Genomic DNA, 127,351 nt, shown 5'->3' with positions numbered 1-127,351 from the left:
CTTACTGTTTTAAGCGCACGAAATCGTTAGATGAGTAGATTAACTAAAATTGTAAGAACTTGCCTTGAGACGTGTACGTCACAAAGTCAGTTTAAAAGACAAAATTCATACACAATAACAACACAAGATCGGTTATAGACTGTAAGATCGATTTTTTTCTAGGTTGGCGATATAACTGTAATCCAAAAATAATAACCAAATGCGTAAGTGCCATTTAACTTAAAAAGTTAACCCATTTGTGCCGAAAGTGAAAGTAGGCCTACTTAAGAAAAATTTCGGAAAATTTAAATATTGCATAATTATGACCTAAAAAACATATCACAATTATTTTTTTCCTAATTGTGTTTGTACTTTTTGAGAAAAAAGCCCTCCTATATATATGACGCTAGGCAAATCCGTTATCAAATTTCACAAGTTTCTTGTGCGTAATGCTTAAGTGTTATTACATTTTTCTTATTGCTCAAAGTGATAAATGGGAAATGTCTTGTTCATGTTTTGTCATGTCAATATTGTCATCGAGCATTTTATTGAAATGAAAGTTCAAAAATATGAAGATGAAAATTAGCAAAGTAACACAACATCACTAAAACAAGTCATTGCGGAATATGATATTGCTTGAAGCATTTGACATGCAGACCGACATGATATTTTTTGCATCTTGTAGTAGTTTTTGCATGACAATAGGCGCATCGAGTTGCGTGATAAAATTATGCTAAATACAGTAGGCTATTACCTTTCTCATTTACTTATGCGAATGCGACATAGCCTACCTCAATCAAATATTTTTATTCCCACTAATACAGTGCCTATATTGTAATTCTTATCTCAACAACTCAGCGTTCTGCCATTGCTTTAATGATGGTGTTCACAAAGAAAACGAAAAAAATTATCAGTAAATTACGATAATTATGTTATTGTTCTAAAACAAACACAACTAATTTGACAAGCTTGATGGATTTCACAGTATGCACATTTTTACTACCAATAACGCTTAAGATTACTGATAAAGTTTCAAGCATTTTGCGTTTTTTGAAATTTTTTAAATTATTGCTGACTTTGCTGTAGCCTAAACAGCCCTTTGAGCAGAAAGCAAAATACAAAGTTTGAAATTTTTTATGGTATTTTCATTTGATTTATTCATTTTGCCTACTGCACGTAAGCGGCAGTGTAACTCAATTGATAAAAGCAGCCAACTGGTATCTGAAGGTGTAATTGTGAGCACGGCGGTTACCTCAGTGGTTTGATTCTGGATCAAGAGGTTGAAGATTCGATACCTACTGCCGCTGTTGCGATTCTATTCATGCATAACTAAAAGTTTTGTCCCTTTACACTACAGTAACTTATATTATGTTCGATTTTTCGTCATGTTGATGAAAACAGTTCGTGCCGCATGGAATGGGGCAGCGCTAATCAAGAAAAAAAAAAAATTATCGTTATCGGACATTATCGGCGATAATTTATCGTTTATCGTTATCGCTTAACTTTTTTTTGATTTATCGTTTATCGTTATCGCTTTAGGCATTTTTTGTTTATCGATTATCGTTATCGCTTAACTGAAAAATGAGTTATCGCGCCCAACACTGCCTATAGGTACTAGGTAGTAAGAAAACACCAGCAAGAACGTTAGATCAAAAGAAAAAGTAAGATCAGGAAGATAAAAAAAAAACACTGCACGAACGCAAAAGAATAACAAAAAATAACAAAACGACGGACCTGGAGAGTAAAACTAAACCCAAGAACTGACTTCAGCAAATGCTAATGTTGTATTGTTGTTAATTGTTATTGGGATAACCACACAATAAGTGAAAAAGCAATGTAATTGTGATGTAACAATATGAGTTTCTCGCACGCAATAACATGGTGCCACACAGCTACAGTGCTAAAACGTCATGTGTAGATTGATGGGCATTTTCAGATTTTTTTAGCAATTTCAGATAGGGTTGCCAGATTGGGCGCTTTTACGCCCAATTGGGCTACTTTTAATTTCTCCAGGCGCCAAAAATTTGCGTTGGGCGCGCTTTTTTGGCTGGCGCCCAATTGGGCTAATTTCTTTTTTAAATATAATATAACTTTTTAATGTTTTTATGTAAAAATTGTATCATGTTTAAGATTTTTATCTAATTCGTAGTAGTTATTTCATTGAGGAGCAGCGTTTTTTGAGGCCTCGGTCAGGCAGGGTTACCAATTTGGTATAAAGATGTTAATTTTCAAAAATATGCATGTTTGGGCTTTAGTATCTGGCAATCCTGGCAACTTAAGTGATCCAGGTTTTCATGAAAATGCAGTGGACATCAGTTCAGTTTGTTTTTATTTCTGACAATCTGAGTATCTGACCATCACAGCGAAAAACAATACATCAATCAATCAATGTTTTATTTGTCAGTAACAGGAACATAGGTACATGTTTGAAATATGCAATTAATATACACAATGCAAAGTTACACAAGTTCCCATACCGACAGGTAGACAACGAAACGACCATACATGTCAAACATAGCAGGGATCTAGAAAAAGGTAGAAGCGACAAAACACGGACGCTATAACGTGCATGATGCCAAAGCACGACAATCAGTTATGGCATGGTCACAACACCTTAATAAAGTTTTTACAAATGTAGAAAGATAAGAAAAATAAGGCTAGTGAATTTTTTTTAACAATTTAGCCTATATGAGTGAAAAAAAAGACAAAAAAGATAGTTTCTACGTTGATCGACCTTGGTGGGTTATCAAAACAGTTGATGGTCTTGAAGGGAACACTCTTGATGCGTGAGCTCATCACGAAAAGCAATTAAACCATTTTTTGTGTTACTTGGTGTGGTACCGGTACTTGTTTGTAGTTATTTTAATAAATAGTTGAGTGAATGCATCTGCCCAACACCTGCTCTCCTAGGCCACATTGAAACGGGCTTTTGCCTGAGAATGGGTTTCTTTTATGTCCGGTTTTTTTTCTCCATCCTATTATTATTATTATGACTGCTCATCCACATCAATATTGGAACTGGCAAATTCAATCCACAACACTTTTCATTAGGCTGTCATTAGTTACTACATGTGTGCTTCTCTCTGTTTTTGTTTTAATTTTTGCTATTTGTTTTTTTGGGTTTTGTGGCCGTGCTAACTACTGATATAATTATAGCCTACTACATAATTTTTTATTCAGGCACGTTTTAAACCTTTCAAGGTTTTGCCACCTTTTCCCATTCGTTAACGTGCTGGTAGGTTTATATCGATTTTTGTAGTTAGTATCTTTTTCGTCCCGGACGCGTTAATGACGAAAAATAAAATGATTGATTGCATGGTTGCCAATCTGTCTGAAAGATGTGAAGAACTGGAAAAACACTTATAATTTGGGACTGATGATCAAGCGCTCTGAAAGAATTTTGTATAATAGCCTATCTCTTTGTTTGGGCTCCAATTTGGGCTTCATTTTAGAATCCAAAAAAAAATTGGGCTACTTTTGGGATACTTTTTGCATAAGCTTGGGCTCTTTTTTATATTAACTTCTGGCAACCCTAATTTCAGAGTGCATTTTATTTTTCTAAACCTATAGAAAAAAAGTCATTGCGGGTCGCATGCGCCTCGTGTAGTCTGAGCGTAAAATGCGAAAATATAGGGCCGCCTGGAATAAATTGCGACCTTAACAAATTTGGTATCGTTGGAAAGCTTAATTCCTCTAGTTTAAGATTATCACTCTCCTCCAACCAGGGACCCTTGGCAAAAAAAGTTGTGGTCGTTTTTTAAGCAACACCTTGCGCCGCTAGTGGCGCAACTAATCTAGCTATGTTTTCAGCAGAAACAGCAAGCCGTGTAAAATTCTGGCAGTCGAAGTTGCTCCGGTGACCACTGACCAGCTTATTAGCCATGTAGCGGTATCCATCTTGAACTCTGAGCGTTGCGCAAAGAGAAAACAAAAATAGCCATGAGGTTTGTAAGTAACTAGGCAGTAGCCTACTGAGTAGGTTTGGGACAGCAAAGATTCTTGATCTACCACTCTGCACTGGCTGCAGTACTAGCCTAAATATCACAGAACTGAGTACCGTACCAGGCAAGCCTACCGTAGTTTAATTTGTTTTGGGAACTGTTTGCAAGAACATCATTATCGGTACCGTAAGTTATGTCAGGTTATTCATTTAATTTGGTTTGCAACAGAAGTCAAAACGTTAGATAGGGTACCGGGCAGCAGGCAATACACATTACACAGGTGTACTAGGCCTATAACAGTGTACAGTACGGTATGCTGGGCTATGATGAAAGTTAAAGGAAACAGGTCTAAATGTTTTTTACATGCAGCATGTCTTATCATCTCTAGCTTATGTTAAATTTTTGAATTTACTGTTGTTCTTTTAGTTGAGTTCTCTTTCATTTAACATCTTGGATTTTAAATGGCATTGCATGCAGGTGTGAAGTATTTGTACCAATGAATGCAGTATGGTAGTAGTAGTAGGCCACTGTTACCAGTGCACTGGTGCACAAACTGACAAAGGAAGGGTGTTTATTGAGACCTGGTAGCTTCTAGTGATATCCATGCAACAATACGTTTTCTGGTAATTGCACACACTATCAGTTAAATAAGGAGGCCAGCCTACCAGTAGGAGCTATGGTTCTTGTTACTTCTGAGACCGCCTGTAAAGGCTATAACCAGGGTTGCCAGATTGATAAAACAAAAAAGGCCAAATGCATCCCCAAAAAAGGCCAAATTATAGAAAAAAAGGCCAAACCTGAGGTTCTGTTCTCTTTGTTGAAATCGGTGGTGTTTTTGCACTTACTTTCAACAACAAATTAGATAATATTTACCCAGTTTCTATTGTTCTACATGTTATCTGTTAAAGAAGAATTGCTTAGTAAAATTCCTGAAAAAATGCAATCCATAAAATACAAACAGAAAGGTATGGAAACAATTACAATACAATTGAAATATGTATATAACATTAGGCTAAGCATCATCCTGTAGACTAAAAAGCCATTAATGTCCACCAGTGAGACTCTGGTGACTAGTGAGCAGAGGAAAAAGGAGTTAATATTGGCATATCACTTAATGCAATATGAAATAGTATATATTTACAATATTAAATCAAATATAGTTATTACTATCTGAAGCCTTTACAAATTGTTTCACCCAACGGTTCATCAGAAGGTCTTATTCAAATAGAATCTTATAATAAATAAAGAAGAAAGTCTTATTTAAATAGAAAAAAAAAAAGAAGGTCTTATTTAAATAGAAAATTCTATTTGAATAAGACCTTCTGATGATCCGTTAGGTGAAACAATTTGTAAAGGCTTCAGATAGTAATAACTATATTTGATTTAATTCGCTCTGCTTTGCCTTTTTGCTTAGCATTGAGCACTTTTTGTAGTATTAATAGTTTTCATTGTTTTTATATACGATATTTATACCCAATACAATTACTTGTAGGCTACATTAAACTCCCAACACTGCAAAATCAGAGAAATCCATTGCATTTATGTTCAACATCCTTCCACAATGAACACTCCTTATTGTAGGAATGCTAGCGCTTCTGCCATTTCGTTACTGCTGGTTTCACCATAAACAATATCAGATGTGAAACGCCTTATCATTATGGCACTGGCATCAAAGTTTGTGCAACATTTTCCATTCAGCAGCATGTCCGTTCGTATTCGCAAAATCGATTCCAAAAGCTCAGTCTGCATTTTGTTTTGTGGTTTTGTTTTCACTGCAGTAAGTAATGAAAAAATCCTCTCTAGCCTACTACTGCATTACTGACAGGGATGCAGAGACATGTTAAAGCATAGCTAGCAAGGTCTTTGAAATGGGCATGATGTAAAACGCTACACCAAAACTTTTCACTGTTGCTAGGGATAACCAAAAGAACTATGAAATCCAAACGAAAAAAAGGCCAAACAAATGCCAATCGGGAAACTAAAAAAGGCCAAAAAAAGGCCAAGCGGCCAAACAACAATTGTCCGGCCAAACACTTTTCAAAAGGGCCAAATTTCTGAAATTTGGCCGTAAAAAGGCCAATCTGGCAACCCTGGCTATAACATATTCAGATATAGATTAAGTTTAAAAGAGCAAATGTTCTGTGTGGCCATTTTTTTCCTAGGTCTGATGTTAGTTTTCTCTCTTTACAGCTTTAAAGATTTTTATGAAATACCGGTAATGATTTCTAAGTTGTATAGCTTAGTTTATTAAACAGTTAGAATTGATAGACTAGTTTTCAGATGTTATGGAGATAATTGAATAATGGAAAATCAGAATCAAGCTTTTTGTAATGAAAGTTTATGCATCAAATGCCAATCTCATAATTTATCAAAGCTACAAGAAGTGAAATGAGGTGGACTGAAGACATTAATCAGCTATGCACAAAACATTGGTGACAGTCATCTTTATCAATATCTAAAAGAAAAAGAAAAGAGCGAAAGTAGTTGTAAGGTGCATGAGGTGTGTCAAAAATTACTTGCTGTTTGCTCATGCTTGGAGTGGATGTGATACAACTTCTGCAATATATCAACAAGGTACCAATATAATTAATCAGCTTTGGTAGCAGTACATTTTAATCTTGCTTTCAGTGTTTTATCTATAGTGTTTGTTACAGTGTTTTATATATTTCTGAACTGCTTACCATGCTTGTCTGAAAGTACATTTTTACCATTTTCTGATCAGCTTTTAAAAGATATGCAAGAATTCAGATGGCAGTCATTACCAAATCCACTCAATATTATTCTAATATTGTAATACTTTTATTTGGAATGCCAATGTATGGAGTGTATGCACACATTATTTGGTGACAATGATTAATTATGTCATCTGTCTTGTTGCTTAGGAAAGCTAAAGATGTTCAATTACCTGAAGAAGGAAGAATTTCAACAATCTGCTGATGTATTTGGGAGATTAGATTCTACACGTGAGCAAATAGCTGATGCTGGAAGAGATTTGTTATTGAAAAGGTTAGTTACTGGGACTGTATTGGTGCACAGTTAATTAAATAAGAAGAAATGAAAATGTTGCTGAGTAGCCTACCAGTCTGAATGAGATTCACCGATAGTAATGCTATATTTTGTTGATCCATCAAGCTTTAATGCAAAACCTGCCGATTCACTTGGCCAACTACGGTACGTCAAGTACATGCAGATGGTTGCAACAGCTTCCACTGTTCATCCTGAAAGATTGCCACCCACCGAAGCTGCAATTCGTTTCATTCCTTCAGAGTAGGCTACATTTGCAGGTGAAATAATAGTGCGTAGCCTAATGGTATTGTAACACAATACCCATAATCATTTAGTATAAAAGCGTCTTTGCTCTATAGATTATACCACTTGAAGATATTTTTCAAGAATTGTTTATTGTCGGTAACTTCAAAATATTACAGTAAATTGCGCTATTAAACTGCGGTAAGGAAAAGATGCAAGTTATAGCAAAACAAGTTGCGTTACAATATGACTAGCATAAACATGTGGTGTAGGCTACTACAAATCAAAAATTTTATGGCAGCAAGACTTGATTTATCTAAGTTGATATAAAACTGTTGCTTCAGGTATGTCAGTGGAAGCATCTTGACACTGAAATCTTGGATCTCGCACAATGGGGATGGAAAGCTGACGCAGCAGGTGCAGTTATGCCAATAAAGGCTAATTTAGATCCGGCACTAGAATGGCTATTGAACGTTGTACGATGCAAATGCAAAGAAGGAACAAAAAATCAATGTGGTACCATGTCTTGCAGCTGCAGAAAACATGGCTTAAAGTGCGTACAGCATGTGGAGAGTGTCGTGGGGAAACTTGTTGCAATCTCAGTTGTGTACAAGAAGACTGCCCTGAGGATTGCGACGGTTTGATCATGTTTCAATAAATGATCTGTTCTGCCAACAAATTAAAATCAAAATTTTACAAGTGCTCCAGTGATATTAAAAACGTTCTATTCCGTTCGTTCTATTGTTCTATTCCGTACTCCAATGTATGCATGTCATCTGTGGAAAATTATCATCAACGTAACATTAATCGCCTGCGTGTTGCCTTCAATAGCCTAATGCATTTAGAATTATACACAATTTGCCTAAACATTATAGCGTACGTGAACATCAAGTCTTGTGCAACATTATAACATTTGATGCATTACTTCGGAAATATGTTTTTTCTTTTGTTGGAAGATGCGAAGTATCCGAGTGGTTAGCGCGTTGGGCTCGCAGTCGAGAGCCTGCATGTTCGACTCCAGCCACCCGCACTTGCTATTGTTTCTCTGGGCAAGAAACTTTACGATAATTGCCTCTACCCAGTGATCGATTTCGAATAATGGGTAGTACCAAATTTAAGTCATAAGTAGAGTAGACAACCGGAAACAAACATTGCCGTCGGCTGCAGCGTGGGTCAAGTGTATGTCGGAAGGCGTACACCGATGCATAGCGCTGAAGTCCGCTTTCCTGCAATGCAGGATAAAGATAAACAAACAAACAAACTCTATTGTTGCCTCCCTGATGAGGTCCGATCGCCATCGTATATCAAATTATCGTCTTCATTATAATAATTCTATGTATGCTGATATCTAGTTTTGATGGCTGCCATGTCATCTGATTGTTTTTATCGTTCTGAATACTTTCAGTTCTTCTAACTTGCAACACTACCGTACCATTGTCTGTAAACTTGTAACATTAGATAGCCTATTTAGTGAGATTTTGTGCATTTGCAGTTTGTGTATTATTTCGTTGTTGTTGTTCGTTATTTGTGCATTTGCAGTTTGTGTATTATTTCTTTGTTTTGTATATTGACAGCTTTGTCTGATGCAAATAAATATTATTATTTGTGTAGCCTATTGGCCAAATTTGAGCTACCCGAAAGATTCCACTGGATAGTTGAGCTGTACTCCTCAGACATGGCATATCCACTAGCAGTGTGAGTCGAATTTTCACCGTCGACAGGAACAATAGTTACACGCCTTGGGCACTGGCAGCAGTGACCGAGTGGTTAGCGCGTTGGGCTCGCAGTCGAGAGCCTGCATGTTCGACTCCAGCCACCCGCACTTGCTGTTGTTTCTCTGGGCAAGAAACTTTACGATAATTGCCTCTACCCAGTGATCGATTTCGAGTAATGGGTAGTACCAAATTTAAGTCATAAGTAGAGTAGACAACCGGAAACAGACCTTGCAGTGCGCTGCAGCGCAGTCGGCTGCAGCGTGGGTCAGGTGTACGTCGGAAGGCGTACACCGATGCATAGCGCTCAAGTCCGCTTTCCTGCAATGCAGGATAAAGATAATAAAACAAAAACACTCCACGGCATAATTATTGAAGTAAAGTTTTAAAAATTTTCGCATTTTTTGTATAATGCCCATAATATACTCTAGCCACTTGTAGCGTTTAGTTTCGTCATTAAACCGGACCTGTGGTCAAAATGCCCCCTTGAATCATTATATGAAGCTCCGTTATGTCTAAAAACGATTTTTTAGAACAAATGTATTGGATCTGCAATTATCAATGGGCTGAGAGTAATAGGTAAGCAATTTTAATTTGATGACGTCAGAGTGACGTCATTTAAATATAAATAATATTTTATCAAATGTGAGTTGTCTCTTTCTTATACACATAGGGAAAAAAGTTAAAAATGAGCCTAAAAACTTGTGCAAAAGGAAAAATACAGTTTCGCCACTAGCGGCGCAAGGTGCTGCTTCAAAAACGGCCATAACTTTTTTTGCCAAGGGTCTCTGATTGGAGGAGAGTGAAAATCTTAATCTAGAGGAGTTAAGCTTTCCAACGATACCTAATTTGTTAAGGTCGCAATTTATTCCAGGTCAATACGTTTTACGCTCAGACCAGTGTTTGAGATTCTAACTTATGCCAAGAAGTTTTGGGCAAAAATTTGTGTTGTTTACAAGGATTCTTATTAAGTCCTGGCATGGCATGGTCCTGGCTGAAAGTTAACACTGTTGTTTTTACATTGATATTTTCAAGACTTGTTTAAATAACGGCTAATTACAACTAGCCTACTGTAATTCAGCTAATGGAATTTATCCTCCTAACACAAAATATTTTTAACCCAGAAAAAAGTTGTTGGCTAAACGTATCTCACTAACATAAATTGACCAATGGTAAGCTGCAAAAATGTATTTAGGCTAAATTATTGTTCAGTAGTTCCTTGAAAATTGAAGAAACAAACGCAAAATTTCTTCGCTTAAATTGGATTTAGCTGACGGTTAAAATAAAACATCCAGGCGAACTAAAGGTAAAGAACGATAATAAAGATAAATGCGCTGTCGAAATATAGTTTCATCAACTTTCGTAATCAACTAATCATGCAGACGGGAAAAGCTGGACATAAAGGTTCTTCAAATATTGTTGCACTGTCACGCTATCTAAGCGGTATAACAATATAACATAACATGCATTACAATCATCTTTAGTTACTGCTGACAAAAAATGAACAGCAGAGGCGATCGCATTTGTGAGATACCAATAAGTTTATATTTGGACCTATTTGCCTATAAAAAGCAACCAAACACGTGAGCAAATTTTCATCTACTTGATGTTGCACAGAACCTAAGGGAGTCAGGTATCTAAGTCCCAGAAGCGCTTTGATGGTTGGCTTCAGAAATAAGTGAAACTAAAAATTCCTAGCAACATTACCAAGGGGAAAAGTGAGACAATGTGCTTGGGGCAAAGCTGGACAGTTGTTTTGTTTTGCTTTCTAAGTTAATTATAGTAGTTTTTCATATTTAAGGTATTTTGATCAAAGGTGATCATCACTTTTGATGCTTTATTGGGAAAGATTTCCTATTTATTAGGAAAGAAATGTCTTCCTTTCTGCAACGTTATATTAGATTAAGCTGATTCCGGCAATAGTCTGATAATGTCCTTGATGATTTTTGACTGTTTTTATAGATCTGGAAACGTTAAACATTATCAGCCGACTCTTTATCAGCCATATTCTCACTGATTGTGTGTTATCATGTTTTTTCGAGCTTTGAAACTTTAAGCTACCGACATGTGCGACCATTGAAGTTACCAGCATTGTGTGGCTTCCTTTTAAGCTACTTAGCCTATAGCTTATTGCAGGTTAATTTCACCCAGTAGATCTCACTGAATGGAAAGCAGGGACACCAACTTGATATATTTTACACATTCTTCATATTCAATCTTTATGGCGTGACTTGTGTGAGTTTAGCGATTTTTATCAATTTTAATTTTGCGGGGACTGTGTACTGTGTAGGCCTAGTGTTTCAGTAAAACACAAAAAGTCCACATGATTTGTCCTCGATTGGATCGAATGCTCCGCGTTACAACATCCTGCGTACGCCACTGCAAGGCACATTTCACCTCATACCTCTCCACTGAAATAGATTAATTTAATGGTTAATCAGGTGAGGAATAGGTTTACATCAAACTATTTTGTAATTTTCTTAGTTTTTGAGGGCACGTATTTTTTATACCTTTATACCCACTGCTATCCCACACCCACTACCCACATATACCCACTGCAACTTTCGCATGTCCTTTCCCATCAGTTAGGGCTACGAAAATGTTGTACGCTGTAGCTGTAGGTCTACACGAAACTTTGTACGCTGTACACGTTCGGTTTATTTTCGCTACATTTGTATCATAGCCTATGCATTACATAGCCACATAAAATAAGTTTAAAATTGGCGTGTTGATATGTTGTATTAGATAGAAGCCTGTAAACTATTCATCGAACTTCTGCAGATGCAAAATCATATTGTTGCATATATTGAGATCAAAGCTAAAAGGATATAGCCTACCCTACACGACAGAATGATATTTGCTCCTCTTATGCAACTAAAGAAGCTTTGAAAAATAAAACAAAGGAACTTCAGCGGGTTTAACATGATGTATTGCATACACAAATATAACATAATTAAAATAAACTCAAACGTTTTCGACACATACATGTGTCCTCATCAGGAATTACATATCTGCAATATAAATAAAATGAAAATTGTAAGGTAAATTTGACTTTGCATTATAACTATAACTGTATACTAACGACACTCCAGACTGAAAAACACACAAACTGAACGAGTGACACAGGAATGAATGCAAGTAAATTATACGGTGGAAACAGATCACATGAGGTGTAAACTACAGGCATTTGACAAACAATTAGAACACACACAATAGGAACGATGAGCCACAAGCGAAAAGCTGCCGGTTGAGAGACGGATTATTACGTTTGATTCTTAAGGCTTCCATGATCTTAGTCTGAAATCCAGATCTGCCTCGAGAGATGATTTTAAATTGGTCGATCGAGACATTGTCAGTGCACGTTTCACAAGAGGCGATGTGCAGCAGGTATGTAATACATCATGTTAAACCCGCTGAAGTTACTTTGTTTTATTTCTCTATGGTTCAACAAAGCAAACTCTCTACCAAAGCTTTATCAAACAAGCTTTCTCTACGCATTTTCACGGAATCAAATAAGACTATCATCTGCACGAAGAATAAAATAAACCAAACTCTGGTTCGTAAAATAAACACCAATGTGATGAAACATGTTCTCTTAGAGAAAAGCCGAACCTTTGCGTTTCTTTTGAAAATGAGAAAGGAAGCCACTGCAACAAAAATAAATATGCAATAAAATTTTTAGCAGCATGATCGTTGTTTACATCACAAATGTGGATACAAACGACCTGTTTTAGCCTACCACAGCAAATCCGCAGCAATCAGGCTAACACAGGTCGTTTGAATATGTTTGTCTTTGGATGAACTTACGAAAAATGCCATAAAGCAGACACCTTGGCAAGTTAATTTTACTTTATAAGTAAAATATATTTTCCCAAAAAAGTAGAACTAGGTATACTCTCGTGGCTGAATTCAATGTAGGCTATACACCTAATTACAAACACTATTGTAATATTCAGAAAACATGTCACTTTACATAAAATATTTTAAATTTTGATAATTTTTTAAGCTTTAACTCATAAGTTTTCCAGCATCAATTTCCAGGGACGTGCAGTCAGGGGAGGCAGGTGAGGCACTGCCTCACCTGCCAACATCTGGCAAAGCAAAAGTTATATCAAAGAAATGGTTATCACTGAATAAATATTATTTGTTAAAAAGTAGTAACTATTGCACATTTTTAGGTGCTTTAATTTGTGTGAATTGCTATAGTCGTGCCCCTTTCCCGCAAATTTTACGTTTCTACACCCAAACTGTGATTTAATTTTTTCTGTTTCCGTAGCGATATTGATATCGAGCGTTCACGTGGTCAAACTCGTTGAAATACGCGAGGAGAGGCAGCGCCAAGCTGTGCCTCACTTCAGATCAGCAGAATACTTCCATACACTGCATTATACGTGCCTTTTTCTTTCGCAAAGTCGCCCAGAAATCATCATGAACGATTTAGCTATGATTTGAGGCATGCCTCGAATGTGACGTCACAGGTATGAAACCTTTTTCGTCAAGCTGGATTGCCCGCATAGTACGTGGTATGTGACTTCTTGCAGTGTAAAGGATTGTTTCTTATAAAATTTAACTCAAATGGAGGAAGATTTAGTATCAAAGCTGAGAGATTTTTAAAAACTAAACTTTCAATCCATAGTTGAAGTCATAAATAAAGAAAGACCAGTTCTGTTCCAAATTTATAAGGTTTGCATCAGACGACTGAACTAAAAAAAAATAACTCGCAACTTTCAAAGAAATTGGTACTCAAAAAAGAAGTGGCTGTGAGGCTATGCTTTAAAAAATCGCCTTTTCTGCTTTCCCTGTCTCTTGTTTAATATCTAGTGATAATGTTTGGACTAAAGAAGAGTCTCTACAACAAAGTCACAGATGTTTTAGTCCAAAAGGATAGGCGCATGGATTTTATTTTTAATAAATGTGAAAGCATGCTGCTAATTTTTTTGATTAGTAATATTCCGTTGTTGTTGTGGTTAAAAATTTTTATTGTAAAAGTGACTTGAAAAAATTAGTGCCTCACCATTTAGGAACCTCACCGCACGTCACTGTCAATTTCACAATTTTAACATCAGCATTTAAGCTTTAAGCTTAGCACAAAGTTTAGAACTTACTACTTTAGAGAGGTCGCTTCTTTTACTGTGTTGGGTAGTTTTTGGTGTTTTGTATCAGGCAGAAAACAATACAACATCGCAGAAACAAACGATGCAGCTCCAATTCCTAAGAAAGGTGTAGTTATGTTTCCATTTTCTCCTGTGAAAATATGGTATTGTTATATTATGTAGATTGTAGATAATCTTGTGTAGGCTACTGCAAAATATTGCGTAGCTAATAATAATTGCTGTGCCTTCGTGTAGGGAAAATCTCAAGCTAGAAAGAGAAAGAGAGTAAAGAAAGTAGGCCCATAGAGTGTAGCCTACAAAATTCTTCCGAAGTGTCGCATTTTAAGTCTTATCACAAACTAATCCTTGTAAAAAAAGAATTATAGGGCTGACAAGCTAATTCAAACATCAGTCGACCTAGGATCGGATTAAGCTTGTGACGCCAGCAGGAGGACGATTTCAACAACCTATTACTAATTACAAGTGAGCAGGGGCGGATTTACCTATGGCGCCGGGGCGCCGCGGCGCTCCCTAATATTCCAATATATTTTTTTATGTCTGCATGCAAATTTCCTTTTTATGCTATACTTTAACTTGTAAATTTTTATTTTACTAACGTAAAACAATGCGTGATGTTTAGAGATAGGATGGAATGCCATACATCAACCTTTTGGACAGTAAAGCTGAATCTGGTCTTGAACACATCTCTGCTAAATTTATTACGTATTTTATTCAAAAACTCAGTAGATACTCAGTAGATACTTATTTGGGTGCCAGCTTTGTAATTTCGTACACATTTCTGCGTTGTGTTAACTTAACTATAGGCGTGAAATTTTAGGATATAAAAGCAGATATAAAACAGACTTTGACTTTTGGCGGACTGGTTTTTAATTAGCTAGTCAGACGATTAGCTCACTCGGTTGCTTAAAATATCTACTTTGCTGCATCCAATTCTAGAGTTTATGTCCCTTGACCAATGCAACAATTAAACAAATTACCTCTGTTTTAGTCTATTACCTGCAAATATTACGAAGGGAGATATCACAGAGCCAAATTTCGATACAGCATTTATCATTCCAGAGGTCGACTGTCGGGTGTTTGTCGGAAACAGCTCTCCAATATAGACGGAAATTAACGCGAAACAAACTGAATTAAACAGCTTGCTTATCATAGTAAAAACAAGCACTGCAGTGCTGCTCCCTGATAACAAATAAAAAATCAGTCATAAAAATTGATGCAAACAAGATTCGAAAGTCAACTATCACCAATCTAATTTTTAGTGTCAATTATCTTGCAACGTAAGTCATTTTTACGTGTTTGCCAATAACAAACACTTTTATGCCGTAGCCGATTAGCCTACTTTTAATCATAAAATAATCTCGAGTGAAGCTACAGTTTGGAAACAAAAGTCAGTCTTTAATTTAGAAATTGTTTATTGTCCCTTGTGCGGTCTAACATTATACGACATAAGATGTTATAACAAATTTTAGTTGCTATTTTATTGATTTGATGTAATTCGCTCTGCTTGACTTTTTGCTTGGCGTTGAGCAAGCACTGTTTGTAGAATTAATAGCATTTATTGTTTAAAATAATATATTAATAAGCTATAAATAAATATTTAGTCGAGAAAATGCATTGTTTCCGAAGCAGCGTTTAATGTGGAAAGTTCTCCTATTATGGAATAAGGATAGCTTTGCAGTGATACGAAGCTTTATAAAGTTACATTAAGCCTACAGCATTATCGTGCGGTAGTTTTAAAACCAATTGGAACAGAAAATCAAGTAGGTTAATCAAATTTGATTGTGATATGGCAGGGGGGCAAGAAAAAATTTCTCGGAGGAGAGAGAGTATATTTCATATCGTAACAATTTAAGATTGGGTCATATAAATATGGTGGCCGCGCTGTTTAACCGAAAACGAGCCTATCAGCAGGAAAAACAAATACAATCCCGACGGATAACCATACCGCTACAACACCTGAATCTAAAATAACTAAAATTAGGCTACATAGCCTAAATTGGAAATGGTAGGCAAGAAACTAAGAAATATATATTTATTATTTCATCACGATTGCGATATCAAGCTGTTTATCTTTGCATGTCTAATTTTATTTCAGTTATATTACAGATTTTGGTTATTTGGATAAGGAAAACGCGTCTTTTAAAAATTGATTTTGAAAAAAGTGCTGAAAAAGAAGGCAGAAGCTCGATGTGCTTTAAACAGCCGTCAGCCCTGTTCTTGCGTTATTGCATTGTTAGCCTACGTAAGTAAACTCACACAAAGCAACAAAAGGAATGGAACTCAAGCAGATTGCAATCAAAACTGTCAAAACCATGTGGCAGTTTCGGCCTCCAAGAAAGTTTGAACCCGTAAAGAACAGACAGCTTGCTCCAAACTCAACAAGACCGCCATAAAACACATTCCAGAACCTGTTTCCACTCAGATTGTCGTTATTGAGGGCCAACACATACCAAATCATAGTTATTAAAATCCTACAAAAATAACATAATTCAACGGTTACTGTTTCTTTCGTCTGCAAATCACTTTCTACTGTAGTTGGCCTTTTCAGAAGTTAAATATGATTGTTCTAGATCAGCGCTTTTCAACCCCGTGTGATGGAAACCTACGCACTTGTGCGGTTGAAAAAATTGTAATGCAGGTAACAAACGTGGTGCAAATGAGGCGGGTGAAATTTTTACTTGGTTTTTACTTTTTGTTATGTGCAATACTTCAAATATTCCTAATAATACATTGTTAGTGATGGCCGTATGTCTTTGACGCCTGTACTCAAAGCGCACACCCCCAGAGTCAAACCAGCTCCACTTCTTCTAGCCTAGCCGAAAGCAGTTTCTTTGTGCACAAAGTCGTCCGCTAAATTCGGGCGGTGTTGACATATTTGGAATGCTAAGCATCACACAACTCTACAAAAATGTGGAATCGATATATTCAAGCAGCTATTCAAAATTCCATCGGTTCAAGGAGAAATTTAAAACTTGGAAGAATTCTTGTAGTCACAACCTATAGTTTGAAACACTCCAGGCCTTCATGTCTAGCCTCCATATAGGCTATTGAATGGACTCTGAAGCAGCCTATCAAGACAACGAGTCTCCTCGTTAGCCAAGTGGTTGAGGGCCGAACTCAAGATCACGCGGACGCGGCTCTGGTTTGACTCTCGGGGTGTGCGCTTGAGAAACGCATGTCAGAACTGCTCTCCATTCAGTGGCACACATAGTACGTGGAATAATTCCCCGGTAACAACATTTCCATAATCGAAACTTCACTCTGTCAATCTAGGCAACCGGTATTGCGTCAAAAGCCTCTACAAGTACGCAAAACTACTAGGAGTAACCAATCAGAGGCTTTGAAAGTCTGAAGATAAAGATTAAAAACCTAATCTTAAGAAAGTTCCCAGTTGCACATTCTGCGTGATAGTATTGAAGCTTATCTTTTCAGTCATCAGAATAAGAATTTAAAAGCTGGACATTTTGAATCCTTTGGGCAAACAGTACTCAACGAAACCACTGGGTCCTATTTTTGAAAATGATTTTACCGACAAGCGTTTTAAACTTTGAAAAACACGTTGAATTTTATGTCGAGCTGTTGATAGATTTAATAAAGATCTGGCGCTTTAAATATGGAAAACAAATGTCTTGTGCAAAATCCCTTTAACTACTTGACTTAACGGCCTTAGATGTAGACCAGTATAGTTAATACCAAAGAGCGAAAAAGAAGTTATTGTCTTCTGTACAGTACAGGATAATATAAGAGCTTTGGAGCAAGAAGTTGTGCCTAACTGGTCTGAACTTTCCAGAAACATTCACCAGCAAATGATCGAGTCATTAATATTGACCTGCTTCGATATTTGAATAAAAACTGCTTATTCTTTTCATGCACATCAATTTTCGTTGTTGCTAATTTAACCAAATCTCTCTCACGTTTCTTAAAGTGCTCTCGTGTGCTTACTTGGAGCAGTGAGGAGTAAAGTAAATTAGAGTTGAATTCAGATCAAACTTTTGCATCTGTCATTGGAGTTAAAATTGCCTTATATGCATAATTTGATCAAACCATTGTTGTTCCACAAACAAGGAAAGCAAATTGCTGCAAACTAACTCTGGTTAATTTGTACGGATGAAATTTTTGAGAGACAAAAAAGTGCAAACCGTGTTTTTAAAGGTTGAAAAGCACCGTTCTAGATGAAATTAGTAAGGCTGCACATAATCAAGCAATTATAGGAAATAAGCATGGTACAAAACTATTTCAAAGATATCAATATGTCAGGTAAAGTTACAACTAAAAGCGAAACTCATTCAAAGTTACAAATGATTTACAATAACTTTTTTGTAACTTTTTGTATTCAAAATCATCAAATAGAACTTTTAAGTCAACTTACCAGGAATATGCTGTGGAAATCATAGCCCAGATCAACAAGGGAGCTTTGCATGTTTGTTTAATTTCTCTTAATGACGTCCTTATGCTTTTCTTTTTCTTTTCTCTTTCTTTTGAAACCAACATTTCGATCTCAGCTGTGGCAGAAAGTCCGTTCATTCTTGCAATTTTATTTAACAAAGCCTTTGATTGCTTTGGCGTTCCGTTATTCAAAAGCCAAAGTGGAGATTCATCAATGAGCCTAATAGAAGGATTGACTGAGTTAAATAACCTTCAAATTTAGAACCTACTTTTGTGTGTTGTTCATGTTAGTTCATTCTCTGCCACAGCTCTGGCTATGTTTGAGTCTCTCATGCTTTTGCGTCTTTTCCTAAGCAATAATACTTTGCCACCTGTTTCGTTTGAAGCAAGCAATAGCTCGAATGCACTTACCAATAAAACGGAATGGACAGTACGCCCACACAAGCTGTTGCTCTCAGAAACCATCTCCAGTTTGGTATTAGATATGATACCAGTGGAAAGATCATGTATCCAACGCCGTAACCACTCTTCAAAGCAAAGTACATAGTTTTTCTGTGTTTTGAAACAGTTGCTTCAATCCCTATGAAAAGATGAAATGTTATCGAAATAAAATGAAATGTTATCGAAATAAAATGCTCTTTTTCGATAACCTATCTTTTCGATAACCTATAGAAATGCGGCAACTGAAGTTCTTGGGTCACATCATAAGAAAAGGCGAACTTGAAGATTTATCTTTAAGTGGAAAAATACTAGGAAAACGGTCAAGAGGAGCTCAAAGATTTACATTTTTGCACAATTTTCAACCACATACCAAGAACCCTACTAAAATTTGGCAAGACGCACGAGATCGATCAAACTGGAACATCATTGTACATCGAGGGCTGTATCAGCCATGATACCTACAAAGAGAGATCTTGACCTCATTCACATTTCGGAGGTGTATACTAAGGCTATATGGGTCCCTCCTTTGGGTACGTTACTGTAGGTCAGTGGTTCTCAACGGGGGCGGTACCGACTCCCGGGGGGCGTTTTGATTTTGCAGGGGGGCGGTATGATTACCTCGGCTTAATAGGGGGCGTTTTGATTGTTAGGACCATTCTAGTTTAACACATCCAGCCTGGTACTACGACAGTTTATCGAACGACAGTTCATCGAACGACAGTTTATCGAACGACAGTTTATCGAAACGACAGTTTATCGAACGACAATTCATCGAACGACAGTTTATCGAAACGACAGTTTATCGAAACGACAGTTTATCGAACGACAGTTTATCGAACAACAATTTATCGAACGACACAGGGCCGTAGCCAGACCGCAGAGCAAGGGGGGGCCAACTTTTTTTAAGGAGGGCCGAAAAAATTTAAATGGGCAAAATCATTATAAATGTAGCTGTTGCTCTTGAATGTTTGGATTTTGCCAGGGGGGGGGGGCGAATTTGTTTTTAGGGAGGGGCGAGGCCTCCCTGGCTCCCTGCTGGCTAGGGGCCTGGAACAACAGTTAATCGAAAACCCAACCCCTAACCTAAAACCTAACCCTAACCCCCAACCCCCAACCCCTAACCACTAACACCTAACCCCTAACCGTAGCCCTACCCCTAACCCTTAACCCCCAACCCCTAACTCCTAACCACTAACTCCTAACCACTAACTCCTAACCACTAACTCCTAACCACTAACCCCTAACCCTAACCCTAACCCCTAACCTTAACCCTACCCCTTAACCCCCAACCCCTAACCCTACCCTTAACCCCTACCCCTAACCCTTAAACTCCAACTCCCAACCACTAACCCCTAATTCTAACCTTAACTCTTAACCTCTAGCCCCTAGCCCCTAACTCCTAGCCTCTAGCCCCTAGCCCCTTCGATGAATTGTCGTTCGATGAACTGTCGTTTCGATAAACTGTCGTTCGATGAACTGTCGTTTCGATGAACTGTCGTTTCGATAAACTGTCGTTTCGATGAATTGTCGTTCGATAAACTGTCTTTCGATAAACTGTCGTTCGATGAACTGTCGTTCGATAAATTGTCTTTCGATAAACTGTCGGGTCACGTCCAGCTTACCGCCCAGCATAACGATTTCGTCAAAGCTCGTATCTTGGTGGTAGCATTTCCTACCTCATACCTTGTGGAAAAGGGATTCAGCTGTGTTGTTCTGCTACGTACCAAACAGCAAAGCCCATTTGACATATCCAATTACGGTATCCATAAGAGGTGATCTTCGAATGTTTCTCACTGGCTTTACACCGGATGTGAAGAAACTGGCTCTTTCTCACCAAGCCCAAGGTTCACACTGACTACCAGTAGGCCTTTTGCCTACTGTTTTCATGCTCGCAAATATATATTTGCTTTTCATCAAATATAGTTACTACTTACTAGTCTCTAAAACCCTTACAGCCTGTTTTACCCTAAAAGGGGGATCATCAAAAGGTGGTTATTCTAATAGATATAGAATTCTATTTGTATAAAGACCTTCTGATAATCACCCTTTTAAGGTAAAATAGGCTGTAAGGGTTTTAGAGACGGGCAACTAGCATATATTTGATGTAGGCTAATTCGCTTTGCTTGGCATTGAGCACTTTTTGTAGTATTAATAGCATTTATTGTTTTATATTCGCTTTTCGTAATTAATCGTTTTTGTTGGGGGGGGGGGGGGAGGGGCGGTACCATTTTACCAGTTCATGAAGGGAGCGTTGGACCAAAAAAGGTTGAGAAACACTGCTGTAGGTTATCGATCAACGTACAGCCCTCAGAAGTCACTGCGGTTCAGAACTTATTAGGCTTTCTAAACTGTTTTTTATAAGTGTTTCGTGAAAGGACAAAACTTTTATCTACGCTGAAAGATCAGCATAACATTTCGTTTCTAGTGAGATAGATAATTGTTTTCCTAACTTCAATGTATAAAAGTTTGGCAAGGTTCCCTGTAACATCAGCCAGTTTTGAACACAGTTAGACGGAATGAGATACCACTCCATTGGACCGCTATCCCAACCAGCTTTTGTCTTTTATGGTTTGTTTGCGTGCAAGCATAAGATATATTGGTCTAATCACAGCACCGCTGATTAAGTGGACAATTAAATTTTACAGTTTTGATAACAGCGTCAACAGTTTATTTATCTGTGTACAATTGCAGGCCGCTTAAAAAAGCGGCCTGTTCTTATCTCTAGTCGTGAACCACACTCTATAGTCAGCTGATTTGGAGACAAGTGGGACAGGTTCTGTGGTGCTTGTTGCGCTACTGGGCAATACATGTAACCGAGAGACTGTTATCGATGGGTAGACCCCACCACCCAGCGTTCGTAAGTATAGTTTATCCATTGTGCTGGGTGTGTATCTTGACTACTGGGTGAATATATTAGTTAAAACCAAGCCTGCTAAAGGAGTTGCCTTGACTTTAGTCACTGGGAAAGTTTTGAGGTGGCATATATATATATACTGTATATATTGTACAGTATAGACTTACATTAGTCTTGCACTCAACAGCTAATGTTAAACAAAACAAAATTCTCTGAAAGAGACTATAAGGCTAATAACTTACCCAACAAATTTGCGGTGTAATAATTGGAAACAGCCGTAAATCCTGATAAGAAAATGGCAACTCCATAAAAAGGCAGATTATTTACTATGCTCAAGATAAACGCTGCTATGTATTGTGAAAAAGTCGCAATTAAAAAGATTTTCCGACGTCCAAATCTAAAAACATGGAATTAATAAATAGCTTTTTGGAAACAGAAGGCAAATCAATCCATGTGGAGAATATTTTTACTAGGCACTGACGGCATATATCATGTAACGAAGCCTACCTCAGAAGAACAACTAATCTTCAAACAGACAGGAGCTTTGGACAGGCAGAGTGAAAGAGCTTGAAAAGTAAGATATAGAAACTGATTCAGAAAAACACGTTAATTTTTCTTTTAAAATTTTCTTCATTTGCACTTTGTTCAAGAACCGTTGCGCTGCTGCCAGTCATTTGAGCTTCCATTTAAGCTGGGCATACAACAATCATGCTGCCCGGCTGCATAGCCGAGTGGTGAGAGCGCTGGAACGGCATTCGAAAGGGCGCCGGTTCGACGCCGCTCAAGAGCATGCGGCTGTGTCTTTGGCAGGACACTTAAAGGCATGCCTGAAGGTGGACACGAAGATTGGCTTCCTTGTCTTCCCGTCCACTTAATCTAAATCTTCAACCACCGGGTGTGAGCCTGGATACGACAAACAAAAATCATGCTATTGAAAACGTTTTAGGTTTTCCCATTCGTGAGGATAAAAAGCTGAAATTTAGTCTAGTTAGCTTCCTTTGATTTGTCACTAAAACATGTTAAAAAATTGGTTTTCACAGCAAGTGCGCTTAAAAAATTGTGTTTGCCCACCTGTCGGAGAAAAGTCCAGCAACTTGAATTCCAACCATTTTTCCAAACATAAAAAGCATCACCATTGTAGGTTTCAGCCATGCTTTTTCGCATACCAGTCCAAACTAAAATAAAACAATAGAAAAATCTTCTTTTTAAGTGTACAATACAACTATGTTTATATGGAGATTAAAATGTACACAGACAAAGGAAGATGTGCATTACAACGCATTATGATGAAAAATTTTCCGTGGATTGCTGTCGAAATAACTTCTGAACTAAATCAATATCTGGATAGTTGTATTTCGACCAAAATTATTCGCCATGACTCCAAAGGCGGATATTGTAAAAAAAGCGGTCAAGATTTTTTTTCTATTCATTAGACTAACATTTAAAAATAGTGGAGATTGATAGAGACCACGAGAGTTGTGTTTTTTATTTCAAGTTTTTTTTTTTAATTGTTTATTTATTTGCATCAAACAAAGCTGTCCATATCCAAAACAACGAAGTAATACACAAACTGCAAAAGAACAAGAAACTAACAAGGAAAAATCGTTTCTAATGTTCTCAATCGCTAATTAAAAAAAAAACTACTTTGAAGTTTCTTTTTAGCGTCTTCTCAAGCGCTTCTCCAAGGCTTTAGAAATCAATGACATATGTCCTATGATCCTATATGTCCTGTAGACTTTATGGAGACCCCTATTCTAGAATAAGTCTGCTGCAACAAGCTTGAAGTTTATACAAACGAAAACTATCTTGCTGTTCAAAATGTAGATCGATAGCGGTAGCCTAATGTTGATGGTGAAATAGCGCATAACTGAAAGCTTACTTCTGTTACAACGGACGTGTATGGACCTTCAAATACGATGTTGGAACACGACTTTGTTTTGGCGTTAGTGCTGTTTTTCCAGCTTTCTGCAAAAGTACTAAAAAGTTAGCCAAAACTTTACATTCTTGAAATGCAATTTTAAATTCAGAAATATACATTATACATTTATACAAGCTTGCTTGGGTTTTTATATCTAGCCAAAATCTTCTAAAAATTAGAAGTACATCGACTAGTGGTTAAACGCCCCACTCAAGATCAAGCGGCTCTGGTTAAGCTCTTCGAGTGTGCGTTTGAGCAACGCATTTCTGGACTGCTCTCCATTCAGCGGCGCTTAGTGGATGGATTAGCTCAAAGACAACAACACTTTAACAACCATGGAAACTTCACTCTGTCAATTTCGTTAATCGGCTCTGCGTCGGTGGTTCAAAGCCTCTATAAGTATCCGAAACTGCCAGCAATAACCTGTTAAAGGCTTTGTCAGTCCAACAATAAAAATTTAAAACTAAACCAAGCTTTATGCAAAAATCACCGTTAAAATTTACAGCATCTACAAATTTTTAAACACAGAAAATGTTTTCAAACCTGACGAAAATGATGTACAAGATGTGTTTCCTATTGGTATTAATGCCTCCGAGTTGTTTAATCCTAAATCCAGTGAAGAATATTTTCTAATCGGTGCAGTTTCATTTAAGATTGCCTGATTAGAAAATACATAAAAAACAAATGTCAGAGGTCGCCTCGATTTGCAAATTATTTAAGGCAACAGAGTCAAAAAACAGCTGAGCTTGCCACCAAACGTTAAATGATACGGTGCACAATATTTTGATCGTGAAAACTTGTTTCAGCATTGCAGGGTGTTTTATCGCGAATTCGGGCAAAAATGTCCAGTTATTTGGGGAAATCAATCTTTCTATCTTTCGACATCTTACAAGTATAAGAACTTTACATAATTGTTATAATTTATGAGATACATTAATATTTTCCAATGAATGTAAAATGTATTATCGATTTTGGAAACTATGGAATATGGTATTGCGATTTGGGCAGAATGATAACTTTCGCTTCCACAACTGCAAAAAATAAGTGTAAAGAGCATAGTTGGTAAACAGAGGTAAGCTTATTAACCTACTGATATTCACTAACATGTAGGCTGTATTAAAAGGCAATTAATAGGAACACTTTTAGAAATAATATTGTAGTAATGTAGTAACATTTCAATTTTAGCCTACTTAGGAAGTGAATGCCGCTTTGAAACGAGATTATTAATAAAAAAAAGAAAAAAAAGTAAAGTTTAGTTATTTCGCAGTCAGTGTGAAATTTAATAAGCCTATAGCCTACTGCTCTTCCCTTAACAGACAAAATGGACAAAACATACACAGCATTCACCTATAGAACTACAATAGACAATCAACACAACTTGTACAGAAAATGATATCACACAACAATATAAGGGTGCCACACTAAGGCTTTGTAACCACGAAATATCATGATAGGGTATACGGTAACAAAAATCGATGATGATGTAGCAAAAACAATCTTGCATGAAAATGTTTATCAGCAATAACGATCCTAGCTAACCATATGAAGACAGATAAAACAGCGAGTGTGAGAAATAGCTTGCTGCACTCCACAGTATTGTAAATGGCATCCCAGGGAGCCGCGGCACCTCGATTGGGAACCACTGTGGGAGCTGTTCAATATATATTCATGCACTTTTCATCAACAAACTCATGACATCACAAAGTAAAAAAATTACTAGCATAATGTAGCCTACATAAAGGTACGCATAAGTTATTTACAGTGTTTTTAAATTACATTAAAATTAAGTTAATCAATTTAGTTCCCTTCAATTTTAATTGTTTATCTTTTTTTCTTGCTGGCTCAAGCATGTCTTAGAAAACGGCAAAGTAAACACACGAATTTGACACCAACAAAACAAAAAGTTGGATATGTCAAAAATAATTAGGTTAAAGTGTCATAAAAAATTTAATGGAATAATGTTAACGTTTCGTAGCCTATTCGTAGCACGGCTTTAAAAAAATAAAAATAAAAATTCTCACCAGACTTTGATTTATCACTCCATCACCGCAGTAGAAAGGAGGTGTGTAATGGGTCGACAAGAACTGAAGTCCAGAAAGCGGGTTTGGTACTGAAGACAAAAATATGACAACTGCAAGTCGTTTTTGATAACATCCGAATTCGAACAAACTTCGTGGTTTCGCTGAGTTTGGTTTTCGAATCACAAAAGCATTTTTTTCACTTTTCTCAATTTCGGAACTCTGAGACATGTTTACAAGGATTTCTTACCCTAATCGTCCAGAAGACGCTGAAAGGTGTAAATTGTTTATCCTAAAAGCTAGATTGATTATCGATTTTGTTTGATTGATATCGATATTGATTAGATATCGATATTGATTGGTATCGATTGATTGGTATGATTGGTATCGATATTGATTGATATCGATATCGATATAGTTTGATATCGATTTTGATTATCGATTATCGATTTTGATTATTGAACCGTGGCACCTTTTAGCAAAAAGAGCGAAAGTACAGGAGAAAAAATGATGGTGACCGTTTACATTTACTTCAACAGTGTTGCTTGACCGCACAGTTACAGTAACGGTCACATCTTTGCAAGTAGGCCTTACAAACATTGCGAACGCTTGTCATTGTCGTCCTTCTCTAGGAAACCACCTGCACTTTGTGCAGTTAAGCTGCTATTTCCAACTACACGCTAGCCGGGTCTATCTTAGTGTAAACATATATCTAAATGTTAACATGGCGGATCTTGCTGTCTGGGATATGTGTGAAATCTGCACCTGCACTTCTCGTTGCTGTCAAAATAGACGACAAATCTTAAACAGAAAGCATGGCGTCCCAATGTTTGTGCATGAAAGCCGAAGTGGATCTTTGCCGATTAATCTCTAACTGAGGCCAAGGTTGAGTAGGTATGTATGTGTACCTCAGACCACAAACTCGTCTTCGTACGGGCGTCGGGCATTTCAGCTCAACCATGCACCAATGGAAATGGCATATTTTCCTTCTTGAGAATGTGGTGATAAGGAACAGACAGCAGCAGACCACGTCATCAATGATTGCATTATCTTTAACCTACCTAGCGGAGCAGAAGGTCTGTGTGTTTGGTGTGACAAACCACAAACTGCTCACAAGTAGCCTTCCAGTGTAGTCCGGGAACATTAAAAACTTGGGGTGGTAAAAGGATATAGGCCTACAGCTGACCTCAAAAGCTCAAAGGAAGGTCGAAATTATAGAATACTCTGAAACTTGTTTTTATGGTTTGAAAATAAAAAAAATTGTAGTTAAACTAGCAAAAATAAATTTGACATTTCAAACAAATTTAAGAAACCCAAAGACTCTGCATTGTGAACATTAAAAATCGGCCATTTTCGCCGGGCAGCCAATTGTGGCCGCAACTCGCAGTGTGGATATGTTGGATTTTCATGAAAAGAGGTGCCTTTCCATAAAGTTGATAAGTAACCCTAACCGTATTTGGTTGGAAAGTTTTTTATTAAAGAAAATGAAACATTTTCACAAACTACATGGTTCGCCTAACTATATCTTATATCAACTATATCAACTTTTCAGTAGGAAGCAACTAGACCATTTTACTAATACGCAAGTCATCATCAATTGAGTAGTTGATAGGTGTATTCATTGGGGACCTAATTTTCTTGTGCGTAGTCTACTACTGTGCAGTGGCTTATTTGGCAGTCAAACAGACGAAGCTGGGATCGATACGCATAAGGTGTAAGCACACCACCGGCAAAACACCCTTGCAGACACTAGACTCATTAATGAGAACGGATACAAGGTGTTAGCTTTTCGTGTAGTGGTTGTGTAGTCCTTCCCCTGTCGTCGTCATCGTCGTTGTGTGGGCATCTGGGGCAGGCCTGTAACTAAAGGGGGCGCAGGAGGGGCGAAGCCCCCCTGCAATAATGTTGGCCCTCCCTGGAAAAGTAATGTTAATTTGCTCTGTTCGCTAACTTTTCAGTTTTATACCCAATTTTCTTGTGTTGTTTAATTGTAAACATTGTGTGTGTAATGGTGTGGTTGAATGTTGTGTTAAACAGACAGACTCGTGATTTATTGCTGGTAAGATCCAAAGTAGGCCTACACCAGTTTCCAATTGAGCTAAACAGTATGATAGCCGATCAATCTCCAGAATACTGTGCAGTTGACTGCCGTCTGCCACTAAGCATTATTAAAGTACCGGACAACCACCTTGGCATTTGCGTTCCTGGTATGCTTCTATTATAGCCTACTTGCAGTTTGAAACTTAAATTGGCAGACAATTCATGGTTTTACACATCTGTTCTTGTCCTTTCAAGAAAAAATGAAAACTTCTTGGACAGTGAATCGCTAATTCCACCATATACGAAATTGAAGATAGATATTCCATCAGAGGCGGAATTGCAAGTCGCAAAACAGTTCTTACATGACCATGTGGAAGTTGCAGAACACCAGGATTCCAATATAGTACTGAAAGAACTGTACAATCAACGACTGGCATTCTTGAATGTATATAAGCTTGCCGCTACTGTGGCATCATTCGGGTCCAGTAGTGCGGTTTGTGAGAGTGGCTTCTCGGTCTTATCTCGAATAGACAAGCCTACACGCAGGTCTATGTTCCGGGCGAACTTGGTTCTGTTGGCGTTTGAAAAGGAAATGACCGAGAAAATAGACGTGGACGTTTTTGTTAATAGATTCAGTGAAGTCCATCCACGCCTTCTGTTAAGGTAAGACCTAATCTATCTATGGCGAGGATACATTTCACTGATGGTGTGAAATAGATTCTCACTATTATCATTAAAGGATTGATCTTGAAGAGATGATTGTTGATTCTGCAGTCTGCACTAGAAAAAATGAGGTGCAATTTGTACAATTATTTGAAAAACGATGAGTGACAGGTGCAGCGGCTGCAGTCCTATTTGATTATAGTTAAGCGCCTATTTTCTATGTATAGGCCTAGTACATTTTGTGTGATTTGTGCAGCGCATTATGTAAATAAACTAAAACAAACTCGAAGTCCAGGAAAGGCAATGAATTAACTAACTAAAGAATCAACTACAAAATCATAAATTTCGCTGCGGTTTCTTTGCCAATTTTTAATTATTTTATTACTAGTTGATGGTCGGATGTTTTAAAAATGATTTTGCTTCTCAATTTCTATGCTGTCGTCATTATAACTGTTTAAGCTACAGCATGTAATTCACTATATAATGCCAGCTCACGATGCTGTTTCTATGATAATCTACCGTTATGCTAATGTAAACGCTGTAAGTTATTACGATTAATGTTTTTACGTAAATATACCCACATTGTGTACAAACGTCGTTTTCGTACATGACACGGAAAGTAAAAGCTGGTCCCCTCTAGAATATTTATTGCCCCCCTAGTGCCCCAAGCTAGTTACGGGCCTGATCTAGGGTAGACGGTTTACCGTTTTTCCTCCCTAGATTTACGACGTTTCAGGACAACAATAGAAGGCTACTGGAGAACACCCAGTTTCAAACCAATACATGTGGAATCTGACAAAACAAGGTTTTGCCTATAGGGTAGTGGATTACCTCGACACCAAGAGCAGTGCTCTGCAGTTGCGAATGATATCGAAAAAGTACAACCAGTTCTTCTGTTGTTGATCAAGCTGCTTGAAGACGAAACTTGTCGACGGTGAAACTGCCGTTCTGTGAAAAGAACAGTTCCGGTTCTCCGAGTCGAGGTTTGTAATTGAGTTTGTTGTTGTGATGGCAGACTGTCGTGGCAGGTTTGCAATTGGGCCAACTAAACTTCACGGTGGTTCGGCCCTCGTGGTGTGCGCTTGAGCAACGCATTTCAGGACTGCTCTCCATTCAGCGACACCTAGTGGATAGAATTATTCTCCGGCAACAATTTACTTCAACAATCGAAAACCTTCACTCCGCCAATCTTGGTAACCTGCTCTGCGTAAAGAGCCTCTACAATTATGCGAAGCTACCAGGAATAACTATCAAAGGCTTGATCAAGCTGAGGATAAAGATTCAACAACAACCAACCACTAAGTTGAAAACCAACACCAACCAACCACTAATTCAACACCCACCAACCACGTGTGTACTTGTGCATTCATATGCCGTTCGTTGCCACCTTTTCTTATTTTACCACGGTCTTCATATGTGACTATTCACTTCATAAAACGTTACATTCTTAAAAGAGCTCTAACAATTTTTTTATGACACATGCTCAATGCTCATGACATTTAAACGCTTTGTTTGCAAAAGAACGGCATTATTAAACTGATCCTGCCTCGGCCTTCCTTGCTGGTTAAAAATGTTCTTTTCGCATTTGTGGAATGAAAAGTTTTGTATTGTAACAACTTATTTTCTTTTTAGGTTATTTTTATTAAAATTATATATTTTTTCGATTTTGGAAAGAAATTGTGAGATTAGCTTACTTTAGCCTAATACCTATAATCCTATATTCACTTTAATGCCTTCTTAGATACCTATTTACTGTATTTGACGACAGTCTTTTGAGTTTAGCTTGATCGAAAAAGACTGTTAGAAAACCTTTTCTTACGCTTGAATAAGAGTAATTGAATCTTTTACTTTCGCAAGACATTTTGTAAAAGCAGCTACAGCACAGAACTTCAGCAAGCTATTTTGTGCAAATATTTAAGACCTATTTAAAAGCTATTGTGTGCAAATATTTAAAACCTTTTCATCTTGTTAACTTAAAGAAAGTCCGTGGTTTCAACACGACCGACAATGCTCGAGCGTGTCCATTGCTGGCACAACCCAAGCAGAGACATTTTTATCCAATTTGTGGAAAGTTAGATCCTGGATCAAAAATGCTCAAACGGAGGTATGTGAATCTTTTTACGGTAGCGTACATATCACATGGTCAGGGGCATTGACAGAGGGGGTCTAGGTGGTAATTTTTGACCCGAGCCCGGAATATTTAGGGGGCCCGGACTTAAAAGATTCCACAAGATCTTAATATAATCAGATCTAAAGGAATTGCCATCAGAGATTAAAACAGCCACTTCAGTCGTCAGATGGTAAAGTACCGGGCCTCTTTTCGGCTATAATGATTTTCCTAACAACAATTTTTTTCAAAAACACGAAATATTTTTCTCCACCCAGTCTTTAATTCTGAATATGTATTTTTGGTGGTAATCACTTCCAGCTACTTGCACCTACTTTACAAAGAATTAATTTCAGCCGTAAACTCCAACAACTTTAAACATACCGACGAAGATCGTGATTGAGAGCAAGGATTCGTAGTTTACAGAGAAATCTTTAATGCGTGATGGCGCAGTTGGGGAAATTCGTGGATACAACAAAATCTTTGAGAATATAATAATATATAAGTTATATAAATGATATTCCTCTTAATTTTCTACTTAGAACGGCATGTGTCATCCTCATTTTAACAGCACATAAATAAAAGTTTGTACACAACCTTTATATTTAAAACGTTGTCGATAAAGGGGGCCTAAAATAATTTGGTACCTGACCCAAGAAATCCTGTCAACGGCCCTGTACATGGTACATGTCACATCACTGTGTAACGACATGGCTTGCAATAAAATTTCCATGCATGCGATAGATTGAGAACACAGCCTAGCACTATAATTGTAAATGTAACATAACAACACACATGAAGCAGCCAAACACTATAGGCTAGTTATCCCTAACAAGAGGGATTAATACGATTAAGTCGACAGTAACTGGTTTCAGCGAGTCGCTGGATGAGTGACATCTTTTTAAAGGATCACATTGACCTGATATTATCAGTCTACTCTACCGTTATAGTCTTTTGATATGCATCTTGCAAGATCTACAAGTTGTGACGGCATAACTACGTACGCTTGGCTAAATAATTAGAATTTAATTGATTGGTTTTCTGATTTTAAAACCTGGGTTTCGTGTAGCAAAATATAACCAAAAAAACGGGTTTTGGGTTCGGGTAAACCTGGGCTGGAAACACTACTTTATACCCATTGTCTCCAAAACATAGAGTCGTGGGCAATTTGCATGATTCTGTTTCTCGGTTCTGTTGACTCCAGTAGTCTGTTTGGTTTCACACCCCATCGATGTCGAATTTTTTCTGCGTTCGAGAACATATTTTTTTGAAATTCTTGTATTGGATGTCATATGCATACCTATGAAACACAGCCAACCTTTAGCAATGGCTAGTGTACTGTGATTTTTTAATGTAGCATTGTTGACAAGGGTGGTTTTCACTTGGGCCCTGTAAGTAAGCTCAAACCATTTTTTGCGCATCCGGTATCGTGATAGCTCGTAATACTGTTTCGGCTCTGAAATATTTTGGCTTTTTTTTTCGTTGTAACACACAGTATAATTACATATGCCTCACAATGCACCAGCAAAAACAGATGCTTTTAAGCAAAGGAAACGGCCAGGGACTATGCGGTTATCGAGTCAGTTTTTCGTCTTCCATCAAGTAACTGTGTAAACAACAGTCGTGTGCTCTCGAAGTGATGCACCTCAACCAGGCCCGCAACCAGCAAATATTTTCGGGGGGGGCATTTAATTTTTATCAAAGAACAAACATTAAAAAGATGCATTGTGACATTTTTATGTTAATATCCACGCCCATTGATAAAGTGTGTGGCACTACCATGTTACGGTTCAGTGGTCATAACTTATGTCAATCACGTTTTTGTTTAGTACAGCATTAAAGGAAACTAGCCTTTGTAACCTTTTCTCATTTAGCTATGACTACCCAAGGAAGAAAATTACGATATCACAGTAATGTGTTCAGTCGATTACAAATAAAATACAACATTTGTAGGCCACGAACTGCATTGGCACGACTGAAGTCATAAATTAATCAATGATACATCAACATAAACAAACAGATACATATGAATAAACTCAACACGGTAATTACAAATTACAATCCTGAAACATTTTGATGGCTCAACAAGTTTTTATGTTTGTAGGCCCAAAGAAGTTGACTTTGCAAATGCAAAGTGACATTTTAATTTAGAGCATAATGTCTAACTTTCTACTTGATTTGGCAAGTTCGTTTAACACCAATTCCGCGCTTGGAATTTGAGTACGATGGATTTGCATGAGAGCTAGTCCAGAAAGCCTGTCCTGCCCCATAGTGCTTCTAAGGTAACTTTTCAAGCGTCGTAGACAGTTAAATGTTTTTTCTGCAGAAGCAGTTGTGACTGGAAGTGCAGCCAAAATTATCAAGAGTTTGTAAATGTTTGAATAAAACTCTTTTTGGGATTCTATTGCTGACACCGCATCAATCGCACTTGCTGGCCTTTCACTTTTAAGAATTCATTTAAAATCAGATTTACAAATGCCTAAGCCCAACTGAGTAGCTTATTCACCACGCTATCGCAGCTGCTTTTGATCTCGAATTATTTAGTTGTTTTAAACGCTTTAAATCAGTGATTCCCAACCGCGGCTCTTAGAGCCGCATGCGGCTCCAAGCTAGCCTTCTTGCGGCTCTCATTGACTCCTGAAAATCCCATAAAAAATACAAAAAATCTAATTATAATAATTAGGGCGATTACTTTTTGACTTGTCAAAATTATTTACTAAGTCAAAATTGTTAACAAACTGCATTGTCGTGGTGTCGTAGAGGTTGCACTGTCAGTGAACTTTTCATCTTACACCTTGTAGCCTACTTTATAGGCCTACTGTTGTGAATGGCCCATTGTCGGCTTATTGTGAATCATAAACCATTAAGTGAAATAATTAGGTTGATATGGTGTGGTGCTCAACACACCTCAAAACGTGTAAAATTTCTGGTAGGTCCTTTAAAACAGATTGAGAAAAGCAGTAAGTTATTGCCGCTATAAAACTGTGATAGGATAATCAGCCATTCGCTTAAGTTTTAGTATATTCAATCAAAAATTATGTCAGATCAGCCTTCAAAAAAAAGCACGTACTCTTCAGCAGGAGAATCGGGTCTTTCAAAGCGCTTGGGAAGAAAAGTATTTTCAAATTGAGGCAGACAACAAAGCGCATTGCCTTCTATGTCCTGTGGTGATAAGTAGTGTAAAATCTTTTAACATTGAGTGGCACTATACAAAACTCATTCTACAAAATATGATTGCTACCAAGGAGAATCAAGGAAAAGAAAGTTGGAATCTCTTAAGTCGGCACGGAATAAGCAAACAAATATGTTCAAGGTCAGTAATAAATCTGAAGGAAAACGCAGCTTGCAGGTGGTGTTACAACACATTTCCCAACGCTATCTGACCATCGAACCAATGGATCATTTGAAGCATACAGCAGACTTAACAGTAACTTGATTGATGAGTTCAACCGCCGCATTAACGGAATGAATGTATTTTTGCCAATGGTGAACATGTTTGCAAATTCTATTGCAGTTAATGTGGCCACTGCTTTTGATAATTTTCAATTGGAGTTGCTAGACATGCAGTCTGATATCGAGCTCAAACAATTATTTCAAAGTGAAGACCTACTTGAATTTTGGAGTCGATCGAGTTCCAGAGGGAAAGTATCCCAACTTGAAAACCAATGCCCAGAAAAACGCCTCTGTATTTGCATCAACTTACTTACGTATGTGAAGCACTTTTCAGGAAAATGATCAGAATCAAAAATAAATATCGCAATCGGTTGACCGATGACCACCTCAAGCAGCTACTGCATCCTCTGCATTTGTGCCTCGCTTTGACAAACTTGGCTCAAAGCCAATGCCAAGTTGGACATTAAATTGATTTGTGTTATTTTTCTTGTTAGTGTTGCTATTCGTTGGTAGCTTTCATGCTTTAAAATTTTCGTTATAATTACTTGAATGTTTTCATGCGGCTCCATATGTACTCTGAAGTTTCAAATTCGGTTCCGACACCAAAAAAGGTTGGGAACCACTGCTTTAAATGGTGATAATGGATGCTGACATTATATATACGCTAACGAAACAGATAATGAGGATGCCAGCCTAATTTATCGAACAAAATCGTTAGCATAGCTTCCAACCAGCGTAGCCTACTTTCGGTTTCGATAGTCTACACTCCACAGTATGGCTGTATGTGTACAACGTATAGTACATTTCATACTGCATAGAACGCTTAAAAATTTTTCAAAAAATTTTGGGGGGGGCAAATGCCCCCAATGCCCCCCCCCTGGTTGCGGGCTTGACCTCAACGCAGGTTGGTTAGGCGATGAAGTGGTGAATTCAAACCCTACAGATTTATTAGTAAAGTAAACTTTGAAAAAAGGACAGACTTTTAGCTATAAATTTGAAGAATTTTTTTTCAAATTTGTATTGTTACATATCCACTTACCAGTGCACCGCAAGGGGGCGTAACCCAACCACAAGGTCACTTTTACTGACAAGATAAGGGGAAATTGGGGCGAGTTCGAACATTACAGTTCCCAATGAAATGTTAAACGTGTAAATCTATGCTGCCAGCTACAGATGGTATGTGCCACACCCTATTACATGAGCTCTTTTTGTTTCATTTGTTTAAAGTTATGCGGAGAAGGAATGATGACGTTTTTCAGTGATGAGAGTAATTTTTGAGAACGCTTAACAAAGTTTAATATACGGCACTGAAAGCTGCGTTCACAAACAATTTTTTTTTTGTAGAATGATTATTTAGCAGTAGTCTTGTACTTTAACTATTGCACAGTCAGTTTTGTTCAATTAAAGTGGAAATGGTAAATTATATTTTTTTCAATTCTTTCATTCGTCGGCGTATGAGCAGGCCTTTCCAGGCTAGATTGGATAACAGGAAGTCATCAGCCACTCAGCAGTTTCGTCGTCCAGGACCCTCAGACCATGCGCACCGTGTGGAGGCCGGTGGGTTAGGTAGTGATACATGACATGGTCTGCGGCCTGTTCTGTGGCTCCACACTCGCATTCTGATGAAGGAGCCAGGCTCTACTTGTGCCTGTCCGAACGAAAGTGGCCGACGCCAGTTCGCAGGCGGTTAAGCCTGACCCACACAAGCCGTGCGAGGGACATCCCCGGTGGACGGGGATCGGCGTCGGGTATGAGTCACGCAGCGTGGAGGTGTGGTTTTGCCACTCCGTGTTCCACATAATAAATTCTCTGATTGATTAGGTGAGTGATAACTGGGGCGATTTTTTTCTAACCTAAAAATCTCAAATAGGTGACTTTAATTTTGCGAAAAAGTAACCAAAAAGTAACTTTATTAAACAAAAACAAGAAAGCGAAAGAAATGGCAGCAATTCAACACAAAAAAGAATCTAAATTAGTTTCAATTTGTACTCAAATCATAATAAGACATTCAAATTACACACATGTAATATTTTACATTCTCTGGCAGGAAGTTTCTGTCAATCAAACACTTTAGCTGTTGCAGGGAAAACAAGTGGTTAAATATAGTTAACAGAATATGTTTCATCGAAAAAATTACTTTATGAGTTTTCGGGAGCACACGCGATACGAACAAGCATGGGCTCGTGCAAACCTAAAATCCGTATCAGTAGAAAATATATTGAACATCTTGGCATTACAAAAAATGTAAATTCACCTCTCCAGTAGCAATAAAAGATAAATAAATATGGGAATTAGGCAAAAAAGTATTCAAAATAAAGTGATCAAACAAATGAAAAGTAACCTAAAAACACAAAAAGTGACTTTTGGTAACTTTACAACTTTTTAAATATTGACCCCACATTCCCACAACCATGAAATTTTGGTTCTACATTTCTTTTGTTAATTGGTACAACTGAAAAAAAAAGTAATTTTAGTGACAAAAAATCGCCCTAGATATAACAGTCGCTGTGATGAGTTGAAACATGTTCCAACTCGTTCCGTTGTTTAAGAAGCTTAGAAGTTAGGCTACAAATAATATTGAACTTAGTATGTTCAGTTGTGATCAAGCTCAACAGTCTAGAGTATATTTTTTAGATTATTTACTGTTCTCTGCAACAATAAATTACATTCGTCATCATAATGCAAACATACAAAAGCAAATCTGATCATGCAAGCATTCCAAAGAACGTAATGGAGCGTGCTGTAAAAGATGTTTTGATAAACAAGCGTCCTTGCTGGTCGCGTATTTGTAAGCTGTGGACGCAGATGGGATATTTTTACCGGTGGACACTTTAATAAGGACATTTTTTTCTATGAACCAGTTGACTGCAGCACTGTGAGAATTCTAGCACTCAGCCAAGGAGTTGATTCTTGCTTTCAACTATGTTTGGTAATTACAGAAAAAAATTGTAGTGGCAGGGATGGGAATCGAACCAACGTCATCGAAATGACTTTTCTTAAGCCCTTACCCTGTAGGCTAGGCCACGCTGGGGACGGCGAAACGTTCAATTATTTTCTTACTAAATTTCTACGTGCATGAGTCACGTCACTGCAATCAGCTGATTTAAATCTTACATTCTGATTGGTTAATAAAGCTCATCTGCTACAGCGACCTGCAGATTACAAACACGCTTGCCGGCCAGTCGCAAAGGATTTCAGCATTCCTCATGTTGCGCTTAAACGCTATTGCCTAGCCCTAAAACATAAGGAAGCCATGTGGGCTTCCGAAACTAAAGTGTCTGTTCAACAATAAGGCACATTTCACCTCAGACTGAACAGTGTGTTTACTTCGAAATACAGTAGTACTAGTACTGTAGTAGTAGTAGTACTGTAAATAGTGTAGGTTAGTGTATTATTTTCTTAGTTTTTAGGAATATGTAAAATTTTCTACAGCTTTTATCCGCTACTGAAATTCTGTGTGTCCAATGCTGCTGGTTTAGTTAAAAAAAATGGGCTGCGGCCTGAGTAAATTTTATAAAAATGAAGACAAAAATTACATATTCTTTTTCCAATCTTGGGGAGAGAACATGTGACAATGTGCCCTCCACACACTTGAATTCGTTATTTGCACAAACTGGTTGCAAACTAGTAAGATATAAAATGGAACCTACAAAGTTGTGTTTCGTTGTACCAAGGTCTGTGTGAACGTGATAAAACTGCAACCTTTTCTTTAAACGTAAATTTATGCTCCATTTTTTCTACGACTTTTCAAAAGAAATCGCCTTTCTTGATCTTCCCCACGCATCAAAAGTAAACGGCAGCTGTGTGTGTGCTGTCGTTGCAGCTTGCAAGATGATTTCAACATCTTTAATTGTCACTGGAGAATAATGCAAGGTATACATATACCAGACGTAACTGATATTTACTCTTTTTTCTTGAATAGACTCTAAAAATTTACCTCCTTATTTGCCAGCTTATCATAAATCTGCCAAGATAAAATCGCGCTTGCAATCAGTAAAGACTGATAGTGGAAACAATAATCTCACAATGATTCTAATAGCCTCTGCCTTGTAGTAGGCTAAGTCAATTCATCTCAATAAAAATATAGGTGTAAACACACGTGAATGAATTGAAATTAACAAAGTTAAAGACGAGCAAAACGCTGCTTTGTGCTAAACTAGGACTTTTTCTTCTAGTCTTATTTTTATTTCAGTACTCATTTGTTGAGTTTAAAATCTGGAATGGAATCTAGATTTGGTTGTACGGTATAAAGCCTAGAAAAAACAAACAGGCTCATTAATATAGGATAAAGTAAGTATGAATGAGTACTGTATGGCAAAAAGTGAACCTGATTCCAATTTTACTCCTGGTAAGTTTCATGTTACGTTACGACACTTTACAGAAACAGAAAAAAGTCGTTTTTTGTAACGTAGTCTTTAAAGCAAGTAACAGCTCTCTGCTAATTTTATCATAAGCTGCATCATCGGTAAAGATGTCAAACACTAAGGAAAAAACAGACGTTTTTGTGATTGAAAAACCAAGCTCGAAAAAAAGTTTATTTGAATTCGGATGTTATCAAACACGACTTGCAGTGCTATTATTTTTGTCTGCAATACCAAACGCCTTTTCTGCACTTCAATTCTTGTCAACGCATCACACACCTTCTTTCTTCTGCGATGATGGAGAGACAAATGAAAGTCTGGTAAGAAACTCGATTTTCACTTTATCTGAATGCATGTAAATCATAAAAAGTCAAAACGGTCAATTGTAGTACAAAAACTTGCTTTGTAGCAGTTTTAATATGCTAGGGCTACCATACGTCCTCTTTTAAGAGGACTTGTCCTCTTTTTTCAAGAAAAATCAATTGTCCTCCGAGGACACTAAAAATGGTCAAATGTCCTCTTTTTTGACAGTTTGAGTTTTCATGCTTATAATTTCAACGGGTTTTGCTTGTTGACGTTTCAGCGACGGCTTGTTGGCTATTTGTTTTCTAAACATTTTGTATACCAACGTAACATGCTGATTTATAAATTCTACAAGAAATTGACGCATTTTATGGAACTGTTGTTGAACTTTCATTGCTTGGTTCACTATAAGATATTAAACGACATTTTAAAGGCCATGCTCACACTTTCACAATAAATTATTCGTTTACCTTCATACGCTTTATGTTGATACAACGCTTGTAGACGTTGTTGATTACCAACTCATTTTGGATCGTTTGTTACTTGAAACAAATCGAAACGAATGTCTAAAAGTGCAATGTCTATAGCCTAACACCTAACCTACAGCAAAAGAAATCTTGGCATGGATAGGCCTACAGCTTTACAAGGAAAGGAACAGCCTTCTAGTTCACGCCGTTTTTAGCATCTCAACGGTAATATGCAGCCTACTGTTTTAGTCATATTTCTTGCAAATAAGTTAACAATTTCGTTAAGGCTGACCATTCCTTGTTAAAAAAAGTTAAGGCTTGACCTGGAGGTCGTGTTTGATTGGTCACGTTTTTGCTTGCGTATAGGCCTATAGGCCTACTGTAATGATCTAAAAACATGTAAAAGATTCTTCAAGCGTGAAATACTACTTGCTGGCGAAACGTGTCCTCTTTTTAGACGATGAAAATATGGTAGGCCTGTAATATGCAGTATTTTTAAACAAGTAGTTTGAACATATTTTTTGGCAATTTTCTTGCATAGGCTACTATACGCCCACAATACTGTGACATTATGAGTTGTTATTTACGCTGTATATACAGCAATGTCTGTAAAAGACTACACTAAGGGGGGTTCATGGCCTCCAATTCTTACAACATCAAAAGGTTGAATGTCATTTGGCCTTCTGTTCAATGAATTGGCTGCTTTTATGTTGCATTATTTTGAATAAAAAATTCAAATAACAGCGACCCAAAACGAAACTCATCCGTTTCTTTGTCCTTTAGAAAATTCCGAATTCAACTGCAACGGTTGGAAAATCTTTTTCACTGGAAGTATTAAATAACTCAGAAGCATTGATGAGAAAAGGAAACATCTCCTGCACAATGTTTTCATCAGGTTTGAAGGCATTTTGCTTGCTTGAAATTTTGCATTAAACTTTTGATGGTGATCCGCCAGCATTATGGTTAGCAGTTTCTTCTATATCTTGTAGTCGATAGCTTGAAGCTTTAAAAGTGTTCATATCTAATCTGATCAAACTTTAAAATATGTTGAACTGTTAAAATATTGCTTTTTAAGTAGTTGGAGAAGCATAGTATTCCCCTCATCGGTACAGACGGCGGGTACCGCCAGGTACAGACGGGTATTGCCATAGGTAGGGTACAGACGGAAGTGGTACAGACGGAAGTGGTATCACCAAAGGTAGCCCCAAGGGTATTGACATATTATATAGGTATATTCGGCGCGTGACATCATTCTATGATAGTATTGGTTTATTAAATATGATAAATAATAATTGTTTTTGAAATGTGTTCCTTTCTTATTTTTCGAATCTGTTAAGAGTGATATTAATGAAGCCGTTTTGTTCTACACAGCTGTTGGTGGTTAGGCGTAAAACTCTCATAAGCCGTTGTTGCTTTGGATGCACGAACTCAACCTGCTTCCTGTATAATGATATCTTCAGAATAGCCTAGCAAGCAGCTGGTACAATGCACTCTTAGTCAGTTAACAGTAAGGTCTAAAGTCCAGTAAGCAAAGGCTGGCAGAAGAATTATTTACGGTTTCTAAAGTATTGAGAGTGAGAGCTTGTAAATGATGTGATTTTAACTATTTTACATCTTCGCTTCGAAGTTCTGCCATAATTATTATTCCAATACAAGTCCTAAACACACCTAAAGCATATACTTGAAGATCATAAAGGTTTATTAACGTTATTTATATTTCTTGCTCAACAAACATAAAATATCAACCTCACAAAATATTAGCTAATGTAGTGTTGCTGATTTAAACTGCAGATCTTTTGGTTCTAGGCAGATAGAGCATCACGATTTAAATACCATAAACGAATGTTTGTTTTTCTTTTCGTACAATACGTAGTGGGAGCTGATCGCGTTTAAGTTAGCAAACTGTCTGTATGTATTTGTTTTGTATATGTTCTGTATGTGTCTGTATGTTTTGTTAATTTTTTATCGGTTTGGTTGCAGCCATGTTTTTTCGCTAAGCTGTTTGCTTGCAGGAGTGGAGTTTTCACTATTAAATCTGATGGATAGGTCTATTGGTTCGATTCCAGGTCTTTCCGAATGCTGTGTTGCATTCTTATGGGGAGTGGATCTTTCGAGTTTCATAACTTGTCATTGATTGGTAGGATCTTTTGGTTCTAGGTATATAGAGCATCACGATTTAAATGCCATAAACAAATGTTTGTTTTTCTTCTCGTACCATACGTAGTGGGAGCTGATCGCGTTTAAGTTAGCAAACTGTCTGTATGTATATGTTTTGTATATGTTCTGTATGTGTCTGTATGTTTTGTTAATTTTTTATAGGTTTGGTTGCAGCCATGTTTTTTCGTGAAGCTGTTTGCTTGCAGGAGTGGAGTTTTCACTATTGAATCTGATGGATAGGTCTATTGGTTCGATTCCAGGTCTTTCCGAATACTGTGTTGCATTCTTATGGGGAGTGGATCTTTCGAGTTTCATAACTTGTCATTGATTGGTGGGATCTTTTGGTGATTTTATTGGTATATGAGGTTTCACTGTTGTTTGGAATGTTTAGGTTGATTGAACATTTCGTTGTACTTTGTTGAATCTTTTAATCAGTGGAATGGTTTTAATTCATTGTAAGGCAAAACCCATGACTTGACCGAAAAAACTTAATAAATACTGCATTTAATCATCTTGAACACTAATAAATACTGCATTTAATCATCTTGAACACTAATAAATATTGCATTTTATCATCTTTTCGGTTTATGTTGGTTTCAGTAAACCTTTATTTCACCAGGTCTTCGTTTCGCTAAAACAGTGGTTTCAGCTAAACCTTTATAGTAACGTTTGATACATGTAACTAACCTGGAGTAATAGCTTGGTCAAAACAACGTAACTTTAGGCTTATCATGCAGGAATAAATTTTACATTTTTATTTTAGATGATGCTAATACCAGCTAAACAATCAACATTTCTTTTAAACAACGAGAACACCCAAATGAACAGCTATAGAACAAATTGTTGCAATATATACTTCTACAATCTGAGGACTGGAAAAAAATCAACAAATCTAGCGCAATCTACATCACAAATTGTTACCTTAAGACAAGCATAAAAAAAAAATACAAACTCCAGCAGAATGAGAGCACAAATTTTGCAACACGTAATGACACCGGCTGATAAAAACACACAAACAAATCTCCAAACACAGATTTTAACGTTACAAATTTTGCAACACGTAATGACACCTGCTGATAAAAACATACAAACAAATCTCCAAACACAGATATTAACGTTACAAATTATGCAACAGAAACTTGTGATATTTTGTTATAGTTTTTTAAGCTCGTAAAAATAAAATTGCAATTTGTTGAAAATATTTTTTAAGTTTGTAAAAGAAAACTTAAGTTTGTCACTTAACATAATTTTTCATGTGTATGTTTTCATGTGTTAAACTTTCAGATTATAATTTGTTAAAACTATTTTTTTTATGTTCAGTTTGTAAGTTATGGAACTTATAAGTTTGTAGTTTGTTAAAACTATTTTTTAAGTTGTAAATTATGGAACTTAAACGTTTGTTAAAACTAATTTTCAGTTGTAAATTATGGAACATAAAGTTTGCACCTCGTTAGTTAATGTTTTTTTTTTAATTTATCAATCATACAAACTGAAAGTTTGTAGCTTGTTAAAAATATTTTTGGTTGTTGGTTTGTGCAATTAAAAGTTTGTGATTTGTTAAAACTATTTTTCAGTGTAATAAAAGTTGAGTTTGTGATTAATTTTTCGTGTTTATGTTATTAGAATAAAACTTTTAGTTTACGATTTGTCAAAACTACTTTTTTAGTTTGTAAACAAAACTTAACTATTTTTTTTTATTTAAAATAATTTTTCATGTTTATGTTATTAGAATAAAACTTTTAGTTTACGATTTGTAAAAACTACTTTTTAGTTTGTAAAACAAAACTTAACTATTTTTTTTATTTAAAATAATTTTTCGTGTGTATGTTGTTAGAATAAAACTTTTTAGTTTACGATTTGTAAAAACTACTTTCTAGTTTGTAAAACAAAACTTAACTATTTTTTTATTTAAAATAATTTTTCGTGTGTATCTTATTAGAATAAAACTTTATGATTTATTAAAATTTTTTTTTTTTAGTTTTGTAAGTTGCAGAACTAACATTCTTAATTTCTTTTTTTTTTCGTGCTAATGTTTTAAAAAAGTTTTAGTTTACAGTTTGTTGAAATAATTTTGTTTTCAGTTTTAAATTATGGAACTTAAAAGTTTGTAGTTTGTTAAAAGTATTTTTTAGTTGTCGGTTTTTGCAATGAAAAGTTTATGATTTATTAAATGTTTTTTTTTTTCAGTTTTGTAAGTTACAGAACTAACATTTTTAATTTCTTAAAATAATGTCTTTTTTTCGTGTTAATGTTTTAAAAAGTTTTAGTGTACAGTTTGTTGAAATAATTTTTTTTTTAATTCTCTCAAAAATAATACATCCGCTTATTTATTCTTTTTTTTTTTAAGATGAAGTATTTCCAGCAACCATAAGCTTACTCCCAGCAACCTTAAGCGTATTTCCAGCAACTTAAAGCACACTCATGATTTGCATACTCTTAAATTGTTTTTATAATCTTAATCTAAAAGTCATAAAACACTTTGGATGTGTCTCATGAGACTTTTAAATGACAACACTGTTTACTTAGGGTTTCACCTCCATTCGGTTCTGAAGGTTTTATTGTTGAGCTGTTGGATCCGTGATCGATCCCACGCTTACATTTGTAAAACGGATTAGTGTCTTGTTTATACTATGGTCACAAGTATTTTTTTTTCACATTTTCAGCCCCTGTTATTTTTGTTAAACACACGCATGGTTTACTTTGTAGATGATACAATTTTATACTAGTAGCCTAGTTTTATGAAGCATATTACTTTAAGTGATTTATATTTTCTACCTGCTACAACTACAATTTAATTTCACATTCATTCTTAGCGATTTAGAGATTACTTATGTATATTCTTCCTATTCCATAAGTACAATTCATCTGTAAAGATAATAATTACCTATAACTAACTGTTTTGAAATAACAACACATTATTTTTGAATCGTGGTAAGTTGTATTGCATAAATCAGTTTTTTTTTTTTTAAATCTAAAATTTTTTAAAAAAAAAAAAATCAGTCTTAATGCTGTTTTATTAAAAACGTCTTTGGTAGGTTTCATATGCGTTGCATTTTACAAACTCCAGAACCACTCCACAAGATTGTTTAAGAAACAGAGGAAGTCACGGAGTTGCATTGTTTTGATGAAATGCTTTGACGGGTAAAAATTTTGTAGTATTGACGTAAATTTACCATTCAAGGGTTGGTAGTTTATAAGTTTATAACACAAGATTCACTTTAGTTATAACTTAAGATTCACTTTAGCTTCCTTGTTGACTTGCATAAGTAACTAATCAATGTTGTTTTATGAACTTGCATAACAGGTTGCTGTTTCATTAGGGTTCTTCAGTTTTATAACGCTCAGTGCTTAAACTGTTTTGTAATTATATCTTACCTAATATGTAACCTCTAACAAATATACCAAACTATTTTATCACATTGAAAGATGTTTTTCTAGTAACCCATTGTTTTATACGTTCTATATGCCTCTAACTTTATGTAATGATTTTTCCACATCTACTTATAACCTAATTTCAGTGAGGTAAGGTATATTTAAGCCAACAACTTTCTATGAGTATCAATCCACAACTAAATTTTTTCACTTCAATTCATTGCTGGGTGAAAGCACACAAGGAGATCTCAGAAACAAAAGATTATTTTATACCAGTCCTAATACATTGTCTTGTATTACATCCAAACTTCAAAATTTATCTGTTACACTGATTGATTTGTATAAAAACGAACCCATAGTTCCTTAATTCCTATCAAATTTGTCTAACGAAGTGGATTTTACGACTTAATCGCTTCCCTTAATTGGATGACACCCTTTAATAAACTGCTAGCATCTCCTGTTTGAAAAGCTTAGGTACCTGCTATAGCACATAATTTCATGATCACGAGTTTTCACAGTTGAATTATGACTTTAAACGTCTTTGTTTTATCATAGTCAAAACATTTTTTAAATGAAATTGCAATAAACTGTTTTATGTTGTTTAAAACAGACGTAATATAACAATTTTTAGTTTGGTCATGCGTACTGAACACTAAGTTAAGGTGTTGATCTTAAGAACCAATGAACTAAAGTCCGCGTGGGATCGAAATCCCACATCTAGTATTTCGATTTTTGGGTTAATGTTTAGCACTTAATTCTGTTTGTTTTGTTTCTTAACCTCACGTCAGTTGCTTGTACACACGGTTGTGGTTTTTCTTAATCACAACAAGATTCACTTTTTCACATAAAAAACATAGAAATCTAAAAATTTGCCAATAAGTCCCTTTTGTTTGCTCAGATTCCAACATAATTAGATGAAAAATCGCTTTACCTTTGATCTATTTTACTATTTTCTGACAAACAATCAGGTTTTAGCAACACCTTTGCAACAACTTATTAGGTTTTTACGTGTTTTCTAGCTACAATCTACTTATCACGAGTTTACTTATAATAAAAACGGTGGATAAAAATAAAGAAACTCAAGTTAGAATGATGTAACCTTCGTGATTTGCGATAATTTTGTGCCTACAAAATGTCAATTTTGAAATTGAATCAAAGTTAAACACATATAACGAATAACATTTTACTTGTTTGTATACAGAAATACCAAAAGTATTAATTATTTCCAACCATATAACGCCATCCATTCGTTTAGAATCGACATAACCCCTTTTTTTTAAAAACAAGTCTGAACACGATTTATATGAAATTAGCGGTTTATTTTAAATCGATTACAATATCGTTTCAAATTGATTTTGTGGTAAAAATGTTTATTTATTTACATCATGTAAAAGTACGATTTTTTTTTTCCTTGTGTTATTGTTTGGTAAATTTTTGTTAATATCTCCGCCTCTTGTGTAACTTTAAGTGTTTTACAAGATCTAAACAAAAATCAAGCAGTCTGATGCATTTCATGGTAACTTTTGAACAGGTCTAAACCGGTTTTGATGAAAATATGCTTGAAAACACATGATGATGCTTTATTAAATGATCCACGTTTATCACCACGAGCCAAACCAGTTGCAATAATTTTGTTTCACAACATCAAAAAACTTTGTGTTTGTAGATTTTAACAATTGTTTGGTCTGTAATCGACTTTACCGGTTTGTTTACCATCAACTTACGTTTAAACATAAGAAAATTACTTGAACGTTCTACTTGGATACATAGTACCATAGCATTTACGCGTGATGATTACTTTTAACAACTGCAAACCAATGACACCAATTTATTCAACAGATCCATTAAGCAAAGATTTGTTTATCATTATCCGCAACTATTTCAATTGTCTTTTCACCATTGAATCAGTTCCTCAGACTTTCTTTTGTCGTATGTTGTGTAATGTTTAATTCTTAAAAATATGTTATTTGAACAATTTTCCGCTTTTATGCTTATCCTCATCTCAAACAGATTGCTTGTGAAGACCGTATATTTTAATAGTTTCCATATTTTAGTAAAGATTTTCATGTTTCATTTAACTCTTTTATCTTACTCCTACATCTAAACTTACTGTTTGGTTCCTCTTGAACTGTCTTTTGGTCACATGTTCCTGGTGCTTCATCTTTATAACCTTATCTCACTTAGAATACACTGGTTTGTGGTTAGTCTATGTAATACTGACATAGGCCTATACACCTGGTACTAATTATTACTTCCAGACAGTAGATTCATCCTCTTTATCTTCACTTAATCTTACAGTACAACGGCTTTAATCTCTTCCAAACTCCTCTTCTTTAGTCTTTCTCTGATCTTATTGGCTCAAAACGTAATAAGTTTACCAACTAGTCTTTCTGTCTTTACATATGCATGGTATTTTACCGCCACTCGTGTGTTTTTCAGATATAAATCCGAAGGTAAAGCTTTAATTTTGTGTAACATTTTCAAAATAACATCAAACGATTTTTTAAGACATGTACAAAATATCATCAAATTGTGTTTGAACCTAGAAACAAATAGAAAAAAAATGTATATCTACGTAATACTTTTCACTAAACACAGATGCAAAATTGTTAAATCACTCAGTTTTGATGATCACTGTCTGTTACACAACAACAATCTATCTGTTGCTTGAGTAAACGTTTTTTTTTCTTTTAGATAAGTCACAATATCTGTACACACCTTTCCACAGTGATTGTCTACCAAAGTGGTGCTCTTTCCACAACACTTGTTCGAAATATTTGTGGAGACGTACTTGTATTTAATATGATTGTGATATGCTAACTGTAAGCTATCAAACAAAATCTAAGACACTGTAAAATATATACCAAAGAGCATTTGTCAAGAAAAACTAGAATATACTATAATAGAAAACTACTTTAACATATTCTATATAATTTTTAATAGGTATAATATGATATATATATATATATAATAAAAAATATAATAGAGAGGTATAATTTTATAGGATAATCTAGTTATAATATGTTTTTCTGCAAATACTCTTTGGTATATATTTTACAGTGTCTTAGATTTTGTTTGATAGCTTACAGTTAGCATATCACAATCATATTAAATACAAGTACGTCTCCACAAATATTTCGAACAAGTGTTGTGGAAAGAGCACCACTTTGGTAGACAATCACTGTGGAAAGGTGTGTACAGATATTGTGACTTATCTAAAAGAAAAAAAAAACGTTTACTCAAGCAACAGATAGATTGTTGTTGTGTAACAGACAGTGATCATCAAAACTGAGTGATTTAACAATTTTGCATCTGTGTTTAGTGAAAAGTATTACGTAGATATACATTTTTTTTCTATTTGTTTCTAGGTTCAAACACAATTTGATGATATTTTGTACATGTCTTAAAAAATCGTTTGATGTTATTTTGAAAATGTTACACAAAATTAAAGCTTTACCTTTGGATTTATATCTGAAAAACACACGAGTGGCGGTAAAATACCATGGATATGTAAAGACAGAAAGACTAGTTGGTAAACTTATTACGTTTTGAGCCAATAAGATCAGAGAAAGACTAAAGAAGAGGAGTTTGGAAGAGATTAAAGCCGTTGTACTGTAAGATTAAGTGAAGATAAAGAGGATGAATCTACTGTCTGGAAGTAATAATTAGTACCAGGTGTATAGGCCTATGTCAGAATTACATAGACTAACCACAAACCAGTGTAATCTAAGTGAGATAAGGTAATAAAGATGAAGCACCAGGAACATGTGACCAAAAGACAGTTCAAGAGGAACCAAACAATAAGTTTAGATGTAGGAGTAAGATAAAAGAGTTAAATGAAACATGAAAATCTTTACTAAAATATGGAAACTATTAAAATATACGGTCTTCACAAGCAATCTGTTTGAGATGAGGATAAGCATAAAAGCGGAAAATTGTTCAAATAACATATTTTTAAGAATTAAACATTACACAACATACGACAAAAGAAAGTCTGAGGAACTGATTCAATGGTGAAAAGACAATTGAAATAGTTGCGGATAATGATAAACAAATCTTTGCTTAATGGATCTGTTGAATAAATTGGTGTCATTGGTTTGCAGTTGTTAAAAGTAATCATCACGAGTAAATGCTATGGTACTATGTATCCAAGTAGAACGTTCAAGTAATTTTCTTATGTTTAAACGTAAGTTGATGGTAAACAAACCGGTAAAGTCGATTACAGACCAAACAATTGTTAAAATCTACAAACACAAAGTTTTTTGATGTTGTGAAACAAAATTATTGCAACTGGTTTGGCTCGTGGTGATAAACGTGGATCATTTAATAAAGCATCATCATGTGTTTTCAAGCATATTTTCATCAAAACCGGTTTAGACCTGTTCAAAAGTTACCATGAAATGCATCAGACTGCTTGATTTTTGTTTAGATCTTGTAAAACACTTAAAGTTACACAAGAGGCGGAGATATTAACAAAAATTTACCAAACAATAACACAAGGAAAAAAAAATCGTACTTTTACATGATGTAAATAAATAAACATTTTTACCACAAAATCAATTTGAAACGATATTGTAATCGATTTAAAATAAACCGCTAATTTCATATAAATCGTGTTCAGACTTGTTTTTAAAAAAAAGGGGTTATGTCGATTCTAAACGAATGGATGGCGTTATATGGTTGGAAATAATTAATACTTTTGGTATTTCTGTATACAAACTTTAACTTTGATTCAATTTCAAAATTGACATTTTGTAGGCACAAAATTATCGCAAATCACGAAGGTTACATCATTCTAACTTGAGTTTCTTTATTTTTATCCACCGTTTTTATTATAAGTAAACTCGTGATAAGTAGATTGTAGCTAGAAAACACGTAAAAACCTAATAAGTTGTTGCAAAGGTGTTGCTAAAACCTGATTGTTTGTCAGAAAATAGTAAAATAGATCAAAGGTAAAGCGATTTTTCATCTAATTATGTTGGAATCTGAGCAAACAAAAGGGACTTATTGGCAAATTTTTAGATTTCTATGTTTTTTATGTGAAAAAGTGAATCTTGTTGTGATTAAGAAAAACCACAACCGTGTGTACAAGCAACTGACGTGAGGTTAAGAAACAAAACAAACAGAATTAAGTGCTAAACATTAACCCAAAAATCGAAATACTAGATGTGGGATTTCGATCCCACGCGGACTTTAGTTCATTGGTTCTTAAGATCAACACCTTAACTTAGTGTTCAGTACGCATGACCAAACTAAAAATTGTTATATTACGTCTGTTTTAAACAACATAAAACAGTTTATTGCAATTTCATTTAAAAAATGTTTTGACTATGATAAAACAAAGACGTTTAAAGTCATAATTCAACTGTGAAAACTCGTGATCATGAAATTATGTGCTATAGCAGGTACCTAAGCTTTTCAAACAGGAGATGCTAGCAGTTTATTAAAGGGTGTCATCCAATTAAGGGAAGCGATTAAGTCGTAAAATCCACTTCGTTAGACGAATTTGATAGGAATTAAGGAACTATGGGTTCGTTTTTATACAAATCAATCAGTGTAACAGATAAATTTTGAAGTTTGGATGTAATACAAGACAATGTATTAGGACTGGTATAAAATAATCTTTTGTTTCTGAGATCTCCTTGTGTGCTTTCACCCAGCAATGAATTGAAGTGAAAAAATTTAGTTGTGGATTGATACTCATAGAAAGTTGTTGGCTTAAATATACCTTACCTCACTGAAATTAGGTTATAAGTAGATGTGGAAAAATCATTACATAAAGTTAGAGGCATATAGAACGTATAAAACAATGGGTTACTAGAAAAACATCTTTCAATGTGATAAAATAGTTTGGTATATTTGTTAGAGGTTACATATTAGGTAAGATATAATTACAAAACAGTTTAAGCACTGAGCGTTATAAAACTGAAGAACCCTAATGAAACAGCAACCTGTTATGAAAGTTCATAAAACAACATTGATTAGTTACTTATGCAAGTCAACAAGGAAGCTAAAGTGAATCTTAAGTTATAACTAAAGTGAATCTTGTGTTATAAACTTATAAACTACCAACCCTTGAATGGTAAATTTACGTCAATACTACAAAATTTTTACCCGTCAAAGCACTTCATCAAAACAATGCAACTCCGTGACTTCCTCTGTTTCTTAAACAATCTTGTGGAGTGGTTCTGGAGTTTGTAAAATGCAACGCATATGAAACCTACCAAAGACGTTTTTAATAAAACAGCATTAACCCTGTTGGGCCCATTGTATCATATATGCAACATGACGTTAGGGCTCTTCCAGAGCCCCCTTGGATATCGCGAAACTTACTTTTTTTTTATAAAAGGCTGGTGTCGCTATTGAGCTACAGTTTTTTGTTGAAAACCGATTGGTAGATGTAAGTCACGTGACTTTAGCCGGATTTGTTTTTGGCGCAATTTTGTCTGCTGAAAGGGGTTGAGAAGTACACAAAAGTTGAAGAAGATATCTTGTTTTGTAGGGTAAGTTATTTTGTTGTTTTTGTGCGAAACATGTTCCATTAGAGCTAATAATTCATTGTAAGTTCATTTTGAATAAACATTTTTGATTTTTCTTTATTTTATAAATGTTTGAAATTTGATGTTGCACGGGTGCAACATTGGGCTTTGCATGCCACTGATTCCTGATAATGATGAAGGACAAGTCATTGTTGACATACTGTGTTTATCCAAATTGTTTGATCTGCTGAGCTTGTGCATTGCTTATTCCACACTAAACTTTGTAAAAATAAGCACACAGTTCAAATTTAATCACACCTTACTAGTTGTATGTCTTTGATCAGTTTATAATACGGCTATATTAGGGTTGCCATACCGTCCGGACATGTCCGGAATTTAGTGTTAAATTTTGCGTCCGGGAGAAATTTAAAAAAATGCTCAAATGTCCGGAATTTTATGATGGGCGATTTGGGGGAATTAGAATTTTTTTTCTAGAAAATTCGCTCAGCCAGCTCATTTTACTGCATCTGCAATCGTACTGTGCAACACTGCCATTTTTTTTACCACGAGGTTGTACGGAATTATGATGTAACAGAGCGTTTTCCTTATCAATGATGTTTACTACTTAGAACTTTCTTGAACTTATTGACCGTTGCGCTGAATCAGAATTGGTTAGATATGGATCACATGCTGCGAAAATTACTAGAACATTCCAACAGTCTATAAAAGCAGGCGATTTCGCACATATAATCAGAGATTTACTTGAAATGTCATAGAGGAGGAAGCCTAGTGAATTTTTGATATAGAATCCTTGACTAATTCTACTGTAATGGCTAATAGTTCGGTAGCGCATATATGGTCTCATGAAAATAGTCATGCACTGTCCGGAATTTTGCTTTTTCAAATATGGTAACCCTAGGCTGTATAGGCTATTGTATTTACACTAATGTTGGAAACCATATCAAATTATTGTAGCCTACTGCAAACTGAATGAACTGATGCCTTGAAAAAAGTGACAAACGCTGGAGCGTGAAAACTAGCTACAGAATACCAAGTTAGTCCAACCCTACTGCTAACCACTTTTGTATTATTTTTTTGATTTGTCTTGATCAATAATTACACCATGGTCCTTAGTCACAAATTTCAATTATTTTGACGTTTATCAGGGTGGTGATGGCACCAGAAGTGAACTCGGACAAGGAGCAGATGTGGTGCTGAAGCTAACGTCAACTTTGTCATGCAACGTAAATCATAAAATCTACGCTGACAATCTGTTTAGTAGCATTCCGCTGATCGAAAAGATGACTGAACGTGGTATGTTCTATTCTGGGACTATTCGAAAAAACAGGCTTCGTGGCTTGACTCTTATGAATGAAGGGGAACTGAAAAAGAAAGGTCGTGGCAGCTACGATCACAGAGTAGAGATATCTAACAACATTTCTGTTGTCAGATGGTTTGACAATAAGCCTGTCACACTTATCTCCTCATTATATGGTGTTGAGCCGATCCTTGAAGCTAGCCGCTGGGATAAAAAAGTCAAATCGCACAATCTGTTACCTCTACCAAATGTTGTTGCTGCCTATAACAAATATATGGGTGGGGTTGACTTGCTGGACTCTTTCCTTGCACGTTTCCGCTTCAGGATGGTATCACGTCGGTGGTACATGTATCTTTTTTGGCACTTTTTGATGGTGGGACTAATCAATAGCTGGAATGTCTACCGAAGAGACCATAGATTGCTTGGCTTGCCAAAAAAAGACATGCTCAGTCGACGAAAGTTTCAGGTAAAATACAACAAAGCTATAAATATGTTTTGGATTTGTCAAAGAACTTGCTAGTATTCCACTTTGCTGGGTGTTCATAGGTTACCATGTACAAGTATATGAAGTATGATAACAATAAGTACCTTTCACATTTGCAAGAAATAAGAGCAAAGTTTTGTTGTTTTTAGAGTCATGTTGCTTCAGCCCTTACACTCGCAAATACCACTCCCAGAAACGTTGGTCGGCCTACGAGGTCTGATAATGCAAGCTATGCACCATACACCACCGCAAGAGCACGAAACAGAAGATCAGCACCAGTTGACGACGTCAGAAAAGACGGTTATGCTCACTGGCCGATCAAAGTTGAAAAGCGGGGAAGATGCAAGCATTGTCAAAACATTACGAACACTTTTTGTTCAAAATGCGGGATCCGCTTATGCTTTGTGGAAACCCGAAATCGCTTTTATGATTTTCACAATTGAAAAGTAAAATTTTTGCTATTGCGTTTTGTGGTTTGCATCATTCAGTTCCGATAGGACCAAGGGCGTCCGCACATAGGGGCAAATGGGGTCAGCTGACCCCCCCTGGAAAATTGTTGGATGAAAAAGCGAGAACATGCAAAAATAGGCAATTTTCTGAAAGGGGGGGGAGAGGGGTGAAGGTGATACGAGTGATGACTGGCTAGTCAAACTCTCCGATTGTGATCATCACCCTTCTTCGTGAGTATCCCACTTCCTCTATTAATTTACGAAGACACCTATACGAGCTACCCGTAATCGCAAAATTCGACAACTTGAGCTCCTGTACTCTTAGAACCACATTACTAGTGCGGGCACTGGCTTTATCTCACATATATCTGAAGAAGGATAATTCACAGTTTCAAATAAAATCATCTCGTATTTTGTGAATTCAATGAAGCTGCACGTAACATTGAATCATACAGAAAAGAACAATCAGCCGCCAGTTTAGTTAATCAGTTCTTGAATAAAAAGTGAAATCGACGTGGGTCTTTGCCGAATTTTTCGATGACTTTTTGGATGAACAAATTTTGTCCGAGTTTATTCGGCTTCTGTGGACACTCATCATACACAGCCCGGATAGCCTGTCGTCAGACATAGTTGATCTGAGCCATGTTTTGACCCCCCCCCCCCCTCATTGTGCTGAATGATCTTTCTACCGTACAAGTAGTGGCGGGGAGGGTCAGTAATGTTATCATCGCTTGACGTACAGCTGGAAAAAGTTTCATAGTTTTCACCAAGTCCACAAATTCCAATTCTTCCTGGTTTTCGGACTGAGAAAATTTTCATTTTATGGTTATGTCATACCACGACGCTAAAAATTGTCAAAGTTGTAGAATTGGTGTATGGTTTTGACCAGGGCTTTGTAGTCTGAACGGTCAATTTTATCCATCTGCGCTGGATCTGGATGCAGTCGGTATAACATGAATGCCGGCATGTTCGTCTCTGAGAAGCGGCTTTTCAGAGACTGGATTAAAGAGTCCATGTAAGGAACGTAAATGGAGCGGCGATAGTATTCCTCACTGGTGCCACCAGTAGGCTATTTGCTCTGAATACTTGACGCTAATTTTCAAATTTGCTGTTGATATAATCACAACTCATAACTTTTTTCTGTGTATGGTTTTAAAGATTATATAGACTCCTAAATACCATCGCGTAATTGAAATGCTTTTTTTTTCTCTGTTCTTACCTTCCTGTACTATCTCTTGGAACTATATTAGCCTTACTAGCAGTCGGTCGCTGCGGAAACCACACAGTTATGACAAAACAAAGTGCATTTTTACCCCAAATGTATATATTACACATTACGCAAGGTTCACTTGAGCACGATAATACTACGCAATAAAACGATTATATAACTCTGATAATTTTTGCTCTGACCAATTTTGATAAAAATCAGTAGAAATGTAAACACTGATAAATTGTCTGGATGGTGTAATAGTCAAATTTTCAAAAAAATTTGCATTCGGCCGAAAGGGCAGAGTGAACCCACCTTGACCCCCCCTAACCGAAAACCTGCGGACGCCCTTGGATAGGACACTATTTTTGCTTTTGGGATGAAGCTTCATAATCTATCACTAAAGATCATTGGGGAATTTTGGCCCAAATACTGATCATCGGAAAAGTTAACAGTCTTTGACAGGGTTTTTCCAAACAAAGAATTTCTATCTACATTCATCTTTGCCACTCCACCATATCAACAATGCTGTCTGCTAATTACCACTCAAGGCCCAATGTATCATATATGCAACATGGCCCAAAAGTTGGCCGAAAGGGGTAGCATACCAAAAAAATATGTTTTTGGTTTAAATGAGTCACAAACAAAGTGCTGAACAGCAAAAAAAATTTTTTTGAACATGTTTTCTTAGAGTGGGCCCAACAGGGTTAAGACTGATTTATGTAATACAACTTACCACGATTCAAAAATAATGTGTTGTTATTTCAAAACAGTTAGTTATAGGTAATTATTATCTTTACAGATGAATTGTACTTATGGAATAGGAAGAATATACATAAGTAATCTCTAAATCGCTAAGAATGAATGTGAAATTAAATTGTAGTTGTAGCAGGTAGAAAATATAAATCACTTAAAGTAATATGCTTCATAAAACTAGGCTACTAGTATAAAATTGTATCATCTACAAAGTAAACCATGCGTGTGTTTAACAAAAATAACAGGGGCTGAAAATGTGAAAAAAAAATACTTGTGACCATAGTATAAACAAGACACTAATCCGTTTTACAAATGTAAGCGTGGGATCGATCACGGATCCAACAGCTCAACAATAAAACCTTCAGAACCGAATGGAGGTGAAACCCTAAGTAAACAGTGTTGTCATTTAAAAGTCTCATGAGACACATCCAAAGTGTTTTATGACTTTTAGATTAAGATTATAAAAACAATTTAAGAGTATGCAAATCATGAGTGTGCTTTAAGTTGCTGGAAATACGCTTAAGGTTGCTGGGAGTAAGCTTATGGTTGCTGGAAATACTTCATCTTAAAAAAAAAAAGAATAAATAAGCGGATGTATTATTTTTGAGAGAATTAAAAAAAAAATTATTTCAACAAACTGTACACTAAAACTTTTTAAAACATTAACACGAAAAAAAGACATTATTTTAAGAAATTAAAAATGTTAGTTCTGTAACTTACAAAACTGAAAAAAAAAAAAATTTAATAAATCATAAACTTTTCATTGCAAAAACCGACAACTAAAAAATACTTTTAACAAACTATAAACTTTTAAGTTCCATAATTTAAAACTGAAAACAAAATTATTTCAACAAACTGTAAACTAAAACTTTTTTAAAACATTAGCACGAAAAAAAAAAGAAATTAAGAATGTTAGTTCTGCAACTTACAAAACTAAAAAAAAAAAATTTTAATAAATCATAAAGTTTTATTCTAATAAGATACACACGAAAAATTATTTTAAATAAAAAAATAGTTAAGTTTTGTTTTACAAACTAGAAAGTAGTTTTTACAAATCGTAAACTAAAAAGTTTTATTCTAACAACATACACACGAAAAATTATTTTAAATAAAAAAAATAGTTAAGTTTTGTTTTACAAACCCAGTAAACATTGATTGTTGGGCCATCATTGGCAAGAAGTTGGCCGCAACATTGGCAAGATGCAGACGCCAACGTTGGCAAGATGTTTTATGCACCAATTGGATGCATCTGGCCAGCGTTGGCGTCTGCATCTTGCCAAGGTTGGCGTCTGCATCTAGCCAGCGTTGGCTTCTGCATCTAGCCAACGTTGGCGTCTACATCTAGCCAACGTTGGCGTCTGCATCTTACCAATGTTGGCAAGATGTTTTATGCACCATTTGGATGGATCTGGCCAGCGTTGGCGTCTGCATCTTGCCAAGGTTGGCGTCTGCATCTAGCCAGCGTTGGCTTCTGCATCTACCCAACGTTGGCGTCTACATCTAGCCAACGTTGGCGTCTGCATCTTACCAATGTTGGCAAAATGTTTTATGCACCATTTGAATGCATCTGGCCAACGTTGGCGTCTGCATCTAGCCAACGTTGGCGTCTGCATCTTGCCAATGTTGGCAAAATGTTTTATGCACCATTTTGCTTCATCTGGCCAACATTGGCGTCTGCATCTGACCAACGTTGGCAAAGTGTTTTATGCACCATTTTTCTTCATCTGGCCAAGGTTGGCCAGACGTTTTATGCATCATGATGCTTCATCTGACCCATTGTGCTACCCACGCCCTGACCAAGGTTGGCCATATAAAACTAACTGGTGCATGAAACATCTGAACAACATTGGCATCTACATTTGCCAAATGTCTCTGTACCTAAACCTCGCTCATCACCAAAAGTTTATTGTTGAACCTGGCTAATCCTTGGGCGAAAGAACAGCATTAACACGGATTTATAAGCAATACTACTCCCTTTGTGACAAAGCAAAGTAACAGCCGAGCTTCGTATATTTTCACATTTATTAGAAACAAGCCACATCAAATTGTATAGATCAGGGGCGGGCAACTTCTCCAGTCGGCGGGCCTGATATGGGAAAATGAAGTACTTGGCGGGCCGGATTTATGAATCGCTACATTAATCGCGTATTTATCTACCTAGACAAGGAATAAATCGTATTTAATGTAATGTAAACTTTAAGTTTAAAGCATAGAGACCAAAAACAGTATTTAATGAATTTATTAACAATTAACGTAATGTACTTCAATAGCTGCTGAAGTCAATGAGACATCTGTGGTCGATCAAAGTTGTCAACAAGTTCTTTGAATTCTGGCTGCATGTCGGACGTAGAAACCCTCAGTAAAGACTGCACGTAAACATCAGTGAGATTGGATCGCAGCTTTGTCTTGTTAATGTTCATGGTCGAATATGTTTGCTCGCAAATGTATGTAGACCCGAACAGAACAAGTAGTTTCATGGCCATCTTTCTCAGGTTGGCAAGCTTGGACTCATTCAGTGACGCATGAAATTTATCAATGCCGTTAGATTGGAATATCTCTTTCAGGGTAGAGTCACACTGCAAATCAATCAATTCCAGCTGTACGGCATCCGGCACCTTTTCAAACTCAGGTGCAAAAGGTGATGACAAGATATCAAACTCAGCAGAAAGTTTCTGAAAGTCTGCAAAACGACGACCAAATTCATTGCCTAGTGCAGATGTCATATTGGTGTCCTACTTCTCAATTGTCATCATCTGGGGTGCCATAGTTTCGAGTGTTGGAAAGTGCGTTGTGATATTCTCATTGAGCTGGCGATAAAACAGTTTTAGCTTCACCCTGAATGCCTTCATTGTTGAGTACATTTCGTGAGCAAAAGTGCCCTTCCCTTGAAGTCTAGTGTTCAATTCTTACAAAAGACAAAGAAAAAGAATGGAAGGGCCCGTTTATGACAGAACAGGACATGCTTGTCACTCGACTAAATACCGAAAACAAAGAATCAAAAAACATAAAGAATAATAATAACTGTCACTATTATTTGACGTAGTAAGCAAGTAGTGGGGGATTGCGGCAGAGTGTGGCCGCGGGCCATTATCATTTAAAGACCGGAAGCTGTCTGCGGGCCGCTCAAAATTCCGTCGCGGGCCGAATCCGGCCCGCGGGCCGTATGTTGCCCGTCCCTGGTATAGATAGATGAATTCATCGCACATCAGCAGCTTTCTTTTGTGAATCGTCGTTATTTTGAGTTCCTGCGATTAAAACAAAAATATTTAAATCAAAAGGGCTGTTTGGCAACAGTGTAGAATTTTGACCAGTTGTCGTCCAGGATAATACGACGTTAACGTTAATTGACAATCTGCAATATCAATGTAATATCTAGGGCCATTTAAAGTCATTAAAGTCATATTTTTTTCTGTGCATCAGTATGTCGTGAAATCAATTTTAACGCAAAAACCGCATCCTATGAGGTATATTAAAAAAGTTTTGAAGTCATATAAAGTCATATTTTCCTGGTTAGGTCATAAATCAGCTTTTTAAGTTATATAGTCATATTTTTGAGTTATAAAGTGATACCGTTGTATACTTTAAATAAAAAGTACCAATTTAAGCGGTGAAGCAATTAAGCACTAAGAAAGTAAGGCAATTTCTGATTGAACGAAGGCAAACTGTAGGATTAGCCTACATAACACTTACAGTCACAGACCTATATTTTATGAGGTCACACATTGCATTGTGTTGCAACACAATCTGTTCTACTTCTGTGCATTGAAGTGGAACGTCATGTGAAGTTCAGTCAGTGGGTAGACAAGCTAAAAAGCTCAACCTCGGTCTACTTATATACAAATACAGTACAACTAGTAGCAAACTGAAGAACATAACAGTTAAATATATACAGAGACTTAGACATAGAGAGAATATCTGGTTCATGATGCAAAAAGTGAAACAATCAAATGCAGCGAAAGTCAAAGCGATTTTAAATGCCCCTGAAAAGATCCGCTTGAGCTCAAAAATTACAGAAGCGATTGGACAAAAACGATGTGAAACAAATTACTGAGCTACAAAGACAAGACATTTCACCAGCGCTTTATGCAAAACTGCAGAAGTGTCAACCCACAGCAGCGTCTGTGGAGCGCTCATTTTCCTTACTAAAGTCATTTTTACGTCCAAATCGTAACTTCAAAGACTCTAACATTCCACACTACATGAAACTGTACTACAACAGTGGTTTAAAATAAAAATGGATGTGTATTACTGTTATGTTGCGTATGTTTTACTCTTTAGTTCCGTGAGTGACGTTGTTCGCATGTAAAAATAAACGATTTTCACATAAAGTCATATAAAGTCATATTTTCCAAAAAATAAAGTCATATTATTGATTTTCTAAGGTCATATAAAAATGGCCCTAGATTACCCTCTCTCCAACGTGCGTGACAAAAAACTTCATCATTCGCTTCTGCGCCACACAGAGCAATAATCAAGTTCCAATACATTCTAACTGCTTGTACAGTAGTTATTCAGTAAATAAAGCAACACATTCGCAGTTGTCTTTCAAACATATAACAAACTCACCAAAAGTTAGTTTTTGCCGTTTTCGGCCACCTTGCCTGTCCTTCCAATTTCGAAATCACTCTGAAACACTTCATCAATTTGCTGCACAGCAGCAGCTTTGTCGTGCGCCATCACCACGTCTAACCATGAAAGCAAAAAAGAAGTGTTAAATCAGTATGTAAATGCCTCTCAAACGAGTGCTTAGACTTCACGATGTTTTTTTTCTTTCTTTGTTCTCGACATGACTTGAACTGTGTTGTGTTCGATAACAAATACAATGATTGGCATAAGTCCACTGGTACAATCGCTTGCATTTTTGCCAACAACTTGACTTAAATTTGCCGCCTGCAAAATGTACATCGAATGTAATGACAGGGGTTTCATCCATCATATTAATAAGCTTCAGCACTTGTTACAGAAATTCTCGACTGTTACAAATGACAGCCAACGTTTAAGGTTTATTTTGGGATTCAACTGACGGCATGACATCACAAGCTCTGCTACTTTGCTGATATCTTCTTAGCACTCATCTAGGAGCACCGGCACTAAATTTGTCATGAAAATATTTCATATGAAAGTTTTCCATTGGTCATTGAGTTTTATAACTTTCTCTAAATTGAGTTTTATAACTTTCTTTAAATTGTGTAAACGTAGCCTAGTGACAAAAAGGACTTTACACAATATTTCAGGTTTTATGAATAAGACATTCACTTACCAGGTTTTCATAAACATTGTCGTAAGTCATTCCTATAGTCTCATTTTGATCATTTCTAAAACTTCTTTCGGCCGTAATATCTCAATTGAATTCGATTTTTTTATATTTTCGATGCAAGAAGCAAAAATTCCTCTTAGCGCTGTTCACATAAGCATTGTGCTCTCGTCTCTCCACCACAGTCCATGTATTTGTGTATTGCGCACAACCCGCCATGCTTGAACAGTCGAAGTGAATCGAGTGACGTCATAATCCCTTTAGCAAAGGATTAAATCATGGCTTTTGTCTTCCTTCATCAAAACAAACCAAGCTGTTCTGCTAAATTGCATCCCCTCACGTTGATATAACGCATCGCCGCATTCTAAAGCTTTGTTGACTATTTCACTTCAACGTGTCACCAAGTTTTTGAATGCGAGACTCTAACTTCGGGAAACTTGTCACTTTTTCAAATTCTTTTGTGTTAAATCGCCCTTGTTGCTCTTGCAGTAAAAGTTTTCTTTTTTCGCTTTCTTTTCTAGGTTTGGTGGCTGTGCATTTTTAAGATTATGTTCTTCAAACACTGTTTTATTGATGCATATTTTAAACCTTTTGGTTTTGTCATCTTTTCATTTTGTTGGTGTAAAATTGAAATAAAAGTAATACTGAAGTGAAGTGTTTGCCTTTTAAATTTGATCGGATAATAAATAAAAAATGCAATTGTTGGCAATACTGATAAAATAGGCTATTGGTGGTTGCTGATCACACTATGCTGTGTAGTGTGTAATGTATTTTGACTAAACACATGAATCAGTAGCGCACCCAGAAAAAAATTTAGGGGGGGGCTAATTTAGAAATGTTGGCCGAGTGATTTGCGACAATAATGACAGTAGGCCAATGCCCATCCCTTTGATTAATATTTAAAGGCACTCACCGGCCACGGCCCACAACCCACCGGTTGCCGATACATCAGGATTCGTTCTCTCAATCAGATTACAAGTTGGCCTAGTGAACCCCATGGTATTAGAACCATCAGCACTCTCATCCCTACGTCCACTCTCGGAATCTTCTATAGATCTCGGCTTTTTCGTCATGTATGACAAAATAGAATTAGCTTTCCGTTTACCAACACAAATAAGTGCGAAAACAACAACTAGCGCAAAAACAGTTTGAAACAAAACACTAATTTTGTGAACAATAAATGTGATGTGGACATTTTTCCTACTTACAAAACATTCACAATTAGTTCGTATTTTCAATTAAAGTCCCAGACGCTTTCGTCTTTCTGCTCAAATATCGTATATAATTTTACATGTCCGTGTGATTCAGCATTGACGTACGGTACATCGGTATGTCCACCCAGGGGCGCAGGAAGCGGGGGGATGCTCCCCCACCTTCAAGTTAAGGATGGTAGAAGTAGGGGATTGCTCACTCAAAAGTAAGATGGACAACTTACTGGAGAGTCATAATGTTTTGACAAAATTTGATGCAACTACAGCTTGAGGTCTACTGCCATATGTCGCATACTCAGGTGCAGTTTATATGACCTGCCCACGTTTGTACAAAGTGTGTATTGCCAAAATAAACGTAGGAAATATGTGATATCATGTTCATTTAATAGTATTCAAGTCATGATAATGCAGCGGTATACTTCACGCAACAGCGGTAACGGTAAGTAGCCTCAAACTGCTGTAGTGAGGTTTTGCAGATTTTTTAGCACCCAAAATTTTAACCAAATATAACAATTCATTTGATGAGAATAAATTTACCTAAAAGCAAAAAAAACGTTGTGCAGTTCTGTTAATTTTTGAACTTCTTAGTAACCCTCCAGCTGTCCTTTTCGTAGGAAAAATCATTAAAGTGAGTCGTCCCGGTATTCTACTGCCCCTACTTCAAGTTGTCTGTAGATGGAGGGGTAGTGGTGCCCTTTTAAGGTCATGTAAGCTACTGCACATTTTGCAATATAACAATTTCTGCTATTCGCTTTTAGCCTAATTATAATCTTTCATTTTTGGCTTAAAATAATATTCACGCCACAAAATTATGTAGGCCTTAACTCAGTAGGTTACATCAATATGACATAGCATGACGCCCTTCTTTGTATACCGGACACTTATAGGCTATCATTACTCAATTGTGAGCTGATAGATGAGCATTATCGCTATAGCTTATCTTAAAGCTTTTAAAAAAATTGGGCTTTCAGTAAACAAAAGTGCCCTTTTTTCATAATCCTGCCACTCCCACCAGTCAAAAATCGTTCCGGCGCCCCTGTGTCCACCAGACATTTGACTGCGGGAAAGGGTCGCTAGTCCTCACACCCGTTGGTCGACGTTGCCTTACATGCGAGAGTGGGAGCTCGCGATGTTGGGGGTGCTCAGCGAAGGCAAGTCGACCCTTGTGTTCTGTGCCACATGACCACGAGCGTAGCCTACTGGAGCATCTGAATTTTAGAGACTTAAAGAAAAGTGCCACCCAAGACCATATCATGGAGTGTTCTTTTTGCCCAGATCAAAAATTCTCTGCTGACTCATTTAAAATTTTACGCAAGAGCAAATCCCAATTTAACACTAAAATTCAGGAAGCACTGTTATGCTACAACCCAAATTTAAACAAACAATTATTTGCTGGAGGCGCGTCCATTCTCCTTAACATTTACTTGATGTATCACGTTCTCTGTGGTGCAAACTTTTTTGTAGTTATTTATGTAGTTGCCTTTTCTTAATGTAAGTTTACTTTCAAGAAGTTGAAATTTATTGCATTTTTTAATTATTTTTGGATTCCTGATGAAGGCTTAAAGTTAAGCCGAAAACGTTCCACTGTTAAAACTATTTGTAAATATGTAAAATATATATTGTTATAATGCTCAGCCCTGTTGTATTGTTGTGTCTTATTCATGTCTAACCTGTAAGCAAAAGGTATAAATCGGGAACATACAAAAGTCAAAAACTTCATTTTTTGTGGCGGGTTTGGGGGGGGCTTGAGCCCCCTTAGCCCCATGCTGGGTGCGCTACTGACATGAATAAGCCATGTAGGCTAGTAGCCTATTTTCAAAGAATGCAACAAGTGAAGCTGAAATGAAGTGTCAAAAGTCCTTTTGAATCGGAAAAAGTGTTGGCAAAATTACCAGCCTTGTGCCAACACATCCAGCAAATAGCAAACGTTGTACTTGTTCATTTTGTACAAACGTGTGAAGGAAACTTTAAACTGTTTCGGTATATCAAGCACGTTTTAACGTTCGCGTTTTGTCGCCTCTAGCTTTTTATGGACCTCTGCTCTGTTTGGCATTAAGAAGCTGAAATAGCATTTGCCAATCACGGCAGCATTTGCCAATCACACAACTATGTTTTTCAACTAAACCACATAAGAAGTCTGTGTTGGTATTTTTAAAGATGAAACAAATAAACATGAAATAAAATGTTTGAAAACTTTTTGAACGCATAATCAGAAAAATGGTAATTGTTGGCATATTGCTGGTAATGTTGGACAAAATCGCCAACTTTGTGCCAACACATCTAGCATATAACCAACGTTGCAATATTGTTTATTTTGTGGAAACGTGTAGGCTAATGGAAACTTTAAACTGTTTCGGCATCAAGCACGTTATCACGCTCGCGTTTTGTTGCTCCTATCTTTTCTGGACCTCTGCTCAGTTTGGCATTAACAAACTGAAATGAAATTACTTTGTTGGCAAAACATTGGCTACACTTCTGACCAACGCTGGCCTTAAATATTCATAGTATGTTTGTACAGTATTAGAAAAACAATAGCAGAATTGATAACTTATTATTAAAATTTAAAATTGTAGCAAAATGATGATATACATTTGCATAATTTGCAAGAAACACCAAAATTGTTATGAATTGGCACAACATTGGCAATGCTTCTGACCAATGTTGGCCAATCACACAACTGTATTTTGAAGCAATACCACATGAAAAGAGGTTTGTGTTAGTATATTTTCAGATTAAAACAAATCAACCTGAAATAAAATCTTAGAGAACTTTTTGAACGCATAATAAGAATAATCGTAAACGTTGGCGTATTGTTGGCAATGTTGGCAAAATGTTGGACAAAATTGCCAACATTGTGCCAACACACCCAGCATATAGCCAACGATGGCCCAACAATCAATGTTTGCTAACTTGAGCCCCAATGTGCAAAGTCAGACTTGGAGAATGGATAGCCTGACCCAGATTTTTAATCACAGCTTGATGTTGATCAATATAGGCTAAGCACCACTTTGAAGGAAAAAAAGATTTATTCTACCAATTGTCTCCGATGGACGATTGTACACAGGCCTGGATTAACCATTGTGCTAGGGTTTGCTAAAGCACAGGGGCCCCGCAGACAGAGGGCCCCACTTTTCCTAAAAATGAAATAAATAAAATAACAAAATTTTCCTGAAAAAAAAAACAGATTATACAGAGTGTCATGAATTTAGCGAAAGAATTTCCTACTGATGTTGATCTCTGTCTTGTTGATGAACTTTTGAATTTCTACCTGTATCTTAAAAAGGCTTATGGAAATAAAGCAAGTTTTAGTCATGAAAACATGTACCAGATAATAAACAATGACGAAGTTGAAGCTACTTTACCTAATGTACGGTAGAAACAATTCTTAGATTGTTTCTTTGTATGATGGTCATTGGTCACTAACTGTTCTGGAGAAGGATCATTCTCTAAGTTGAAAAGAATCAAAAACGTACTTCGGTCTACAATGACACAATAGCGATTGGCTAATCTGTGCCTTCTCAGCATAGAGTATGATAAACTGTGACTTGGATAGCATAGATTTTAATAGCATAGATAAGGATAGCATCAATTTTGATGCTATCCTTACAGACTTTGCAGCAAAGAAAGCCAGAAAAAAGTTGTGCGACTGAATTTCATGTTAGTTTTCTAAATCCTATTGGTAGTTAGTGAATGAAAGAGCAGTTTAGAATAGAAATTCTGAATAACTTTTCATTGCAATTTGCGATGTAGTGTGCAGTAGCCTACTAACAGTGGTCCCTTGCTACAATGTTTTCCCTTGCACGGTTTCGTTGATTTAATGTGTGTGATTTTGCATCCATTATCGTAAGCTGGTAAGGGCCCCGTAAAATTCATTAGCACAGGGGCCCCATTTGACCTTAATCCGGGCCTGATTGTACAGTTCAGTTTGTTTTTATTTCTGACCATCACAACAACAAAAAACAATATATGACAAACATAGCAGAGGTCTAGAAAAAGGTAGAAGCGACAAAACGCGGACGTTACAACGTGCATGATACCAAAGCAGGACAATCAGTTTAAAGTATGGCACGGTCGCAACACCTTAATAATTTTTTTTTATAGATTTAGAAAAAAAGAGAAAAAAGGCTAATAATTTATTTATTATTGTTTGTTAACAATTTAAAAGTAAAAAAAATGTAAAAAAGACGGTTGCTATGCTGATCGACCTTGGTAGGTTATCAAAAGTGTTGATGGTCTTGAGGGGAACACTCTTGATGCGTTAGTTCATCACGTAAAGCAAGGTAGGCAAAGAAAACCCCTGAAAGAAATCCTACCACGGGCAAAGCCATTTCAAACGCAACGCACCAGGCCTCGCAAGACTAACAAAAAACGATACAGTAGATATTATTGAAACAGCATAGAAATACAGTATAAACAATTTATTGAAGGCTTTCTTTTTAAAAGTCACGTAGATAATACTGGTAGTCAGTTAATTGCGTCCCGCTTAGCCGTAATCGTAAGTTATGGGCTATGCAACCCGCAGGCCGCCGCAGGAGATGGAGTGCTACATGCATGAAATATTGTAAGCGCTCTTGAAACATCAGACAGAAACTAAATTAAGAGAACGTTTAGTCGTCGTCAGTGTAGCCCAGCGGCCCAGAGTTAGGGAGGCAGCAACCTTGACAACGTGGGATCAATCCACCTTCGTCACCACTTTTTCTCTTTTTGAATTATTATCAAAGTTCAAAGTAAGAATCAACTCTATAGCCAAATGCCAGAAGGGTCACACCGAAATGCAGATTGATTGAAAGCAGTCTTGCTCAGCAAGCCAAACTGGTCATTCTTACACCAATCCAACGCTAGAAGACGTTGATTTGATGTATGGAATACTGTTCACCACCGGCCAGACTTTAAGATAAACGCAGCCAGCACTAAAACCAACCAGTAAATAGAGGCGTGTTAATTGGAATTCAATGCGTTTGCCATCCGCAGTTAAAGTTACGTTTCTCGGCGAAATAACTGAAAGGCCGTTTTGTTCTCACTAATTTTCACAAAGTGTAGCAGCTTTTCTCTGATTAATTAATTGCAGCAAACGCTCAAAGAAGAACTCTCGGCCGTTATTAGCAATTACAGTAGAACTCGTCTAATTTGACAGTTTGCTTTATTCGTCACACTATCGTCAGTTCCGTTTTGGTGTAGCCTACAGCAGTTTTGTCCAGTTTGCATAATTCATCACTTTTTTCTAATCCCCTTGAGGTGACGAATGCTACAGTAGGCCAGGGATATCTAAAGAAGGGGGTATGAAGGCTCAGAGCGATAGCTGATTCTCATGACACTAGAAGGGCGGTAGTTGGTACCGCGTTAAACATGCGGTTCTTTTTTAAATTGCAGAAAGTTTTGTAGTGCAGCTGGTACACTCAGCTACACAAGACAGTTAGCAAGTGTTATGTAGAACATATTTAAAGAATACTTGTTTGAAAAGACAGTTGAAAGGTTACCAGTTAGCTGTTTTTTTGACAAAACCAATGCAGTTGGCTAGGTGTAAAGCAAGTAATACGGGTAGTTGAATCAGGGATATCTAGAGAAGGGGATGCGAAGGCTTCACAGCAATTGCCTTATTCTTATGACACTACCAGGGCGGTATCTTGTAGCGCGTTAAACAAGCAGTTCTTCTCAAAATTGCAGAACGTTTTATAGTGTAGCTGGCACAGTAAGCTACAGAAGACAGTTAGTAAATGCTACATAGAGCATATTCAAAGAATACTTCTTTGAAAAGTTACCAGTAAGCTGTTTTTCTTAACAAAGCCTTTGCAGTAGGCTAGATGTAAAGCAAATATACGGGTAGTTGAATTAACAAGTAACCATGAGCATACAATTAGTATCAATGACGGTTGCTAATAGTACAATGCAGGTTATCATAACAAGATTTACTAAACTACTATCGGTGCCTATTGTTATTTTACGGTGAACAGAGATTATTTACGATGAACAGAAGCTCTTCTATTGTCAGACGTATTAAAAGCCTTCATATCCCCTTCTTTAGATACCCCTGAGTTGAATTAAACAAGTGATTATGAGCTTTCATTGAACATCCATACCTGGTGGTAATAGTGCAATGCAGGTTGTCATAACAAACTTTATTAAATTACTATATGTGCCAATCGTTATTTTACCATAAACTGAGATTATTTAAGATAAATAGAAGCCCTTCTATTGTCAGACGTAATAAAAGCCTTCATATCCCCTTCAGTAGGCCTACAAGCAAATAAATTTAACCAGGTTCGGAAACTTACGGTACCGGTGTGCAACTTTTTGATAAAGCTTTCGTCACAGAAAATGCAGCCTCTTCAGAATTTGGAAGCAAAAACATAAAAGTTAATTGAAATTATTTAAAATATTTTTCAATGTCAAACAATTTTCAGAACTCAATTTTGCCTCTAATACGTTTTGTTTTTTATTCTATGTGTTCAAAGTTATTGGAAACTTGATCTTTTTCCAGACAGTAAAATCTGCCATTTTTAATAACGGGATTTTGCTGTCTGGGTTATCGCTTTTAGAATGTAGGTTGGTTTTTCAATTCTTTCAGACAAACTAGCGTTGCTTGACCTTACGGTCTTTTTAACTAAAGAACTGCTTAACGCTAAGAAGAACTTAGCTTAGCATTGTTTAAGTCCTGGTCGATTTCCTGTTGCAGAAAGTTATTCTTAATCTCTTCTTAGTTAAGTTCTGTTTAAGTTTTCAGTCAATGACTTAAGTCTACGTACGTGACGCATTGCGTAAGAATTTCTTACGTCGTCGCTGATACATCACCGACACTAGACTTGCAAAGCAGCACCTGCGCATACGAAACTTCTAATTCTGGTCATTTTTATGCTGTAACATAGCATCTTTTCACATATAAACTAGGTGGGCAATTGCCCACCTAGTCCCTTTGCTTGCCCCCCTAGCCCTTTCTTTGCCCACCTAGTTTGAAACTAGGTGGGCAATTTTTAAGACCTAATTTTTGTTTAAGTTAGATCCAAGTTAAAGAATGAACAGCTAAATGGAAAGCTTCAGCATACATTTAGAACTTATCAGCCTACCTTTGACTTTACTTATAATATCCTTAATGTTCCATTCAAGCAGATTAATTATTATCAATTTGTGTTGTGAGTAGCCTACCTCATATTTTGTGTGAGATTCTAAATGTCTGAATTACCGAAGTTTGTTTCCTGATTTTCATTAAAATAAAATACCATCAGCTCTTTAGAATCATCTAATTCTGCAAAGATTTAACTCTTGTACTATCTTAGCAGTTGTGTTTCATATACTGTATTATCATCGTTGTTTCTTTTATGGCTATTATCATAGTTGTTTCTTTTTACTGTAGTACAAGAGACCTCTGCAACTAAATGTCGCTAGATTAAATTTTATTAGATTACACAGGCCAACAAAAAAGATAAAAAATTTTGTGTCTGCAATGTAAGATGTGATTTAGGGTACCGTATTGTTCCAGACAATTGTTCACCTAATCAAACGTCATATAAAAACCGTTATGGTCTACTTAACCTAGCTGGCATCTTACGTCATGGAAATTGCTAGAAAATGTCCAAATATTGCACCATCGTTCGGAAGACCTTATGAAGAATTGCATCAGCCGCTTTGAACACCTGTTTGAATGACTTCATAATTGTCTTTCATTGTTGCGTCACAGTACTGCGTACGTGAGTTTGAGATATTGCAAATCATTCTGGTTATTCTTAAAATTGTTTGTTGGAAGTCAGTCGCATATTTAACTGTTTACTTGGTGCTTACTAGCTGGACAAATTTTCCGTCTTTTAACCAAGTAATCTGTTCTGTAGTGACAAGTTTTAGTGGTGTACGGCGTTGCATTCCATTTTCGACAGCCAGGTGGCTAATTTTACAGAAATACAAATTTGAATAGACGTTTCAAAGGAGTGTTTCCTTTTCGGTCATTACATGCAGACGAACGGATTCGGGAATCTTATGTTACAATTTTCCCACGAAGAGATTATGGTTTACCGCTGTGACCACGTTATATTGAGGCTGCTGATTTCAAAAGCACAGATTTTACCCATCACATCAAGTTTTTGAGATTTTTGCATGATATGTTTTCTCATAATTTGGGCTTTTTGGCCGAATTTTCTCTTACTGTTATCGTTTTGTAAAGACCTTATGAGCCAATAGTGTTTGAAAATTTGTCATAATCATGGAAATGATTTTATTTTGTAACATTTGGAGATGTATGATGACACCATGACCATTGGGGTGACCGACCTATCTTCAGAAGGTACTAGTCAGAAGACCCCCTAGCTAGATAGTCCACTGGTCAAAAAAGTCACATAGACCGTCTGTCTAGTCGACCATCTGTCTATGGTAGACCATACAACTTATGTATCTTCTGAGAACTGTCTATAAACCACCCCTTACAGGCAGGGTTACATTCACGTTGTCAGTACCACTCCACTTTTGATATATAACATCGGTTATATCTTTTTTGCTGAACGTGGATATTTAAGCTTATGTGAAACTTGTGTATAACTCATTCTTTTTTGAATTTTCATGTATTCAGATTTTTTCATATTATCAAGGTGTTAATTCTGTTTGTGGTGTGAATAAGTATAGCAGGATGGCATCTTCAAGGAGAAAATGTGAAAATGACCCTGATGTTTTTTGTTACATATGTGGCAGTTATGTGTTCCTAACCAAAGGCAAACCATAACAATTTTTGTGAAACAAGCATATCTTGCATACTTTAAAATTCGCCTGGGTGATCAGGACAAATCATGGGCTCCACATACTGCATGTAAAGCTTGTGTGGAAAACCTAAGACGATAGATCAATGGAAATCCTAAATCAACTGACAACATTCACGAAAATCATGCAAGCGAAAGTTTGTCCCAGAGTAACGTTTCCCAAAACTGCATTTGAATTTTCTTTTTTCAGTAGAACTGAACCTATTTTTAAGTGTCTATTCTATTCAATTTCTACAATTTTATTTTTCTTTGCTGGCGCAAACATATAGCGAATGGCATTACAGACACACAACTGTAGCACCAACAAAAAGACAAGATGGCAAAATCAAAAGGTTTAAAATATGCATTGGAGATTTGCACAGCCACCAAACCTACTTCTTAACACGAAAAAAATAACAATGTAGCCTACTCTTGTAAAAAAAAGAACATTGAACGTTTAGTGTTAGCAGATAAACTTTGAAGAATTGGGTTCAAGTTACCAGACGTCAATAAAATAAAATAAAACAGGTCTTGAAATACCTCAATGTTTTCATTAATATTATATTTGTAGCTATGTCTTGTGTAGACTTTATCGTGATGAATTTAGACTTTATCGCAGACCTTGTTGACAAAAATGGGTTCAAATTCCATGAAACGCCATATAGTCTACCAGTACCAATAGGCCTACAGATCAGGAGTCGATTTTACCAATTTTTACCAAAAAAGCATACAGATATCATGAAATCCTGATGTGATACAAAAAATCTGATGTGATTTTTGAATTCAGCACCCAAAATATACCCTAGAAAGACATTTACTATGCTGACACAAAAAGTGTGTTGGCTTGTGTTATCAGTAGCGCACCCAGAAAAAAATTTAGGGGGGGGGGCTAATTCAGAAATACAGGCCGAGTGATTTGCGACAATAGTGACAGTGACAATAGGTCAATACCCTTCCCTTTGATTAATACGGTATTTAAAAGCACTTACAATCCACCGGTTGCCGATACATCAGTATGCGTTCTCTCAATCAGAATAGAAGTTGGCCTAGTGAACCCCATGTTCAGGCGTGGATCTAGGGTTTTTTTTCGGGAGGGGGGGGGGCAGAAAATTTAAAAATCAATTAAAAAGAAAGAAAAAGATAAAACAGATATGAAAAATGATACTACCACATATACGATATGCTATAAAATAGACATTAGAACAGCTATTTTCATCAATTGTGAATGTTTAAAAAATAAATTTTGCTTGAATAAAAATTGCTAAGCATGCAAAGTAAACTTGAAATTTGGTTTAAAACCCTGTATACAGTGTCCATGATCAATTGGATATTTGTATGTTTGCAGGCTTTTACGGTAATTGATTGAAATTATAATGAAGACTAAAAACTGTAAAACAGCCATTCAAGGTTTCAGATTGTTTCCACTGACGTCATTTGGTTCAACGTTGGTAGCTCAGTCAGCTGAGTCAGCTTCAACAAATGTTGCCATTAAAATGTATTTGAAGTTGTATCAAAGAAAATTACGAAGTCTGATCGATGGATAGTTTCAACCATATTAATAACAAAAAATTATCCCCCTTCCCCTCCCCGGGATTAGTTAAGTCCGCCGTGGGACTAAGATCAGCTGTTTAGAAGCATATCAAACCATTTGATGCGGAAACATACAATTTCAACAATTCCTTACAAAATTTCGGGGGGGGGCCCTTGGACCCCCTCCATAAATCCGCGCCTGTCCATGCTAATAGCACAATCAGCATCCTCATCCCTACGTCCATTCTCGCAATCTTCTATAGATCTCAATTTTTTTGTCATGTATGACAAAATAGAATTAGCTTTCCGTTTGCCAACACAAATAAGTGCAAAAACAACAATTAGTACGAAAACAGTTTGAAACAAAATACTAATTTTGTAAACAGTAAATTTGATGTGGACGTTTTTCCTACTTACAAAACATTCAAATTTAGTTCGTATTTTCAATTAAAGTCCCAGACGCCTTCGTCTCTCTGCTCAAATGTCGTACACAGTTTTACAGGCCCGTGTGATTCGGCATTGACGTACGGTAGCCTAGGCCGACATCGGTATGTCCTCCAGACATTTGACCACGAGAGTACGGGAGCATCTGAACTTTAGGGAGTTAAAGAAAAGTGTCATCAAAGACCATATCATGGAGTGTTCTTTTTGCACTGGTCGAAAATTCTCTGCCGACTCATTTAAAATTTTACTCAAAAGCAAATCCCAATTTGACACCAAAATTCACTGTTATGGTAGGAAGCACTGTTAATCAAACGCTACAACCAAATTTAAACAAACAATCATTTGCTGGAGGCGCGTCCATTCTCTTCAACATTTACTTGATGTAGCCTATCACGTTCCCTGTGGTGCAAATTTTTTTGTAGCTATTTTATGTAGTTGCCTTTTCCTAATGTAATTTTACCTTCAAGAACTTGAAATTTATTGCATTTTTATAAATATTTTCAGATTTCTGATGAGGGCTTAAGTTAAACCGAAAACGTTCGACTGTTAAAACTATTTGTAAATATGTAAAATATATTGTTGTAATGCTCAGCTCTGTTGTATTGTTGTGTCTTATTTATATCTAACCTGTAAGCAAAAGGTATAAATGGGGAACATACAAAAAATTCATTTTTGGTGGTGGGTTTGGGGGGGGGCTTCAGCCCCCTTAGCCCCATGCTGGGTGCGCTACAGTGTGTTATTATTTATAAAATATTGTGGGCAGGGATGAATATAGGAATCAATTATGGGTCTCAAATGTTTAGTCTAAGTAGGTGCCTTGTTACCCACAATTTGCCTGAGAAATCTACATTTTTAAGCTTGCATAGTTTACGCTCGGGAAAAATGCCCTTTTTCCCATCATTACGCGCGAAAAGTGCCCTTTTTAACATAACTCTCGCGCTAAAAGTGCCCTTTTTTAAAAATTCGCCCACCTAGTCCCAATTTGTGAAAAGATGCTATGTGCTGTAATAACCCTTTCTAATAACAAGAATTAAAAATAATGTATAAAGCGATCCAGTTTTGACATAGTACTGCAAATTACATACTGGTCACTGGGAGCGACAGCCGTTTGCAGTGGTGGATATAAGAATGGGCAAATTGGGCAGTTGCTCAGGCCCCCCCCCACTTTGATTTACGCGCTTTCGAGGCCCCCCAATTTGATTAGCGCGCTAAAATTTACTGCGGTGAAGTATTTTCCTCTTGTATTTACATAACTGAACACTGAAGTCTACAATACTTGTGCATTTTTGCAAATTGTAGTTACTCCCTGCAGTGAATTTACATGCCTCATTATTAAATGTGATCAACTTTGCTGAACCATCATTGTAGCCTCTAAAGGTAACGATGATAATAAACCACTTCAATTCCCTGATACCAGTTTTTTATTACCATGAATCTGAGTTTTTTCAAGCATGCATAGTCGCATAAACTCTTGCTAAAGGGTCTATTAACTGAAAGTATTGGTTTATTAACTGCAAGCGAACCGCACGTCCTTGTAAGCTTGTTGCTGAGGAAGATAAAAGAGCAGCATCATCTACTTCTGCTTCTTGATTGTGGTCATCTTGTTCAACAACATCTTCTGGAAGTGGTTGTCCACGTTTAACTGCATAATTGTGCAGACAGAATACTGCTATTATTATTACCAAGGAGTTGCTGAAATGTGTCCGCAGTGGAACGCGAAGACACCTGAAGCGTTGCTTCAGGACACCAAATGACTGTTCGATTCGAACCCGTGTGTTAAATGTGACTCCTGTTGTATCTTCGTTCCCTATTGTTGGCTGCGTTCAGCACTGGCGTCATTATGTAATGCTTACATGCATACCCACTGTCTCCTAACAAGAGACCGTTTATTTCATTGGTTTCGAGTCTGTCCTGTATGACGCTGTTTTCAAAAATTCTGGAGTCATGAGTTGACCCAGGCCATCGCGCAACAACATCCGCAAAAATGCGATCTGCTGTGCAGATTGCCTGCACATTACAACTTAAGACTGGTCAGTAGCAGTCTTAACTTTTGAACATTTTGATAAGAACTTAAGTATTGCTTAGTCGAAAGTTTAGTTTCTGCATACAGTTTTAAGACATGATTAGTACTTAAGTAGTTCTTATGGCTAAGGACAGCTTAAGTTTAGTTTCTACATTCAACCCTTAATTACTCAAGTAGCCTACATTCATTACGACACTTTTAATTGTATTTTTTGCTGGTGACATAATTTGTTAGTTTCCAACTGTTACTTTGTAATTGCACAGTAGGCTAGATCCTTCGAGGCAACCCCAAAGGCTGCATGAGCTCGAAGCTTTCGAGCAATTGTTTTTTTCGGTATTTTTAAGTTTTTTTTCAAGGTTGAAAGGTTGAGTTTTTGAAACTTTATCCTCAGAGTGACAAAGTCTTTGTTAGGCCATTCTTGGCAGTTTCACCAACTACTCAAAGTCGTCACTTACTTCTGCAAGTCCATTATGGCACTATACGATTAAACAATCCTCACTGAAAGTGGGCTAAATTGTGAGTGTGATGAGTCAATTGTGACTGACTGTATCTGGCAGATGTTGATTTAATACATCAGAGTTTGAAAGCTTATATTTGCTGCAAAGAAATGTCGAAAATACTCAACGCCTTTTTGCATTCACGTCAACCAGGGTTGTCTTTCAACGTTGATTCAACCTCTTCTACAGCTAAATAAGGTCCATTTTAAAGAAAACAAACTGTTGTCAAATATAATCTAGTGAAATTTGATGACTTTCTGTGCGGTGCCGATGTGGCATTTGTTGACAGTGGAAGCGAACCGGAGGGTGTAGACAGTTTCGGCAGTGGCACGTTTCGTGGGGTTCACATTGACCAACATCAATGTCTTGCTGTTACCTCCTAAGCTGTCCATGAGGAGGAAGGTTAGCTTGGAATTCCGGAATGGGATGTGACTGTCCTGGAATCGCAGTGAAAACAGACTGTTGTACAACACTTCATCTCAAGGAAAATTTACTTCAATTATCGATGTGGAGGCAGGGATATCTAAAGAAGGGGATATGAAGGCTCAGAGCGATTGCTGATTCTCATGATACTATAGAAGGGCGGTAGTTGGTACCGCGTTAAACATGCGGTTCTTTTCAAAATTGCAGAAAGTTTTGTAGTGCAGATGGTACACTCAGCTACACAAGACAGTTAGCAAGTGTTATGTAGAACATATTCAAAGAATACTTGTTTGAAAAGACAGTTGAAAGGTTACCAGTTAGCTGTTTTTTTGACAAAACCTTTGCATTTGGCTAGGTGTAAAGCAAGTAATGCGGGTCGTTGAATTAACAAGTGATTATGGGCTTTCATTAAATATCCATACCTGGTGATAATAATACAATGCAGGTTGTCATAACAAAGTTTATTAAATTACTATATGTGCCAATTGTCATTTTACCATAAACAGAGATTATTTAAGATAAATAGAAGCCCTTCTATTGTCAGGCGTAATAAAAGCCTTCATATCCCCTTCTCTAGATATCCCTGTGTGGAGGCAGGGTGTGAGGGCGATTGCGGCACTTGGAGGTGAATCCTGCCACCCTCGGTAACGGGGACATCGCCGGATTAAAACTGGACTACTACTACTATACTCCATTCTAAATGAATTCAAAAGCGAACAAAGATGCATTGCAGTAACTTAACTATCATCTACCAAGATATCAGGACAACGGATGAACAAACAAATTAACAACTTGGAAACCCTGGGAATAACAAAGGAAAGCTAAAAATGAGGAGAGATGAAATTGACAGGGAATGCGCAGTAATCAACTGGTAGCAAGACACACATTCGAATAAATTGGCAGGAAAAAGCTTTCGCTGCAGTGGGCTGCCGCATAGCCTACTGAAGGTTTGTGCCAGGGGAAAAGCATTGCGAGAAGCAGCCATGGCCATTAACTAATCATTCACATGCCTTGTCTGGCGTCAAATTAAGTAAACAGCGGACGCGTTATTTAGGGAAGGGGAGTTTATTTGGCGTTACCCCTCTAGAAGGCAAACTTGTTAATCCAAGTCCCAATATAACTCCTTCACTGACAAGCTTGAACTAACCGCTCACCTTGTTTACCAGAGCGGATATGACGTTGCTTACCTTGTTTGCCAGGGCGGATATGACGTTGCTCAGCTGCGATAGCGATCCGTTTATCTTCTGCGCCTCCAGGAGCCTCACTCCCTGAGATCCGGTTTCGGCCAACCTCTCCGACCCCGCCAGGTCGATCAGATTCAGCGACGCTGAAGTGACGTAACACCATAATGCGTCATTATCAAATAGAAAGAAACTTAAAATCAAATTTAAAACCTCAGTTCCATTGAACTTTGATCAGCGGGAAAGATTAAGTTAATGTTTATTTTGTCGTAGCCAGGCTTACACCCGATGGTTGAAGATTTAGATTAAGTGAACGGGAAGGCAAGGAAGCCAATCTTCATATCCACCTCCAGGCATGCCTTTAAGTGTCCTGCCACAGACACATCCGCATGCTCTTGAGCGGTGTCGAACCGGCACCTTTTCGATTGCCGTAACAGTGTTCTCACCACTCGGCTATGCAGCCGACATTAAGTTAATGAAGCCATTTCTCTAAACTTTGCCCCAACTTCTACTGTAATCATATCACCAACTGCTTTGCTAAAACATAAGAGCGTGCTTTGGAGGAATTTCGAACCGAAAAACTTTCGATTATCAACGTAGATCAAAATATATCGAGTGACTACCTTTACCTGGCACAGCGTATCTGCATTGAAGCAGATGAATTTCACCTTCAAGCTTTCCAGATGTATGTAAAATTACCAGCCCAATTGCCACTGCAAAGTAGAGTAGCCCAAACGTCACAAGTGTTGAAACAAGACCAAAATTGGACAAATACGCGTAAAAATATAATCACGATCGAAAAAACTTTGCTGAAAATCGAACGAAACAAAATGAAAAAAAAACTCGACTGCTAAAATTTTTCCGCGATTCCAAGACAAAACTAACAACAGTACTGGAAACCCTGCTCACCTTCTATGCCGTTGATGAATTATTTGCTTTGATCTTGAGCATGAAGACCGAGTGGGATCTAGACGATCGGTCGTTCGCGTTCGTCGCCGCGGTAGCTCGCTTCTTCTTCGACTGCGCCAACAACTTGCGAACCTACGAGACATTAACGAAGTAAATGAATAGTAACAGCGTAGACCACCAATACTGTAAAACACAAGTACTGTATAACAAATAACAATACATTCACTGTATCGCTGTGGTTTCCAACACTTCAGTCATGGGTTATTTTCAATGTACTAAAAGCCTGTGGACCAAAACTTTCTAAGGGCGATTTTTAATGCTGAAATTTGTGTATTTTTTCTGAAATCATATCAGTCGTGAACCCCTGGATGTCTGTGAATCACATCAGGTTAAAAACCACTGGCCAAGATTTAATAAACACAGCCTGTAGAATGTAGATTGTGCTTATTAAATTCCTGGATAAGACCAAGAAAAACAAGGGCGTCGAGCAAGCAAAAACGTTTCTCTACCAATTAAAGCACCACACTAAAATGCAGAAACACGAACTGTCCAATTTGATGAGGGACAGAGATGTTTAGAGAAACTGTCCATGGTATCCAGATGAATGCACACCAGCCCCACCTGACTGAAGTTGTCCACAGTATGCTCCGTCAGATTCTTCACCCAAACCCGTTGCTGCTGGCCAGACTTTCTAACAGTCTTGATCTCCAGCTTCTGCGACTCGCTGCCGTTGGAGAGAAGATCTTGCAGGGTCTCCCGGTAAATTTCGACATGTTGGACAGCTAAGGAGTACTGGAGAAAAACATCGAAAATGTATGTTCCAATGTGATATGACGTTTTTAGATGGGGAAGCACCACAACAGCCATATTGCGTATTTCACACCAAACGTGGATGATAAAAGCAAGCCCATCGAATTATATGACAGTTTGAGAACGTGGCATCTGTGAATAACGCCTTTAAAACAAAAGCAAGCGGGTTAAGCAACATAAACCTGTTTTATACAAAATTTCTGGAAGGTATTTGTTGTTTCTTTCAAACCCGAATGCAACTTGTATTGTGTATGCTCTTGAACGACCGAGTATTGTACTATACGATTGCATTAAGCAAGCAAATTTTTCTAAATCAATTTTACAGAAGCAATGAGTTGATAAAGCGGAGCGAGCAAGAATTATGTTTGTTGTAAAGTGATGTCACAATGACGTCATACCTCCCAATCGAATTTCTTTTTCTCCTCGCACTTTTGAAAGATCAGTCTCATCGCCCTAGGGATGATGCCGTCCCCTCCCCCCTGCCCATCATCCACTCCCTCCATTGTGTACGTTTTGCCTGGAAACGAGACACATGAGAATGTGGTGTACAAAAACACATGAAAATAAAGGTTAAGAGAACGTAGTAGTAAAAGTCCGTAAAGGCGTAAAAGAATCGAGTAGAAACTAACCGGCGCCTGTCTGTCCGTATGCGAATATGCACACGTTGTATCCGTCCATCGCCGACTCCACAAGCTGGGACACTTCAGCGAACACTTGCTCCTGCGTGCCACTCGCATTGAACACTTTGTCGAATGAATACGTGAGGAGCTTTTTCGTTTCCTGCAAGTCACTGACGTCATGAGGAGCCAATACAACAGTGCAAGAAAAGTGGGGAAAGCATCTAAAACTGCCCCCTCTATCAAACAAAGAGTAGGATCGATAATTCGATTGTCAACACAGTGCTAGGCAGGAAAGCAACGAGCCAGACTTGCATGGTATGACATAGACCTGCCGGAAGAATAATATAAGATGATAATGATAATTGATAACATTACACAATAAATAATTTGTCGCCTGTACCAACAGCACTTGCAACAAGGTTGTGCTACGTGGTACCCGGTCATTTGGTCGACAGGACGATGGTCAACAGAACGAATCGATTCATTTTAGGGTTAGGGTTAGTTGACTAACCTTAACCCTAACCTAACCCTAACTCTAAAATGAATCGTTCTGTCGACCTAACCTCCTGTCGACCAAATGTCTGTCGACCAAACGACCGTACACCGTTCTACGTCACTTACATTGACGATCGCAAGAGACTTGTAATCGCTCCCCGGGAAGCCAATATGGTCCATTGGGCCAAACTCAGCTTCTTCTTTCTTCGACAAGGGCCTGACCCGGCAAAATACCCGGATATTGCCCTACGTCATTGATGAGATAACAATTATTATAATTATTAGTTGCGTCAGACAAAGCTGTCCAGTGTCCATATCCAAAACAATAATACACAAACTGCAAACGAACAAAGGTCACAGAGAGCCACTTTGGATGTCGTCAGTTTAAAAGCACATTAAACAGACTATCTACTGTTGCAAATTTACACACAATGAGTGTTGGAAGAATTGAAAGTATTCAGAACAATAAAAACAATTAGATGACATCAGGTCTGATATAAAGTGATTTGAGGAGTGAATGCAATGGTTGATAAACAAAAACGGTTATAGGTGAATTGTTCGTAAACAATTGTTCGTAAACAGTTGTTCGTAAAATTAATTCTTTGTAAATCATTTCTTCGTGTACATCAATTGTTCGTATCAGGTGATAGGTCAATTGTTTGTCAACAATTTTTCAGCTGTTACTCAGGGTCGCCGGAAGCGAGGGGCATCATGGAGGGACAGGGGGGCAATGGTGCCCTTTTAAAGTCATGTAAGCTGCTGCACATTTTGCAATATAACAATTTCTGCTATTCTCTTTTAGCCTAATTATAACACAAGCCAACAAAAAATTTTTGGCACAAATAAAGGTGAGAGTCATTTTAAAGTATTTCAAGGCCCTTGATTTCGAAAATGCACTTAGTTTTTTCGAATTGGCTCTAGTTTTCGAGATATTCGACAATGAAAATATTTTTGAAATCGTTAATCAAAAGCTTTCAATCAAAAGCTCAAAATAATATTCACAGCACAAATTCTGCAACACAGTCGGTTACATCATTATAACATAGCATGATGTCCTTCTTTGTATGCCGGACACTTGTATCATTACTCGATAGTGAGCTGATAGATGAGCATTATCGCTATAACTTATCTTAAAAGTTTTAAAAAAATTGGCCTTTCAGCAACAAAAGTGCCCTTTTTCATAATCCTAACCCGTGCAGGACATTTCCTTTGAAAATGCTCACATTTCCAATAAGTAGTTTCTTGCCCTTGTGCGTTAAGTGCACTATAATCTTTGTAATAAAGCTGGTCACCATACAAAAGTTTTGGCTTTCCTTTTTTGCTGCCATTCTCAATCAGGGAATCTACAGTCTACACTCTGTCTGCTCGTCTACAGCACGTCACATCTAGCACATCTCTAGCATACGCTACCCTAATTAATTGTTTGTAAAGAATTGTAACTGTTTTACGAACAATTAGTATTACGGTCAATTGCATGTACGAAAAAATGCTTTACGAAGAATTGTGTTACGTAGAATTAATTTTACGAACAATTGTTTTACGAACAACTGTTTACGAAAAACACGTCCGACTCCACAAAAACATGTTTTTCCTCAATAAAGCACCAAGCACCTTCAATTCCATAACAGTGTTCTTTAATTGTATTCTCTCTGTCTCCGATCGATTTAATTCTTTTTTGAGACGACTAATCTCACCCTGGTGAAAACAATAAAGCGTAAACAACTCAATTTATCACAATTCGGTCAAGCTAAGTTTTGTGGTGTTATTTTTGTCGTGGTAGATTCCAAAAATCTTAGGTGTGCACTAGAGATGTCGATATCAATATTTTGGCCGATACCGATATCACATTTTATGCCGATACCGATATTTTGGCCGATACTTTAGTGTTACAATAAGAAGCAATTTTGGTATTTGCAAGGAATTATATCAAATGCTAAGTTTTACCTTATTTGCATAAAACCATTAAAAGACCTGCCTTGAAATAGGCTATCATTTTAATCTGAGAGAGAACTCTCAATAAATACACCCAGGTAAATACAACCATTAAAAGACACAAACAGTAAAATTGGTAGTTTTTTCAAGAGTGACGTTGTCATATCCAAGCTAATGTCGGTGGTTGAAGATTTAATTAAAGCGGACAGAGGCTAAGTCGTATAAAAAATAAAGAGCCTGAAATGTAGATACTAAACTTCTGTTTGGCAAGCGTTTCGAAAACTAAACTGTTTTCATCGTTAGTACTACTATTAAATGAAAGCAGTCTCAGGTGCCGATTGCTAGCTTTCAAAACGTTTGCTGAACATGAATTTAGTATCTACATTTTGGGCTCTTTAATTAGATTGACTTGGCGTTCTATCCATTTTGCTCTGCTACCTACATCGTGTTTTATGAAAACGTTTAGTTTTCTGCCAGGTACGTTTGAGCTAAAAGTATCCTTTGTCGTGAGTGCAGCAAGGACAAGCAACCCGTTAAACAAGCAGGACTCATGACTCTAACTAAAATATTCATACTCTTTCGTCGCTTTAGGAAGAAAGCCGCCTACCTTCAATTCCATAACAGTGTTCTTTAATTGTTTTCTTTCTATCTCAGATCGGTTAAGTTCTTTTTTGAGACTACTAATTTCACCCTGGTGAAAACAATAAAGCGTAAACAACTCAATTTATCACAATACAATATATATCCATATCCAAAACAATAACACACAAACTGCAAATGAACAAAGGTTACAGAGAGCCACCTTGGATGTCGTCAGTTTAAAACCACATTTAAGAAGCAATTTTGGTATTTGCGAGGAATTATATCAAATGCTAAGTTTTACCTTATTTGCATAAAACTATTAAAACAAGCTTTGAGTTGGCATAATTTATTAAAAACTCAAGAATCCAATCTCAACCGCATTATTGTGTCATATACATAGTAGGTATTGGTAATGAAAGGCCATCGTAATTGAGGACTGGGGTATAAGGGAAGAAACATTACAGTACATCATGATTGAGGTTTCTGAAAAGTTAATACAGTAAAGGGATTCCGCATGCTCTCCAAATAGGCTATTATTGATAATAAGATGTACAATTGTACATGTAAAATGTAAACCAAGTCATTTGTGTAGTTGTACAAAAACTATTCGACAAGTAGGCTAATGTGCAACCTAAAGGCGCTTGTTTGGTTGAGAAGCTTTTGCCAGGCCAAGACTACCCAGGTACCAAAAATGTGTAATTTTGCATCGTTTTTACGTTGCTAAACGTTTAAAAAAAACATGTAACTTGGTTGTTTTCAGTAAGCTGGTTCTATCAGTTTGTGATTTAATTTCCACCTTTCGTTGTAATAAACTCATCAAGCTTAAACAATGTCGGAGTAAGTAGGCTGCGCAATGAACTCCCACAGTTATCACCACTTGCTGCTGACAAGTCAAACAATATCTATGTCTTTTGATGTTGCCGATTTGTGTCACATTTTTGTGTTGTTTTTTTTTTTATAGTGATTGCTCTTCGCTATTTCTGTTGCGTTACTTGGTGTAGTGTAGCACGTGTCATCACGCACCTCCATCTCTTGACGACAGCGCAGTGTGAGTTTGTGGATTGTCATTTAGTACATATCGATTAATGGATTATTTTGTTCCACTGAACTTCAAAGTCAAAACGTATTTGTTTACCACCACCACTAAACCACTTGTGACGATCGAATTTGTTAATTTTAATTCATGTTTAGATGATGTCACGTCATTACGCCGATTTGAGATATAATTTCATTCATGACGTCGTGTGGATGAAAAACTTTTACAAGTTTTATACTATGCTGAGAGTAAAAAAGAAACGCAAATGATAAATAGGCCTATTGGAGAAATTGAGTCTCCTTCACAACTTAAGAATCGAACAACACAAAACTGCCGAAACAAATTCTAGTGCAATTCGCTATTACCACAGCGAACTCGCAGCGTCAGGCTGAACAGGTAGTTAAAATCTACAATGTAAAGTTACTTCTTTATTTTGGCACACTTGTTCCATCCTCTGCTTTACCTCTTCAGCGACCGGATGCTCTTGGAGGAGCTGGTTGAACTCAGCGACATGTTCATCATACTTCGCGGGTTTGCATCTCTGTGCTCTAGCGTCAAGACCGTCGCTGTCTCTGGAACGAATTGTTAAAAAACAACATAATATAACGTTGACAATACATAGGTTGGATTGCCATGTTGGCCATACTAGAGACGACGCCCAACATGATGCTAAACAAAGTTCCTGTCAAATACTGCACAATGGAGCCCGTTGATCACAGTGGATCGGCTTTGAATGTGCTCACAAGATGACTGCAGAGGTGATACGGGCATGTGTTGATAAGGACTCGTCCAAACATGTGGTTTGAAGTTAATGACAACAGAGGAAGATCGAAGTTGAGTTGGAGAAATGATGCGAAGGGAGATACATGTAGCGTTGGGTTGGAGATATGCAGTTGGGTGATTATTGGTGGAAAGTTGTTTCGAGCAAAGCAGCCAATCTTCGCGCCAGGAAACGAAAAAATGAAGTGGTGTCCGACACTTCATGGAAGACCACGGCACAGGTAATTATTAACATCAAGCTCTACTACAATTTAAGATACATGAAAAACATATTTCGATTAGTAGTAGGCCTACTAAGTAATCAGTACTGAATGTATTAGAAAATCTTTGACATTGCTGAAACACTTTCTAAAACCTGCGCATGCCAGGCGAGACGTGACAGCAGGAACCACGGGTGGAGACTCACTCTTGGCATGGAAAAAAGTAGCGCCTCTCCCGCTACTTTGGAAAATAAATAGCGCCGCTACTGCAGCCGATACTCCAACTGAAAAGTAGCGCCGCTTTCGCTACTCTCATCAAAAAAGTAGTGCGCTACTGCCCACCTCTGCATATTATACGAGTATATTTCGATTCCAAAAGGTAACCGGGACTTGGCCAACTCATCAGCATGTCAACTTATTTTCATATAAAATGCAAGTGAAGTGACATGGTGGCGAAGGGCATACGTCGCATAGAAGCGTGGTTTATGGTTGACCAATTCAGCTCTAGTGCTAGCCTAGCACATAGGATAGCCTATATTGAACAAATGAGGAAATTCAATACAGACTTGAAGTAAACAGTGTTTCAAACATGCACAAGGTCGTGTATTCTAGTACAGCAGCTGGAAGCAAGCATCACAAAAAGCTCTCAGTTGAAATATACATTTTAAATAATATTTTCAACCTGGCGTTCTCACCGAAGTGCATTAGCGGCATCGTGTTGCTCAAGTTTTGGTTCATAATCGACATCGTACTTGAGACCTGTGGAATAAATGGAAATTTCCATTTGCGAATTGAGCAACTTTTGAAAACTTATCAATCTTTTGCTCTGTCTGAAAAAATGTTATTGCAGGAAACCAGGGAGCATGGATCAAATTATTTCTGTTTTTGTTTTGTTTTTTGCTATTTGTTTTTTGGGTTTCGTGGCCGTGCTAACTACTGATATATAGCCTACTACATGATTTTCCATTTAGGCACGGTTTAAACCTTTCAAGGTTTTGCCACCTTTTCCCGTTCATTAACGTGCTGGTAGTGTTACGTCGTATTTTTCCGTCTCCTTTTCTATGTGTAACAACTAAATTCGGATTCCCTAAGTAGCACCTGGCAACCCCTGCTGTCTTACCTCGAGGTGTGATCGCCACGTCATAATTGCATTTGCGACTTTACGTTCGTTACTACGTTTCTTTGTTCTTTTGAGTTTTGTTAAGTAGCAGTAGGCTACATGTAAAGATCAGCTTAACGTTTACAGCAACTGTAGTTAGCGACTGGTAGTTAATTCGAGCTATTAACGGTGCTGCTATTCTTTAGTTGAATAAGAGTTAGCCTACTGCGTTAACGTACTGTGTTGTTGTAGTCTGTGCAGCAATTTCATCTGTCGTTGCCGTTGGCCTATGTGGCCAAATCAGTGATTATCACAGTTCACCAGTGACGATCGGTGAGGGAAAGCAGTGCTTACCTGAGCGAAAACTATGCAAAATATAATGACTGAATTCTAGGTTTAACTTCTTATTATTTTTATCAAATCTATTTTAACTTGAAAATTACTGTGTTCGTGACTAGAATTACTCGTAACTCTTGTGAGTATCTAAGTCCTCACCAAACCGCATTTCTTGCCTATAAATGCCAATTAACGCAAACGCTTTTGTCAGAAACCATCACTGAAGCTCCAGGGAAATCAACTTTCAAAAGTGCTTACCTTACATTGAAAAACGCCTTCGTTTTATCCAATCCTCAATCGTTTTGCAAAACGACACCAGCTGCTTAGCCAATCAGATGTGTTATCTGGTGTTATGGTTAAACTTGCTTTCCCAGTGACGTCATGCGTATCTCATAGCCGCTGCTTTTGGTTTCAGGCGAAAGGAAATCAGCCTCTACGCATGAGTGATTTTCGGGCTTGTAACTATAGGCTACTGAGTACGCTGAAAATAAAGCTGGTTCTCTTACCAAAAAAAACATAGATTCTACAATAAGACATGCAATTCCAAAGGGTACATTAACCAACCAGTACTGAAACAGCACAAGTGTTTTTTAAATTCTTTGGGTCAATAGACTGACATCACAAGTTCAGAGCAAACATACTTGTGTTCTTCAAGAATGGACTAGCTTAATTTATAGGCTAATTATTTGCTCTTTACTAGTGCACCAGTCCAATGCATGTTGTAAATGCTTACAGATGACATTGACAATAAGTTTTTGTGCTCAGTCTAAAAAAGCAGCCAACATTCTAGACTAGTCCCAGTTTGATTGATTGATTGAATCTTTATCCTCGGACTGGGAAAGTCCGAAGATTTTGTTTTGGAAATGCTCTCAGAGCGCACCAAATTGGAAGTGTTTTTCAAAATTTTCTGGGGGAGGCCCCCCAGCCCCCCCGCTGGATGTGTTGCCTTCGGCAACACGCCTTCGGGCTTCGCCCGACGGTTACGCCCCTCGTGCCTACTACCTTGCTGCAACATATTTCCAAGTTGCTTTCCCAATGGTTTAAGCCACCGAACGTCACTGCAGTTCACGGTAAGCTTAACATCCTATTGCAACCTTTGCGATAGACTAGGCCAACGTAGGGGGGCCCTTCAAAAGTCGGGGCCCGGCGCACCTGCACTCTCTGCCCCCCCCCCCTAAATCAGGGCCTGCCAACGTAGACTACTACAACAGTTTCTTTAACTTTGCTAGGTGTTGTTTCTTTCTGTATTTATATAGAATCAATCTATGTTTCTAGTTATAACACCAAATGGTACGTAATCTTTAGGAAAATGCTGCTGTTAAATTTTTAGCTTAAATTTAGCCTATGGTTTTTAGGTTTATTTGTGGCATATTCAACGCGGAGATCACAAAATGTGAAGATGGAATGGAAGATGGAAGAGATTTCTGAGATGGAATGGAAGATAGAATGGAAGATTTCTAAGATGGAATGGAGATGGAATGGAAGAAAATCTCAGGATGGAAGATGGAAAAAACGTCTTCCATTCCATCCCATTCCCTGCCACAGGGAACGTGATAGGCTACATATACATCAAGTAAATGTTGAGGAGAATGGACGCGCCTCCAGCAAATAATTGTTTGTTTAAATTTGGGTTGTAGCCTTAACAGTGCTTCCTGAATTTTGGTGTCCAATTGGGATTTGCTTTTGCGTAAAATTTAAATGAGTCAGCAGAGAATTTTTGATCTGTGCAAAAAGAACACTCCATGATAAGGTCTTTGGCAGGGGCGCGGGAACGATTTCTGACTGGAGGGCAGCATTATGAAAAAAGGGCACTATTATGAAAAAAGGGCACTTTTGTTGCTGAAAGGCCAATTTTTTAAAGTTTTGAGAAAAGATATAGCGATAATTCTCATCTATCAGCTCACTATCGAGTAATGATACAAGTGTCCGGTATACAAAAAAGGGCATCATGCTACGTTATAATGATGTACGGTAACCTACTATGTGGCAGAATTTTGTGCCGTGAATATTATTTTGAGGCAAAAGTGATAGATTATAATTGGCAGTGGCTATTTGACCGGCTCCGGTCTTTGAATCTGAAACACTATTTGACCGGTCATGACGTCACTACATAAGCACTTTTTTCTTTTAAAGCAAAAGACGATAAGCGCGTTAAGTTTTAAATTCAACACGATTTCTTCAACTGAGTCCGTGGCGCATACGTAACGTCTCGGGCTGCCATTCTAGAGGGAATGAGTTCGATACTATCCGGAATCGATCTTTTTTTTTTTAACTAAATTTTGACCCAAAGTGCATTTTTGTGGTCAATTTTTAATTTGAGTAGCCTACAGCCCATTTTTTTAAATCTTTTCAAATGTGAGTAATAAATTTAAGTTTTTTTAATTTGTGAATAAAAGAATAACAGTTAACCTCTCAAGTACATGTAGCTCCACACAGAGTGAAATTTACATGCCTTTTGACTCCTTTTTATTTCTTTAAAAGTAATATCTAAAAAGACATTATTGACCCAAAAAGAATGTCTAAAAAGACATTATGAAAAGCAACTACGAACAAAGGCCAGTGTTTCGATCTCCCGACCTCTTCAGCGTAGCGTAGTAAAGTGAAAGTGGAAAGTTGTCTTGAAGGGTTGGTTGAGATGATGATTTGAAACTTGACTGATTGTTGTGCGACAATGAGACTGGATTTAATTTTTAACTTCGGACTTCAGCGAAACGTAATCTTACAGCCTATTAGAAGGTGTGATTTTTTCAGAGAATTTGTGTTAAGAAATGAAAGGAATTTGTTAAAAATAAAGACTAGAAAAAACTTTTTTAATTCGTTTTGAAATTTTTTTATTCATTTGTTGATACATTCATATCAGTTTGTATCCTTTTATAGTGAAAAAAAAAAAAAAAAGAACGCTTCCGGATAGTATCGAACTCATTCCCTCTAGAATGGCAGCCCGAGACGATACGTATGCTCCACGGACTCAGTTGAAGGAAACGTGTTGAATTTAAAACTTAACGCGCTTATCGTCTTTTGCTTTAAAAGAAAAAAGTACTTATGTAGTGACGTCATGACCGGTCAAATAGTGTTTCAGATTCAAAGACCGGAGCCGGTCAAATAGCCACTGCCATTATAATTAGGCTAAAAGCGAATAGCAGAAATTGTTATATTGCAAAATGTGCAGTCTTACATGACTTTATAAGGGCACCATTGCCCCCCATTCACAGAAAAATTGAGGTGCATCCCCCCCCCTTCCCCCCGTTTCCGGAGCCCCTGGTCTTTGGTGGCATTTTTCTTTAAGTTCCTAAAATTCAGATGCTCCCGTACGTTCGTGGTCAAATGTCTGGTGGACTGGACATACCGATGTACCGTATGTCAATGCCGAATCACACGGACGTGTAAATCTGTACCGTATACGACATTTGAGCAGAGAGACAAAGGCGTCTGGGACTTTAATTGAAAATACGAACTAATTTTGAATGTTTTGTAAGTAGGAAAAATGTCCACATCAAATTTACTGTTTACAAAATTACTGTTTTGTTTCAAACTGTTTTCGTGCTAGCTGTTGTTTTCGCACTTATTTGTGTTGGCAAACGGAAAGCTAATTCTATTTTGTCATAGCCTACATGACGAAAAAGTCGAGATCTATAGAAGATTGTGAGAGTGGACTTAGGGATGAGAGTGCTGATGGTTTTAATAGCATGGGGTTCACTAGGCCAATTTCTAATCTGATTGAGAGAACGAATCTTTATGTATCGGCAACCGGTGGGTTGTGGGCCGTGAGTGTCTTTAAATATTAATCAAAGGGACCGGCATTGGCCTACTGTCACTATTGTCGCAAATCACTCGGCCAACATTTCTAAATTAGCCCCCCCCCTAAATTTTTTTCTGGGTGCGCTACTGGTGCACATCGTTCCATTTGTAGCCTACATACCATACTATTTTTGAAAGTGATTTTAAGAAAATTTGTTGAAAAATCATGAGAAATGCAAATTTTGAGTGAAAACCATGGCTAAAATGGAAATATTACCTCTCCCATTTTTGGTTATACTTGTACGCTGATGCCTTCCGTGGGCCGCACATAACAGTTTAGCAAAAAGTCAAAATCATGAAAAGTGGACTTAAGTCAGTCTTGAATTAAAGCGGCGATATGTTTGTACCATCTTATTCTGAAACCAAGTGGTTGCATTGATTTGTTGTATTATAATGGAATGGCTCATAAATAGTTAGGCTAAACAATTTTGCACCTAATGATCTCTCAATTGTATTTTATTATGTTTTAGGCTATTCTATTTTTAACTTTCTATCTGTTTCTCATTTTCTTGTATATGAAAATGAATCTAAATCCAACAACAGCGCCTGCTTATCAAGATGATGAAGCATTTCCAAAGACACTGTGAGTCGGGCGTGTTTCATTTAGCGGACATGACAAATTTATGTTTATTGTAGCGAGGGTCTTACACCTAATAAATGCATGTTTTTTGTAGTACTTTGGTCCGAGTAGCGGTAGCCGGTAGCGCGCTACTTTTGTAAATTGGTAGCGGTAGCGCGCGCTATTTTGGTCCAAGTAGCGGGTGCCCACCTCTGATAATATATGTAAGCCGTAAGGTGAAGAATTTCAAAACTCCCTTACTTTTTCGGACTGATTCGTCTATTGAGCAACACAGAAAGTGATTTGATTTGCCGATGTAGATTGATGGAGTATTATTAAGGTTCAGCTCTTTTCACTTTCCTCAAAATAAGTGTAAACGCTTGGTTGGCTGACTGGCTGTCGTAAAAAGATAAACCATGACCACGGATAGACAGGTAGCCATAACCCCACCCACTGATGGCGTCGACCAAGGGCCTTCTAAGGGGGTGGTCGGGTCAAAACACACTGTGCAGCAAAAGAGGGTTGTGGTGATGTCACACCCACACCAAAGCTTATTAATCAAACCAATTTGTATCTTTCCAGGTCTTCTGTTCGGTTCCACCTACCTAGTAACCGGCACTCCATCGACTTCACCACGGTCGATCTGGATTTCATCACGGTCAGTGCCTTACCACACTATTCGTACATTTCAACCCCCGTTCGGTTGCGCACGATATATCTTCCAACTTGACAGACTTCCTTTTTCTTCTTGCGTTTGAGGCCGCCGCAAGTCACGTTGTTACATCCAGGCACAGCAGCCAAAGCATTGTGTGTTCATCGAGTGTAGTTGGGTCTACATGTCTATCCTTGGGTCGGCATACAGGACATTGATAGAGAATGTGGTAACTGGTATGCCGTCTGAAAATCTGAGCCACATACACAAGATGGTGAGTTGGCGAGGCCCCATTGGAACATGTTGCTATTGAAACAGCCCACCCCAGTTCGCAAGCGATTGAGCACCCATTCCTTCCGAGTTTGTTCTGCTCCTGGTGGAGCATTGATATTGGGGAGGACCGTGATTGAACTGGCCTCGCGACTTCTTTCCATTTACTATTCCAAACTTCGGAAATGTGGAAGTTAGATTTACAGATAGCTGCAGCGTGGCGGGAAAAAGGGCGTCGAGATTTCAAGCGCTGGGGCTTTTGGGAGAAGCTTTGTGGAGAAGCTTTGAGAGCTTTGTGGAGAAGCTACCAGGCCCTTCCATGCTGTGTCTTCACTCTCGTACGTTTGGTTGTGGCGAAAAAGTTTTTCAATCTTGTTAGTCCGCTGAGTACTTTCGCCATCCATTATTTGAATCGGTGACAGCATAAGTTGTTTACATCAAGAATGTGCCCTGAAATTGTGTCAAAGTTTAACCTACTAACCTCATTGTTTCTATGACAGGCGTCTCAATTACCACATAATTTTGCCGTCCATGTCCTCTCAGCCCTTCATGGGGACGCCATAAGTGAGTCTCCACCTGTGGTTTAAGTTTTTATAATTTTAAAGTAGAATACTCCTTTTTGGATTAGGCTACTATATAGGTTTCAACTGTCAACAAAAGATTTTCGTTTAGAAATAACCCGATCTGTTGTAGTTTGAAAATATAAGCAGACAGCTTACTGTATTCATTCGCTGTTCTCTTCCAATAAATTTGGTCACTTAAACGTGATTGGAACATCGGCAAGTCTTGAAATAATTCTTTGTTTCTGATGAGATTAAGATAAAACGGAGGAAAACAATGGAATTTCACAATTTCCAAAAGATCCGAAATATTTTTTTTCTTGTTCGGAATATCATGACTCACCCATTTCATAATTCCCTCATACACTGCTTTCACTTTGTAAACCTGTAAAGGTTACAATCATCACGTTAAAAATTGAAATTAAAAAATTGAGGTACAGTCACTTCCACAACCGAAGCGCATCTGTAGACCTCCTGCTCGAAAGAATCCCGTCATGCTTCTAAAATCTAAATGAAATAAAACATGGTAGCTAATATTAGTCACCTCTCTGCAGGTCTGCTGCTCATTCTTCTTACGCTGAACCCTAAAGGCCAACACCTTTAATTAATTATCATAAGTGGACCTGAGGAAATGACCCCTGTTGTAGGCCAAGCACTGGGTGATACAAAAGTTGTGAAGTTTCATAAGAAGCAGCGGTTTGTTGCTTATTGTTATCATTGCTAAACTGCTCAAACCACATACATTGGTAATCATCAATCAATCATTTTATTTTTTGTCTTTAACGCGTCCGGGACGAAAAAGATACTAACTACAAAAATCGATATAGACCTACCTGTAACGTACGAACACGCACACAGCGTGACGGTAATTGTATTCAGCTGTCGACGACAACGACAGCTACGACAACGAACAAGCGACGGTGAAGTGAAGAAGAAGGTTTCTGTGACAACACAGCAAAACAACGATTAGCAAACAAAACTTACGAATTAGGCTTAATGCGGAATTACAGATGACGAATTGTAGGCCTAATGAATTCTTACCGACTATTTTGTGGCGCACGGAACAGCACAGGGAGAAACCCAACAATTGAAAATTCTACCGTTGTAGATCGAAACTGAACATATAAACACTAAACAGTAAAATATTATGCTATAAAATTCACATCATAGGTGAGTCCCGTACTTGATTTAAACATCGGGAAATAAGACGAGGTACTTATTACACTTAACCATTGACACTAAAATTCACATTGGCCTAGTCTATCGCAAAGGTTGCAGTAGGATGTTAAGCTTACCGTGAACTGTGATAATCACTGATTTGGCCACATAGGCCAACGGCAACGACAGATGAAATTGCTGCACAGACTACAACAACACAGTACGTTAACGCAGTAGGCTAACTCTTATTCAACTAAAGAATAGCAGCACCGTTAATAGCTCGAATTAACTACCAGTCGCTAACTACAGTTGCTGTAAACGTTAAGCTGATCTTTACATGTAGCCTACTGCTACTTAACAAAACTCAAAGAACAAAGAAACGTAGTAACGAACGTAAAGTCGCAAATGCAATTATGACGTGGCGATTAGTGATGCAAGCCGCGCCGCGTACGCGGCCGCTTTTGACTTTTTCGCCGCGTGCCGCGCCGCGTGGAAGGTTGAAATGACAAAGCCGCGCCGCTTGCCGCGTAAACTTTCAAGAAATTAATTTTTCGTAAACGTAAACTTTCAAGAAATTAAACTTTCGTAAACGTAAACTTTCAACTTTTCAAGAATCAGCTATGAAACTTCAAATTTAAATTGGAAACACGGATCAGTTATTTTTCCCTTCGGAAACCCTAAGATGGAAAGCTATGCAAATGCAAATTGCAAATGGCTTGCAGTTGACAGGGTTTTAGGGCTTGCTTGTCAGGGAAGCTGTACGAATGTTTTTGGTTAGTAGCCTAGCTGATAAGCTCAGTTACCAGGCTATAGGCCTAGCGCAACTACCGCATTATTTACTATATCAGTTAGCCCAGTGAGTTCAGGCTATAAGTTTTACTCTTGTGTGTGTAGTTCATATAGCCACTGGCATTATAATTGCATTATTGCTTACAAAAAGTGTTCAAAAGTCCTGATACTGGATCCAGGAACATTCTATTTGTCTTAGTTTGTATTATGTCTTAGAACTTAGATGCATTGCTGATAAGAGAATATGATCTGGTTAGCCTGGCCAATTAGTGCACAACTGTATTGGTACTAGGTTACCAGTTATATGCCATGGATGCTTTTTCCTACAATTGACTTTCTAAACAATAACTCGTTAAAATATTTTTTTTTAATTTTGTAATTTGCGGTGTGCGGTGCGGTGCAGTGTCAAAGTTCCAGATAAATTGCGGTGTGCGGTGCGGTGCGCGGATAGATGAGTCAGTTGCGGTGCGGTGTGCGGATAAAAATTTTGGGTTCGCTGCATCTCTAGTGGCGATCACACCTCGAGGTAAGACAGCAGGGGTTGCCAGGTGCTACTTAGGGAATCCGAATTTAGTTGTTACACATAGAAAAGGAGACGGAAAAATACGACGTAACACTACCAGCACGTTAATGAATGGGAAAAGGTGGCAAAACCTTGAAAGGTTTAAACCGTGCCTAAATGGAAAATCATGTAGTAGGCTATATATCAGTAGTTAGCACGGCCACGAAACCCAAAAAACAAATAGCAAAAAACAAAACAAAAACAGAAATAATTTGGTCCATGCTCCCTGGTTTCCTGCAATAACATTTTTTCAGACAGAGCAAAAGATTGATAAGTTTTCAAAAGTTGCTCAATTCGCAAATGAAAATTTCCATTTATTCCACAGGTCTCAAGTACGATGTCGATTATGAACCAAAACTTGAGCAACACGATGCCGCTAATGCACTTTGGTGAGAACGCCAGGTTGAAAATATTATTTAAAATGTATATTTCAACTGAGAGCTTTTTGTGATGCTTGCTTCCAGCTGCTGTACTAGAATACACGACCTTGTGCATGTTTGAAACACTGTTTACTTCAAGTCTGTATTGAATTTCCTCATTTGTTCAATATAGGCTATCCTATGTGCTAGGCTAGCACTGGAGCTGAATTGGTCAACCATAAACCACGCTTCTATGCGACGTATGCCCTTCGCCACCATGTCACTTCACTTGCATTTTATATGAAAATAAGTTGACATGCTGATGAGTTGGCCAAGTCCCGGTTACCTTTTGGAATCGAAATATACTCGTATAATATGCAGAGGTGGGCAGTAGCGCACTACTTTTTTGATGAGAGTAGCGAAAGCGGCGCTACTTTTCAGTTGGAGTATCGGCTGCAGTAGCGGCGCTATTTATTTTCCAAAGTAGCGGGAGAGGCGCTACTTTTTTCCATGCCAAGAGTGAGTCTCCACCCGTGGTTCCTGCTGTCACGTCTCGCCTGGCATGCGCAGGTTTTAGAAAGTGTTTCAGCAATGTCAAAGATTTTCTAATACATTCAGTACTGATTACTTAGTAGGCCTACTACTAATCGAAATATGTTTTTCATGTATCTTAAATTGTAGTAGAGCTTGATGTTAATAATTACCTGTGCCGTGGTCTTCCATGAAGTGTCGGACACCACTTCATTTTTTCGTTTCCTGGCGCGAAGATTGGCTGCTTTGCTCGAAACAACTTTCCACCAATAATCACCCAACTGCATATCTCCAACCCAACGCTACATGTATCTCCCTTCGCATCATTTCTCCAACTCAACTTCGATCTTCCTCTGTTGTCATTAACTTCAAACCACATGTTTGGACGAGTCCTTATCAACACATGCCCGTATCACCTCTGCAGTCATCTTGTGAGCACATTCAAAGCCGATCCACTGTGATCAACGGGCTCCATTGTGCAGTATTTGACAGGAACTTTGTTTAGCATCATGTTGGGCGTCGTCTCTAGTATGGCCAACATGGCAATCCAACCTATGTATTGTCAACGTTATATTATGTTGTTTTTTAACAATTCGTTCCAGAGACAGCGACGGTCTTGACACTAGAGCACAGAGATGCAAACCCGCGAAGTATGATGAACATGTCGCTGAGTTCAACCAGCTCCTCCAAGAGCATCCGGTCGCTGAAGAGGTAAAGCAGAGGATGGAACAAGTGTGCCAAAATAAAGAAGTAACTTTACATTGTAGATTTTAACTACCTGTTCAGCCTGACGCTGCGAGTTCGCTGTGGTAATAGCGAATTGCACTAGAATTTGTTTCGGCAGTTTTGTGTTGTTCGATTCTTAAGTTGTGAAGGAGACTCAATTTCTCCAATAGGCCTATTTATCATTTGCGTTTCTTTTTTACTCTCAGCATAGTATAAAACTTGTAAAAGTTTTTCATCCACACGACGTCATGAATGAAATTATATCTCAAATCGGCGTAATGACGTGACATCATCTAAACATGAATTAAAATTAACAAATTCGATCGTCACAAGTGGTTTAGTGGTGGTGGTAAACAAATACGTTTTGACTTTGAAGTTCAGTGGAACAAAATAATCCATTAATCGATATGTACTAAATGACAATCCACAAACTCACACTGCGCTGTCGTCAAGAGATGGAGGTGCGTGATGACACGTGCTACACTACACCAAGTAACGCAACAGAAATAGCGAAGAGCAATCACTATAAAAAAAAAAACAACACAAAAATGTGACACAAATCGGCAACATCAAAAGACATAGATATTGTTTGACTTGTCAGCAGCAAGTGGTGATAACTGTGGGAGTTCATTGCGCAGCCTACTTACTCCGACATTGTTTAAGCTTGATGAGTTTATTACAACGAAAGGTGGAAATTAAATCACAAACTGATAGAACCAGCTTACTGAAAACAACCAAGTTACATGTTTTTTTTAAACGTTTAGCAACGTAAAAACGATGCAAAATTACACATTTTTGGTACCTGGGTAGTCTTGGCCTGGCAAAAGCTTCTCAACCAAACAAGCGCCTTTAGGTTGCACATTAGCCTACTTGTCGAATAGTTTTTGTACAACTACACAAATGACTTGGTTTACATTTTACATGTACAATTGTACATCTTATTATCAATAATAGCCTATTTGGAGAGCATGCGGAATCCCTTTACTGTATTAACTTTTCAGAAACCTCAATCATGATGTACTGTAATGTTTCTTCCCTTATACCCCAGTCCTCAATTACGATGGCCTTTCATTACCAATACCTACTATGTATATGACACAATAATGCGGTTGAGATTGGATTCTTGAGTTTTTAATAAATTATGCCAACTCAAAGCTTGTTTTAATAGTTTTATGCAAATAAGGTAAAACTTAGCATTTGATATAATTCCTCGCAAATACCAAAATTGCTTCTTAAATGTGGTTTTAAACCAGGGGTGGGGAACCTTTTTAGTATTGCGGGCCACATAAAATGAGAAATAACACAGGCGGGCCATTAAAATTTCGAAGTTTTATTTACAGATAAAAAAATGCAGCGAAGTAGACAATGATTTATTTCACTTTCACAGCTAGTGGGATGGCTGAAAGTTTTTATTTTTGGTGAGTCGTGTGATGTCTGCTGACAGGGAAGATGTTGCAACTCTTAACTACATCTCCACGTTTTTATCAGTCAGTCTGGAGCGAAGCCGACTTTTTGTTAGATTCAATTTGAAAAAAAACTGCTCGCAACGGTAGGTGCTTCCAAACAGAGACACATATTTCAAAGCATGTTTCCGCATGACTGGAAAATCATCATCATTTATGTAGCGTTGATAAAAGTTGAGCAGTGGAATGTTTTGGTACACCGCTTTCAACGTACCCTCACTCTGTGAGCTCTACTATTTCATGTTGGAAGTTACTAGGAACATCAGTTGCAACCACATTGAAAGGAGAGGCAAAAATATCTAACTCCATTTCTTTACTCTTTATGTCCAAAAATCTTGCATTAAATGTCTCCATAAGATTGACACATACATAGGCAATGGGTAGCCTATATTTGGCTGTTGTAGAAAGCTTTTGCTCTTGCAAGGTAGGAAAATGTGCGGTGTTATTGTTTTCAAGTTGTACTTTCCACAGGTAATTTAGCTTCAAATGATTTCACTTTTGCAAAAGAAAAAAAAAAATTTTTTACGAAATTTTGATGCGGGCCACATAGAACAGTTACGCGGGCCGCATTCGGCCCGCGGGCCGCAGGTTCCCCACCCCTGTTTTAAACTGACGACATCCAAGGTGGCTCTCTGTAACCTTTGTTCATTTGCAGTTTGTGTGTTATTGTTTTGGATATGGATATATATTGTATTGTGATAAATTGAGTTGTTTACGCTTTATTGTTTTCACCAGGGTGAAATTAGTAGTCTCAAAAAAGAACTTAACCGATCTGAGATAGAAAGAAAACAATTAAAGAACACTGTTATGGAATTGAAGGTAGGCGGCTTTCTTCCTAAAGCGACGAAAGAGTATGAATATTTTAGTTAGAGTCATGAGTCCTGCTTGTTTAACGGGTTGCTTGTCCTTGCTGCACTCACGACAAAGGATACTTTTAGCTCAAACGTACCTGGCAGAAAACTAAACGTTTTCATAAAACACGATGTAGGTAGCAGAGCAAAGTGGATAGAACGCCAAGTCAATCTAATTAAAGAGCCCAAAATGTAGATACTAAATTCATGTTCAGCAAACGTTTTGAAAGCTAGCAATCGGCACCTGAGACTGCTTTCATTTAATAGTAGTACTAACGATGAAAACAGTTTAGTTTTCGAAACGCTTGCCAAACAGAAGTTTAGTATCTACATTTCAGGCTCTTTATTTTTTATACGACTTAGCCTCTGTCCGCTTTAATTAAATCTTCAACCACCGACATTAGCTTGGATATGACAACGTCACTCTTGAAAAAACTACCAATTTTACTGTTTGTGTCTTTTAATGGTTGTATTTACCTGGGTGTATTTATTGAGAGTTCTCTCTCAGATTAAAATGATAGCCTATTTCAAGGCAGGTCTTTTAATGGTTTTATGCAAATAAGGTAAAACTTAGCATTTGATATAATTCCTTGCAAATACCAAAATTGCTTCTTATTGTAACACTAAAGTATCGGCCAAAATATCGGTATCGGCATAAAATGTGATATCGGTATCGGCCAAAATATTGATATCGACATCTCTAGTGCACACCTAAGATTTTTGGAATCTACCACGACAAAAATAACACCACAAAACTTAGCTTGACCGAATTGTGATAAATTGAGTTGTTTACGCTTTATTGTTTTCACCAGGGTGAGATTAGTCGTCTCAAAAAAGAATTAAATCGATCGGAGACAGAGAGAATACAATTAAAGAACGCTGTTATGGAATTGAAGGTGCTTGGTGCTTTATTGAGGAAAAACATGTTTTTGTGGAGTCGGACGTGTTTTTCGTAAACAGTTGTTCGTAAAACAATTGTTCGTAAAATTAATTCTACGTAACACAATTCTTCGTAAAGCATTTTTTCGTACATGCAATTGACCGTAATACTAATTGTTCGTAAAACAGTTACAATTCTTTACAAACAATTAATTAGGGTAGCGTATGCTAGAGATGTGCTAGATGTGACGTGCTGTAGACGAGCAGACAGAGTGTAGACTGTAGATTCCCTGATTGAGAATGGCAGCAAAAAAGGAAAGCCAAAACTTTTGTATGGTGACCAGCTTTATTACAAAGATTATAGTGCACTTAACGCACAAGGGCAAGAAACTACTTATTGGAAATTTGAGCATTTTCAAAGGAAATGTCCTGCACGGGTTAGGATTATGAAAAAGGGCACTTTTGTTGCTGAAAGGCCAATTTTTTTAAAACTTTTAAGATAAGTTATAGCGATAATGCTCATCTATCAGCTCACTATCGAGTAATGATACAAGTGTCCGGCATACAAAGAAGGACATCATGCTATGTTATAATGATGTAACCGACTGTGTTGCAGAATTTGTGCTGTGAATATTATTTTGAGCTTTTGATTGAAAGCTTTTGATTAACAATTTCAAAAATATTTTCATTGTCGAATATCTCGAAAACTAGAGCCAATTCGAAAAAACTAAGTGCATTTTCGAAATCAAGGGCCTTGAAATACTTTAAAATGACTCTCACCTTTATTTGTGCCAAAAAATTTTTGTTGGCTTGTGTTATAATTAGGCTAAAAGAGAATAGCAGAAATTGTTATATTGCAAAATGTGCAGCAGCTTACATGACTTTAAAAGGGCACCATTGCCCCCCTGTCCCTCCATGATGCCCCTCGCTTCCGGCGACCCTGAGTAACAGCTGAAAAATTGTTGACAAACAATTGACCTATCACCTGATACGAACAATTGATGTACACGAAGAAATGATTTACAAAGAATTAATTTTACGAACAACTGTTTACGAACAATTGTTTACGAACAATTCACCTATAACCGTTTTTGTTTATCAACCATTGCATTCACTCCTCAAATCACTTTATATCAGACCTGATGTCATCTAATTGTTTTTATTGTTCTGAATACTTTCAATTCTTCCAACACTCATTGTGTGTAAATTTGTAACAGTAGATAGTCTGTTTAATGTGCTTTTAAACTGACGACATCCAAAGTGGCTCTCTGTGACCTTTGTTCGTTTGCAGTTTGTGTATTATTGTTTTGGATATGGACACTGGACAGCTTTGTCTGACGCAACTAATAATTATAATAATTGTTATCTCATCAATGACGTAGGGCAATATCCGGGTATTTTGCCGGGTCAGGCCCTTGTCGAAGAAAGAAGAAGCTGAGTTTGGCCCAATGGACCATATTGGCTTCCCGGGGAGCGATGACAAGTCTCTTGCGATCGTCAATGTAAGTGACGTAGAACGGTGTACGGTCGTTTGGTCGACAGACATTTGGTCGACAGGAGGTTAGGTCGACAGAACGATTCATTTTAGAGTTAGGGTTAGGTTAGGGTTAAGGTTAGTCAACTAACCCTAACCCTAAAATGAATCGATTCGTTCTGTTGACCATCGTCCTGTCGACCAAATGACCGGGTACCACGTAGCACAACCTTGTTGCAAGTGCTGTTGGTACAGGCGACAAATTATTTATTGTGTAATGTTATCAATTATCATTATCATCTTATATTATTCTTCCGGCAGGTCTATGTCATACCATGCAAGTCTGGCTCGTTGCTTTCCTGCCTAGCACTGTGTTGACAATCGAATTATCGATCCTACTCTTTGTTTGATAGAGGGGGCAGTTTTAGATGCTTTCCCCACTTTTCTTGCACTGTTGTATTGGCTCCTCATGACGTCAGTGACTTGCAGGAAACGAAAAAGCTCCTCACGTATTCATTCGACAAAGTGTTCAATGCGAGTGGCACGCAGGAGCAAGTGTTCGCTGAAGTGTCCCAGCTTGTGGAGTCGGCGATGGACGGATACAACGTGTGCATATTCGCATACGGACAGACAGGCGCCGGTTAGTTTCTACTCGATTCTTTTACGCCTTTACGGACTTTTACTACTACGTTCTCTTAACCTTTATTTTCATGTGTTTTTGTACACCACATTCTCATGTGTCTCGTTTCCAGGCAAAACGTACACAATGGAGGGAGTGGATGATGGGCAGGGGGGAGGGGACGGCATCATCCCTAGGGCGATGAGACTGATCTTTCAAAAGTGCGAGGAGAAAAAGAAATTCGATTGGGAGGTATGACGTCATTGTGACATCACTTTACAACAAACATAATTCTTGCTCGCTCCGCTTTATCAACTCATTGCTTCTGTAAAATTGATTTAGAAAAATTTGCTTGCTTAATGCAATCGTATAGTACAATACTCGGTCGTTCAAGAGCATACACAATACAAGTTGCATTCGGGTTTGAAAGAAACAACAAATACCTTCCAGAAATTTTGTATAAAACAGGTTTATGTTGCTTAACCCGCTTGCTTTTGTTTTAAAGGCGTTATTCACAGATGCCACGTTCTCAAACTGTCATATAATTCGATGGGCTTGCTTTTATCATCCACGTTTGGTGTGAAATACGCAATATGGCTGTTGTGGTGCTTCCCCATCTAAAAACGTCATATCACATTGGAACATACATTTTCGATGTTTTTCTCCAGTACTCCTTAGCTGTCCAACATGTCGAAATTTACCGGGAGACCCTGCAAGATCTTCTCTCCAACGGCAGCGAGTCGCAGAAGCTGGAGATCAAGACTGTTAGAAAGTCTGGCCAGCAGCAACGGGTTTGGGTGAAGAATCTGACGGAGCATACTGTGGACAACTTCAGTCAGGTGGGGCTGGTGTGCATTCATCTGGATACCATGGACAGTTTCTCTAAACATCTCTGTCCCTCATCAAATTGGACAGTTCGTGTTTCTGCATTTTAGTGTGGTGCTTTAATTGGTAGAGAAACGTTTTTGCTTGCTCGACGCCCTTGTTTTTCTTGGTCTTATCCAGGAATTTAATAAGCACAATCTACATTCTACAGGCTGTGTTTATTAAATCTTGGCCAGTGGTTTTTAACCTGATGAGATTCACAGACATCCAGGGGTTCACGACTGAATTGATTTCAGAAAAAATACACAAATTTCAGCATTAAAAATCGCCCTTAGAAAGTTTTGGTCCACAGGCTTTTAGTACATTGAAAATAATCCATGACTGAAGTGTTGGAAACCACAGCGATACAGTGAATGTATTGTTATTTGTTATACAGTACTTGTGTTTTACAGTATTGGTGGTCTACGCTGTTACTATTCATTTACTTCGTTAATGTCTCGTAGGTTCGCAAGTTGTTGGCGCAGTCGAAGAAGAAGCGAGCTACCGCGGCGACGAACGCGAACGACCGATCGTCTAGATCCCACTCGGTCTTCATGCTCAAGATCAAAGCAAATAATTCATCAACGGCATAGAAGGTGAGCAGGGTTTCCAGTACTGTTGTTAGTTTTGTCTTGGAATCGCGGAAAAATTTTAGCAGTCGAGTTTTTTTGTCATTTCGTTTCGTTCGATTTTCAGCAAAGTTTTTTCGATCGTGATTATATTTTTACGCGTATTTGTCCAATTTTGGTCTTGTTTCAACACTTGTGACGTTTGGGCTACGCTACTTTGCAGTGGCAATTGGGCTGGTAATTTTACATACATCTGGAAAGCTTGAAGGTGAAATTCATCTGCTTCAATGCAGATACGCTGTGCCAGGTAAAGGTAGTCACTCGATATATTTTGATCTACGTTGATAATCGAAAGTTTTTCGGTTCGAAATTCCTCCAAAGCACGCTCTTATGTTTTAGCAAAGCAGTTGGTGATATGATTACAGTAGAAGTTGGGGCAAAGTTTAGAGAAATGGCTTCATTAACTTAATGTCGGCTGCATAGCCGAGTGGTGAGAACACTGTTACGGCAATCGAAAAGGTGCCGGTTCGACACCGCTCAAGAGCATGCGGATGTGTCTGTGGCAGGACACTTAAAGGCATGCCTGGAGGTGGATATGAAGATTGGCTTCCTTGCCTTCCCGTTCACTTAATCTAAATCTTCAACCATCGGGTGTAAGCCTGGCTACGACAAAATAAACATTAACTTAATCTTTCCCGCTGATCAAAGTTCAATGGAACTGAGGTTTTAAATTTGATTTTAAGTTTCTTTCTATTTGATAATGACGCATTATGGTGTTACGTCACTTCAGCGTCGCTGAATCTGATCGACCTGGCGGGGTCGGAGAGGTTGGCCGAAACCGGATCTCAGGGAGTGAGGCTCCTGGAGGCGCAGAAGATAAACGGATCGCTATCGCAGCTGAGCAACGTCATATCCGCCCTGGCAAACAAGGTAAGCAACGTCATATCCGCTCTGGTAAACAAGGTGAGCGGTTAGTTCAAGCTTGTCAGTGAAGGAGTTATATTGGGACTTGGATTAACAAGTTTGCCTTCTAGAGGGGTAACGCCAAATAAACTCCCCTTCCCTAAATAACGCGTCCGCTGTTTACTTAATTTGACGCCAGACAAGGCATGTGAATGATTAGTTAATGGCCATGGCTGCTTCTCGCAATGCTTTTCCCCTGGCACAAACCTTCAGTAGGCTATGCGGCAGCCCACTGCAGCGAAAGCTTTTTCCTGCCAATTTATTCGAATGTGTGTCTTGCTACCAGTTGATTACTGCGCATTCCCTGTCAATTTCATCTCTCCTCATTTTTAGCTTTCCTTTGTTATTCCCAGGGTTTCCAAGTTGTTAATTTGTTTGTTCATCCGTTGTCCTGATATCTTGGTAGATGATAGTTAAGTTACTGCAATGCATCTTTGTTCGCTTTTGAATTCATTTAGAATGGAGTATAGTAGTAGTAGTCCAGTTTTAATCCGGCGATGTCCCCGTTACCGAGGGTGGCAGGATTCACCTCCAAGTGCCGCAATCGCCCTCACACCCTGCCTCCACACAGGGATATCTAGAGAAGGGGATATGAAGGCTTTTATTACGCCTGACAATAGAAGGGCTTCTATTTATCTTAAATAATCTCTGTTTATGGTAAAATGACAATTGGCACATATAGTAATTTAATAAACTTTGTTATGACAACCTGCATTGTATTATTATCACCAGGTATGGATATTTAATGAAAGCCCATAATCACTTGTTAATTCAACGACCCGCATTACTTGCTTTACACCTAGCCAAATGCAAAGGTTTTGTCAAAAAAACAGCTAACTGGTAACCTTTCAACTGTCTTTTCAAACAAGTATTCTTTGAATATGTTCTACATAACACTTGCTAACTGTCTTGTGTAGCTGAGTGTACCATCTGCACTACAAAACTTTCTGCAATTTTGAAAAGAACCGCATGTTTAACGCGGTACCAACTACCGCCCTTCTATAGTATCATGAGAATCAGCAATCGCTCTGAGCCTTCATATCCCCTTCTTTAGATATCCCTGCCTCCACATCGATAATTGAAGTAAATTTTCCTTGAGATGAAGTGTTGTACAACAGTCTGTTTTCACTGCGATTCCAGGACAGTCACATCCCATTCCGGAATTCCAAGCTAACCTTCCTCCTCATGGACAGCTTAGGAGGTAACAGCAAGACATTGATGTTGGTCAATGTGAACCCCACGAAACGTGCCACTGCCGAAACTGTCTACACCCTCCGGTTCGCTTCCACTGTCAACAAATGCCACATCGGCACCGCACAGAAAGTCATCAAATTTCACTAGATTATATTTGACAACAGTTTGTTTTCTTTAAAATGGACCTTATTTAGCTGTAGAAGAGGTTGAATCAACGTTGAAAGACAACCCTGGTTGACGTGAATGCAAAAAGGCGTTGAGTATTTTCGACATTTCTTTGCAGCAAATATAAGCTTTCAAACTCTGATGTATTAAATCAACATCTGCCAGATACAGTCAGTCACAATTGACTCATCACACTCACAATTTAGCCCACTTTCAGTGAGGATTGTTTAATCGTATAGTGCCATAATGGACTTGCAGAAGTAAGTGACGACTTTGAGTAGTTGGTGAAACTGCCAAGAATGGCCTAACAAAGACTTTGTTACTCTGAGGATAAAGTTTCAAAAACTCAACCTTTCAACCTTGAAAAAAAACTTAAAAATACCGAAAAAAACAATTGCTCGAAAGCTTCGAGCTCATGCAGCCTTTGGGGTTGCCTCGAAGGATCTAGCCTACTGTGCAATTACAAAGTAACAGTTGGAAACTAACAAATTATGTCACCAGCAAAAAATACAATTAAAAGTGTCGTAATGAATGTAGGCTACTTGAGTAATTAAGGGTTGAATGTAGAAACTAAACTTAAGCTGTCCTTAGCCATAAGAACTACTTAAGTACTAATCATGTCTTAAAACTGTATGCAGAAACTAAACTTTTGACTAAGCAATACTTAAGTTCTTATCAAAATGTTCAAAAGTTAAGACTGCTACTGACCAGTCTTAAGTTGTAATGTGCAGGCAATCTGCACAGCAGATCGCATTTTTGCGGATGTTGTTGCGCGATGGCCTGGGTCAACTCATGACTCCAGAATTTTTGAAAACAGCGTCATACAGGACAGACTCGAAACCAATGAAATAAACGGTCTCTTGTTAGGAGACAGTGGGTATGCATGTAAGCATTACATAATGACGCCAGTGCTGAACGCAGCCAACGATAGGGAACGAAGATACAACAGGAGTCACATTTAACACACGGGTTCGAATCGAACAGTCATTTGGTGTCCTGAAGCAACGCTTCAGGTGTCTTCGCGTTCCACTGCGGACACATTTCAGCAACTCCTTGGTAATAATAATAGCAGTATTCTGTCCGCACAATTATGCAGTTAAACGTGGACAACCACTTCCAGAAGATGTTGTTGAACAAGATGACCACAATCAAGAAGCAGAAGTAGATGATGCTGCTCTTTTATCTTCCTCAGCAACAAGCTTACAAGGACGTGCGGTTCGCTTGCAGTTAATAAACCAATACTTTCAGTTAATAGACCCTTTAGCAAGAGTTTATGCGACTATGCATGCTTGAAAAAACTCAGATTCATGGTAATAAAAAACTGGTATCAGGGAATTGAAGTGGTTTATTATCATCGTTACCTTTAGAGGCTACAATGATGGTTCAGCAAAGTTGATCACATTTAATAATGAGGCATGTAAATTCACTGCAGGGAGTAACTACAATTTGCAAAAATGCACAAGTATTGTAGACTTCAGTGTTCAGTTATGTAAATACAAGAGGAAAATACTTCACCGCAGTAAATTTTAGCGCGCTAATCAAATTGGGGGGCCTCGAAAGCGCGTAAATCAAAGTGGGGGGGGGGGCCTGAGCAACTGCCCAATTTGCCCATTCTTATATCCACCACTGCAAACGGCTGTCGCTCCCAGTGACCAGTATGTAATTTGCAGTACTATGTCAAAACTGGATCGCTTTATACATTATTTTTAATTCTTGTTATTAGAAAGGGTTATTACAGCACATAGCATCTTTTCACAAATTGGGACTAGGTGGGCAAATTTTTAAAAAAGGGCACTTTTAGCGCGAGAGTTATGTTAAAAAGGGCACTTTTCGCGCGTAATGATGGGAAAAAGGGCATTTTTCCCGAGCGTAAACTATGCAAGCTTAAAAATGTAGATTTCTCAGGCAAATTGTGGGTAACAAGGCACCTACTTAGACTAAACATTTGAGACCCATAATTGATTCCTATATTCATCCCTGCCCACAATATTTTATAAATAATAACACACTGTAGCGCACCCAGCATGGGGCTAAGGGGGCTGAAGCCCCCCCCCAAACCCACCACCAAAAATGAATTTTTTGTATGTTCCCCATTTATACCTTTTGCTTACAGGTTAGGTATAAATAAGACACAACAATACAACAGAGCTGAGCATTACAACAATATATTTTACATATTTACAAATAGTTTTAACAGTCGAACGTTTTCGGTTTAACTTAAGCCCTCATCAGAAATCTGAAAATATTTATAAAAATGCAATAAATTTCAAGTTCTTGAAGGTAAAATTACATTAGGAAAAGGCAACTACATAAAATAGCTACAAAAAAATTTGCACCACAGGGAACGTGATAGGCTACATCAAGTAAATGTTGAAGAGAATGGACGCGCCTCCAGCAAATGATTGTTTGTTTAAATTTGGTTGTAGCGTTTGATTAACAGTGCTTCCTACCATAACAGTGAATTTTGGTGTCAAATTGGGATTTGCTTTTGAGTAAAATTTTAAATGAGTCGGCAGAGAATTTTCGACCAGTGCAAAAAGAACACTCCATGATATGGTCTTTGATGACACTTTTCTTTAACTCCCTAAAGTTCAGATGCTCCCGTGCTCTCGTGGTCAAATGTCTGGAGGACATACCGATGTCGGCCTAGGCTACCGTACGTCAATGCCGAATCACACGGGCCTGTAAAACTGTGTACGACATTTGAGCAGAGAGACGAAGGCGTCTGGGACTTTAATTGAAAATACGAACTAAATTTGAATGTTTTGTAAGTAGGAAAAACGTCCACATCAAATTTACTGTTTACAAAATTAGTATTTTGTTTCAAACTGTTTTCGTACTAATTGTTGTTTTTGCACTTATTTGTGTTGGCAAACGGAAAGCTAATTCTATTTTGTCATACATGACAAAAAAATTGAGATCTATAGAAGATTGCGAGAATGGACGTAGGGATGAGGATGCTGATTGTGCTATTAGCATGGACAGGCGCGGATTTATGGAGGGGGTCCAAGGGCCCCCCCCCGAAATTTTGTAAGGAATTGTTGAAATTGTATGTTTCCGCATCAAATGGTTTGATATGCTTCTAAACAGCTGATCTTAGTCCCACGGCGGACTTAACTAATCCCGGGGAGGGGAAGGGGGATAATTTTTTGTTATTAATATGGTTGAAACTATCCATCGATCAGACTTCGTAATTTTCTTTGATACAACTTCAAATACATTTTAATGGCAACATTTGTTGAAGCTGACTCAGCTGACTGAGCTACCAACGTTGAACCAAATGACGTCAGTGGAAACAATCTGAAACCTTGAATGGCTGTTTTACAGTTTTTAGTCTTCATTATAATTTCAATCAATTACCGTAAAAGCCTGCAAACATACAAATATCCAATTGATCATGGACACTGTATACAGGGTTTTAAACCAAATTTCAAGTTTACTTTGCATGCTTAGCAATTTTTATTCAAGCAAAATTTATTTTTTAAACATTCACAATTGATGAAAATAGCTGTTCTAATGTCTATTTTATAGCATATCGTATATGTGGTAGTATCATTTTTCATATCTGTTTTATCTTTTTCTTTCTTTTTAATTGATTTTTAAATTTTCTGCCCCCCCCCTCCCGAAAAAAAACCCTAGATCCACGCCTGAACATGGGGTTCACTAGGCCAACTTCTATTCTGATTGAGAGAACGCATACTGATGTATCGGCAACCGGTGGATTGTAAGTGCTTTTAAATACCGTATTAATCAAAGGGAAGGGTATTGACCTATTGTCACTGTCACTATTGTCGCAAATCACTCGGCCTGTATTTCTGAATTAGCCCCCCCCCCTAAATTTTTTTCTGGGTGCGCTACTGATAACACAAGCCAACACACTTTTTGTGTCAGCATAGTAAATGTCTTTCTAGCCCAGCAAACATTGATTGCTGGGCCAGCGTCGGCTATATGCTGGGTATGTTGGCACAAGGCTGGCAATTTTGTCCAACATTTTGCCAACATTGCCAACATTACGCCAACAATTTCAATACTTCTTATTATGCGTTCAAAAAGGTCTTAAAGATTTTGTTTCAGGTTTATTTGTTTTAAACTGTAAAAATACTAACACAAACCTCTTTTCATGTGGTATTGCTTCAAAACACAGTTGTGTGATTGGCTGACATCGGTCAGAAGCATTGCCAGCGTTGTGCCAATTCATAACAATTTCGGTGTTTTCTTCAAAATTATGCAAATGTATACCATCATTTTGCCACAATTTTACATTTTTATAATAGGCTATCAATGCTGTTATTATTTTCTGATACCGTACAAGTATACTATGAATACTTAAGACCAGCGTTGGTCAGAAGAGTAGCCAATGCTTTGCCAACAAAGTAGTTTCATTTCAGTTTGTTTATGCCAAACTGAGCAGAGGTCTAGAAAAAGGCTGTAGCAACAAAACGCGAACGTGATTCCGTGCTTGATACCCAAACAGTTTAAACTTTCCATTAGCCCTACACGTTTCCACAAAATAAACAATTGCAACGTCGGCTATATGCTGGATGTGAGAGCACAAGATTGGCAATTATGTCCAACATGTTGCCAACAATACGCCATCAGTTTCAATAACTTATTTCTTATCATGCGTTCAAAAAGGTCTCAAAGATTTTATTTCAGGTTTATTTGTTTTAATCTTTAAAATTACTAACACAAACTTCATTTCATGTGGTATTGCTTCAAAACACAGTTGTGTGGTTGGCTAACATCGGTCAGAAGCATTGCCAGCGTTGTGCCAATTCATAACAATTTCGGTGTTTTCTTTAAAATTATGCAAATGTATACCATGATTTTGCTACAATTTTACATTTTTATAATAGGCTATCAATGCTGTTATTGTTTTTATAATACCGTACAAGTATACTATGAATATTTAAAACCAGCGTTGGTCAGAAGTGTAGCCAACGGTTTGCCAACAAGGTAGTTTCATTTCAGTTTGTTTATACCAAACGGAGCAGAGGTCTAGAAAAAGGTAGGAGCAACAGAAACGTGAACGTGATTCCGTGCTTGATACTGAAACAGTTTATGTTTCCATTTGCCCTACACGTTTCCACAAAATAAACAATTGCAATGTCGGCTATATGCTGGATGTGAGGGCACAAGATTGGCAATTATGTCCAACATGTTGCCAACAATACGCCATCAATTTCAATAACTTATTTCTTATCATGCGTTCAAAAAGGTCTCAAAGATTTTATTTCAGGTTTATTTGTTTTAATCTTTAAAATTACTAACACAAACCTCTTTTCATGTGGTATTGCTTTAAAACACAGTTGTGTGGTTGGCTAACATCGGTCAGAAGCATTGCCAGCGTTGTGCCAATTCATAACAATTTCGGTGTTTTCTTTAAAATTATGCAAATGTATACCATGATTTTGCTACAATTTTACATTTTTATAATAGGCTATCAATGCTGTTATTATTTTCTGATACCGTACAAGTATACTATGAATATTTAAAACCAGCGTTGGTCAAAAGTGTAGCCAACAGTTTGCCAAGTTTGTTTATGCCAAACGGAGCAGAGGTCTAGAAAAAGGTAGGAGCAACAAAACGCGAACGCGATAACGTGCTTGATACCGAACCAGTTTAAAGTTTCCATTCGCCCTACGCGTTTCTACAAAATAAACAATTGCAACGTTGGCTACTTCATTTCAGCTTCACTGGATTTATTCTTTGAAAATAATAATAGCCAACAATAAAATGACTCTTTAACTAAATGACTCATGTGGTTTAGTGGAAAAACACAGTTTCTTTCGCATACCGTATTCTTGTACCAACAACGCCATGATAAAAATCGTTTGTTCATATTCAATTGCTTCAGATAATTTAGTGCAATAAATGTCTTGTGATTCAGAGAACACTTCCAGAAAGTTTAGGCTTTGGCGTCTCCAATACCCAACTAGCATAATCCGTTCTTTTTACATTGATTCAACGTCTGCAGACGTTGGTAAGGTAACTAACAAGCGATAAACTTAAAAACGTGGTTGCTAATTCAAGTTGCCAGGTCTTCATTTTTTTCTTGTGTTCAACAAAAGCTTTTTTAATTTTCAAGTTTAACTATACTAAAATGTGTTGTAATATTTTTGAAAACATTTTTTCAGGACTAACCTCAAAATTTGCGTGCAGTTCAAGAAAATTTAAAACAACTTGTAAGCTTAATCGAATTCACTTGTTGATGTTTAGTAGCGCTCGACACAGCAGCATGATTGTGGTGATCATGTAATCGTTGAGTTGCGGCTGCACTGCCGCCGCGCTGCTGACCTGTGTGCAGACGCTGAATCAATGTAAAAAAAAATCGATTGATGCAGTATCACTTGTTGATTTTGTTCTGAGAGCAGCCTCGCTCACTGTCTGATTTTGACCACGTGGGTGAGATTCTCGTGTCGCCAACAAAGGGGCGTCTTTACTTTAAATGTAGCAAAGCTTGCACAATAGGCCAGCTTCAGGAGCAGTCATGTTGCGTCGAAATCTCTCCTCAATTTCTTAAAGCGAGATTTCACAAAACGATCGCTACTTTTACTTTCAACGATCCGGCGAATCGTTTTTTCTCCTCTCGCGGTGCATAGAACAATACTGCAGGCACAATAATTGTTGTGAAAACTCCATTATGACGTCACTACTTAAACTTTGACTGGGCAATATGACGCGTTGAAGTGAAAGAGGCAACAAAGCTTTAGAATGCGGCGATGTGTTATATCAACGTCAGGAGATGCAATTTAGCAGAAGAACTTGGTTTTTTTTTATGAAGGAAGACAAAGGCCATGACGTAATCCTTTGCTAAAGGGATTATGACGTCACTCGATTCACTTCGACTGTTCAAGCATGGCGGTTGTGCTCAATACACAATTACGTGGAGAGCCGAAAGCACAATGCTTATGTGAACAGCGCTAAGAGGAATTTTCGCTTCTTGCATCGAAAATATAAAAAATCGAATTCAATTGAGATAGGCCTATTACGGCCGAAAGAAGTTTTAGAAATGATCAAAATGAAACTATAGGAATGACTTAATTACGACAATGTTTATGAAAACCTGGTAAGTGAATGTCTTTTATTCATTGAACCTGAAATAATTGTGTAAAGTCGTTTTTGTCACTATAGGCTACGTTTACACAATTTAAAGAAAGTTATAAAACTCAATTTAGAGGAAGTTATAAAACTCAATGACCAATGGAAAACTTTCATATGAAATATTCTCGTGACAAATTTAGTGCCAGTGCTTCTAGATGAGTGCTAAGAAGATATCAGCAAAGTAGCAGAGCTTGTGATGTCCCACAACATGTGTAGGGTTCTGCTCAATCTTTGATTTTGCTGCTCCGGCAGTGTTTGCCTGACTGCTTGAATGTGTTTGTATTTTTATGTCGTGTGGATAGGTCTGTGATGGTTGTAGAGTATTTGCAAATGTAGCTTTCATTGCCGTCAACTGAATAATAATAATAATAACATGTTTTATTTTGCGCCCATTTCGACAACATAGCCTACAGTAGCCTACACTGCGACCTACATACGCAACAAAACAGACGACTGGAATCCCAAAATAAACTTTAAACGTTGGCTGTCATTTGTAACAGTCGAAAATTTCTGTAACAAGTGCTGAAGCTTTTTAATATGATGGATGAAACCCCTGTCATTACATTCGATTTACATTTTGTAGGTGGCAAATTTAAGTCAAGCTGTTGGCAAAAATGCAAGCGATTGTATCAGTGGACTTATTACCAACTATTATTATCGAACACAACACAGTTCAAGTCATGTCGAGAAAAAAGAAAGAAAAAAAAAACGTCGTGAAGTCTAAGCACTCGTTTGATTGTTTAAAAAAGAATCTGAAAAAGATTGTTCTTGGTGAGTACGGATAAATGTTTTTACTACGACTGAATGATTATGTCATAACTATGCCATTTTGTTCTTTTGATTAATGTATGATTTAATTGTGAAGAGTATTGAGTAATGTATGAAAATGTTTTAGTGGTGTATTCGCATTGATGTGAACAACGAACATGGTGGTTAGTAGGCTATGTCGGCATTTATATACTGATTTAACACTTCTTTTTTTACTTTCATGATTAGACATGGTGATGGCGCACGACAAAGCTGCTGCCGTGCAGCAAATTGATGAAGAGTTTCAGAGTGATTTCGAAATTGGAAAGACAGGCAAGGTGGCTGAAAACGGCAAAAACTAACTTTTGGTGAGCTTGTTATATGTTTGAAAGACAACAGCGCATGTGTTGCTTTAGTTGTTGAATAACTACTGTACACGCAATTAGAATGTATTGGAACTTGATTATTGCTCTGCGTGGCGCAGAATCGAATGATAAGTTTTTTGTCACGCACGTTGGAGAGAGGGATATTACATTGATATTGCAGATTGTCAATTAACTTCGTAGTATCCTGAACGACAACTGATCAAAATCCTACACAGTGGCGTAGCCAGAAAAATGTTTTGGGGGGGGCCAAATATTTGATGAATTGAAGAAAACAACAAAGTGTTTGATTTAAAGCCATCGCCACTTGATGTGCAGTGGCGTATCCTGGTGGGTTGAAGCAATAAAACTGGTAGCGGGGTTAGAGCGTGCCGAAGGCACGCGTATTCTAAGGGGGTCCGGGGGCATGCTCCCCAGGAAAATTTTTGAAAAATTACACTCAAATAATGGATTATAGCGCTTTCTGAAAACACTTTTAGGGTAATATTTGTATGAAATTTATTAGCAGATAAACAGCTATTAACTTATTAAAGATAGCTCTTACACACGAACTGGCAAAAACTGCGGCTAAATTAGAGAACACCAAAAACACAGCTAAACAAAAACTCAATAACTACACAAAAGCCCAACAGAGTAAGCCATTCTGAAATTGCTTCCACAAATTAGTTCAAAGAAATGTAAATCGAGTAAATTTTGGGCGATTTACGATTTGGAAAATTTATTGGTGTCTTTCTGTGTGTCTAAAACAAGTCCTTGGGGGTGTTAATAGCCAGATGTCTTGGAAAACGATATAAATTTCTACAAACTTTATTGCATTTTCAACAAAGGGCTCAACTTCGGAATCCAAAGTTTGAAAATTTGGGGGGGCATGGCCCCTTTTTCCCCCCTGGCTACGCCTATGATTCCTACACTGTTGCCAAACAGCCCTCTTGAATTAAATATTTTTGTTTCATTCGCAGGAATTCACAATGATAAAGATACACAAAAAAAAGCTGCTGATGTGCAATGAATCTCCATCTATCAATACGATTTGATGTGGCTTGTTTCTAATAAATGTGAAAATATACGAAGCTCGGCTGTTACTTTGCTTTGTCACAAAGGGAGAAGTGTTCCTTATAAATCCGTGTTGCTGCTGTTCTTTCGCCCAAGGATTAGCTAGGTTCAACAATAAACTTTTGGTGATAAGCGAGGTTTAAGTACAGAGACGTTTGGCAAATGTAGATGCCAATGCTGTTCAGATGTTTTATGCACCAGCTTGCTTCGCATGGCCAACCTTGGTCAAAGCGCGGGCATCACAATAATCAATAGATCAGATGAAGCAGCATCATGGTGCATAAAAATCAACCAGAATTTAGGCGCCAGATGAAGCAAAATGGTGCACAAGCCATCTTGCCAACGTTGGCCAGATACAGATGCCAACGTTGGCAAGATGAAGCAAAATGGTGCATAAAACATTTTGCCAACGTTGGCAAGATACAGAAGCCAACGTTGGCTAGATGCAGAAGTCGACGTTGGCTAGATGCAGACGCCAACGGTGGCAAGATGCATACGCCAACGCTGGCAAGATGCATCCAAATGGTGCATAAAACATTTTGCCAACGTTGGCAAGATGCAGAAGCCAATGTTGGCTAGATGCAGAAGCCAACGTTGGCAAGATGCAGAAGCCAGCGTTGGCAAGATGCAGACGCCAACGCTGGCCAGATGCATCCAAATGGTGCATAAAACATTTTGCCACCGTTGGCAAGATGCAGAAGCCAATGTTGGCAAGATGCAGAAGCCAGCGTTGGCAAGATGCATAATCCAATGTTGGCAAAATGCAGAAGCCAACGGTGGCAAGATGCAGACGCCAACGCTGGCCAGATGCATCCAAATGGTGCATAAAACATCTTGCCAATGTTGGCGTCTGCATCTTGCCAATGTTGCGGCCAACTTCTTGCCAATGTTGCCCCAACAATCAATGTTTACTGGGAGGGTATATTTTGGGTGCTGAATTCAAAAATCACATCAGATTTTTTGTATCACATCAGGATTTCATGATATCTGTATGCTTTTTTGGTAAAAATTGGTAAAATCGACTCCTGATCTGTATTGGTACTGGTAGACTATATGGCGTTTCATGGAATTTGAACCCATTTTTGTCAACAAGGTCTGCGATAAAGTCTAAATTCATCACGATAAAGTCTACACAAGACATAGCTACAAATATAATATTAATGAAAACATTGAGGTATTTCAAGACCTGTTTTATTTTATTTTATTGACGTCTGGTAACTTGAACCCAATTCTTCAAAGTTTATCTGCTAACACTAAACGTTCAATGTTCTTTTTTTTACAAGAGTAGGCTACATTGTTATTTTTTTCGTGTTAAGAAGTAGGTTTGGTGGCTGTGCAAATCTCCAATGCATATTTTAAACCTTTTGATTTTGCCATCTTGTCTTTTTGTTGGTGCTACAGTTGTGTGTCTGTAATGCCATTCGCTATATGTTTGCGCCAGCAAAGAAAAATAAAATTGTAGAAATTGAATAGAATAGACACTTAAAAATAGGTTCAGTTCTACTGAAAAAAGAAAATTCACATGCAGTTTTGGGAAACGTTACTCTGGGACAAACTTTCGCTTGCATGATTTTCGTGAATGTTGTCAGTTGATTTAGGATTTCCATTGATCTATCGTCTTAGGTTTTCCACACAAGCTTTACATGCAGTATGTGGAGCCCATGATTTGTCCTGATCACCCAGGCGAATTTTAAAGTATGCAAGATATGCTTGTTTCACAAAAATTGTTATGGTTTGCCTTTGGTTAGGAACACATAACTGCCACATATGTAACAAAAAACATCAGGGTCATTTTCACATTTTCTCCTTGAAGATGCCATCCTGCTATACTTATTCACACCACAAACAGAATTAACACCTTGATAATATGAAAAAATCTGAATACATGAAAATTCAAAAAAGAATGAGTTATACACAAGTTTCACATAAGCTTAAATATCCACGTTCAGCAAAAAAGATATAACCGATGTTATATATCAAAAGTGGAGTGGTACTGACAACGTGAATGTAACCCTGCCTGTAAGGGGTGGTTTATAGACAGTTCTCAGAAGATACATAAGTTGTATGGTCTACCATAGACAGATGGTCGACTAGACAGACGGTCTATGTGACTTTTTTGACCAGTGGACTATCTAGCTAGGGGGTCTTCTGACTAGTAGGCCTACCTTCTGAAGATAGGTCGGTCACCCCAATGGTCATGGTGTCATCATACATCTCCAAATGTTACAAAATAAAATCATTTCCATGATTATGACAAATTTTCAAACACTATTGGCTCATAAGGTCTTTACAAAACGATAACAGTAAGAGAAAATTCGGCCAAAAAGCCCAAATTATGAGAAAACATATCATGCAAAAATCTCAAAAACTTGATGTGATGGGTAAAATCTGTGCTTTTGAAATCAGCAGCCTCAATATAACGTGGTCACAGCGGTAAACCATAATCTCTTCGTGGGAAAATTGTAACATAAGATTCCCGAATCCGTTCGTCTGCATGTAATGACCGAAAAGGAAACACTCCTTTGAAACGTCTATTCAAATTTGTATTTCTGTAAAATTAGCCACCTGGCTGTCGAAAATGGAATGCAACGCCGTACACCACTAAAACTTGTCACTACAGAACAGATTACTTGGTTAAAAGACGGAAAATTTGTCCAGCTAGTAAGCACCAAGTAAACAGTTAAATATGCGACTGACTTCCAACAAACAATTTTAAGAATAACCAGAATGATTTGCAATATCTCAAACTCACGTACGCAGTACTGTGACGCAACAATGAAAGACAATTATGAAGTCATTCAAACAGGTGTTCAAAGCGGCTGATGCAATTCTTCATAAGGTCTTCCGAACGATGGTGCAATATTTGGACATTTTCTAGCAATTTCCATGACGTAAGATGCCAGCTAGGTTAAGTAGACCATAACGGTTTTTATATGACGTTTGATTAGGTGAACAATTGTCTGGAACAATACGGTACCCTAAATCACATCTTACATTGCAGACACAAAATTTTTTATCTTTTTTGTTGGCCTGTGTAATCTAATAAAATTTAACCTAGCGACATTTAGTTGCAGAGGTCTCTTGTACTACAGTAAAAAGAAACAACTATGATAATAGCCATAAAAGAAACAACGATGATAATACAGTATATGAAACACAACTGCTAAGATAGTACAAGAGTTAAATCTTTGCAGAATTAGATGATTCTAAAGAGCTGATGGTATTTTATTTTAATGAAAATCAGGAAACAAACTTCGGTAATTCAGACATTTAGAATCTCACACAAAATATGAGGTAGGCTACTCACAACACAAATTGATAATAATTAATCTGCTTGAATGGAACATTAAGGATATTATAAGTAAAGTCAAAGGTAGGCTGATAAGTTCTAAATGTATGCTGAAGCTTTCCATTTAGCTGTTCATTCTTTAACTTGGATCTAACTTAAACAAAAATTAGGTCTTAAAAATTGCCCACCTAGTTTCAAACTAGGTGGGCAAAGAAAGGGCTAGGGGGGCAAGCAAAGGGACTAGGTGGGCAATTGCCCACCTAGTTTATATGTGAAAAGATGCTATGTTACAGCATAAAAATGACCAGAATTAGAAGTTTCGTATGCGCAGGTGCTGCTTTGCAAGTCTAGTGTCGGTGATGTATCAGCGACGACGTAAGAAATTCTTACGCAATGCGTCACGTACGTAGACTTAAGTCATTGACTGAAAACTTAAACAGAACTTAACTAAGAAGAGATTAAGAATAACTTTCTGCAACAGGAAATCGACCAGGACTTAAACAATGCTAAGCTAAGTTCTTCTTAGCGTTAAGCAGTTCTTTAGTTAAAAAGACCGTAAGGTCAAGCAACGCTAGTTTGTCTGAAAGAATTGAAAAACCAACCTACATTCTAAAAGCGATAACCCAGACAGCAAAATCCCGTTATTAAAAATGGCAGATTTTACTGTCTGGAAAAAGATCAAGTTTCCAATAACTTTGAACACATAGAATAAAAAACAAAACGTATTAGAGGCAAAATTGAGTTCTGAAAATTGTTTGACATTGAAAAATATTTTAAATAATTTCAATTAACTTTTATGTTTTTGCTTCCAAATTCTGAAGAGGCTGCATTTTCTGTGACGAAAGCTTTATCAAAAAGTTGCACACCGGTACCGTAAGTTTCCGAACCTGGTTAAATTTATTTGCTTGTAGGCCTACTGAAGGGGATATGAAGGCTTTTATTACGTCTGACAATAGAAGGGCTTCTATTTATCTTAAATAATCTCAGTTTATGGTAAAATAACGATTGGCACATATAGTAATTTAATAAAGTTTGTTATGACAACCTGCATTGCACTATTACCACCAGGTATGGATGTTCAATGAAAGCTCATAATCACTTGTTTAATTCAACTCAGGGGTATCTAAAGAAGGGGATATGAAGGCTTTTAATACGTCTGACAATAGAAGAGCTTCTGTTCATCGTAAATAATCTCTGTTCACCGTAAAATAACAATAGGCACCGATAGTAGTTTAGTAAATCTTGTTATGATAACCTGCATTGTACTATTAGCAACCGTCATTGATACTAATTGTATGCTCATGGTTACTTGTTAATTCAACTACCCGTATATTTGCTTTACATCTAGCCTACTGCAAAGGCTTTGTTAAGAAAAACAGCTTACTGGTAACTTTTCAAAGAAGTATTCTTTGAATATGCTCTATGTAGCATTTACTAACTGTCTTCTGTAGCTTACTGTGCCAGCTACACTATAAAACTTTCTGCAATTTTGAGAAGAACTGCTTGTTTAACGCGCTACAAGATACCGCCCTGGTAGTGTCATAAGAATAAGGCAATTGCTGTGAAGCCTTCGCATCCCCTTCTCTAGATATCCCTGATTCAACTACCCGTATTACTTGCTTTACACCTAGCCAACTGCATTGGTTTTGTCAAAAAAACAGCTAACTGGTAACCTTTCAACTGTCTTTTCAAACAAGTATTCTTTAAATATGTTCTACATAACACTTGCTAACTGTCTTGTGTAGCTGAGTGTACCAGCTGCACTACAAAACTTTCTGCAATTTAAAAAAGAACCGCATGTTTAACGCGGTACCAACTACCGCCCTTCTAGTGTCATGAGAATCAGCTATCGCTCTGAGCCTTCATACCCCCTTCTTTAGATATCCCTGGCCTACTGTAGCATTCGTCACCTCAAGGGGATTAGAAAAAAGTGATGAATTATGCAAACTGGACAAAACTGCTGTAGGCTACACCAAAACGGAACTGACGATAGTGTGACGAATAAAGCAAACTGTCAAATTAGACGAGTTCTACTGTAATTGCTAATAACGGCCGAGAGTTCTTCTTTGAGCGTTTGCTGCAATTAATTAATCAGAGAAAAGCTGCTACACTTTGTGAAAATTAGTGAGAACAAAACGGCCTTTCAGTTATTTCGCCGAGAAACGTAACTTTAACTGCGGATGGCAAACGCATTGAATTCCAATTAACACGCCTCTATTTACTGGTTGGTTTTAGTGCTGGCTGCGTTTATCTTAAAGTCTGGCCGGTGGTGAACAGTATTCCATACATCAAATCAACGTCTTCTAGCGTTGGATTGGTGTAAGAATGACCAGTTTGGCTTGCTGAGCAAGACTGCTTTCAATCAATCTGCATTTCGGTGTGACCCTTCTGGCATTTGGCTATAGAGTTGATTCTTACTTTGAACTTTGATAATAATTCAAAAAGAGAAAAAGTGGTGACGAAGGTGGATTGATCCCACGTTGTCAAGGTTGCTGCCTCCCTAACTCTGGGCCGCTGGGCTACACTGACGACGACTAAACGTTCTCTTAATTTAGTTTCTGTCTGATGTTTCAAGAGCGCTTACAATATTTCATGCATGTAGCACTCCATCTCCTGCGGCGGCCTGCGGGTTGCATAGCCCATAACTTACGATTACGGCTAAGCGGGACGCAATTAACTGACTACCAGTATTATCTACGTGACTTTTAAAAAGAAAGCCTTCAATAAATTGTTTATACTGTATTTCTATGCTGTTTCAATAATATCTACTGTATCGTTTTTTGTTAGTCTTGCGAGGCCTGGTGCGTTGCGTTTGAAATGGCTTTGCCCGTGGTAGGATTTCTTTCAGGGGTTTTCTTTGCCTACCTTGCTTTACGTGATGAACTAACGCATCAAGAGTGTTCCCCTCAAGACCATCAACACTTTTGATAACCTACCAAGGTCGATCAGCATAGCAACCGTCTTTTTTACATTTTTTTTACTTTTAAATTGTTAACAAACAATAATAAATAAATTATTAGCCTTTTTTCTCTTTTTTTCTAAATCTATAAAAAAAAATTATTAAGGTGTTGCGACCGTGCCATACTTTAAACTGATTGTCCTGCTTTGGTATCATGCACGTTGTAACGTCCGCGTTTTGTCGCTTCTACCTTTTTCTAGACCTCTGCTATGTTTGTCATATATTGTTTTTTGTTGTTGTGATGGTCAGAAATAAAAACAAACTGAACTGTACAATCAGGCCCGGATTAAGGTCAAATGGGGCCCCTGTGCTAATGAATTTTACGGGGCCCTTACCAGCTTACGATAATGGATGCAAAATCACACACATTAAATCAACGAAACCGTGCAAGGGAAAACATTGTAGCAAGGGACCACTGTTAGTAGGCTACTGCACACTACATCGCAAATTGCAATGAAAAGTTATTCAGAATTTCTATTCTAAACTGCTCTTTCATTCACTAACTACCAATAGGATTTAGAAAACTAACATGAAATTCAGTCGCACAACTTTTTTCTGGCTTTCTTTGCTGCAAAGTCTGTAAGGATAGCATCAAAATTGATGCTATCCTTATCTATGCTATTAAAATCTATGCTATCCAAGTCACAGTTTATCATACTCTATGCTGAGAAGGCACAGATTAGCCAATCGCTATTGTGTCATTGTAGACCGAAGTACGTTTTTGATTCTTTTCAACTTAGAGAATGATCCTTCTCCAGAACAGTTAGTGACCAATGACCATCATACAAAGAAACAATCTAAGAATTGTTTCTACCGTACATTAGGTAAAGTAGCTTCAACTTCGTCATTGTTTATTATCTGGTACATGTTTTCATGACTAAAACTTGCTTTATTTCCATAAGCCTTTTTAAGATACAGGTAGAAATTCAAAAGTTCATCAACAAGACAGAGATCAACATCAGTAGGAAATTCTTTCGCTAAATTCATGACACTCTGTATAATCTGTTTTTTTTTTCAGGAAAATTTTGTTATTTTATTTATTTCATTTTTAGGAAAAGTGGGGCCCTCTGTCTGCGGGGCCCCTGTGCTTTAGCAAACCCTAGCACAATGGTTAATCCAGGCCTGTGTACAATCGTCCATCGGAGACAATTGGTAGAATAAATCTTTTTTTCCTTCAAAGTGGTGCTTAGCCTATATTGATCAACATCAAGCTGTGATTAAAAATCTGGGTCAGGCTATCCATTCTCCAAGTCTGACTTTGCACATTGGGGCTCAAGTTCCCAGCAAACATTGATTGTTGGGCCATCGTTGGCTATATGCTGGGTGTGTTGGCACAATGTTGGCAATTTTGTCCAACATTTTGCCAACATTGCCAACAATACGCCAACGTTTACGATTATTCTTATTATGCGTTCAAAAAGTTCTCTAAGATTTTATTTCAGGTTGATTTGTTTTAATCTGAAAATATACTAACACAAACCTCTTTTCATGTGGTATTGCTTCAAAATACAGTTGTGTGATTGGCCAACATTGGTCAGAAGCATTGCCAATGTTGTGCCAATTCATAACAATTTTGGTGTTTCTTGCAAATTATGCAAATGTATATCATCATTTTGCTACAATTTTAAATTTTAATAATAAGTTATCAATTCTGCTATTGTTTTTCTAATACTGTACAAACATACTATGAATATTTAAGGCCAGCGTTGGTCAGAAGTGTAGCCAATGTTTTGCCAACAAAGTAATTTCATTTCAGTTTGTTAATGCCAAACTGAGCAGAGGTCCAGAAAAGATAGGAGCAACAAAACGCGAGCGTGATAACGTGCTTGATGCCGAAACAGTTTAAAGTTTCCATTAGCCTACACGTTTCCACAAAATAAACAATATTGCAACGTTGGTTATATGCTAGATGTGTTGGCACAAAGTTGGCGATTTTGTCCAACATTACCAGCAATATGCCAACAATTACCATTTTTCTGATTATGCGTTCAAAAAGTTTTCAAACATTTTATTTCATGTTTATTTGTTTCATCTTTAAAAATACCAACACAGACTTCTTATGTGGTTTAGTTGAAAAACATAGTTGTGTGATTGGCAAATGCTGCCGTGATTGGCAAATGCTATTTCAGCTTCTTAATGCCAAACAGAGCAGAGGTCCATAAAAAGCTAGAGGCGACAAAACGCGAACGTTAAAACGTGCTTGATATACCGAAACAGTTTAAAGTTTCCTTCACACGTTTGTACAAAATGAACAAGTACAACGTTTGCTATTTGCTGGATGTGTTGGCACAAGGCTGGTAATTTTGCCAACACTTTTTCCGATTCAAAAGGACTTTTGACACTTCATTTCAGCTTCACTTGTTGCATTCTTTGAAAATAGGCTACTAGCCTACATGGCTTATTCATGTCAGTAGCGCACCCAGCATGGGGCTAAGGGGGCTCAAGCCCCCCCCAAACCCGCCACAAAAAATGAAGTTTTTGACTTTTGTATGTTCCCGATTTATACCTTTTGCTTACAGGTTAGACATGAATAAGACACAACAATACAACAGGGCTGAGCATTATAACAATATATATTTTACATATTTACAAATAGTTTTAACAGTGGAACGTTTTCGGCTTAACTTTAAGCCTTCATCAGGAATCTAAAAATAATTAAAAAATGCAATAAATTTCAACTTCTTGAAAGTAAACTTACATTAAGAAAAGGCAACTACATAAATAACTACAAAAAAGTTTGCACCACAGAGAACGTGATACATCAAGTAAATGTTAAGGAGAATGGACGCGCCTCCAGCAAATAATTGTTTGTTTAAATTTGGGTTGTAGCATAACAGTGCTTCCTGAATTTTAGTGTTAAATTGGGATTTGCTCTTGCGTAAAATTTTAAATGAGTCAGCAGAGAATTTTTGATCTGGGCAAAAAGAACACTCCATGATATGGTCTTGGGTGGCACTTTTCTTTAAGTCTCTAAAATTCAGATGCTCCAGTAGGCTACGCTCGTGGTCATGTGGCACAGAACACAAGGGTCGACTTGCCTTCGCTGAGCACCCCCAACATCGCGAGCTCCCACTCTCGCATGTAAGGCAACGTCGACCAACGGGTGTGAGGACTAGCGACCCTTTCCCGCAGTCAAATGTCTGGTGGACACAGGGGCGCCGGAACGATTTTTGACTGGTGGGAGTGGCAGGATTATGAAAAAAGGGCACTTTTGTTTACTGAAAGCCCAATTTTTTTAAAAGCTTTAAGATAAGCTATAGCGATAATGCTCATCTATCAGCTCACAATTGAGTAATGATAGCCTATAAGTGTCCGGTATACAAAGAAGGGCGTCATGCTATGTCATATTGATGTAACCTACTGAGTTAAGGCCTACATAATTTTGTGGCGTGAATATTATTTTAAGCCAAAAATGAAAGATTATAATTAGGCTAAAAGCGAATAGCAGAAATTGTTATATTGCAAAATGTGCAGTAGCTTACATGACCTTAAAAGGGCACCACTACCCCTCCATCTACAGACAACTTGAAGTAGGGGCAGTAGAATACCGGGACGACTCACTTTAATGATTTTTCCTACGAAAAGGACAGCTGGAGGGTTACTAAGAAGTTCAAAAATTAACAGAACTGCACAACGTTTTTTTTGCTTTTAGGTAAATTTATTCTCATCAAATGAATTGTTATATTTGGTTAAAATTTTGGGTGCTAAAAAATCTGCAAAACCTCACTACAGCAGTTTGAGGCTACTTACCGTTACCGCTGTTGCGTGAAGTATACCGCTGCATTATCATGACTTGAATACTATTAAATGAACATGATATCACATATTTCCTACGTTTATTTTGGCAATACACACTTTGTACAAACGTGGGCAGGTCATATAAACTGCACCTGAGTATGCGACATATGGCAGTAGACCTCAAGCTGTAGTTGCATCAAATTTTGTCAAAACATTATGACTCTCCAGTAAGTTGTCCATCTTACTTTTGAGTGAGCAATCCCCTACTTCTACCATCCTTAACTTGAAGGTGGGGGAGCATCCCCCCGCTTCCTGCGCCCCTGGGTGGACATACCGATGTACCGTACGTCAATGCTGAATCACACGGACATGTAAAATTATATACGATATTTGAGCAGAAAGACGAAAGCGTCTGGAACTTTAATTGAAAATACGAACTAATTGTGAATGTTTTGTAAGTAGGAAAAATGTCCACATCACATTTATTGTTCACAAAATTAGTGTTTTGTTTCAAACTGTTTTTGCGCTAGTTGTTGTTTTCGCACTTATTTGTGTTGGTAAACGGAAAGCTAATTCTATTTTGTCATACATGACGAAAAAGCCGAGATCTATAGAAGATTCCGAGAGTGGACGTAGGGATGAGAGTGCTGATGGTTCTAATACCATGGGGTTCACTAGGCCAACTTGTAATCTGATTGAGAGAACGAATCCTGATGTATCGGCAACCGGTGGGTTGTGGGCCGTGGCCGGTGAGTGCCTTTAAATATTAATCAAAGGGATGGGCATTGGCCTACTGTCATTATTGTCGCAAATCACTCGGCCAACATTTCTAAATTAGCCCCCCCCTAAATTTTTTTCTGGGTGCGCTACTGATTCATGTGTTTAGTCAAAATACATTACACACTACACAGCATAGTGTGATCAGCAACCACCAATAGCCTATTTTATCAGTATTGCCAACAATTGCATTTTTTATTTATTATCCGATCAAATTTAAAAGGCAAACACTTCACTTCAGTATTACTTTTATTTCAATTTTACACCAACAAAATGAAAAGATGACAAAACCAAAAGGTTTAAAATATGCATCAATAAAACAGTGTTTGAAGAACATAATCTTAAAAATGCACAGCCACCAAACCTAGAAAAGAAAGCGAAAAAAGAAAACTTTTACTGCAAGAGCAACAAGGGCGATTTAACACAAAAGAATTTGAAAAAGTGACAAGTTTCCCGAAGTTAGAGTCTCGCATTCAAAAACTTGGTGACACGTTGAAGTGAAATAGTCAACAAAGCTTTAGAATGCGGCGATGCGTTATATCAACGTGAGGGGATGCAATTTAGCAGAACAGCTTGGTTTGTTTTGATGAAGGAAGACAAAAGCCATGATTTAATCCTTTGCTAAAGGGATTATGACGTCACTCGATTCACTTCGACTGTTCAAGCATGGCGGGTTGTGCGCAATACACAAATACATGGACTGTGGTGGAGAGACGAGAGCACAATGCTTATGTGAACAGCGCTAAGAGGAATTTTTGCTTCTTGCATCGAAAATATAAAAAAATCGAATTCAATTGAGATATTACGGCCGAAAGAAGTTTTAGAAATGATCAAAATGAGACTATAGGAATGACTTACGACAATGTTTATGAAAACCTGGTAAGTGAATGTCTTATTCATAAAACCTGAAATATTGTGTAAAGTCCTTTTTGTCACTAGGCTACGTTTACACAATTTAAAGAAAGTTATAAAACTCAATTTAGAGAAAGTTATAAAACTCAATGACCAATGGAAAACTTTCATATGAAATATTTTCATGACAAATTTAGTGCCGGTGCTCCTAGATGAGTGCTAAGAAGATATCAGCAAAGTAGCAGAGCTTGTGATGTCATGCCGTCAGTTGAATCCCAAAATAAACCTTAAACGTTGGCTGTCATTTGTAACAGTCGAGAATTTCTGTAACAAGTGCTGAAGCTTTTTAATATGATGGATGAAACCCCTGTCATTACATTCGATGTACATTTTGCAGGCGGCAAATTTAAGTCAAGTTGTTGGCAAAAATGCAAGCGATTGTACCAGTGGACTTATGCCAATCATTGTATTTGTTATCGAACACAACACAGTTCAAGTCATGTCGAGAACAAAGAAAGAAAAAAAACATCGTGAAGTCTAAGCACTCGTTTGAGAGGCATTTACATACTGATTTAACACTTCTTTTTTGCTTTCATGGTTAGACGTGGTGATGGCGCACGACAAAGCTGCTGCTGTGCAGCAAATTGATGAAGTGTTTCAGAGTGATTTCGAAATTGGAAGGACAGGCAAGGTGGCCGAAAACGGCAAAAACTAACTTTTGGTGAGTTTGTTATATGTTTGAAAGACAACTGCGAATGTGTTGCTTTATTTACTGAATAACTACTGTACAAGCAGTTAGAATGTATTGGAACTTGATTATTGCTCTGTGTGGCGCAGAAGCGAATGATGAAGTTTTTTGTCACGCACGTTGGAGAGAGGGTAATCTAGGGCCATTTTTATATGACCTTAGAAAATCAATAATATGACTTTATTTTTTGGAAAATATGACTTTATATGACTTTATGTGAAAATCGTTTATTTTTACATGCGAACAACGTCACTCACGGAACTAAAGAGTAAAACATACGCAACATAACAGTAATACACATCCATTTTTATTTTAAACCACTGTTGTAGTACAGTTTCATGTAGTGTGGAATGTTAGAGTCTTTGAAGTTACGATTTGGACGTAAAAATGACTTTAGTAAGGAAAATGAGCGCTCCACAGACGCTGCTGTGGGTTGACACTTCTGCAGTTTTGCATAAAGCGCTGGTGAAATGTCTTGTCTTTGTAGCTCAGTAATTTGTTTCACATCGTTTTTGTCCAATCGCTTCTGTAATTTTTGAGCTCAAGCGGATCTTTTCAGGGGCATTTAAAATCGCTTTGACTTTCGCTGCATTTGATTGTTTCACTTTTTGCATCATGAACCAGATATTCTCTCTATGTCTAAGTCTCTGTATATATTTAACTGTTATGTTCTTCAGTTTGCTACTAGTTGTACTGTATTTGTATATAAGTAGACCGAGGTTGAGCTTTTTAGCTTGTCTACCCACTGACTGAACTTCACATGACGTTCCACTTCAATGCACAGAAGTAGAACAGATTGTGTTGCAACACAATGCAATGTGTGACCTCATAAAATATAGGTCTGTGACTGTAAGTGTTATGTAGGCTAATCCTACAGTTTGCCTTCGTTCAATCAGAAATTGCCTTACTTTCTTAGTGCTTAATTGCTTCACCGCTTAAATTGGTACTTTTTATTTAAAGTATACAACGGTATCACTTTATAACTCAAAAATATGACTATATAACTTAAAAAGCTGATTTATGACCTAACCAGGAAAATATGACTTTATATGACTTCAAAACTTTTTTAATATACCTCATAGGATGCGGTTTTTGCGTTAAAATTGATTTCACGACATACTGATGCACAGAAAAAAATATGACTTTAATGACTTTAAATGGCCCTAGATATTACATTGATATTGCAGATTGTCAATTAACGTTAACGTCGTATTATCCTGGACGACAACTGGTCAAAATTCTACACTGTTGCCAAACAGCCCTTTTGATTTAAATATTTTTGTTTTAATCGCAGGAACTCAAAATAACGACGATTCACAAAAGAAAGCTGCTGATGTGCGATGAATTCATCTATCTATACCAGGGACGGGCAACATACGGCCCGCGGGCCGGATTCGGCCCGCGACGGAATTTTGAGCGGCCCGCAGACAGCTTCCGGTCTTTAAATGATAA

At 37.5% G+C, this 127,351-nt stretch overlaps 4 protein-coding genes, 1 long non-coding RNA gene and 2 pseudogenes across 8 annotated transcripts in view; 4 read left to right on the top strand and 3 right to left on the bottom strand.

Moving 5' to 3' along the window:
- Positions 1–6,276: 6,276 nt before the first annotated feature.
- Positions 6,277–8,779, top strand: LOC145772803 (uncharacterized). Of its 2 annotated transcripts, none has more exons than XM_082584683.1 (3): positions 6,277–6,494; positions 6,803–6,926; positions 7,514–8,779. In XM_082584683.1, the coding sequence occupies exons 1-3, from the start codon at positions 6,416–6,418 to the stop codon at positions 7,602–7,604; spliced, it is 294 nt and encodes a 97-aa protein (XP_082440809.1). In that variant the 5' UTR covers positions 6,277–6,415; the 3' UTR covers positions 7,605–8,779. The 2 variants fall into 2 exon arrangements, with proteins under 2 accessions (XP_082440809.1, XP_082440808.1); XM_082584682.1 differs by having other exon boundaries at positions 7,053–8,779.
- A 2,779-nt stretch (positions 8,780–11,558) lies between these two features.
- LOC145772541 (organic cation/carnitine transporter 2-like) lies at positions 11,559–31,387 on the bottom strand (annotated as a pseudogene). The gene is made up of 12 exons (XR_014289301.1): positions 31,365–31,387; positions 25,616–25,763; positions 24,138–24,252; positions 23,556–23,641; positions 22,748–22,851; positions 21,919–22,073; positions 18,793–18,961; positions 18,365–18,601; positions 16,252–16,466; positions 14,992–15,174; positions 13,987–14,125; positions 11,559–12,528 (listed from the first exon to the last, which is right to left on the bottom strand). The product of XR_014289301.1 is annotated as an organic cation/carnitine transporter 2-like (transcript).
- A 25,837-nt stretch (positions 31,388–57,224) lies between these two features.
- On the bottom strand, positions 57,225–60,569 carry LOC145772032 (general transcription factor II-I repeat domain-containing protein 2-like). Its single transcript, XM_082583841.1, has 3 exons — positions 60,429–60,569; positions 59,735–59,853; positions 57,225–58,413 (listed from the first exon to the last, which is right to left on the bottom strand). Exon 3 carries the CDS (start codon positions 57,889–57,891, stop codon positions 57,448–57,450), a length of 444 nt encoding a protein of 147 aa, XP_082439967.1. The 5' UTR covers positions 57,892–58,413; positions 59,735–59,853; positions 60,429–60,569; the 3' UTR covers positions 57,225–57,447.
- A 14,348-nt stretch (positions 60,570–74,917) lies between these two features.
- LOC145772029 (carboxy-terminal kinesin 2-like) lies at positions 74,918–91,468 on the bottom strand (annotated as a pseudogene). The gene is made up of 13 exons (XR_014289273.1): positions 91,243–91,468; positions 91,005–91,099; positions 83,254–83,401; positions 81,819–81,902; positions 80,891–80,974; positions 79,406–79,525; positions 78,794–78,944; positions 78,563–78,681; positions 77,976–78,146; positions 77,355–77,486; positions 77,114–77,120; positions 76,452–76,591; positions 74,918–75,278 (listed from the first exon to the last, which is right to left on the bottom strand). The product of XR_014289273.1 is annotated as a carboxy-terminal kinesin 2-like (transcript).
- A 1,683-nt stretch (positions 91,469–93,151) lies between these two features.
- On the top strand, positions 93,152–104,391 carry LOC145772030 (carboxy-terminal kinesin 2-like). Its single transcript, XM_082583839.1, is given in 12 exon segments — positions 93,152–93,981; positions 95,085–95,232; positions 97,407–97,490; positions 98,335–98,418; positions 99,784–99,903; positions 100,365–100,515; positions 100,628–100,746; positions 101,163–101,333; positions 101,823–101,954; positions 102,189–102,195; positions 102,718–102,857; positions 104,031–104,391. Coding segments are annotated over 11 exon segments (1,236 nt in total). The 5' UTR covers positions 93,152–93,981; positions 95,085–95,205; the 3' UTR covers positions 104,232–104,391.
- A 6,754-nt stretch (positions 104,392–111,145) lies between these two features.
- Positions 111,146–113,549, top strand: LOC145772033 (uncharacterized). Its single transcript, XR_014289274.1, has 4 exons — positions 111,146–111,318; positions 111,937–112,124; positions 112,350–112,468; positions 113,443–113,549. It is a non-coding gene; the product is annotated as an uncharacterized LOC145772033 (long non-coding RNA).
- Positions 113,550–125,037: 11,488 nt separating this feature from the next.
- LOC145772031 (general transcription factor II-I repeat domain-containing protein 2-like) overlaps positions 125,038–127,351 on the top strand; it is a 3,348-nt gene continuing 1,034 nt past the window's right edge. The window contains exons 1-3 of the mRNA XM_082583840.1: positions 125,038–125,178; positions 125,754–125,872; positions 127,194–127,351. The exon at positions 127,194–127,351 is cut by the window's right edge and continues 1,034 nt beyond it. The gene's annotated coding sequence lies outside the window, so the exon portion shown is untranslated. The remainder of the gene's footprint in view (positions 125,179–125,753; positions 125,873–127,193) is intronic.

This window comes from Aplidium turbinatum, chromosome 6 (genome assembly GCF_918807975.1).
Source record: "Aplidium turbinatum chromosome 6, kaAplTurb1.1, whole genome shotgun sequence".
NCBI lineage: Eukaryota > Metazoa > Chordata > Ascidiacea > Aplousobranchia > Polyclinidae > Aplidium > Aplidium turbinatum.
Note: the sequence above shows the minus strand (reverse complement) of the source record. Positions and strands in the feature narration are given on the sequence as shown.

Coding starts and splice junctions, on each gene's coding strand:
- LOC145772803 (XM_082584682.1), top strand. CDS start 6,416: ATGAGGTGTGTCAAAAATTACTTGCTGTTTGCTCATGCTTGGAGTGGA. Junction 6,495..6,802: donor TTCTGCAATATATCAACAAG/GTACCAATATAA, acceptor CTTGTTGCTTAG/GAAAGCTAAAGATGTTCAAT. Junction 6,927..7,052: donor AGAGATTTGTTATTGAAAAG/GTTAGTTACTGG, acceptor TGATCCATCAAG/CTTTAATGCAAAACCTGCCG.
- LOC145772032 (XM_082583841.1), bottom strand. CDS start 57,891: ATGACATCTGCACTAGGCAATGAATTTGGTCGTCGTTTTGCAGACTTT.